Source organism: Anabas testudineus, chromosome 19 (assembly GCF_900324465.2).
Source record: "Anabas testudineus chromosome 19, fAnaTes1.2, whole genome shotgun sequence".
Taxonomy (NCBI): Eukaryota; Metazoa; Chordata; class Actinopteri; order Anabantiformes; family Anabantidae; genus Anabas; species Anabas testudineus.
In genome coordinates this window covers 18,064,507-18,201,791 of record NC_046628.1, presented here as the reverse complement: position 1 = coordinate 18,201,791, position 137,285 = coordinate 18,064,507, and the positions used below count along the sequence as shown (strand labels likewise).

General features: G+C 42.8%; 16 protein-coding genes and 1 long non-coding RNA gene across 20 annotated transcripts in view; 10 read left to right on the top strand and 7 right to left on the bottom strand.

The window, feature by feature from the left end:
* The window catches only part of lipf (lipase, gastric), a 6,258-nt gene extending 5,426 nt beyond the window's left edge, over positions 1-832 (bottom strand). The window contains exons 1-2 of the mRNA XM_026351860.1: positions 791-832; positions 91-223 (exon numbers count right to left, since the gene is read on the bottom strand). Of these exons, the coding sequence (XP_026207645.1) occupies positions 91-223; positions 791-816 (159 nt within the window). The 5' untranslated portion in view covers positions 817-832. The remainder of the gene's footprint in view (positions 1-90; positions 224-790) is intronic.
* An 890-nt stretch (positions 833-1,722) lies between these two features.
* On the top strand, positions 1,723-6,980 carry rnls (renalase, FAD-dependent amine oxidase). The gene is made up of 7 exons (XM_026350580.1): positions 1,723-1,999; positions 3,039-3,144; positions 3,411-3,553; positions 3,673-3,831; positions 5,237-5,410; positions 5,794-5,969; positions 6,058-6,980. Exons 1-7 carry the CDS (start codon positions 1,882-1,884, stop codon positions 6,214-6,216), a joined length of 1,035 nt encoding a protein of 344 aa, XP_026206365.1. The 5' UTR covers positions 1,723-1,881; the 3' UTR covers positions 6,217-6,980.
* Positions 6,981-7,952: 972 nt separating this feature from the next.
* Positions 7,953-22,999, bottom strand: ptenb (phosphatase and tensin homolog B). The gene is made up of 9 exons (XM_026352193.1): positions 22,340-22,999; positions 20,682-20,766; positions 19,940-19,984; positions 19,398-19,441; positions 18,381-18,619; positions 17,506-17,647; positions 17,244-17,410; positions 14,673-14,921; positions 7,953-14,248 (listed from the first exon to the last, which is right to left on the bottom strand). Exons 1-9 carry the CDS (start codon positions 22,422-22,424, stop codon positions 14,060-14,062), a joined length of 1,245 nt encoding a protein of 414 aa, XP_026207978.1. The 5' UTR covers positions 22,425-22,999; the 3' UTR covers positions 7,953-14,059.
* Positions 23,000-25,090: 2,091 nt separating this feature from the next.
* On the top strand, positions 25,091-31,795 carry atad1b (ATPase family AAA domain containing 1b). Its single transcript, XM_026352194.1, has 10 exons — positions 25,091-25,137; positions 26,204-26,412; positions 26,597-26,695; positions 27,320-27,440; positions 27,970-28,170; positions 28,275-28,381; positions 28,521-28,610; positions 28,688-28,738; positions 28,910-29,040; positions 30,259-31,795. The coding sequence occupies exons 1-10, from the start codon at positions 25,092-25,094 to the stop codon at positions 30,377-30,379; spliced, it is 1,176 nt and encodes a 391-aa protein (XP_026207979.1). The 5' UTR covers position 25,091; the 3' UTR covers positions 30,380-31,795.
* A 1,783-nt stretch (positions 31,796-33,578) lies between these two features.
* Positions 33,579-36,828, bottom strand: minpp1b (multiple inositol-polyphosphate phosphatase 1b). 2 transcript variants are annotated; one of them, XM_026350513.1, is made up of 7 exons: positions 36,327-36,828; positions 35,789-36,004; positions 35,435-35,629; positions 35,034-35,131; positions 34,700-34,830; positions 34,434-34,567; positions 33,579-34,152 (listed from the first exon to the last, which is right to left on the bottom strand). In XM_026350513.1, exons 1-7 carry the CDS (start codon positions 36,730-36,732, stop codon positions 33,899-33,901), a joined length of 1,434 nt encoding a protein of 477 aa, XP_026206298.1. In that variant the 5' UTR covers positions 36,733-36,828; the 3' UTR covers positions 33,579-33,898. The 2 variants fall into 2 exon arrangements, with proteins under 2 accessions (XP_026206298.1, XP_026206299.1); XM_026350514.1 differs by having other exon boundaries at positions 35,813-36,004.
* A 2,726-nt stretch (positions 36,829-39,554) lies between these two features.
* LOC113155962 lies at positions 39,555-39,976 on the top strand. The gene is made up of 3 exons (XR_003298265.1): positions 39,555-39,663; positions 39,776-39,826; positions 39,945-39,976. It is a non-coding gene; the product is annotated as an uncharacterized LOC113155962 (long non-coding RNA).
* A 2,887-nt stretch (positions 39,977-42,863) lies between these two features.
* On the bottom strand, positions 42,864-47,674 carry LOC113155961 (microfibril-associated glycoprotein 4-like). Its single transcript, XM_026350727.1, has 7 exons — positions 47,527-47,674; positions 46,551-46,601; positions 46,276-46,437; positions 46,096-46,134; positions 45,903-45,999; positions 44,369-44,536; positions 42,864-43,675 (listed from the first exon to the last, which is right to left on the bottom strand). Exons 2-7 carry the CDS (start codon positions 46,554-46,556, stop codon positions 43,422-43,424), a joined length of 726 nt encoding a protein of 241 aa, XP_026206512.1. The 5' UTR covers positions 46,557-46,601; positions 47,527-47,674; the 3' UTR covers positions 42,864-43,421.
* Positions 47,675-51,577: 3,903 nt separating this feature from the next.
* Positions 51,578-57,715, bottom strand: LOC113155960 (microfibril-associated glycoprotein 4-like). Its single transcript, XM_026350725.1, has 6 exons — positions 57,593-57,715; positions 57,280-57,435; positions 56,287-56,325; positions 56,044-56,140; positions 55,215-55,382; positions 51,578-52,394 (listed from the first exon to the last, which is right to left on the bottom strand). The coding sequence occupies exons 1-6, from the start codon at positions 57,596-57,598 to the stop codon at positions 52,141-52,143; spliced, it is 720 nt and encodes a 239-aa protein (XP_026206510.1). The 5' UTR covers positions 57,599-57,715; the 3' UTR covers positions 51,578-52,140.
* Positions 57,716-65,163: 7,448 nt separating this feature from the next.
* On the top strand, positions 65,164-69,288 carry LOC113156686 (monocarboxylate transporter 9-like). Its single transcript, XM_026351932.1, has 9 exons — positions 65,164-65,396; positions 65,481-65,624; positions 66,134-66,229; positions 66,304-66,634; positions 67,230-67,309; positions 67,405-67,627; positions 67,803-67,975; positions 68,103-68,266; positions 69,238-69,288. The coding sequence occupies exons 1-9, from the start codon at positions 65,171-65,173 to the stop codon at positions 69,286-69,288; spliced, it is 1,488 nt and encodes a 495-aa protein (XP_026207717.1). The 5' UTR covers positions 65,164-65,170.
* Positions 69,289-69,717: 429 nt separating this feature from the next.
* Positions 69,718-74,347, bottom strand: bbs1 (Bardet-Biedl syndrome 1). Its single transcript, XM_026350709.1, has 7 exons — positions 74,125-74,347; positions 73,139-73,515; positions 72,812-72,994; positions 72,440-72,571; positions 71,785-71,891; positions 71,493-71,613; positions 69,718-71,091 (listed from the first exon to the last, which is right to left on the bottom strand). Exons 2-7 carry the CDS (start codon positions 73,508-73,510, stop codon positions 70,261-70,263), a joined length of 1,746 nt encoding a protein of 581 aa, XP_026206494.1. The 5' UTR covers positions 73,511-73,515; positions 74,125-74,347; the 3' UTR covers positions 69,718-70,260.
* LOC113155948 (kinesin-like protein KIF20A) lies at positions 73,541-91,791 on the top strand. 2 transcript variants are annotated; one of them, XM_026350706.2, is made up of 32 exons: positions 73,541-73,577; positions 75,986-76,092; positions 76,169-76,258; positions 76,550-76,669; positions 76,793-76,931; positions 77,634-77,818; positions 77,899-77,941; positions 80,466-80,611; positions 80,849-80,921; positions 81,007-81,118; positions 81,590-81,661; positions 81,759-81,905; positions 82,010-82,172; positions 82,444-82,734; positions 82,909-83,012; positions 83,404-83,524; positions 83,853-83,970; positions 84,841-84,902; positions 85,091-85,210; positions 85,520-85,676; positions 85,760-85,969; positions 86,245-86,369; positions 86,485-86,637; positions 86,792-86,952; positions 87,321-87,445; positions 88,077-88,151; positions 88,235-88,428; positions 88,517-88,639; positions 88,855-88,914; positions 90,472-90,562; positions 90,952-91,088; positions 91,220-91,791. In XM_026350706.2, the coding sequence occupies exons 2-32, from the start codon at positions 75,988-75,990 to the stop codon at positions 91,298-91,300; spliced, it is 3,903 nt and encodes a 1,300-aa protein (XP_026206491.1). In that variant the 5' UTR covers positions 73,541-73,577; positions 75,986-75,987; the 3' UTR covers positions 91,301-91,791. The 2 variants fall into 2 exon arrangements, with proteins under 2 accessions (XP_026206491.1, XP_026206490.1); XM_026350705.1 differs by lacking the exon at positions 73,541-73,577 and adding an exon at positions 74,945-75,426.
* A 1,064-nt stretch (positions 91,792-92,855) lies between these two features.
* On the bottom strand, positions 92,856-102,704 carry slc16a12b (solute carrier family 16 member 12b). Its single transcript, XM_026350710.1, has 7 exons — positions 102,031-102,704; positions 96,673-96,776; positions 95,843-95,986; positions 95,378-95,662; positions 94,849-95,215; positions 94,401-94,660; positions 92,856-93,734 (listed from the first exon to the last, which is right to left on the bottom strand). The coding sequence occupies exons 1-7, from the start codon at positions 102,141-102,143 to the stop codon at positions 93,535-93,537; spliced, it is 1,473 nt and encodes a 490-aa protein (XP_026206495.1). The 5' UTR covers positions 102,144-102,704; the 3' UTR covers positions 92,856-93,534.
* Positions 102,705-110,089: 7,385 nt separating this feature from the next.
* On the top strand, positions 110,090-111,256 carry LOC113155959 (microfibril-associated glycoprotein 4-like). 2 transcript variants are annotated; one of them, XM_026350724.1, is made up of 2 exons: positions 110,090-110,384; positions 110,667-111,256. In XM_026350724.1, exons 1-2 carry the CDS (start codon positions 110,208-110,210, stop codon positions 110,772-110,774), a joined length of 285 nt encoding a protein of 94 aa, XP_026206509.1. In that variant the 5' UTR covers positions 110,090-110,207; the 3' UTR covers positions 110,775-111,256. The 2 variants fall into 2 exon arrangements, 1 of the variants encoding a protein (XP_026206509.1); XR_003298264.1 differs by lacking the exon at positions 110,090-110,384 and adding an exon at positions 110,472-110,570.
* A 10,277-nt stretch (positions 111,257-121,533) lies between these two features.
* On the top strand, positions 121,534-125,719 carry LOC113156683 (microfibril-associated glycoprotein 4-like). The gene is made up of 7 exons (XM_026351928.1): positions 121,534-121,539; positions 121,834-121,989; positions 122,151-122,189; positions 122,286-122,382; positions 122,546-122,656; positions 122,986-123,235; positions 125,632-125,719. The coding sequence occupies exons 1-7, from the start codon at positions 121,534-121,536 to the stop codon at positions 125,717-125,719; spliced, it is 747 nt and encodes a 248-aa protein (XP_026207713.1).
* A 1,240-nt stretch (positions 125,720-126,959) lies between these two features.
* Positions 126,960-128,795, top strand: lect2l (leukocyte cell-derived chemotaxin 2 like). The gene is made up of 4 exons (XM_026350723.1): positions 126,960-127,013; positions 127,866-127,977; positions 128,058-128,209; positions 128,293-128,795. Exons 1-4 carry the CDS (start codon positions 126,986-126,988, stop codon positions 128,460-128,462), a joined length of 462 nt encoding a protein of 153 aa, XP_026206508.1. The 5' UTR covers positions 126,960-126,985; the 3' UTR covers positions 128,463-128,795.
* Positions 128,796-129,808: 1,013 nt separating this feature from the next.
* Positions 129,809-133,249, top strand: LOC113156682 (microfibril-associated glycoprotein 4-like). The gene is made up of 7 exons (XM_026351927.1): positions 129,809-129,899; positions 130,794-130,854; positions 131,327-131,498; positions 131,961-131,999; positions 132,096-132,192; positions 132,317-132,484; positions 132,805-133,249. The coding sequence occupies exons 1-7, from the start codon at positions 129,809-129,811 to the stop codon at positions 133,056-133,058; spliced, it is 882 nt and encodes a 293-aa protein (XP_026207712.1). The 3' UTR covers positions 133,059-133,249.
* Positions 133,250-136,290: 3,041 nt separating this feature from the next.
* LOC113155953 (microfibril-associated glycoprotein 4-like) overlaps positions 136,291-137,285 on the top strand; it is a 2,392-nt gene continuing 1,397 nt past the window's right edge. The window contains exons 1-3 of the mRNA XM_026350711.1: positions 136,291-136,696; positions 136,824-136,873; positions 137,070-137,222. Coding sequence (XP_026206496.1) covers positions 136,603-136,696; positions 136,824-136,873; positions 137,070-137,222 — 297 coding nt within the window. The 5' untranslated portion in view covers positions 136,291-136,602. The remainder of the gene's footprint in view (positions 136,697-136,823; positions 136,874-137,069; positions 137,223-137,285) is intronic.

The following is a 137,285-nucleotide window of genomic DNA, read 5'->3' as shown; positions in this document are numbered from 1 at the left end:
AAAATAAAACCCATATAGAGAAGTAAACAATAATAATAATAATAATTATAATATTAATAAGATCACTGAGTGACAGCTCCGTTTACTCACAATGTTCATGTGCACTTCAGGGTCCACGGTCCGCTGTGGTTCATCAGAGACAGCGGAGCTGGTGCGGGTCGGTCCAGTGTGGACGAGACCAGAGAGCAGCAATACACACACCACAACACACAGCATGTTCTGTCTATACACACACACACACACACACACACACACACACACTGTGCGGTCAGAATGATGCGTTCATGGCTCATGAAGAAAATGTCAGAGACGAGGTTCCTGGTAAAACCTCAGAAGAAAGAAGTTTGTTGATGACAGAAAAGATGAATTTAAGTTTGACGAAGCTTCTTCTGCTCAGACAGAAACAGCTGTTACACATATAAAAGCTGTGTTTAATCGGACTTTTATGGATTTAGAAAATCCCCTCTGATATTTTCAGACGATTCTTTCTTTGAAGTTTCATCTTTAATCTCTGATCATTCCGTTTCTGTGCAGCGGACGTTTCTAGTTGTTCATTACTTTCATTTCAACCTCTTCACGTTTTCCACCGTCTCAGTTTTTACCTGATGTCTGCTGGGTCAACTGTCCAGTCTGGTTTCTAGTTTCTAGTTTCTAGTTTCTGGATCTGGTTCAACACCTGATGCTCCACCTTTCCAGAGTTCGGTAAAAAACACTTTCACTCGCGTTTTGAGGGTTAAATACACAGTAATAAAGAGTTAATAGCAGGTTAATAAGCAGGTTAAGTCCTCACCTGTCCGCCGCCGAGGCTTCGATCATCTGTTCTGGACTTCGACTGATCAGCTGAGCGTCTTTCTCAGAGAGCCCTCGGTGATTGGTCATAGCAGCTGTGACGTCAGGGGGAGCTTCTCGGTGATTGGTCAGAGACAGGTCCCCCGTTAATCAATCACCGACATTTGTGATCGAATCAGCGGAAATAAAGGAAACAGAAACAATAAATCGACAAAGAATAAGAGTCTAACCGTGATCACATTAGTTTGGAGTAGTTTACAGACTCAAACGACATGTTTCTGTGCATGATGATGATCATTAAATTAAAAATTAAAGCTGCTGTTTGAGGATAATGTGAAATGCACCAATCAAACCCCCGATTTTAATCTAGTCACAGTTTCTGTTCTGTCTTTGATCAGTTATTAAAGTTTGAGCTGGAAGCATTCACTGTGTAATTTCATGATCTCTGATGAAGTATTTTGTTCACACAGACACACTCTGTCGGCCTTTATGATCTGTATGTAATACCTGGTTCATAATATGCGTTGATCAGCAGACCTAAGAGCATGTACGAAGAAGTGTCCTTTATTAGATCCTATGGTTCATTAGGACGTACAGAGCAACGCTGCACACAACGTTTTTATCATCCAGCAGGTCTGAGGTTTTACATGTTGTAACATATACAGTATATTTATAGGCATATTCTATTATTCTAACACTTCACTTACAGCAACAAAATACTAATATTACAAAGCAAATAAGTATTTATTAGAATCATTAGAAATATATGACACTGAGGTTAAGCTACACCACTCGTTTATATTTTTGTGTAGTTTCTTTTAAATTAATCATTTGGTTTCTTATCTGTAAACTCTGAACCAGTAACCAGAGGAAAAGGTTATCACATTTATTTTGAAAATCTCAGTCGGATGTGCCGTGTTTGTTCCGGGTTTCTTGACACGGTTCAGTCTCCGGGATAGTTTTTGTCGGTCCACCGTCATTCAGCTGTTTTAGAACCCACTCTGCGGGTTCTGGACCCGAACACAAGCCGGACTGGGACGGGTTGAACCCGGGTTGTTTCCCGTGCAGAGTTTATCCCGGCTGCTGCTGAAAATGTCCCGGGTTTTGATCGTCGGAGCCGGACTGACGGGCAGCGTGTGCGCATGTCTGCTGAGGAGGGAACTGCAGAACAAAGTTCACATCGTGGTGTGGGACAAAGCGAGAGGAGCCGGTGAGTGGCTCAGAACCCCGTTCAGAAAGTGCTGAATTTTACATTCAGAGCTCTCAGACGAACCGGGCTTCACTTCACAGCATCACTGGTTTAATGGTTCAACATCCGAACCCTCCGAATTTACAATCGGCTCCGACAGAATCTATGGATCTAACTTCGTTTGAATAAAATCCCAACCATATTTCTTATAAAACCCGTTTCTCATCAGAGAATCAGGCGGACAGACACATGAATCATGTTGTCTGAGTGTTGTTAGGTTAGATTTGATGTCAGAACTTATTAGAAAATCCTCCGTTTTATGTTCTGAAGCTTAGATTAGCACAGACTGAAAACGGAGTCAACACCTCTCTATTAATTCAATTTAATTTAATTTAAATTTAAAGGTTCAGTTCTAGAGATTTCTTTAATGTACAAAGTGAAGGAGATATCCTGATTAAAGATAACTCCCAGATTTCTTACAGTATTACTTGAGGCCAATACTAAGTCATCAAGGGTGAGAATATAATCAGACATAATGTCTCTGAGATTTTAAGGACCAAATAAAATAACCTCTGTCTTGTCTTAGCAGAAGGAAATTGGAGGACATCCAGGCCTTTATGTCTTTTAAGCAGCTTCAGGTTTGATTAATTGATCTTCATTAAGAAATTGGTCAATTTTATGTTTTAGCATTAAGCTAAATAGAGACAAACGGAGAACATGACTGACTGTTGTCAGGATCTGTATGGTTTTAAATTTGTCTAGTGACTGACTGATAAAACTCTGAAGCGGCCCTCAGTCCGGACTCATACGACAGGAAAATCTGAAGTCAGAGGGACCACGAACACATCCTGATTGATGTGTGTCTGTTGAGACCTCGCTGAAATGTTTTTGTTTTACATGAATTAAATCCACTAACCACTAAATCTAACTTCTGTTACTCACCTAAAAGCAGTGAGATAAAGAATGGAGTTTGGTGTGAGCAGAGGATAAAGCAGGTCCTGTAACTCAGAGAAGTGTAGAGGAGCTGTGAGTTGATGGCTGATGTTTGTTACCGTCTCAGGAGGCAGGATGTCCACCACTCGTCCTCCAGACTCTTCGTCTCACGCTGCCGATCTCGGAGCTCAGTACATCACAGCCACAGCGGCCTACGCTCAGTCACACCACAGGTGAAGACACCTGTCTCCACAGGACAGCTGAATGTTGTGTCTCTAAATGACTTGATCAGATTTTCTGCATTAGTTTTTGCTGCTGGAACTTTTAGTACATTTTGCTGCTTTCACACTTTTACTTAATTTTGAAAGAAAATTAAACCAAATCAAATTCAATCAACTGTAAATCATATTAATATAGTTAAATCCAATTAACTGACTTAAGTTTAACAAACTCATTAATCAAATCAATCTTCATGACTTTAATTGTGTTTCTGTCTCAGTTTCTACTCGGAGCTGTTGTCTTCCGGCGTGCTGCAGCCTCTTCGAGGTCTGATCGAAGGGCTGAAGCAGAACAATGACTGCACCAACTATGTGACGCCACTGGGCATGAGCAGTGTGGTCAAACACTTCCTGTCTCAGTCAGGTAGACACTCACCTGTCCACGTGTCCACCTGTCTGAGAATACCAGAAAACTGTCAAAAAAGATTTTGACAGTCTGAGAGAGGCGACCTGTTTTCAGGAAACCGTTTTTCTGTTTGTAAGGAGCCGATTTGTTCTACGAGCGTCATGTGACCGGGCTGTTCCGCCGAGGTGCATCATGGGAAGTTCAAAGGAAGGCGGGAGAGAGCGAGACCTTTGACGCTGTGGTCCTAACGATGCCGGTGCCTCAGATCCTGCAGCTGCAGGGAGACCTGGGACCCTGTGAGTTTTTAAAAAGTGTAATTTCTCTGCTGTGTGGCTCCAACTTCAGGTTTTTATTTCCACTGAAGGTTCAGTTTGTAACTGTTCAGAAAACAGGTTGATGAATCTGAATTAAACGGAACATGTTGCATTCTGCAGAAACCAAATTAATGAGACACATGAGGAACAAATCTGGACTCAAACATTCATGTTATCAACAGCATCAAGTTCAACACTGGCTAAAGTACTTTAAGCAGTACTGCTACTTCTGAACTTAGAGTACAGTTTACTGTGTGTACGTAGTTTTTCAACTTGTGTAAACAGATTCAGTGGTACTTCTACTTGTAGTGTAGTACTTCTTTTGGCTTCAGTTGTTGTCAAATCCAGATCAGAGCTGCAGCAACAAACTCTGGCCACACGGAGGCAGCAGGATCAAATCGAGCTGCTGCTGGTGTTCTAAACAATTCCTGCTTATGTTGCCATGGTTACTGATTGTGGATGGGATGGACTGAGCAGCCCCCCCCCGAGGCTCACCCCAGAACAGGCTGCTGGAGGTCACACAGCAGGTCTGAACATTTTTCAAGACTTTTACTTTGACGGGGTGAGACCTCTTCCTCCTGTAGTTGGACCTGACACACACTCAGAAGTCAGGTTCAGGGTCCAGACTTGGATTCAGGTTCAGGTCTGGACCAGGTTTACGTTGGACGACTGGTTGGGGAATGTATAAAGTCAACCAATGTCCTCTCATCTACAGTAAGATAAGTGTGTGTGGTGGGTTGAAGGCCTCTACATGTGTGTGCCTCTCTAAATGGTGATGTCATCTTCGGCTGACCTGATTGGCTGACAGGAGACAGCGCCCATTTCCTCTGCGCTGACACACTCAGGTTATTATTAGACTGCGTGTGCAGAAGGAGAACTGGAGTCGATGTGAGAAGATGTTTAACGTCACACGTTGCCAAACCAACACAGTTAGCGTTGTGAACGCTGCTCTCAGAAACGTTCACCATCTGATGCCTGTTTTAAAGTTGAACCACTAAACCCTGGGGGTGTCGATCTGACAGTGAACAGGAAACCTGCAGCGAAGGTCCACAGCAGTTCTGTGGCTGAGCTACAGTACAACAGGTAGATGTGAGAAGAAGTTACTGAGGGAAAGGCACCGACTATAGCTGTCAGTGTAGAAGAGGAGGAGCAGGCATCGTCTCAGAGCGCTCTATTTAGATCTAGTGGAGCCTGCGGACACAGGGAGGAGTCGGGAAGGAAACAGGAGCCTCCTTTACACAGTCTCTCCACAGCAAAAACCAAACTGTGGGCGAGGACGAGTAAAGTGCCCGAGTTCAAATAAAACAAACTGTTAAAATAAAAATGTCCTCTGTGACTTTACACCTTTGCTGTAAAGGACCCCTGTGTAATTCTGTCTTTGTTCCAGTGCTGTCTGTCCAGCAGAAGCAGCAGTTGGACGCCGTCGCGTACTCGTCTCGCTTCGCCGTCGCACTCTTCTTCTCTCCGGACGTGGTCTTCAGTTTCCCCTGGGCGGCTCGATACGTGACCGACAGCTCCTGCATCCGCTACATCACAGTCGACTCCCGCAAACGCAACGCAGGTCTGTTTTTCTTTATCTTCTTACTGTCGCCCTTTTATTTCATCAGCTCAAACTCAGAAACTCATCACACAGTATTATGGGATGTGCCAACGTTGGGTGAATGCTGCACACAGAGGGAGGAACAGATTCTACTGAATGTCACCAAAGTCCTGCAGTATATCACAAAGTAAAGGTCTGTCTTCTATAAATGAACCAGGATCCAGAGCAGGACTCAGAATTCACAGTGATTTACTTGAAGGGAGGGGGGTCACCAAAGGTCTTTATAGAGTGAAGCTGGTTGAGGATCGAGACTACATGCTGCAGGGTTAGGAGTCAAACCCCCCATCAGCATCACTCATTTCTTTATGCCTGTAACGCCCTGAACGGTGTCTGTGTCGGTTCAGACGATCCTGGTCGGGGTCCATCCCTCGTCGTTCACACCAGCGTCCCCTTCGGCCTGGAGCATCTGGAGCGAGACAAGGAAGAAGTCCAGCCAATAATCTTACAGGAGCTCCACAAGTTGCTCCCTAGTCTGCCTCAGCCAATCAGCGTTAGGTGTCAGAAATGGAGGTATTCCCAGGTGAGTCATCACGAGATAAAGTCCCACTGAGCCTGAACGCCTCAGTGAGGGAGCGCTTGATTCACGACCCCTTCCGTTCCTCCTGCAGGTCCTGACCTCGGTGCCGGATTGTCCGGGTAGCATGACTGTCCTCGAACAGCCGCTGCTCGTCTGCGGCGGCGACGCGTTCAGCCACTCCAACTTCGACGGCTGTGTGGAGTCTGCACTGAGCATGCTCAGTGTGCTGAAAGCCTCGCTGACACCATGACGAGCGTCTGGCCAATATTGAGGAGGCGGCCGATGAAAGAAGCGTATACATGTTTCTGTACTTTGGTTTTGGTTTGTCTTTAAATAAATAAATTTACACGTCGGAAACACTGACAGATTAGTTCTAGTTTAAACTGCAGCTGTGGTTTAGTCTGAACCAGCCTTGTAGAAATCACCTGAACATCACAGGCCACCATACACTAGACCTGGATTCATGGGGGTTAACTTGAACCTGGTTTACCTTAACTTACAGATTAACTTTGAGCTGCTTTAAGACATACAGTGATACCCAGAACATGTGCGACACAAACGTCAGACGGCGGGGAGATTTTATCCTGCGAGCCCCCCAGAACTGATTAACTTCAATCTGGTTTAACTCGGTCTTTACTGATTAACATTAATCTGGTTTAACTCGGTCTTTACTGATTAACGTCAGTCTGGTTTAACTCGGTCTTTACTGATTCACTTTAATCTGGTTTTAACAAAAGTTTGTTTATTTACTGAGGAGGAATTTACACTTGGTGTAAGGTAAACCGGGATTAATTGATGTTTATTAGTGTTTAACTAACAGAATTTAACCATACACCATGAACATTAAGCTGTTTTAAGTTACTCCTCCTGGTTTACATTAAATGTGAGGTTCAGTGTAAGTGCAGACTACATTTCCAGAAAAACACTTATTATTGATGACCTGATGTGTGAGGTCAGAGCGTCTGGAACTCCTTTGAGGATAGAAGTTACCATCAGACTGATTCGTGCACTGCTGAATTTGAAGACTGCTGATGAATAAATGTCAAATCTGATGCAGACTTGAGTGAAGAAGCTGCGGAGCTGCTGGTTCGTGGTTTCTCTGCAGCTTTACTCTTTCTTTGATCTTTTTATAGAAGCAGATAAGACAGAATTAGTTATGGTTTGGTGCCCACAAGGCTCACAGAGTGTGTATGACCTAATTTCTCCTCGCCTGTTCTCCAGTCGTTCAGAGCGCTCAGCAGTGATGCTGCAGTGCATTGTGGGGGAAGCGATTATCATTTCTGCCAAGTCACTGGTAGATCACACAGAAATAAAAAATAAAATAAACACAGACGTGTTCCTGCAGTAATGAGAGCAGATCCCGGTGTCAAAACGCTTTCAATTTTAATCTGAGGTGCCTCCAAAAATAAAATTGATATAAGCGTCTGTCACACTAGTCTGAAACTATCACAGTGATGTTCATGATCCACGTCTGAGGAGAGTTTGGTTAGAACAAGTCCAGCTGCCATGATTCAGCTTCCAGAACTGTGGCGGTTTTCAGGCCAACAAACCAAACATCTCTGCCAGCACAATGTTGAATACCGAACACTGCATCTGTCAATTTACCCAAGTCCAGCTCACTACACAGGAATCCAGAGTTTGTTAGGGAGCCCCGTACCAGATGTGGCCTTGGTCCGGTTCCTCTGGGCCACACGAGTTCAGACCCACTTCTAACAAACTGTACCAAGGGGGAAAATGAAGCCGAGTTGGACGGACAGAACAAGGTAGGCTTGATTAAGTGAAGGATTGGTTTAACTGACTAGTTAACTAAACTAGACTTTTAAGATTTAAGAAGTATTCATATTTTTACTAGAACTGCATGTTCCTGGTGAATGTGGATATTTTAAGATTTTTAAGTCCTTTTCTGATTTTCTGTTGTTGCAGAACACCCAAATTCTCCCAGCAGCTGTAAATCCTACAAACATTTGTGAAAAACGATCAGACGAGTGCAGTTTATAAATAGTTTATTCACCTTTACAGTGTTTTTCATTATAAAACAAGGGGGGAAAGAATAAAAGAGGGGGGGCAGTTTAACATGAAACGTTATCTGTGATGATACAAGCCGAGTAGTTACAGTGAGTTATCTGTTGGCCGAGTGAAAAACCAAACGAATACCTGATGAAAACAAAGACGCTCTGCTCCGAACACAGGAAGTTTGGTTCAGGTTCCTAAAACTGTTTCCGGATCTCCCAATCTAATCTTCATCAGGTCAAAATCCAAGAGATTCTCATTGTGAAAAATCTCCAGCAAAGTTCCTGAGATGCCAAATCCTGCTGAATCCTCATCCTAACTGCTTGTTCTCCAGTAGCATTAACGTTGAAGCGAACGCCTTTAAAACACCAACAGAGTTATGATACAATGAGACAAGTCTTTACATACGTTTGTACACTTTTCTTTATCGTAACACTGGGACTAAGTTGCTCTACACTTTAATACAAAAACAGAACTGTTTCTATCTGTGTCTTCTACATGAATCATCACGGACAACGATGACTTGGACTAGGATCTGTTAGCTTTAGCCTCAGACTGTTAGCATGATGTGATGTAAACAACCATCCAGTTTTTTTTTGGATTTTTACTTAACAAATGAACCATTAAAAATGCAGAGTTGTAATCATATCTTTGAGCAAATATTAGCTTATTTAGCTAGCTACAGTAAAATCTAAGTGAGAGCCAGAAATACTGATGGCGGTCGGCTAGAAAGGAGCAAGTGACAATGAAATGTTTTTGTCTACTTCAGCCTGAAATCGAGGACCTGTTATCTGAAAGAGTAATTCTGATACTGGAAATGTGCAAAAACAGAAAAGCAACAGTCGTGTTTAGTGAGCTGTTCATTTTTCGGAAATGTTCCTCGACCGTGACCCTGTTGCTGCTTCACTACACCTGTTATCACGGAGCAGAGTCGCCTGATAAATATCTACATGTTTCCATTTTTGACCCAAAGAAGATCCAACTGGGATCAAAACCAACAACAAAGTGTACCGGGGTCTTTATCGCTGCCTTCCAGCTACATGTGATGTGCTTATACCACAGTCCTTATTTTGGATCTAACCCCAACCCTAAAGGCCAATTCACAGTTTCCACTTGCACCACAGATTGAGAAGCACTTCTATTCCCACTACAGCTGCGTTTGTGCACGTAGACACTTACCACACGTGCACTTTAAAACATGATGCCAACGTCTGACAGCAGGATGAAGAAAAACATTTTTTGTTCTATTTGTCTTAACATGATAAAAATCAAAAAACAACCTGCTGGGATGGGATTACACGTGCGTACTCGTGGACATGGAAAATATGAATTGGCCTTGATAGTGGAGGAAAAGTCAAGGAGCAGAAAACTGTTGTTGGCTTCAGGTAAAGGTGCAGTCACGCGACGCCTCTGCTGCTGTTCGTCCCTTATTATATATACTGACACAAGAATCAATTTCCCATTTTGTGGTGGTCTTTTCCGTCTGTGGTGGACACACAGATGAAAGTCACCATCCACCTTTGAATTCTCGTTCAGCCAATAGATAAACCGACGTTCTGGGTTCCTGACGTCTGTTCAATATGACACAGAGCCGACCCTGGACCCGACTGCAGGCTTGTTATACAGAGCTCATGTGACCGCACCTTAAGGCAAAATGTGGAACGAACGTGAACACAGAGCACGTTTATCTTGTCAACCTCAAAACTAACAATCAGACCAAGACTTAAAATAAAAAAATAAAATGTTCTAGTCATTTTGGCAGGTTGGTGATGAAATGTAAACAGAAAAGAATTGAAGCATCGTCCGATCAGCTCGACATACAAAACAAAGAAGCTTTCTCACTGGGGGGTGGGGGGATTGGGTTGTTTCTGTGTTAATTCAAGTGTTGTATGTGGCCATAAAACGCAAAATACAGTGTTCAAGGTTCTTACACAGAGTCCAGATTCAAAGTTGTTTCTTCACAGACTCAGTGGAAACTCGGCTGATGTCACTGTTAAACATTACTGAGCTCAACTCACCGTCACTGAGTTTAATGTCTACGATTCCACGTATCTGCGGCCTTCTGTGTTCTCGGTGGAGATCCACAGAATTGTTAATCACTTATTTCTGGATCGGTGCAGGAACTCTGAACATCTGTCACAACAGGGTCAACAGCTGAAATGTCATTTGAACTTTTATGAGTATTTTTGGGTATGGCTAATATCTGCTGCCAATATTTCAGTAGAGAAACTCCTCTTCCTCTTCCTGAACTAACCCTGGTTCAGGTTACTTGCAGGCAACTACAGACGTCTCTGTCCAAATTCCCTACATGCATTTGACACAGCTGGTCTTGGACAACAATAGAATGGTGAAAAATATAGTGAGCACCTGAAAAGTCAAAGACATGGACAGCACCTGCCTGGTCTCACACCTAAAACCTGTTCAATACATTACCAGCATTCAGCAGGAGCAAATAAAACTAGTTTTACTTTTAATTCTGACCTGGTCTGAATGTACAATATATTCTCAGAAGGGTTTTAGATTCAAACTGGAAACAACCTGAAGATAATTTAACCAGCTCAAGATGAGAAACATCCACTTCCGGACATAACGTTGCATGTTACATCCCCAGATTACGCATTACACCATTTCACCCTGATTTTAGGAAAGTACCCTTCTGGTCCGCACAAGTTTCTGCACACAGGCTTTAGCTCCTCTAATAAACACGTCTAGATGCCAGTAAAGTGTGAACAGGTTAATGACAGGAGCTGAGGCCAGGCCTGACAGCACCTAACAGGACTTAAGACAGAAAGTGTGTTGTTGCTGTAAAATGCCGGTGGCGACACAAACAGCCTGTGGACCGATAACCCGAGCTGTTAAGACGTCTCATAGACCAGATGAACCCTCACTGCTTGTAGAGAGCACCACAGATGGAAATAGGCTCAGCTTAGCACCTAAAAGGTCCGACAACAGCAGTTAAAAGCACTGGTCAGCTGCTAGCACCAGGCTACGGATGAACTAGAGGCTTGTTGTGCTTCAAGATGTGATCACACAGGACGCCAGAGGGGAGGAGTTTCTCAGCTCCAAGATAAATAAAAGGTAACTCGAGGGAGAACGGGTGATCATTGCTCCTGGTCAACTTCTCAGTGAACAACTTCTGACTGATTAGTTCTAGCCAAGACCCAGAGGAGCCTCTTTGTCTGCTGCTCTGTGGCAGTCAGCCTTGTACTTTGGCACATTTGGGATATGACAGTTCTAACAAACAAGCTTGATAATATTATCATTTGGTGTCCAATCGTGTGTCACTGACTCTTCGAGATTGAATGTGAGTTTGCCTTTATTCATCCTGTTTTATAGATGCTGTCTGTTCTTCTGCACTTCCAGATACTAATAAAGAATAAAAGCAGCACTAGATTTTGTGTTATCGAGCCTCAGGAGTGCGTCCTGTGTGGTCAGGCTCTTGAAAAGACATAGAAAGCTGACAAGAACTAGAAACTTAAATGCAGGATCGAAAGATGAATCCATAAGTACAGGACCAACAGGGCTGATGATCGGCTGTAGCACCAAATGTCAGGACGGAAATCAGGAATGAGGACTGTAGAAATACAACCTTTACCTAAAACTGATCTGGAGGCAGATGCTTGTTCAAATAATCATTAGGGATGCTCTGATGGTCTAGCTGCTGATGGGGATGGACTGATATTAATGACTCATTATGGTGAACTGGAAAATGATTATTTTGGGGACTAAGAAGCTAAAGCTACAAAATAATCATTGTCTGTTTACAGTTAGATTTTAAAAAAGTCCCCAGTTCACTGGTTTCAAGCCCAAACAAAGGAACCAGCCTGTAATCTGAAAAGACGAATCAGTGCATCCCTAATGCTCATTTGCTTCAGTAAAATGCAGAGGGAGTAGTCTCAGAGCTGCTATAATTTGTGTGATCTTCAAACGGCTGTTCTTGGCATTAAAGGTATAGTTTTCAAAAATTGAAGTGCTTAAATGTATTACTGAATGAAACGATTAATAGTCTATGGATAGAGTAATTATAGAAGATCCCCCTCTTTGAAACATCTTAACCAGAGACACAGTGGCTGAACCTTGTGAATCAAGAACAACGATGGTCCAGAAAACTACCACAAACCAGCATGAGGCTCTGACCCAACGGCTCGGAAACTGTGTTGAAACCTCCGAAACAGCAGCTTTATCAAAGGACTGTAACTTTCACCTAGACATTAATTAGCACAAACATGAAACAGCCAGGCGTTCTTGGGTGGATTGAGGTTGCCCAGAAAAACACACAAAGCAACAAGGGAACTGTCCTTTATGCAGTGCAGACCCCACCGCCCGTAATCCAGGCACCTGAAACCTGGCCGTAGCCTTCTGCTTTAGTTTGAATCACGGTGAGTTAGCCGACACAGGTGTAAAGCTTAAACGCAGATGTGGGTGAAGGAATGGTTATACTGTGTGTAGCTTGTTTCTTGTTTAGCTTATTGATTGATATAGGTCAGCGTATAATAAAAATACATTTTCTGTAACTGTGAGAGCATCTGAATCCTTCTGTGCAAAACTGAAGACAGGGAGACTGAGCGGGACAGTCGGAAACCATTCGTTCACAGTAGGTTTGTACTGTAGGTGATTGACAGAACTGCAGCAGATTGTGAATAATCTAGGTTCCTCTTCTTCATTGTCAAATTCAAACATGTTGTCACTTCTCTCTGTGTGCTACTTTGTCCCAAAGCCAATCCAGTCCAGGTTAGGTTCAAACTGGGTGTAGACCAGCAGCGATCTGCTCCAGCTTGGTCTAAATTTCATATTAACACAGGAAAAAAAGATCCAATAGTTTGGAGCTCAAACGTTCTTTGGTGGGGAACGTTCCACTGTCTGAAACCACAGAACTAAATCTTAGATTCACGGAACAGTTTCTTATTTCACTTCTGTAGTTACTAATCCCAACTGGACTCAGACTGCTGGTCTACATAAGGTCACAACCTGAGCCAGATCAGTGAAATCAGACTTGGCTGGCTGAATGGTTCAGATTAGCTAGTCTAAATCAGCTCAAACTGATCCCAGACTAATTAAGTCTGTTTTCAGGATATTTCAAGAGCAGGATAAAAGAGCTAAACTCCTGAATTTGGTTACTGATCATGCTGGAAAATATATTGAAATCTATATTCTACTTTTAAAAAATCCCAGGTGGAGCTAAAAACCAAGTCTTAGAGAAGAGACCCTATGGTGCCTGTGTTGTCCAGCTGTGTTTAAACTAGTCCTTTATCCTGCTGGTTTGGATCCTCAGATGTTTAAAAAGGCCTTTGATCAACTTTTCTCTTTAAGGAACAAAGATTTGTTGTCTAACATAAAACCTTTATCAAACTAAACACGTGATGATTTATTACAATCAATCACCATCTTTAATTTAATTAAATAATTTAATTTAGTAGTCAGACCTGCTGTAATTTTGTTGAAATTCAAAGCTCTGACCTTGAAAAATATATGTAGGTTCGCACCTGACAGGGGAGAACTTCAACATTAGATAACAGAAAAATGAATTGTGATGTTCACACACAGAGAGAAGAGACAACTTTCCAACGCAGCTTAAGCGTTAAGCTGAAGCGTGAAGAGGGCAGAGATGATGCTCTGTTTAAGTTTCCTAAAACTGGTCAGGAAGGAAGGAAGGAAAGGAAGGAAGGACACATGGGGACTGTGGGGGGTTTATCCAACAAACATCTCTGTGTAGTCACTAAAGAAGCCTACTTGTCTTTCAGTTCATTTATATTCAAGTTTTACTCCTTTAACTGTTAAATCTTCTGTCTGTCCGTTCGCCATCCTGCTTCCCACTCGTTCATCCCAGCCCGCCTCACCTCTGACTGCCACGTCATGTAATTGTCCTGGTGTGCACAGAGACTGGAAGGGGGGCAGGAGGGGTTACTGTCTGATCTGAGCTCTTAGAACCCAGAGTCCAACAGATCAGCTCTGGTCCATCGGTTATATTCCCTCGTAAGATAACCACACGCTAGTCTTAGTTTGGGCGTTCATGAGTGTGTATACATACATACTTACATACATACTGTATATTTTATATACGTGTGTGATAATGTGCGTGTGTGTCAGACTTTTGTGATCTGATTGTGGTGGTCATCTTCAAACGGCTCGTTCTCCGGGTCCGAGTCCGTCGTGTCAGAGTAGTGATAGGGATCCGGTTCGTTGTCGCTGACGTCCGGCGTCACCGAGGCCGACGTGCTGCTCGTGTCACAGTTCGCTCCTTCCTCTACGGTCTTGGTAAAAAACAGTTTCACCTACAACAGACAAAGTGTGTAAACTGCTGAAATCAGTCAGTGACTTGCCGGACCCCATTCACGCATAGGGTTTACTAGAAATATGGAGCCACAGCCCGGTGCTACTACAAACTGGATAATTTAACAAGGTCCTCAGATCAGACTCAGGTCTCGTGTGAAGGTGATCAAACATTGTTCAGCATTAAAAGGTTTTTTCAAGATTCAAAAAAACTTCTGGGGAAGTTTATCAGAGTTGAGGGTCTGAAGGCCAGTTCAAATTTCTGCTTGCTCTTGAACAGACATGTACTTGGAATATGGAAGCAGTTCGTTCTAAAACTGTATCTAGAGAATCTCATTGAGCATAAGTAGTACTGTAGTGTGTATTGCATCTTTCTATGTGTACTGGAGTAAAAACGCTGAGCAGTGAAACCAACAGGTCTTTTACCTTGAAGTTCGGGGAGAAATTCTTGTTGGCCTTGTCTTTGTTGGCTTTGTCCAGGTCGTTCTTGGTCAGAGTGAGGACCAGGTAGTCTCTGTCATTGGTTTCTCCTCCCATCATCATCATCCCTGGGTTCTGGTGCGTACTGTCACCTGGCTCCTGCAACGTCCCAGCGCTGCCGTTCTCCAGTTTGTCTAGGTTCTCCTCTGGTCCCGGGATGAAGAACGTGTTGATCCAGAAGTGGAACATCTTATCCTTATATAAGGACAGAAGAAGGATAAGATGCTGGTTAAATTTGTTTGTTAATTATAACTATTGAAGAAAAAATTGATTAGATCCTCCCTGCATACGGCATGAATGGTCTCGTATGTACAACAGATCTAGATTAATTTGTAAAACCACACTCATACTAACACTGCTTCCTCCCTGCAGATCATTCTGAATTCATTTCAGTAATTAATTCCTCTAAACCTTCAACATCCCGACTAGACGGCTCAAAGATGTCTTACCTTTGATTCAATTCAATTCAATTCAATTCAATTCAATTTTATTTGTATAGCGCCAATTTACAACAGAAGTTATCTCAAGGCACTTTACAGGTTTAAGACCTTACAGAAAATATTTATACAAAAAATTATAGAGAAAACCCAACAATCCCATTTGAGCAAGCTTTGGGCAACAGTGGAGAGAAAAAACTCCCTTTAGAGGAAGAAACCTCCAGCAGAACCAGGCTCATAGTGGGCAGCCATCTGCCTCGACCGGTTGGGGTTAGTGGAAAGAGAAGAGAGAAAAGAACAGCAGGCAATAAAGACAACAGATCAGCACGTTCATATTAGATTAGATCAATCTATCTTTACAAATAGGCTACGTACCACAGGCTTTTAAGGTTGCTGTAGTCAAACCACTACTCAAAAAGCCTACTCTGGACTCAGGGGTTTTAGTGAATTATAGACCAATATCCAATCTGCCCTTTATCTCTAAAATTCTTCTAAAGGTAGTTTCTAAGCAGTTGTATGACCACTTGCGCAATAATAACTTGTATGAAGATTTTCAGTCAGGATTTAGAGTACATCATAGTACAGAAATAGTACTGGTAAAAGTCACTAATGATATTCTATTGGCATTAGACAATGGATATGCACACAAAAGTTAGCTACAGAGTTCCACAAGGTTCTGTGCTTGGACCGATTATGTTCACTCTCTATATCCCTATTTTGCCTGTTGAGTCTGGTTCCTCTCAAGGTTTCTTCCTGTTGCCTTCTCAGGGAGTTTTTCTTGCCACCGGCGCTCTCGGCTTGCTCATCAGCGACAATCTGATTATTAGGATTCATACACATTCACTGTTCGTGTAAACTTCCATAGTTTCTTTGCTTGTGTAAAGCTGCTTTGTGACAATGTCAATTGTAAAAAGCGCTATACAAATAAAATTGAATTGAATTTATGTCCCCCTTAGGTAAAAATATTAAGAAACACTCTACTGATACACTGAGCTCCTCTCCTCTCTCCTTTCTCCTCTATCCATTCAAATTCTACCATTTCATGTAATTAACTTTGTGTCTCCTCTCTCCTGTAGCTGTGTTTCCTCCTCTCTGTTCTCCTCTGCAGGTTTCCTCCTCCTTGGAGCTGTATATCTCCAGAGTCCAGTTACTGGTTCTACCAACCTGTCCAGTGTTTTTGCTGCTTGTTGTTGTTTTTTTGTTGCCTGCTGTTCTTTTCCTTCTCCTCTTTCCACTCACCTCAACCTCCACTGTCTTCTGATGCTGCTCAGTGGGGTTGTTGGTTTTCTATATAACTCTGTATACAGTTATATTTGTAAGGTCTTAAACCTTAAACACTGTAAAGTGCCTTGAGATGACTTCTGTTGTGATTTGGCGCTTTATAAATAAAAATGAATTGAATAGTTTTTTGTAAGTGTAAGTGCTGAGATTTATGAATATGGACAGGCAGAACTTAAAATCAGTCCTAATGGTCCCAGGACAACAATGAGAACAGACAGTCGAGCCCACAGAGGGAGCTGGAGGTAAAATAACGTGGTCAACAAAGTTAACTTGAGCTAAAGCTTTAGTCCAGGAGTCATCTTAGCTGTGACATCACTGGTCACCATTGTCAGTCGTAAATATCACATTTTCTAAGTCTTTTTAAGAAAGACTGCCAGTGGCCGGAGCTTATGACTAAAAACCAGAACAGAACACACTTAACAGTTCTGCCGACAGTTTGCACAGATTTGTCAAAACCAAATCATGTTTATAATCGACTCTCTACGGTCATGAAGTGTGTGTTGACCTTGTGTTGACCTTTATCCAAGAGGCTCAGCTAATGACAAACCGGAGAAAGTCAAGACAACTGAGAAGAAGTGAAGCTGTGACTGCTATAAAAAGAAATAAAGTACTCACTAAAACTACTACGTCCTCACCTGAAGGAAGTATTTCACAAACATTTTACTTCTTTCTAAACACAGATGAAACAAGATGTACAGAATCAAATTCTACACCTGTTTAGCTGCTTTTCATTTCCATTAATTTTAAGATGATGATATAATGGATGTAAAAAAATAAAAATTCAACAACTCCTCCTCACCTTCTTCATCATCTTGTTCTGTTTGTGGAAGAACTCCACCTTAATGTCTCCGCAGACAGGAAGCGGCTGTGGGAACTCAAAGATCATCAGTTTGTCTTCCCGTCGTGTGTAGGCGGGGTTCGATGTGTGGATCTTCACCTTCAGTTGGTAAATAACAAACTGAGGGTCTGCAGCAAGAACACAAAAACATTAAATACATCATAAGGACTTTATTACTCAGTGTCTGTATACAAATACGGTTTCTACAAAGAGACAAACTTACTGCATGTTCCTCCAGTGAACATGGGGATGGTTTCAAACAGCATCTTATGGAAGAGCAGAGCGACAGGTTTGTACAAAAGCTGGTTCCTCAGCAGGAAGCTGTAGTAGACAACATAACGTCGCTGACTGGGGATGGTCACGCCCTGAAAAAAAAAAAACACACACCACAAAAAATATAGATTATTCAGCGTGTCAGTTATTTTCAACAAGCTGCATCTACTTTGTTTTAATTCAGAATTTTCTCCTATGTAGTTCTGCATGTACAGTACTTAGATAATCTTGAGGTAACACATCAATCAGTCACTTTACATTCAGGTACGTTCATTACTTTCCTTCCCTCCTCCACATCAGAAAGAAATATCTGAATTATCACGGCATTTAAACTGATCACAGCGAGAATAAACTCAAGCCTTTACTGTAGTCTACCGGCTGCAGCTCATATCAGCTTGTATCATCTACTTAACAGAACAAAATTAATCATGGGGTTTTGTCCGTCCACCACTCCGGGCAATACCAGATCAGACCAGGACTTGGATCAGGATCAGGGTCAGGGCCAAAAAAGCTTAATGAAGACATCGCAACCTTGTCCTAACCCTATAATTTATAACCCATGGACAATAATTTTAAACCAATAAATGAATAATAACAAGTTCTCAGACCTTCCTGTCTTCATCTTTTCCTCCAACTTTGAGCTTTTATAAATTTTTTATTTCTTCTTCTTTCTACTTTGTTATGGTTGTTTAATTTGCTTTTACAGTTTTGAATGCACAGACTTCTCAGTAATTCGCACCCTTTTGTATAATGCAGACATAGCAGAATCATCATTATGACATCAGTATTTTATTCCATATTAAACAATAGCAGTGGTGTTGTTACCTTCTTGTCGCGGGTGCGGACCTCTCCGTAGAAGTCCAGGGCCTCCTGAGCCTCCTGAAACTTGCCTCTGTGCAGCAGGTAGGCGCAGATCATGACACCGGTGCGCCCTTTTCCAGCTTTGCAGTGAATGGCAGCAACGTGCTGCTCGTCCTCGCTCAGCCAGTTATCCAGGTCCTCACAGAACGGCTTTATCAGCTCCAGCTGGGGCGGGTTGTGGTCCTCGAACGGATACTGAGCAACTGAAAAAGAGAGGAGTCAAACAGGGCGGAGCTGAGGGACATATCGCTATGGATAAACCCGACACCCGATGATATCAGAGCATCTGTGCAGCTTTGGTTGAAGTACTGCACTGTCACCAGTTTATTGGCGTGTTACAATTTTGATAGCAGGAAAAAATTCTCAGAAAAGTTAATATTAACGAATATTTTTATATTTCAGTCTTGTAACTTTCAAAGGCTAATTTGATCTTTCATCATTTGATCTTTTGGTTCTAATGGACTGGTTATTCCCCGGTTTTTAACGTCCATGGAGTTGTTCTTAGCTTGAGTGCAGCTGAACTACTTCACCATTTAACAGCAATCTTTGTTTAAACGGCACCGCCGCTCTCAGAGTTTTTTTATAGTATAGATTCTGAACAATCACAGAGATGTGGACTCAACAGTTTGTGTCCCTGGTTCGAGTCCAGTTGGGGTTTTGTGCTACATGTCGTACCCCGTCGCAGCCTTCAGTGCTCTCAGACATGAGTCAAAACTCTACTTGGAAATTACTCTCAGCCCCCTCAGCAGAGGTTAAGACTGGATTTAAGGCTCAACAAGTAGTGTTTCAGCTCTTCAGTCAGACTGCAACACTGGAGGAATGTTAAATAAAATGTACAAATTTTGCATTTTGATCATTTCCCTGTATCATTCAAGCCTAAGACCTGCTGTCACTGTCACCTGTCTGGGCAGATTATTCACTGTTATGACACCAAATATCCCCACAAACACAGAGGTGAGGTTTCTGATTCCGTCATCTTACCTCGACAGTTGAACTTTGCTGTGTCGTAATGTCGCTCTGCACATCTGTGGACAGACAGACTGATGTTACAACGACCAGAAACGGCGTTCTCCCAGCTAACTGAGCCACAGCGAGAGAATCATCACCTCTCTGACACTTCAACCGTTTCCATGCTATAGAACGTTCTTAGTTCTTATTTACCTTTATTAATAGAACGTTCTTAGTTCTTATTTACCTTTATTAATATTTTTTATCAGATTTTTATTAGTGGAAAAACGCATGCTGAAACGTCTGACAGGTGGAGGTCTACACAAGTCTGGGTGGGTGGTGTTGAAATCCAATGCAAGAGATAAATACAGCTGATACTGACTTGAAGCTGATTCTAATTTTAGAGGAGAGACATGTCATAACAACCTGAAGCCACAATGTGAAAAATTCAGGTCTGTTTCATACTTAATTCGTGTCTATGTGAAAACAGAGTTGATAAAGCTGCTGACACGAAAACTGCACATGGACACAACGATAACAGACTGAAGAAGAAACAGAACTTGTAGTGTACTTACAGGTTGTAGATCTTATAGTGATTCTTGTGCTTCGAGTCTAAAAATCTGAGACAAACAGACAAACTTTTATTGTACAGATCACATCCAGCGACAGACAGATGTAATCACATACTGTGCTTTAGTGCTGTTCTGATCAGTGTTTGACTGATGCTGATTGTAAGATAATAATATAACACTAAAACATTAAGTCATCAAACAAGTCATCAAAAACTGAGCTTATTATTTAGTCATTGTTCCATGTACCATTCTCTTAGCCACAAACATGCTTTAGGTGAAACAGAATGTGGTCAGTATTAATAGGAGAGCAGGATACAGGCGTCATTATTTTTTTATGCTTCAGACTCTATTGTTTTGATCAGATTTAGTTTTTGAGGAGTGGTAGCAGGAACATAAGAATTCAAGAAGAGAGCAATAAATAACTTTTTTCTAAATCACCTTCACCAAACAACTTTCTGTAAATGCTACATATCTGAGTCTTACTGTTTCTCCCAGGTAACGTTAAACTTGTCCCCATCAACCTGACACCTGTCCACTTCAGCTGGACAGGTGTCTTCGCCTTTATCGTACAATGGCAAAACTGATGCAAGAGGGCGCTAACCTCAGCCACACTGTCGAACTATGTCAGCAGACATATCTGCCGAAGTCGATCGACCAAAAGCATCAAATATCAACCCCATCATTCGGCCCACCACTAACTCTGATGTACTTTATCTGCATTTATCCGACAGCTGGAGTTTCTTACCGAACAACGTCGTCGATGTTGTTCCTATAAACTCCCTCGAGTCGCTCAGCAGGGAAACCCATCGCTATGATGTTCGGATAAATATCTGACAAGTTGGTTGAGGATCAATAATCACGGGGTTTGATCGTCTGTGAAAAATCTTCAACTCTGTGTAGCTCAGGGTTTGTTTCTTGTCCAAAGTCAATGAAACAGTTGCAACATATGAGCTCTGTTGTCACAATCAACGTCTCTGCAGCTTCCAACATGTTAAAGTCAGAACTTGTGTTATTGTTGAGAAGTTAAAGGACGAGAGCTGAGCCTCACAGCTACTGCTGTCAGAGTCTGCAACAACCAGATCACCTCCAGGTAACATTCAGAGAATTACTGAATTCACTGAATGGTGAAGTCGTGTGAGAGAGGACAGGGTTAATGAACGTCAACCCGTAGTCTGAGGGGTCATTACTGCAGTTTCAGACTCGTCTGGTGAATCTCACCTGTCACAGGTAGACTGACTTTTTTGTTTTGAGTTTTTATTTCCAGTATCACTTAATTGGATTTTAACTATACATGAGATCAAACATGCAGGATTCCAACTTAAAAACACCACATTTTCCCTCAGATGATAAATGTTGAATAACATGTTAATAACACAGTGAAGCTCTTTGACATCACAGCAACAGAGCCAGTATTTGTCCATCAGTGTTTTTATGAGGAACAACAGGGCTGATAAATGAGAAACTGACCTGATACAACCCAAATGTTCAGTTTATCATCACAGAGGATTCACATGTTTAACTCAGGGACGTGTGTTACTATAACAATATTGATTAATATAGAGGCATTAAACATCAGCAGATGGTGCCAGACTCTGTGTTGGACTTTAAAACCTGACGACAGTACCGAATTATTAATCCAATGTGACTCCAGGTTTCTTGTGTCTGTGTCTCAGGTGCTGCAGGTCTGTTAGCTGCTGCTGATGCAACAGCACTGACACCGCTGTTAGCTTAGCGTGCTAGCACCTGCTACCGACACTAACAGCCCAACACGCAAAAAGACTCACAAGCAAAAGGATGTTATCTACATAAGCTCCTCTGCAGAGTCGTATGAAGTTTCACCGAGCATCGTGTTCGAGGTGAGATGCAAAACAGCCTCACAGAGTCTGAGTGACCGGAGATAAACGTCTGCTAACGTTAGCTAGTGACAGCCAACGAACTGCGCTACGAACGTCGTTTAAAAAAATGGCAATTTAAGACAAACTCACAAATATATACAGATATGCACATAATTGAAACAGCTAAATACACGTTAGATAAAACATCGCCCCTAAGTAAGATTTTTCAACATTTAAGGAATTTTATATGATTTTAAACGCTTTTCAGCGCAATTAACGGTTCACAACTTCAATCCACGAACACTGTGGTTTTTACCTCTTGACGCTTTTAACTTTAAAATTAATTCATTTTTATATTCATATTTCATTGTTTGCCTACGACAGGAATCTCGGTTTAAATACTTTAACTACCTGTTAAAGTATTAGGTTATATGAGCACTCTCTTTGCTGCCACGGGCAGCATCATTAAATTAACGCATTTTTTAATGGAGTTCTGCTAAACGTTCGAGAGCGGACAAGCTAGCAGTGCAGGCTAACCAAACCCCGTTAAATTGCAGTAAAAGGATACAAGTCAGGTCCAGGTCGAATCCGTCCTCCTGGTACCGCCTTTTATTCCTGCTCACCGTCTTCTTCAGTAACGTTAGGGCAGCCATGATCGGTGTCTCCGTGAGGTGAGAGAAATTATGGGAAAGTACGGAGAGACCGCCCGTGTTCCTCCGTCCCTGCTCCGGAGCCTCCACTGTCTGGCTGCCGGGGAGAGCCACACGCTCCCCGAGTCCCAGACCGGATCTTCAAGCAGAATAAATCCCTCCTGGTTAATAATCGGAAATAAATTTAACCCGAAGGAAAAAAAAACGGTCCCGTTATCTGTCCTCCTCGGGTGCCACCCTACGAGCTCCGGTGCGGCCACAGGCTAGCCGGCCTGCTAGTTTCCAGACAGCCCGGCCGTCGGTGCTGTTTTCTGGGTCAGACCAAGGGGGCGTCGGGGCCTCCTCCCTGCTCGCACTGCGGGCCCGGGCTTCCAGGTCCCCCGCCTGGAGACAAAACCATCCGCGGTGTGATGTTCGGTGAAGACCCAGCCCTGCGGACGTCGGGCAGATCCAGTCGGACTGTTCCCGGTCTCGGTGCGCAGCAGAGACGCCGTGATTGGACGCAGATAAGCGGAGAGAAAATCTCTCCGAGGAGGCTTCGAGTGGAGGAAGAGACCGACACAGCGAGTCACAGTAGAGCACAGTAGAGTAGAGTAGAGCAGAGTAGAGCACAGTAGAGCCGGAGCGCATCCGCTTTGTCCCTTCAAATTAATGGCCTGACTCCACAGGCTTTAGTTGTGTTCTGGGACCTCAGTACCAGTGGAAAGTAACTAAGTACTTGTTCTGAGGCTTGAAGGTACCACGTTTTGTGTTATTTGTATTTCTACTCTGTGACTTTGTGAGATGGCGGCTGTTAAATCAATCTCTAATAAATGAGTTTAGAAATGCTGATGTTTTATTGTGGATGAAACAAATATGACAAAAGGAGAAAGAAGCCTCAGTCGTTCAACACATTTCTGCTGCAGCCAGAAATGCAGATTGAAACTCTGCTTATGTAAGGTGGAAGCCAAACATCAACTCTAAGCAGAAACACTGCCAGGTTGTCTGGGCCCGAGATCTTACCAGACAAAAGGCAGTGGAAACAAGTTCTGTGGTCAAACAAGTCCATAGGTTGGAAAAACAGACATGCCAAAGACCGAAACAGCCATCCATCGTCCCACAGTGCAAGGACATGCACTTAGGTTAATTAGTGACTCGTTTGTCTGTCTCTGTGAGTCAGGGGATACCTGCCCAGGTGTACGCAGCCTCCCGCTCAGTGAAAGCTGATACGGCTTATGATAATGGGTGGATAGGAATTACTTATATACATCTATGGCCCAGAGTCTCGGAACAGCACAGGCAGCAGTGTGTTTCTAATGATTTCTGAGGGAGGTTCACCATTTATAACCAATTCTGAAGTATTTCAGTTGTACTAGTAAGTTTTGTATTCATTAAATGTAATAAGAGATAGAAGGCTGAGGGGTTGGGCAGAGCATAGCTGCTGCTTTAACCATTAATCGTTTTCTATTCATTTCTTGGAATTTTTCTTGGCATTTCGTTGATCCATGAGTTGTGGCTTTATTTTGTAATCTGAGCACTTCCTGTTGTGGCATCACTGTGTCTGACTTGATCATGCTAACTGTTAGCTTGTTAGCAGCTAACTGGGCTTGCTGAACCAAACGCATCCTGTCAGCACACGGGGTTGCCAGATAGCGTTCGCATTTCCTCCCATTTAAAACCACCATCACGAAAATGCCGTAACAGCATTTGCGGAATTGACCCCCAACCTGGCGCCCCGCAGAGTCCCACTGCCATTACATAATGAAGCCTGCGGCCGCAGCGGGACGTTGATGTGTGAATGTTCACATGTGTGGGTTTGATTTTCATCCTGTTTCTATCTGCAGACACACAGAGAGCCTTTAATCAGCGTCTAGTGCATTCAGTGGACCTTCTGTTCATGGAAACACTGACGTGATGATGAAGATAATGAACACAGTGGCTGTGGAACTGTAATCTTCATTGGTTGTGTTATAGCGCCACCTACAGAATAACACACAGTTAGAGAAGCAGTGCGTCGGTTATAGTTTATTACAGAATACTAAATGTATATATAATCTGATAAAACATACTGTACTTTATGTCATTACCTATAATACTTCAGATATGTATGTAGTATTCACTCAAGCTCTGCATACAAGGTCTAAAATGTAGTTGGGGCCACAGGTAGCAGTACTGCACTAAGAAGTATTTAAACCAGTGTTGAACTGGATGCTGTTGATAACATGAATGTTTAGTCCAGATGTGTTCTTTATGTGTCTAATAAATTTAGTTTGTGCAGAAATCCAACATGTTCAGTTTAATTCATGATCAGATTCATCAACCTGATTCCTGAACAGTTAGAGTCACAAATTGAACCTTCAGTCAGTGGAAATAAAAGAAATAATGTTGAATACACAGCAAAGAAATTCAACTTCTTAGAAAGAAAGAGTCTTTTATTCACATTTATTCTGAAACTGATTTTAACCTTTTATGTGCAGACAGCTGCGTCATTCAACACAATCGATCAGCGTTTATAATTAGATAATTAATAATTAATAAATGGATTAGTTTGGAAGTCTTTAACATGTAAGTGGGCCGAAGTAGCGACAGTATTTGAGTAAATCTACTCAGTTACTTTCCACCACTGTCCGCTAGCGGCGGACCTGCAGGTGGCGCCACTGAGGCCCAAAGCTCGTTAGCACCGGTTCTTTAATGACACGAAGAAGAAGCCGTTCGCTTCCTGACGGTTCCTCATCAGGTGAGTTTGTCACATTTATTAACGGAGAGTTTCTCCTGTTTTTCTGTCCCGGGTTAACGGAGCTGGCTCGGTGCTCCCCGCGGAGTTACCACGGGTCATTGCTGTTTGTTTATCGGGTGAGGAGCCGCTTTGTGGCCACCGGGGAGTCCAGAAGGTCAAGCTAATGCTAAAGTTAGCAGCTAGCTCGCTCATTGCTGTAGCTGTATGATACCGGTACCAGAGTGTTCCGTGTGGTTCGAGGTTCTGCAGGCTGTGTAGGAGGCGGCTTCGGAGTCTCGTTTAAAAAAAATAAAGAGTAAAATTAAGATAATCGGTGTTAGATCCGGTGTTTTGAAGAATTCAGGTATTTTCCACCACACTTCGTTTAAAATTTGCCCAATTTAGCGAATGTTCATTTATTATTAGAAAAAGAGAAGTTGTCAGGTCATGACTGAAGATCAGTCACTATTCCTCAGGATCTGCTTTTGGATTCTGGTTGTGTCCAATATCAAAAGTAGTTAAGGTTTTTGTGTTGTTGACTGTCCAACACATGACATCAAGGGAGCATTTAAAATTTGACCGTATAAATACTCTTATTTAATGCTGAGCTGTCATCTCCTGAGTGAAGGGGCTTAGGTTACATACTTGTTGGACCCAAACTTTAGAGTAGTTGAGTTTCTGGTACCGTGAGTTCAACACTGAAGAACACACAGGGACATCAGAGGTGGCTTCTTATCAGAAAGTGAAAGCTGCTCTTCAGAACCAGTTTTTCACATTTACCTTGTATTCAAACTATGTCTTGTACTAGCACCAACCCAACCTTTTGTCTCCAACTAAATGAAAACCATTCACAAAGGAAATGTCTCGCTGACTTCCATTTAAAAATCTCCCAATTTACCTTTTTTTTCTTGCTAAAACACATTTAGTTCTACTGAAGGTCAGAAATGATTTGACAGGAACTGTTTGTCGATGCTGTTTCAATCTAAATCACAAAAAACATTACAATAAACAAATCATACGTTTGTGGCTGTAACATGGCTATAAACTAAAACCTTATCACTGACTTTATAAAACCTTGTTGTTACAGCCCAGTGTTTATTTCCCGTCCTCTCTGACCTGACCATGGTGCTGAGGGAGGTCCCAGCTGAAAACATCACCCGTCCTCTAGGTAGGAACGAGGTGATCGGCCTCCTCTTCCGTCTCACCATATTTGGAGCCGTCACCTATTTCACCATCAAGTGGATGGTGGACGCCATCGATCCGACCCGGAAGCAGAAAGTGGAGGCTCAGAAACAGGTGAGACAGGTTTTGACAGAGCTTCACAGCTGCATCGGTTACTTTCAGTCACAGTATTAATCAGGCCTCAGGTAAAACACACAAACAGATGAAGATTTTGTTGTTTGATCATCAGCTGATGGAGTCTGAAAGCTCTGCAGCAGTCACTAAAAGGACTTGAGTTGTTTTTCACTTTGTGTTCCAGGCAGAGAAGTTGATGCGTCAGATCGGTGTTAAAAACGTGAAGCTGTCTGAATATGAAATGAGCATCGCAGCTCACCTGGTCGACCCGCTGAGCATGCAGGTAACATGAAACATCTTCAGAGTACAGAAGATGATGAAGAGAAGACCTTAAACAATATTTCTTCTCATCCTCATCCTCCATTTCCTGAACACTTAAATGTTTAAAGACTTTGATGATTTGTTGATTGATTAGTTTGGTCTTTGAAATGTTTATCAGGCTCCGAGGTGACGTCTTCAAATGTCTGGTTTTGTGTGAGCTCAAAAATATTTAGTTTGCTGTTCTATCACAATGAGACAAACTGAAAATCATTTACACTGACTGAACTGGAACATTTTAGTTTAATTAATGACACCAGTCATTATTCTGTTGGAATAACAGAATATGTTGGTGAAGGTTCTCAATCGTCCAGGTGAAGTTATCTGGAAGTTGAGTCATGACTGAAGAAGCTACTTGATGAGTAGCGAAACGTTTTAACCTAACAAGAAGGAAGTTGTCATGACTCAAGTTCCCAATAACAGAATAGTTAATTCTCAGTTGATCGACTAATGGATTCAGATTCTGCAGGAAACAAACACGTCAACATTTACAGTGACTCAGAAGAGGTGGGGAAAAAACTAAAGTTACTTCATACGACTGCTGTCGGTCTTAAGAGCTTCAGCAGGTCTAATAAACCTGTGTCTGCAGATCACCTGGAGAGACATCGCAGGTCTGGACGAGGTGATCACAGAGTTAAAGGAGACGGTGATCTTACCTGTTCAGAAGAGACACCTGTTCCAGGGATCGAGGCTGCTGCAGCCTCCTAAAGGTCAGAAATTCATGTTATTATATATTAATGATATTTTTATCATCGTAATAAAACCTGAAAGTGAGAGAGAAGAAAAGATTAAAGGAGGAGAAGAAAGAATCTATATTAAATGATTAGGTTCATTAGAGAGGAGAGGAGAGAAGGAAAGGGATAAGTGGGGATATTTCTTTCTAGAACAATGCTTGTTAGGAAAGAAGGAGGGAAGGAGAAAAGGAAGCTAAAAGGAAGGATGGAGTAAAAAAATAAGGGCGAAGCAGAAAGAGAAAGAAGAAACCGTGAAAGAGGGGAGGAGGGAATGAAGAAGAAGAAGTGAGAGAAGAATGAAGGAAGGAAAGGAAGCAGAGAAGGGAGGAAAGAGGGCAGAGAAGACGGACGGTGGTCAGGGAGGAAGGATGAATTAAAAGTAGAAGGACCCGAGGAAGGAGGAGGAAGGAGTGAAACGAGGAAGGAAAAGAGCAGAGAAGATGATGAGGGCTGAAAGATGGATGGGGTGACCAGAATAACCCCCATTCCGTTGTCATGGTAACAGGCGTGTTGCTCTACGGGCCCCCCGGCTGTGGAAAAACTCTGATCGCCAAGGCGACGGCCAAGGAGGCGGGGTTTCGCTTCATCAACCTGCAGCCGAGCACGTTGACGGACAAGTGGTATGGAGAGTCTCAGAAACTGGCCGCTGCCGTGTTCTCGCTGGCCGTGAAGCTGCAGCCGTCGATCATCTTCATCGACGAGATCGGTAAAATAAAAAATATTAATTATTAAAAAAATAAATTAATCAATTAATTAAATAGCTATTAAGTTAGAGCAGCAGTAATCAGATTACTCGTCCTGCTTTGTCAGACTCGTTCCTGAGAAGTCGATCCAGCTCTGACCACGAAGCCACAGCCATGATGAAAGCTCAGTTCATGAGTCTGTGGGACGGACTGGACACTGACCATCACTGCCAGGTGAGTCCCTCACCTGGAGACTCTGTAATCCACGTAGGGCAGGTTCCTCTGGGACTAGTTCCCGTTCTAATGTAGCTCCAGTGGAAACTTCAGGTCCTTTAAGGTTTAAAGAGCACTGACTGAAGTCTGTCTTTGTCAGGTGATCATAATGGGAGCCACCAACCGGCCTCAGGACCTGGACTCTGCTATCCTCAGGAGGATGCCCACCAGGTTCCACATCAACCAGCCTGTACGTATCAATCAAAGTAAAAAGATGTGATGTCACCGACTCAGACGTAAACACTGTTCATGTTCTGACTCCTGCAGAGCGTGAGGCAGAGAGAGCAGATCCTCAAACTGATCCTGGACAACGAGAACGTGAGTCCGCGACGACAAATGATCCTTGTCATGATTCTGAACCAGTGTCTAGATTTCAGCAGCGTGTGTGTCTGCGTACTCCAGATGTTGCCTAGAGTCCAGGCTGCCAGCTTTAATGTAAAGTACTGAATCCCACTGATCGTTGATCGGTTTCTGATCACGTCTCTGCAGGTGGACTCGTCCGTTGACCTCTTCGACGTCGCCAAAGAAACAGAAGGTTTCTCAGGAAGTGACCTCAGAGAGATGTGTCGTGACGCCGCGCTGCTCTGTGTCCGAGACTTCGTCCCCACTCAGAACGACAGGTAGCAGTGATTCTTCTTCTCTGACCACACTATTGAAAACCTGATGATGAAGACTGTTAATCCTACACACTGATCCACAGATCAGATATGAAGCAGATGTTGTACCACACAGGACTAACGAACCATTAGAACCAATTACAAAAATACATATAATCAAAGTCGTCATAGCAACCAAAGTATCGAGTGACTGAAAAGGGGCAGAAACAATAAAGGCCCCGACTCCACTAACTAATGAATGAACTTTAAACCTGCGTGAATCAACTTCAAAATGAAACAACAAACTAAAGAAAGCATCACTCACGTAACTCTGAGGATTTCACATTTTAGAGTTTTTATTTTAACGTCTATGGAGGAAGTACACCTCCTTTTAATCAGTTTTACATTTAGTCATTTAGCAGACGCTTTTATCCAAAGTGACTTACAAGTCAGTACAAGGTACAATGGTAGGCAGGGCAGCGTGAGGAGGTCTTGCCTAAGGACCCCTACTGGTGGTAGGTCACAGCTGGGATTTGAACCCCAGTCTCCCACATGGGAGGCGGTGATGTTACCACTACACTAACCAGCCGCTGTTTTAGCAGTTTTAGCTGCGACATGTTTCCAAAGTCATATTTATTATCCTTTATTAAGGAAAAGAGCAGAGAAGATGATGAGGACACTGAAAGTAACTTATTTATTGTTATTTTGTAATTTACCAAGTGGTTATGTTAGATTTCAGGATTTGTGACTTATAGACTGATGAATTAGTCTGGTCCTTTGTAAAACTCTGTCAACATCACAGAATTTAAATTTGCTTTCTCTTTCGGTCGACTTCCAAAAACCATAAACTTAGTTTCTGTGATATTTACAGACAATTTAACATCTAAAAAGTTTTTTTCAGTAGTACTCAAAAGTTCCTGTAAAGCAAATTTGTATCATCAGGAAAAATAAGAAATTTGACCAAAGCAGAAACATTAGAACTGTTAATATAAAGAATGAAGAGTTCCTCCACCGTTGAGCACTGTGCTGTTTTATTCTAATAACTTTCCAACAACTAGAGTTTGTTGTTGATCCTCAATCAGAACTCTCTTCATAACTCATCGTGTTATTTATTCCACCGTCGCCTTTATGCAGACGTAGAGGTTCTGTTTTTCTGTATGTATTTTTGAAGACTGAGGAAGAAGAGCTGTCCGTTTCTAAATGCCTCTCACTGCCTCTTCGTCTTCTGTCTTTCTGTCTCAGTCCTGTGGATGACTTCATTCGTCCCATCCAACAGTTTGACCTGCACAAGGCCATCGGTAAGATGAAGAAATCGAAATCTGCGGGCGGACACGGCGCCCTGCTGCACGCCGCTCTGGACTGAACAAAGACCCACTGATCATGTGACCTGAGCCCGTCCCCCCCCCTCGTTGGTCTCTGTATGTTTAAATGTGTTCAACATGTGCCACTGTTTGTTTTTATTTAAAATAAGTGTCAGACTCTAAATTAAAACACGGTGTCCGTCACGTGATGATCAGTTTCTGTTTCTGCTGCTGGTTCCTACAGTAAAGACGAAGACCAACTGGATCTGCTAGGACGAGGCGTTTGGTTCTTGGTGGTACTCTGTATTTCTCTTGTGTGTTGTTTTTTTCTGATGAAGCTGTCAATCATAAGAACTGACTCACATTTACAGTTTGATTTTCAACTCGACTTTACAGGATCTGGCAGAACTGGACCCTGGACCAGGCTGGAAATGTAGTTGAATAGATTTCTGTTCTTACAGTCAAACATACATTAGCTTCAGTCCTGCTGTTTAAATAAAGGCTGCGAGTGGATTTTCAAAGGTGAATAAGCTGTTCTATATAATTTTTTATTATTTAAGATAAAGACAAATGCAGAATATCACCAGCCTTTGTTTCCCTGTTATTAAGAAGGCAGAAACTGAAATGACATATAAACAATTTAAAGTGAAAACGTCCCTGTTTCAATCATCATTTAGTTTCCTTCACTTTAATCTAATGACTCAAATACTTCAATACCCATGAGGCTTTGCGGTTATTGCTGTGGAAACGCCACCATCTAAAACTGGTGAAGATGAAAAATCAAAAAATGAATGTGTTTTTGTTCGTGGTTCAGCTCAGTGGAGGTTTCGACAGAGGCTGTGGGAGAAGCAGCAAACGTTAATTCACTAAAATGAATCTTTTACTGAGTGAGTTTTATTTTTTACTTTTGTAACTCTGTTAAATTATGGAGCCGACAAACGTCAGAGCATATTATTTATTTTAGGTTGTTTCACACCTGGAGAGTCTGTAATGTTCTAATAAAACATTTTTCTGCCACTTGTAACAGTTGATACAGGAAATAATGTTGAAACCAACCCTCATTAAAACTCTATTATTTATTTATTCTCATTACTGCTGCTGGTTTTCGTTGAGCTACCCGCTGATACATTAACTGACCTGTAATCATTGTTCTTTAGCTTCTTTTGCTTGAAGTTAACTGAGCGTTGAAGGAGATGAATGTAGTCTTTAAAGTGCTCCTCCTGCAGTTTATTGATCCGACTTTCATAAAGTGTTTTTATTCTGATCCTCTTGATTATTTTCTGATGTTTCAGTGTGAACCAGAGGAGTTTCAGGAAGTTTCCAACGTTCATCGATGGCTAGTTTAAAAGAAAATGATTTTGTTTACTTCTTCTGACTTAAAGACAAAACATTCTGTTCTTTAACGGCAGCATCAGATTCAGTCTGTGTGAAGAAACGTTTCAAATCTAATGTAAAAACTAATAAAAGTTTAAAAAGTTTCTTCAAGTGATGAAAGTGATTTCACAGCAGGACTGAGAGGAAACGAAAAATAATCTTAAATGTATAACTGATCGATTAAACATTCATCAGTTTGTGGAGAAAAGTATTTATGTAGAAATGAATCAAATTAATTGAGCTGTAATAGAAGTAATTTATTACTGATGATCTGTAAACTAAATGCTCACAATCATCCACTCGTCAAATAAATGTGGTTTCAAGATTTATTAAAAAAAAATCAGTTTTTCTCGCATCCTGTTACATTAAAACACAAAAATCATGAAAATAAATACTTTAGTAAAGTTTTATTTCACTTGATAAATAAAAACATTTATTAAAGCTGAGAATTAAAAACATTTGGCATCTTCCAGGAATAAGAAATAAAAAGTTTCACCATCAACCTCAAAGAAAGAAAATAATCATAAGAATCTAAATCCAAAGTTTGAACTGATTTAAGCACAATAAGTATAATTTACCCTGAAGACACGAAAACAAAACCAGTTTCCATGATACCGACCCAACTTAGCTTCTGAAGGGGCTTTTATTGTGAAAATCCTTCAGAAGATGCTCAGTAAAAGGAATTAAATAAAATCAAAAAGCAGAAAATCGAGCAAACGACACCTGAAGAAATAAAGTGAATCATTGTTAAAGTGATTTATATTTATAAATGATTTTTGACTTTATGTTTAATTCATTTCACTTTGTTTAATTTATTTCACTTTATTTCATTTTAATTTATTTCACTTTATGTTTAATTTATTTCACTTTATGTTTAATTTATTTCACTTTATATTTAATTTATTTCACTTTATGTTTAATTTATTTCACTTTATGTTTAATTTATTTCACTTTATTTAAATTTATTTCACTTTATATTTAATTTATTTCACTTTATGTTTAATTCATTTCACTTTATTTCACTTTGTTTAATTTATTTCACTTTGTTTAATTTATTTCACTTTATGTTTTATTTATTTCACTTTATGTTTAATTTGTTTCACTTTATGTTTAATTTATTTCACTTTATTTCACTTTATGTTTAATTTATTTCACTTTGTTTAATTTATTTCACTTTATGTTTCATTTATTTCACTTTATGTTTTATTTATTTCACTTTATGTTTCATTTATTTCACTTTGTTTAATTTATTTCACTTTGTTTCATTTATTTCACTTTATGTTTCATTTATTTCACTTTATGTGTAATTTGTTTCACTTTGTTTAATTTATTTCACTTTATGTTTCATTTATTTCACTTTATGTTTCATTTATTTCACTTTATTTCACTTTATTTCACTTTATGTTTAATTTATTTCACTTTGTTTAATTTATTTCACTTTATGTTTCATTTATTTCACTTTATGTTTCATTTATTTCACTTTATTTCACTTTGTTTAATTTATTTCACTTTGTTTAATTTATTTCACTTTATGTTTCATTTATTTCACTTTATGTTTTATTTATTTCACTTTATGTTTCATTTATTTCACTTTGTTTAATTTATTTCACTTTGTTTAATTTATTTCACTTTATGTTTCATTTATTTCACTTTATTTCACTTTATGTTTAATTTATTTCACTTTGTTTAATTTATTTCACTTTGTTTAATTTATTTCACTTTGTTTAATTTATTTCACTTTATGTTTAATTTATTTCACTTTATGTTTAATTTATTTCACTTTATGTTTAATTTATTTCACTTTATGTTTCATTTATTTCACTTTGTTTAATTTATTTCACTTTGTTTCATTTATTTCACTTTATGTTTCATTTATTTCACTTTATTTCACTTTATGTGTAATTTGTTTCACTTTCTTTCATTTATTTCACTTTATGTTTCATTTGTTTCACTTTATGTTTCATTTTCCTGTTCCAGAGTCAGTGGAGACAAACGAGTAACAAACTTCACATGTCATTGAGTGGAACTCAGGAAGAACCTTTAAAATCTGTAACGTGTTCTAGACGTAAAGAGTCAAGTGGACTGAGCTGGTTCCGGTCACCACGGACCCACATGTGGATTCCAAAGCATTAGTGTCTCTGCCTGGTCGGGATTCGGTGATTTTACTAGTGTGTACTGGATCGGAGTCCTGAACCTGTTCGCTGTGGTCAGAGTTCGGTGTTGGGTCCTCGTCCTCCGGGCCCCCGCTCACACTCCCTGTGGAAGTTGCACCCGTCCAGCAGGTGGCGGTACGTGGCCCGGACGTCCCGGTACAGCGGGGCGTCCTCCTTCTCCAGGCCCGGGAATCGAACCGGAGACTCGTTGAGGAGCAGCTGCAGCCGTGGGCCTCGCTGGCAGTCGTACAGGACGAAGAGCAGGTTGGCAGCATACGGGACGATCCGGCTGGTCCGGAAAGTTCTACCTGCGAGACGCGACAGGAGACAAAGTCTGTTACTGGACCAGAACCGGTTTTACCCACAAGCTAAAGGAAACCTGTTAATGTCAAGACAGACCTGATCCACAATCAACCTCCAGAACACGTCTTCACGTCAAACTCCCATGATGCACTGCGACAGGAGCTCTTCCCATTTTAATATTCAAATTTTAATTTGTATTAATTCATTATTAATTTAATTATTATTATTTTATTAACCCAACACGGCGGCTCTGATTGGCTCTCGGGCTGGAGGCGGGGCTACACACCTTGCTGTGATTGGTAGTTGTTGGCAGTGGGCGGGTCCGGATCCTTGTAGAGTCCGAGCAGGGAGAGGAGGGGAAGCAGGGTCTCAGCGTGACCCACTAGGATGGAGGCCGGTTCTGGGGACGCCTCGGTGGACCTGAGGAGACAGAGACCCAGATACAGATCCAAAGTGAAACTCGGAGGTCTCACAGTACCAAGTCTGTCCAAACGGTCGCACAGAATCACAAACACAACCCAGAACCAGCAGAGGTCTCTGGACGGTACCGACCTGCGGGGGCGCCCGGCTTTGTCCAGCGTCCTGAAGACGTGATGGAAGAGGGGACAGCTGGACAGACCATTTATGGCGTGACCATGAGAGCGCTTCCAGTACTGCTTCAGGTCTGACTTGTACTCCAGGACCTGCAGACAGAACCAGACCAGTCGGTTCTGACCTACTGAGGCCAACACAAACCAGCTCTCACTGCATTTAAAGTTTAAATGAATATCAGCTCTGAGTCAGAACCAGAAACTAGATGAGTTTAATAAACACCTCCAGTCCAACGGTTACTTCACTAAGACTCACTGCTGACCCAGTTCTGACTTCAGACCTGCGGTGCCGGTACCTTGGCGTCGCTCTCGTCGAACAGGAAACACCAGGGAGAGTGAAGAGATTTGATGGACAGTTCGTAGGAGCACAAGAAGAACGCTGCTTCCACCAGATCTGCAGGAGACAGAGGGACAGACTCTTACAACCTGGTTCAGCAGAACCAGAACCAGGACAGAAGACTATGAAGGTCTGCAGGAGACAGATGAACAGACTCTTTAAACCTGGTTCAGCAGAACCAGAACCAGGACAGAAGCTGAAATAAGACTATGAAGGTCTGGGAGAAAAAATGTGAGGTTTCAAATATGAACCTCGATAAAACAGTGACGTCACACGACTTCAGCTAAACCCGAGTCCGAGCCGGGTTTTCGTGAAACCAGAGACCTTGTGTTCGGGTTCGGGACAGGTGAAGTGTCTGACCTGGTGTGAGGCGGTGCTGAGGAAGGTCCAGCCTCTCGGCCATCCTCCTCCTCACTCCCTCCATCTCCTCCCCACGTTTGAACGCGTCCACCTCCATCAGCGCCGAGCGGTTCTTCTCCACCCCCTCCACGTAACCACGGCAACGTTCGAAGAACCGCATCAGCTCGTCGTCCACCTCGTGGCGGTACTCCACCTCTGCAGAGACACAACAGGTACTGAACAGAACTGGACCGGACCGTCCAGGTAAGTTCACCACAGACACACAGAGTCTACGTGGACCTTCAAGTCCCAGGAGACAGAACTCAGAACTGTGAAGGGATCAGATCGGGTCTCTGTTCTGCAGGGGAACCACACCTTCAGTACCGTCCACAGTCTCACCGTGGTGTCCCCAGTGCTGCTGCAGACCCTCCTGAAAAGCCTCCACGCTACTCACGCAGCGATGTTTGGAGCTGGTCAGGAACCGGATCCTCCCGCTCCTCCGGTTCTGGTCCGACAGCAGAGACGGGAACAGGACGGCCAGGCGCCGCGCCAGCTGACGGAGGTCGTCTCTGCCTTTCGAGACCAGCTGACCTGAGGACGACAGAGTGTTAGTTTATCAAGTGGTCCTCAAAAACCTGTATCAGAACCTGGAGCAGTTTCGGTTCTATAGATGTATTGAAACACTTCAGAGTTCAGTTCTACACAGGCAGGTTCTGATCCGGTCCTGGGTTCTACAGAGAGGTGTCAGTTCAGTCCACACGTGGTCTGGTTCTGGACTCATCTGGAAGGAGCTCTAATGACATTTGATTAATCTTAAGGATCGGTTGTGGTCTCGGACCCAGATCTGCTTCACAGACCCGGTTTGTGTCGGTTTTGGTCGTTGTGTTACTGGGTTTTCTCTCGGGTTCCTCACCGTCCATGTCCTCCGTGTACCACATGTCCCAGCGGCTCCGGACCTCCCGCAGCCAGCCCTCGGAGCCCTCGGAGCCTCTGGAAGCTTCCCTCCGGACCAGCTCGCTCAGTTTCTGGATCCTGCGGATGTTCTTGACGGTCGGGTACCGGCTGCCGTGCCTGACGACCGCGGTCAGGTGGACCGGGGAGCACCGCTCGGTGGGCGGAGGCTTTAGGACGGAGGTGTTGACGGATAGTCCGTCCCGCAGCAGGTGCGGGTTCACATCCTCGTACCGGGTCTTGGTCCCGAAGTAAGTAGCGATGTGCGGGATTTCTGGAACCGACAGGAAGGAGCAGGACAGACGGGTCAGGGTCAGGCTGAGAGCCGCCACCAGGAAGCTGTTTGTGGGCAGAGAAACCGGGAACATGTCGCCGGGAGTCAGGAAAGTCCAGAATCCAGGTTCACATCCGCCGCCTGTGTTCCCGCTGTTGATGTTCCGGGTTCAACCACGAGCTGCGGTGGGTCAACAAGAAGGTTCCGGGAGTTTTTAAAGCGACGGACAAAACTAGTAAACTTAAAATGAATCAACAGGATTATTAAACAGTCAATGAGTCGATTACTGTGAAAATAATGTTTTTATAAAAACAGGAAAACTTTATTTATTTGTCTTCAACAACATCCGCTAAACAAACAGAACAGCTTCCGGTTGTGGACACCAAAATAAAAGCTGTCGGTGAAGACTCACCTGTCGTCCAGGTGAAGGTGAGTCCTGGTATCTGGACTTTCTTCTAGTTCAGTCTGAAGACAGTTGGTTAGAGACACTAATGTATCCTCCAGGTTTGGTTTCACTCCCACCCCGGACTGAACAGACTCTTCAGGTGAAACAATGGACATGAAGGATGTGATAGTCACACCTCTGTCAACCTAAAGTGGGTCGTTAGGTGTCCGACCTGGTGCAGGTGAGAACTGGTCCTGATCTTTCTGGAATGGATGAAGGGGCAGCATGATAAATAGGAGACAGATAAGAGGACAGGTCACTGAACGTCACTGTCCTCTAGTGTCCAGTGTGTTAACGAGAGGGATTATAGACCAGAATGAGACCTGCTGCTGAAAACTGGGGTCAACCTTTCTGCTGGTTCAGCAGCTGTTTGACAAACTGTTCAGCTCTCCAACAGTTAATAAGCTCTGTGCTCCATGCCAGTAGAATCCAGGAGATCAAGTAGAATCCAGGAGAATCAAGTAGAATCCAGGAAAATCCAGGAGAATCAAGTAGAATCCAGGAGAATCCAGTAGAACTTTTATTATATGTTATTAAGATTAACACATGAATAATCAGACTCTTATTTTATGTTCTCATTAAGAAATGAGTGACTTCACTAAATGTTTACTGTTAATTAATTATTTGTCCACTTATCGTCAAACGTCTGACGTAGTTTTCTTTCCTATAAATTACTGCATGTGTTCTAAGTATTAATTTACTATAAGCAGTTGTTAATTCTTGTAAATATCATGTTAAATTTATAATAAATTGTTGACATTTTGGTCAGATCCATTAACCAAGCTGACCTTAAACCACGAGGACGACACTGGTCAACAGAAGTTTACATGTAAGATATGAGTCAGTGAAGTTACCGTTAGGTACTGTTAACACTGCAGCAAATTGAAAACGATGAATAAACACAAAACATCGTCAGTGTCTGTTGTTAAAAAGTAATCAGTTCGGTTTTATTCCTGTTTTTTGTTGAAACTGTTGCAGAGAAACAGGAGGCTGTAGGTCATCTGCGATTTAGAGCAACTACAGTCTGTGTGGTTACAGTAGGTTCAGAGCGTGTTTACAGTGACATGCAGTCCATCACACATCAGTATTTGTAGCAGCATCAGGTGAAAACTCTTCTGAACTGATGTTTCATGAATTTCTCCACTAACCACTTTCTTTCCACTAACATATCTGTGGTCAGGTCCAATGAAGAAAGGGTCTACCTGTAGGTGTTACAGGTGGTGCTGAGTGTGTCTGTGTCACATATATATTAATACATTTACATACAGTACTTGTTAAAACCGCCAATGATATCATTAACCTTCTGCAGGATTCAGAAGCAAAGCTGCTGCCTGATGGACTGGCTAGTCCAGATTGTGTACCAGAAGTCCTCAGGTCAGGATCTAACCGTTTGTAGAAGTGAATCCACTGAAGATTTTATCTTGTTAAGTCTCATATATGCTTTGAAAAAATGGGAATGATTCAGTTTTCTTATAAAGTGAGTGGATTGAACAGAAATTAAAGGAGTGGCTGATGTACATATAGAGTCAGATACAGTTATTCCGCGACATTAATATCACCCAGTCCGAATGAAGATTAGTTTATTGGTTTAATGTTTGTGTCGTCCACTCTGATCTTTGCTAACAGTGTTAATCTGCTGCCCACGAGACATGTTGCAGAAATTTCCCTTCACTGCTCCTTCTGTCTCCATCTTTTTCCATCACTGATGTGTTTTCCCATTAAAGGAAACTTTAACATGAACTATATTGTTTTTCATATTATTTTAAGCCACAGGTGCTGTTGTTAATTAACTTGTTCATAGTTTCAACCTGACATATTGACCTCAGTTCTTCACCTGAGGACTAAGCGGAGTCAAACTGCTGTCTGCTGGACTGTAGGCTCCACACTGGAGTCTGGACACTCTGAGGTACAGACAGAGGGACTGACAACAGCAGCTCTCACACCGTTTCTCTGACAAACTGAGGAACTCACGTTCTTGTTGGTGGATATGAGTGAAGTTGATTCTGACTTGTCTGTGAACTAAATAATTGTAAGTAGACAGTAAGAGTCCGTCTTTGTGTCGTCCAGCCAGTAGACATTCAGTAAAATTTCCGTCAGTAATTAAATCAGTATTGTATAAAATATTAATGTGTCTCGTTCTCTCCTTCAGATCCACAGTGAACAGAAACCTTAAACATATTTGGTCAGTCTAATCCTGCTCACCCACACAGATATGACTTCTGTCCTCAGCTGCTGTGTACTGGTCTGACTGGTCACTGTTACTGGGAGGGAGCTACAGAGGAATCTAAGGAAAAGGAGACAATCTTGACTTGTGTTCAGATGAATCAATCATTTCTGGAGTCTGAGGTGTTCTAAACATGGTTGCTCTGTACTCACATTTACCTCCACTGATTTTGAATTAAATAGAAAAGAGAACAGAACAGATCAGATTTTATTTCACTGTGGTTCTTCCATTATTTGGTAGAATGATGTTTTTTACATTTGTTCAGAACAGAAACAGAAGTTCCTCTGCTGCTGTGAAAATGTGTTAAGTGAGGTTCTGTTTGTCACAGACAGCTCAGAGGAAATGCTGACACATCAGTAAGTCAACTGAGTAAAGGGGTCAAATGTCAACTCTGGTAGTTTTGAATTCATACATCATCTGTTTCCTGTCATTTACTACATGTTTCTTCTTCTTTTACCATGTTTTCAGACTCATATCAGCAGTTTGATCGTCTGATTTCAGCAGAATCTCACAATGAAAGTGAGTTTGTCCAAAATGGGACTCTGTGAAGTTGCTTCTGCAGAGAACAACACATCAGTCTCTTTTCCTTGTGCCATGTGAGTTTTACTCTGGTAGATTTACCTCTTCTCTGTTCCAGACGGTACCAGTCCTCTTCCTCCTGCTGGCTCCACATTTTAACATTTTAACCCAATCTGACACAACAGAACCATCTCAAATCTAACTGCTAACGCATTTTATGGAGCCTGTTGGTTTTTCTACAAGTCACCGTGAAACGCTCCGCTGTTAACTTCCAGACTTGGGATCAGCTAAAGTAGAATATTCAAATATTATTGTACTTAACAAACCCAAATACAATTAGATCATTTCAATCCTATTCAATTCAATTAGATGCTCACCTGTGTGAACTCACCTGTTGGAGCTGAAGAGACTTCGTGTCTTCACCCTCAGAGGGAACAGTCTGTCCAACTCTCACAGCTTCACCTCGTCTATTTACAGAGACACAGAGTCACAGCAGGGTGAACATTATGAAAAACCTCAAAGATGCAAACTCACACAGATTTTACTCAGAATCAGCAGAAACCAGTTTTACTTATGTTTGCTCCACCCTGTGACCTTCTGTAGGAGTTCATCTCAGACTCTGGACTTGATCCTGATGAGGTTCCTGTTCACACGCAGTTCTTTAAATTCACTGGAACATTAAATCATTTTTTCTTTCTGTATAACAAGTTGTATAAAAAACAACAACAACAACAAGAAAAAGAGTCTCATGTCTCCAAAAAGCACGTTTCCTCTGCTCATAGAAAAGATGCAGGTGAAGGAAACATGGATGCAATTAAGGGAACTGGGATCCAGGGTAAACCAAACATGGTCAGGACAGGAAGTCAGGTGGAGACTGTAACAAGGTCTGAACTCCTACAGTGTCCGACTGAGGTGGGACAGATGCCAGTGGTAGGTTCTTGTATGTTTTGTCCACATACAGAACCCCCGCTGAAGCTGTGGTGTTTGTTCCCCGAGCCTCTGGTCCAAACTGTCTCCACGAGAGGACACTCAGAACGGACACCTCCCATCGATGCCTGTACGGTAGGATCAATGGACATTAACAGGGAACGGTGGTTGGTGAGAGTAGGTGAGAGCATATGCTGAGTATCTTTATCTGGATTCAGCAAATCATCTCTCTGTTGAAGAAGAAGTTATATTTTACTTATCATGGAACCTTCTTTGCTCTGATTTAATGTCTCAGGGGGACATGTTTTCAGCCTAGAGATACCTTTGACCACGGAGAGGTAGAGTGTGAGACAACACAGCGTCGGGTGTGTCTGACTGTGACCATGAAGAAAGACAGAGTTCATTAGCTGAACCCTCTCCTGAGATTGATGCGCTGTATAACTCAGTCCTGTCTTCTGTTGAGTTCAATGACAGAAACTTGGTGTCAGAAGTTGGATCAGGCTCGATGTCGGACAGGTGGACAATAGTGGACCTCCCTGTGGGTTGAGAAGCTGTCCTCTGATGTAGACCCCTCGCAGACCTTCTTCCAACAGAACAGCCAGGGAAAGATAAATGGTGAGTTCTGTACAAAGCAGCAAAAGAAGGAGAATTTCACTCTGTAGGAGTCAGTATGTTGACCGACACGCCCAACGTACAGGTTGGTACAGCACTGAACTATTGTTTAACCACTTTGTGCCAGTGGGAGGTGTGCAACAGGTGTCTGCAGGAGGCACTTTCATAGAGATAAGAAGGTTTGGCGCCTTAGTATGAGTGTTGTACTGATAAGTATAGTGTGCTATAAGTAACATTTGGTGCCAGTGAAACTTTATACTAGAAAATTAACGATTTTACTGTGCACACATCAATAGTAGCTACAAATAATACACACACACACACACACACACACACACACACACACACACACACACCTCTGCATATGGTGACGAGCTTTGTCATAAATGTGTCTCCTGGTGAATATTGTCATGTTTCAGAGTCCAGTAAACCACTTTTCAGTTTTATTATTCATGTTTTATGTTTTCTTTCTCGTCTGTTGTCGAAGAACCAGAAACGTCCCAGTTCATTACAAAACACATCTTTTGACTCAATTTGTCTTTATTTAAAGCACAAAACACAATTATATTGTCAAAGAACCAAACTAAATCATGTGATTGTGAGTAAAGATTACTTTAGCCTGGTACCAGAATGTTAGTCTGAGTTAGTTAAACCAACCCTGATGTTGGATGAACCCTCCCTCTCCTGTGATTTAAGACTCCTGCTCTCCCTCTCTGGAAGTCACATGTGGATCACCTCAAACACCCGGCTTTAGACGACTCATGGATTCGAACTGGACCTTTCAGACCTCGACCTGGATCATGGACATTGAACCCCTTGTTTTAGGAAGTTTTTGCCTGCAGAATTTGCAGTGATTTTGTTTTTTTGTGACCACTGTCTTTTTGTCAATTTTACCTTTTGACGAGTTCTCTTTTTGTTCCACTTTTATTACTTTATTTCGTCCTAAATGTTGCTGCTCGTTATTGTCGACTTCCACCATGTCACTCCTAGAGACTTCAATACACAGAGTTCCTTGCTCCTTCCTTCTCCTACGTAGAGTAGTTTGCCCAACCACCATTGTCCAATTAAGTCCTAGATATTCAGATAATCAGTGCTCACTTATTGATGTCTCCATCAGATCTATGTTGCTGATCTACTCAGCCGGTTCCTGTCCAACATCCTATATTCTCTCTTTGTACAACAAACCTTTATTTACCACAAGTGGTGTCTGGCAATTGAATTGGATCAATGCACATTCCTTACAGATCTTCCATCAACTGAACTGTGGTACTGGAACAGTAAAGTCAGACTTGGAACGATGTTAGGAAGAAAAACTACTTGGAACTATTGAAGGGACAAGTTTTCATAACCCCAATGGATTTTACACCCTTGAACAATGGTTGTGCTCAGAATCTGTTTTGATGATTTAAGATATGTCAAAATGTTAAACTGCTGCAGAACTGATTTCATTAAGAGAATCAGACAGTGAAGACAAAGTGAAGACATCAGATCACATCAGTTGATGCTCAGTTTCTCATTTATTGTCAGTAAACAGCAGATAATGATTCACATCAGACTTTCAAACCTCCACCAAACAGGAAGGAACCAGTTAGTTGGACTTTAAAGCTGAGTCTGTGTTTATTAGCAGCAGCAGAATCCAGACAACAGGGACATGTGGTGGTGGAACGGGTTCATTTCAGCACAGTTAAGCTGTTGTTTGCTCTGATAAAGTCAGCTCCACCCGTCCTTTGGTTCTTCATCACTTCACTCATTCATTGGATGTTTCTGATGGAAACTGCTCTGGATTTGTTCCTCTCTATCCTCCACTAAGTTCCCACCTGTCCATCATTCTCTGCACCAGCAGCTGCTCACACAAAGTCAACACCTGACTTCAGCTCCGATGGAAAAGATTCTGTCAACTACTGATTCATTTAGAAGATTATATTGAAGCAAATACAGGAATTATCATCTGATCAGACTGTTTTATTCTACAGATTCTGGGAGATTATAGGATAGATGAGAGAGAAAGAGGAAAAAATCAACATCAGATCTTCTGCTGTCTGTTTGTCCTGGACATTTACTGCACAGGACGGATCTTCATGCTGATGCTCTTCAGGGAGTATTCATGACCCCTCCACTGGTTCCAAGAGACCCCAACAGCATATACAGTACCATCAGGCCCCCAGCGATAAACCCCGTTAGGGTTTGTATGGTGACAGTCTTTGTACCAGAACGCCCCCAGGAATGATCTGGCACAGTTGTTGGGCCAAGAGTCCTGGTCTTTGTCGAAGGTGGAGAACTTCTGTCCATTGTGATTAGTCATGGCGTCTCCTACAGAAAAACAAATGTTTAATCACAACATTAGTACTAATGATACTACATCAAGTAGGACTACTGGTTGGTTTCTCCAGTCTACAGCTCAGAGCGTCTTCACTGGACCACAGACACTGTTTTGTTCATCTTGTGTTGGAGTCCGGTCTTTGAGGTGGACGAGTCTCTGTCTCAGTGTGTTGGTGGCTTTGAAGTAGACAGGTGTGCTGTGTTTTCTAAAAATCATTTTCAGCTTCTCAAACACACAAGTCATGGAATGACCAGGTTCTTCTGTTGGTCCTGGGTCTAGGACTGTTCCGTTGTACTGCTGGATCAGGGCGCTGCCTTCTTAAAGGCCTCTTAGGGTATCCATGGATTTCATGGTGTTCAACTCCTGGTTTCTTTTTTGGTTTCTGCTTCGTGATTTAGTCATGAGGACTCTTGCTCGTGATGAAGTGGTGAGACACAAACAACAGATACTAGAACATGACAATTTAAACCCAAGTTCCGATTTTCCCAGATCTCTACAAAGGAAGCAGTGTTAGCAGAACTGCGGTAGCTGTAGAGTCACTACACCCTCTTCTAGGGGATATACACAGCACAATCAAGAAGACAAAGTCCTTATCCGCATATAGTCACAAGGTTGTAGAAGTTTTATAAACGTGTCTTGAGGTGAAGGATGTGAAAACACAAAGACGTCTGCTGATAACTCACCTGCTCCTCCATCACTGAATCCAGACACCTGCAGTTTGTATCCATCACACTCTCCACTGATGGAGAACGAGGAGTAACGAGCAACCACTTTTTTTCCATCAAAGTCCTGCATGTCGACCAACAGCTCGTACTTTCTCTGGTTTGTCAGGTAGTAGATGTTGTCCAGACCTGAACACACACAGTAAATTGTGTAGTTTGAAGAGTGGAGTTTCTACAGTGCTTCATGTTTAAATTCTGTTTTTTGCAGACCAGCTAAACTATAACAAGACAGAAGACTTTGAATGGGTAGCTAATCCCTTGGGTTCTCTGTCATCAAATATTCATGCAACATCTTGAGGTTATGTTTGATCTAAAATTAGGATTTGAGAACCAACTGATTTCTACAGAAATACTAACTAAATTAAACATTTTCCTTTTTTGAATAATCTGGAAACCATCACTCCAGTTCTTATTTCTTAAAGCTATGTTGTGTCTGTCAGTGTGTTTTGTCACGTCTGCAGCTGATGTAAAACGCTGCTGAACAAAGAAAAGAGATTAGAGAGCATTACCTCTGTCCTGATGTCACTTTATTAGCTTCAAGTTAAAAACAAGCAATCAAAGACTCATCTTCTAGAAATATTTTTCCTACAAACAGAAACCATATCTATCTGTTTTCACTCTTTGGGTGCTCCTGACTTTCGGCGTGCTCCTTCATACCTGTCTGATCTCCTGGACTCTTCGCTCTCTGAATGCAGGGCTAGTGTTTGTCTCCAGACTTAAAAAGAAGTCAGCAGGCTGTCAGGTCTTTTCCTACCACGACCCACTACTTTGGAATAACCCGCCTGCTGACATCATACAGTCCCACTCTGTCTAGATTTTAAATCTAAATTTAAATGCATTTCTACGCCCTAACATTCAATTAGTGGCAGGGATTCGTACATGTTACCAGACCTTGGTTGGTAGATGGGTTTCAGTCTCAAAGAACCATTAAACCCAGTATTTCAGTGTAGCCCATCTCTCTTTTCTCTAGGTCCTCATCATGGGAGGAGGCTGAATGTTCCAGGTCCCATTGGCTGGTTACACCTGGAAGCTGCTGCTCTCCCTGATAGTGCCCCATCCTCTTCTATCTCCTCTTTCCACTCACGCCAACCGGTCGAGGTAGATGACCACCCACCCTGATTCTAGTTCTGCTGGAGGTTTCTTCCTCTAAAGGGAGTTTTTCCTCTCCAATGTCTCCTGGTGCTTGTTCAAGGGGAATTGTTGGGTTCTATGATTTATAAGATTCTCACCTTATTTTGTGAAGTACCTTGAGATTATTCTGTTATGATTCTGTGCTACATAAATACATTTCAGTTGAATTGAATGTTATTTGTATTTTACCAGTTTCTACTTTGATTTTACTTTGTGAGATTTTATTTGCTTATTGAGTTTTAGGTGTTATTGCAGAAGCTTTTAAAATTATTCAGCACTTTGATCAATCTTGGTTGTTTCTAAATGTGCTATATAAATTAAGTTAATTTAAATTTCACATAATCCCTCTGGTTTCAGGTCTCACCGAGCCAGTACTCTCCAGCAGGGTCACCGAACCCAAACTTGTAGTAATTCCAGGGTCTGTAGAAGTTCACTGTACCGTCCATCCTCCTTTGGAACACCTGGGGACAGGTTGTTGTTTCCAGACAACAAGGTGATGATTTATTGTGACAGTCCAACAGGAAGTGTTCTTACTGATGTTCAGTTCAAATACTCACCGTCCATCCTCCTCCTGATGAGTCCATGTCACAGTACACCTACACACACACACATTTATTATTTACTACGAACAGCTGATGGTAAAACTATGACTTGTACAGTATCTGTAACTGTTCTTCTGTCAGAGACAAACTCATCTTTTAAATAAAAACCTGTCTCCCAGACAGGACGGAGTTTACCTGGACAGCTGATATTTCTCCAAGAGGATAGATGGTGTACACTCCACTGGGTGAGCTCTTGTCTCGTTGACGGATGTCGCTGCAGTCCACTGGTCTGTAGAGCTCTGAGCAGCTGGTCAACAGTGGAGCCAGCAGGAGGAAGAGGACTGGTACCGTCTGGAACAGAGAAGAGGTAAATCTACCAGAGTAAAACTCACATGGCACAAGGAAAAGAGACTATTGTGCTGTTCTCTGCAGAAAGCAACTTCACAGAGTCCCATTTTGGACAAACTCACTTTCATTGTGAGATTCTGCTGAAATCAGACGATCAAACTGCTGATATGAGTCTGAAAACATGGTAAAAGAAGAAGAAACATGTAGTAGATGACAGGAAACAGATGATGTATGAATTCAAAACTACCAGAGTTGACATTTGACCCATTTACTCAGTTGACTTACTGATGTGTCAGCATTTCCTCTGAGCTGTCTGTGACAAACAGAACCTCACTTAACACATTTTCACAGCAGCAGAGGAACTTCTGTTTCTGTTCTGAACAAATGTAAAAAACATTCTACCAAATAATGGAAGAACCACAGAGAAATAAAATCTGATCTGTTCAGTGCAGCAGCAGTGAAACATTTAATTTAGATGTTGTTCATTCACACCAGACACAGTGCTGCAACAAATAGTCTCCAATGTGTCTAAAACCTTTATCTGATGCAGATTAAAGTGAGTCTCCAAACACACATATCCATCAAAATTCAAACACGTCACTGTACTCTAGTAGAATAGGAACCAGCTCAAACAGCTCAGCTTCATCTGCGAGAGCTGACTTATCAAACACATACTGTTCATTAAGCTTTGCAATGACAAGTTTCTATAGCCTCTTCTTTGCATTCAGTGACATCATTTAATAGTTTGCAGTAAAAATCTAATCTGCTTCTCAGCCATCTGTCCAATTTGACCTCAGTTGGATTAGTAGTGAGATTCTCTTTTTTAAACTCCACTGATGAAAAAGCAGCCGAACAGGCAAAGACAGAAGATATCCACCAAAATGAACAGAGAAAAACTGGGAGAGCTCTAAAATGGTGTTACACCTCTGTTCAAGGGCAAAACTGGACAAAACATGAGGCTTCCAAAGTCTCCTTTCCTGCTCCAAGAAAAGTCGGCAGCACATGTGAACACAAAGTCCAAGGTAGCATTGACTTAACTCTGGAGGTGAGCATGATCCAAAATACAAACTAGAGGAACTGATACAAACCCAAACTTACCGAAGCCAAACTAAACCAAAACTAGAGACAGGTTCTCTAAACCAACCTCCAGGACAAAAAACAGGTCAGAACACAGCAGGACACAAACGAGCTTCTCAAACAAAATGCTGGTTTAGTCGTGAGTATAGAAGACAGGGGGTCCAGCTTGTCCAATCACACAGCAATTTATAGAGTGGGACATTCAAGGGCACCACCTGTTGCTCCACCCATACCCAGCACTAAATCAAGAGGAAGAGAGAAAGACAAATGTCAAATACAGAGACGGATGTCAAACTCCGTTTAATAATGACATTAATAAGGCTAATATTGACCCAGGATCAGGATCATAACAATGGAAACTTATGATCCTCACTGAGGAGCTTCACAAACAAAATGCTGTTTTAGTTGTGAGTGGCAAAGGTGGAGTATTAAAGACAGAGGTTCCCGCTTGTTCAGTCATGCAGCAAATAATTAGAATTAATCTGATGCTCCACCCATTCACACAAACACTAAATCAGGGGAGGAGAGAAAGATGGATGTCAAACTCTGTTTAATAATGACATTATTAAAACTAACATTCCCAAAACAAAGCATTCAGCAATCTTTCTGAAAGAAGGTGTGGTAACACACCTCATATTAGACTACAAAGAAGGAAAACTTGCAGGTCAACTGAGACCCAAACAATGGCAGACCTCCCCCCCCGTGTCAAGCCCTCTCCACCGGCTTGTAAAGAGTGAAAGAGATATGGCCTAACCTTCTCCTGTTTATCCTTAACGGTGGTTCATATAGAAATGTTGGGAGATCCGACAACAGATGCTTTCTTAAATGCGCTGCACTGTTTCATGACTATCCATGGAACTGTGAGACAAATTAGATCTGAACAAGGGAACTACCAGAAATGGACACAGACAGATTAACTGCTTACTTGGCAGAAAATCAATTAGATTTTACTACGAACGCACCTGATTCTAGTCACATCGGTTAGGAGCGTCGTGAGCTGGGCCCTCTCTCAGAGTGCTAGAAGATTGTAACTTGTAAGTCGCTTTGGATAAAAGCGTCTGCTAAATGACTAAATGACTAAATGTAAAAATGTAAAAATGTAAAATGTAAGATTGGAAGATGCTTCCTTGAGAACATTCTTATATATATATATATATATATGTATGTGTATGTGTATATATACAGTATGTATGTATATGTATGTATGTATATATGTATATATATGTATATATATATATATATGCGTGTGTATGTATATATATATATATATATATATATATATATATATATATATATATATATATATATATATATATGCATATAAATGTGTATATGTATGTATATATGTATATGTATATATATTTATATATATGTATATATATGTATATATGTATATATGTATGTATGTATGTATGTATATGTATATGTATATGTATATGTATATATGTATATATGTATATATGTATATATGTATATATATATGTACATGTAGAAGGCAACCAGCAGCCCTCTATTCAGGTTGACCCTCCTGAGGATCCTCAGGAAGTGAAGACGCTGTTGGGCCTTTTTCATAACCTCTGCGGTGTTTGAGCACCATTGGAGGTCTTCATCAATGTGCACACCAAGGTACTTGAAGCTTGGCACCCTCTTCACACACTCCCCATTGATAAGGATGGACTGCAGATCTGACTTCTTCCTCCTGAAGTCCACGATCACTTCTTTTGTTTTTAAGGTGTTTAGGACCACGTTGTTGTCTTCACACCACCCCACCAGCCTCTGGATCTCATCCCTGTATGCTGTCTCATCACCGCCAGAGATAAGCCCCACCACAGTTGTGTCATCGGCAAACTTAATGACTACATTGTCTGGGTGTGTGCTGACACAGTCATACGTGTACAGGGTGTACAGCAGAGGACTCAGCACACAGCCTTGTGGGGAACCGGTGTTTAAACTCAGGGCTGTGGAGAGATGAGGACCCACTCTGACTCTCCGTACTCTGTCAGAGAGAAAGTCTCTGATCCAACAGCAAGTGGAGGGAGGAAGTCCAACGTCCAACAATTCTGCTGACAGTCTGTCCGGTACAATTGTGTTAAATGCAGAGCTAAAGTCGACGAAGAGCAGCCTAGGATAACACCCTTGTGTTTCCAGGTGGGAAATGGTGGTGTGGAGCGCTGTGACGACGGCGTCCTCTGTCGATCTGTTAGCTCTGTATGCAAACTGTAGTGGGTCGAGTGTGGGTGGGAGGTAGGACATGATGTGACGTCGGACCAGTTTCTCAAAACACTTCATTATGACAGGTGTCAGAGCTACTGGTCGGTAGTCATTAAGGCTGCTGATGGAGGTGTTTTTTTGGCAGCGGGACAATTGTGGCTGACTTGGCATGGTGGGATGTAGGACTGAGACAGTGATGAGTTGAAAATGTTGGTGAAGACCCCAGCCAGCTGGTTTGCGCACTCCCTGAGGACCTTCCCAGCCACACCGTCCGGTCCCGCAGCCTTTCTGGGGTTCACTGCCCTCAGCATACACCTCACTTCATACTCCTGCACTTTGTTTGAGCTTCAGCTGTCCCAGGTCCTTCCACCTCGAAGCGCGCAAAGAAGTGGTTTAACTCCGCTGCGAGCACAACATCACCCACAGCCGTCATGGTGTTGCAGGACTTGTGCTTGGTTAGGTGCTGGACCCCCTGCCACACCTGTCGTGTTGTTGTCTCAGAAGTGGTCCTCAATGTTGTTCCCAGAGCCTCTGGTCTAAACTGTCTATTCTCCACTCTACACTCAGACTGGAAATTGGGAATCTGTAGGGAACAGCGGCAGCTGTCTGACATCAAGTCCTGTGACGTTATGGTGAGGACAGGTGGACCTCTGGGTTAGTGAGAGTAGATGGCAGCATATACAGAATCTGTTTATCCTGATTTACCACTTTACATATAACTTTCAGGAGTTCTGTTTCAGACTTCAGTACACAACTTTACTGTCTTCTTTTAATTTTTTCACGTGCTTTTTTCCCCGTCCATGTTGTTGAAGAACCAGAATAATGCAGACTAAGTACTTCTCTCTTGGTCAAGATTAAAACCACCGGAGGACAGATTGGGTTTGTGACTCTTGTGATCTCACTAACACAAAATGAAGAAGCTCAATCCTCAACATGTTTTCTAAGAACCATTAAATCATGGGAATGTGATTTAACAGAATTATTTTAGCCTAATTCCAGCACGTTAGTCTGAATTAGTTAAACCAACCCTGATGTTGTCATGATCCTGGTTCCTGTACTTCCTGTCCCTGACTCTTATTTTGGTATGCTTCCTGTTCTCCTCCTAGTCCATTGTATCCAGCTTAATATAATCATCCTACCTCCCCTCTTCTTCCCTTTACGAACCCTCCCTCTCCTGTGGTTTTAGACTCCTGCTCTCCCTCTCTGGAAGTCACATGTGGATCACCTCAAACACCCGGCTTTAGACGACTCATGGATTCGAACTGGACCTTTCAGACCTCGACCTGGATCATGGACATTGAACCCCCTGTTTTAGGAAGTTTTTGCCTGCAGAATTTGCAGTGATTTTGTTTTTTTGTTTTTTTTTTGTGACCACTGTCTTTTTGTCAATTTTACCTTTTGACGAGTTCTCTTTTTGTTCCACTTTTATTACTTTATTTCATCCTAAATGTTGCTGCTCGTTATTGTCGACTTCCACCATGTCACTCCTAGAGACTTCAATACACAGAGTTCCTTGCTCCTTCCTTCTCCTACGTAGAGTAGTTTGCCCAACCACCATTATCCAAGTAAGTCCTAGATATTCAGATAATCAGTGCTCACTTATTGATGTCTCCATCAGATCTATGTTGCTGATCTACTCAGCCGGATCCTGTCCAACATCCTATATTCTCTCTTTGTACAACAAACCTTTATTTACCATAAGTGGTGTCTGGCATTTGAATTGGATCAATGCACATTCCTTACAGATCTTCCATCAACTGAACTGTGGTACTGGAACAGTAAAGTCAGACTTGGATTGATGTTAGGAAGAAAAACTACTTTTGAACTATTGAAGGGACAAGATGTGAAGACATCAGATCACATCAGTTGATGCTCAGCTTCTCATTTATTGTCAGTAAACAGCAGATAATGATTCACATCAGACTTTCAAACCTCCACCAAACAGGAAGGAACCAGTTAGTTGGACTTTAAAGCTGAGTGTGTGTTTAGTAGCAGCAGCAGAATCCAGACAACAGGGACATGTGGTGGTGGAACGGGTTCATTTCAGCACAGTTAAGCTGTTGTTTGCTCTAATAAAGTCAGCTCCACCCGTCCTTTGGTTCTTCATCACTTCACTCATTCATTGGATGTTTCCGATGGAAACTGCTCTGGATTTGTTCCTCTCTATCCTCCACTAAGTTCCCACCTGTCCATCATTCTCTGCACCAGCAGCTGCTCACACACAGTCAACACCTGACTTCAGCTCCGATGGAAAAGATTCTGTCAACTACTGATTCATTTAGAAGATTATACTGAAGCAAATACAGGAATTATCATCTGATCAGACTGTTTCATTCTACAGATTCTGGGAGATTATAGGATAGATGAGAGAGAAAGAGGAAAAAATCAACATCAGATCTTCTGCTGTCTGTTTGTCCTGGACATTTACTGCACAGGGCGGATCTTCATGCTGATGCTCTTCAGGGAGTAGTCATGACCCCTCCACTGGTTCCAAGAGACCCCAACAGCATATACAGTACCATCAGGCCCCCAGCGATAAACCCCGTTGGGGTTTGCATGGTGACAGTGATTGTACCAGAACGCCCCCAGGTATAATCTGGCACAGTTGACCTCTGCTGAGTCCTGGTCTCTGTCAAAGGTGGAGAACCTCTGTCCATTGTGATAAGTCAGGGCGTCTCCTACAGAAACACAAGTATATAATCATCACTTCTAGTGATACTAATACTACTTACAGTACTGGAACTACTACTAGGAGTACTGGCTATTCACATCCTCATCTTCTAGATGACAGATTCTGACCTCAGATCAGACACTAAAGTCCAACGTAGAGATGCTGATGTGAAGGATTTAAACATTTTCACTTTGAGTGTTTGTATCAAAGAAAGACACCGACACACAGCACAGAGATAAATGTACTGAAGAAACCTGCACCTGTTGATACTGGTTTGTCTAAGTGAAGTATTCTGTCGACTGTGGCTTTAAATCAGGATCTGTTACCTTCAGGGAATGTCTGTAAAAGTCAGACTAATGAGCAGTAATAACTAGAATCACTGCAGTGTGGTTCTTTCTTTATGTACACGGCTCGTCCAAAAGAAAAAAGTCTCACACTCTCTTTTGTTGTTTTTGATTACAGCACATTCACAGTGACATCAGTTCAATAAGCTTCTTCGATGTCTCAACATTTATTCCCGTCCAGAGTTGCATTAATTTTTCACTAAGATCTTGTTTTGATGATGGAGAGTCGGACGCTGCACAAAGTCTTCTCCAGCACATCCCAAAGGTTCTCAGTGGGTTCTTCTGTTGTGATTTAGTGCTATACAAATAAAATTGAGTTGAATTTTTATGCTCCCTAGCAAATTTAAGCTTTGTTTCTGGTTAGTCTCACTGACAAACGCTGTTTTCTTAAGGCTACACAGCTGTTTAGTCCTCATCGCTTCAGTTCCCTTCACATTGTGTGTGTGAAAATGCTCTTTTACCATTAGACATAGCTGTATGTTCTACTATTGTTTTTTTAATATTTGATTTTTTTCCATCCACATTTCCTCCTCTAAGACGATGGTCCTTCCAGTTTTTAATAGTGCATTGGACAGTTCTTAACCCAGTTTTAGTAGCTTCATCAATCTCCTTAGACGTTTTCTTTGATTCATGCCAATAATTTGACTCTTCTGAAACAGATTAACATTTGTCTGTTTAAGAAATGAGAAGCTGCTCACTGCATCAGTTAGGGTTCAGTAACTAAGATGGTGTCTTTTATTTTTGGACGGCCAGTGTAAATATTAATTATATATTCAGTTAGAATTTACATTTTAGTCATTTAGCAGATGCTTTTATCCAAAGCGACTTACAAGTCAGTACAAGGGTAAGCGTGAGGAGGTCTTGCCTAAGCACCCCTACTGGAGGTAGGCCACAGCTGGGATATGAACCCCAGTCTTCCACATGGGAGGCGATAATGTTACCACTACACTAACCAGCTGCTTTATGATGAGGATATGTTATTAATTGGTGTAAATGGTGAATCACAAATACGTTGGTCAGGGGTCTAGCTACAAATGAGAATGATGCATGTATACAGTGCCTTGTAAAAGTTTATGCCTCATTAGATCATTTGTTTCATCTTATAAAAGACATTAATGTAAATTAACCTAAATTAGTAAACGTAAATTGTTATTAATTAATAAACACTTTGCTTTATTTGAGCTGCCAGAAGGAGACAGACCCCAAAAAAACAACAGGGAATAGCTTCAGAGCACACATGACTTAATTAGCTAATTTGCTTTTGTTTTCCTCCCCCTTGGAATTTCCCAGGCTCCTTAGTGAACAATAATAATAATAATTTTCAGCTCAACCCAAAACCCTAAAGTAAAGTATAACTTAAACTTTCTCTAGTATGCTAGTTACTATATTTACATTTAGTCACTTGTATCCAAAGTAACTAACAAGGTAAACAGATAAGGAGAAAGGTTTTCGGACCCCGACTGGAGGGGGACACAGCTGGCATTCGAACCCCAGTCTCCTGCATGGAGGGCGGTGATCTTATCATTACACTATGCAGCAGCTAGGGAGGTGGTTTTTCTGTGTTAAACAACGTGTAATGATTCAGTCATGAGAATGCAGTTAAATATTTGGTTGAGCATCATCTCTAAAACAGCCACTGGAACATACAGTCAGCTTTCCTTTTAACACTGGGGGGTCAAACTCAAATTCACAGTGGGTCAAACTTGAAAACTGGGACAAAGTCGCCGGCCAAACTCAATAAATACTGAAATATTAACTACAATTGTGCATATTTTCCATCTCTCCAGATATGTAATGTTGAACCTTTTCATATGGAGACAAACTTTAGTTTTTCATAAACATTGAATCTGGAGCAAGCAAAGCGTAATATTATAAAGAAATGAGAAATTAAACTTAAAAATAAAACACATCACTGGTATTTGTTTCTTATTTAAATGAATAAAATAATTTATTAGTTCTCTATCTGTAGTCTTTTGAGTTCTCTTTTAATGAAAATCTTTTTTATAGGCCAACAACAAAAGAACAAAATAATAATAATTTACTTCAATCTTTCAACTATTAATGTCTTGTAGTAGAAAGAGTTCATAAACACAGCATCATTCAAGCTCAGTTTTTACTCTGATGCTCATTGGTTCAACTCAGATACCTGACATCTGTTCTTAGATGTCTCATTACAGAGTACACTGAGTATTTTAGTGAACTGTGCACTTGGTATCTGTCATTTGGCCATTTTTGGGGAGGGGGGTTTTGTCCAAGGTGACTTGTATGATATATGAATTTCAACAAAAAATGAGGGGGCGCTTGGTGGTCTTCGACTGACGAGACAACGCATGAACAAAACATTCTGGGATTCGTAGTATTAGCAGTGTATGCGCTGTATACTGGAGGGGGGGGGGCAGCTCTAATACAGAGTAGATTGATCTGATCTCGCAGGTCCTGAGTTTGACACCTATGTTTTAACACATAAACATGAATTTCCTCACCTGCTCCTCCGTCAGTGAATCCAGATACGTTCAGTCTGTATCCATCAGATTCTGGTTTGATGGAGAACGAGGAGTAACGAGCGAACGCTGTGTTTCCACTGAAGTCCTCCATGTCCACCAGCAGCTCGTACTTTTTCCTCAGGCTCAGGTGGAAGAGATTCTCAAGACCTGAACATGCACACAAACACACACAAAACATGTAGAATCTGGTCTCTGGGAGTCCGGATAAGTGTGAGTGGAGAGCTGTGAAACCGTCCCTCAGTCTGGATGTGTGTCAACACCTTTCACCTTTACCCACCACCTGACTTTCACTGCACCCAGTTCCAGTTTTGTCGAGTCCCTGACTGAGACACATGGAAGACTCAGTCAGGCATTAGACCCAAGTCTGGCCCTTTTCCAGGTGAGGTGATACAACTGTGAGTATCATGTGTCGTGCAGGTGGAGAGTCCAGAATAAGGTGCTGGGTCCTGGAAGGGAGCTCAGAGAACAGCTGATGTTCAGGGTCAAAAGAAGACAGTTGAGGATTTTGGGGTTTGGGATCAGGATACCTCATGCTTTTCTTCCACTGGAGGTTTTCCTGGCAGGAGAATCAAGAACACACTGGAGAGACTACGCTGTCTCATCTTAGCTGGAGAACAATGCCTGGACTGCACCGATCAGCCTCACACTGACTGAGACACAGTCCAACATCGCTCCACACATTTGGAAATAAATCAACCATTGTACAAACCATCTCTGAACTGGACTTCGACCACATCGCAGCCCTGTTCATGGTTTTATTTTAGGAATTGTGTGCTTCATGTGTGTCAGTCTGGTTTTCAGGTCTCACCGAGCCAGTACTCTCCTGCAGCGTTACCGAACCCAAACTTGTAGTAATCCCAGGGTCTGTAGAAGTTCACTGTACCATCCATCCTCCTCTGGAACACCTGGGGACAGGGCGAGGTTTTAGTTTAAATCGATAAATCCAGATTGTATCAATAGATTAAGACCAATAACTAAGATTTATTAGTAAAACATCAGGTTCAGTCTGAACATGATCTGAAACTGAAAACAACTAGAGTCAAGTACTCACCATCCACCTCCCACCTAGTGAGTCCATGTCACAGAACACCTGCACACAGACGTCACATTTGTCACTGTCTCACTTTTAATCAGAGTTTAGCAGTTAAACCCTACAGAGGTTGAACAGTCGGTCCAGCTCCTATAATTTAACGTTTCAGGGATATGTTCTGTCGACCCTGCTCACTTCTTGTTGAGTACCAGCTTCACTAACTATTACGAACTGTCCATATCCTTCTAGATCTTGACGTGAACACTTTGCCTCGTCCACCTCACATCTCCCTCGTTCCTGAGCTTCTTTAAAACAAACATTCTTTTGACCAGTCGAATCTTGTCGTGTCCCTTCTTGAGGCCACATCTGGCACAAAATTCAACACCAGCACCAGTATCTACAGGATGAGCACTGCCAGAGCCCTCCACATGTTAAGATCCAGAGCTTCCAGAGTTTGTAGCAGAAGCTGTGGAAGCTCATTGGTCTGTTTCAACAGAGTTTGATTTTAGGATTAGTTTCCTGTAGAAATGTAGTTTTCTGTGAGTATAGAGGGATAAACTGATTAAATTTAGTTAATCACTGCTGTGTGACTTGTGAATTTTGGTGAAGACATGGCATCAAACTGTTGGTGCTTAAACACCAGTTGTCACTTCACGTTGTCTGCAGACGTCTGTGCTGTGACCTGTTGGCATCTTGTTTCCATGAGGCTGCATCTCTGAGGAGGTGTTGAGCTGTCTGAGGCTGAAGCTTCTTCATTAGCGCCACATCACAGGGAAAACAGCATCTCCCAGTCAGACGTTATGTAGATTTAATAAGGAATTAAGATAGGATGATAAATGTAGGTGGTGTGGGGGAAAAGTCTACATGTCTGTGTCCTGGAGTCCATTTTCACCATCATCTCTCTTCTATCAGAAACGTTAGCAGAGCTGTGCCTCTGTCTGAGACCTTTTCATGGTCTTTACCTGGTCTTTGTCTGAACCAACCTTTACATAATGTGGAAGGACGGACGTGTACCTGGACAGCAGACGTGGCTCCGATGGGATAGATGGTGTAAACTCCACTGGGTTGGCTGTTGTCATGATTATAGATGTCACTGCAGTCCAGTGGGAGAACGAGGGAAACGCAGTGGGTCACTGCTGTAACGAGGAGGATGAAGACCACTGACACCAACTGGAACAGGAGAGATTTAGTTTTTCTAAAATCAGCCAGTGTGGAGAGTTGAACAGTTCGATATTGTCTCTAACAAAGTTTTAAATACTGTTGAGAAACTTAGTGAACGTGTCAGTGAAATATTTAAACTGTTTAATACATCAAGTTTCAAACTTACCTTCATGGTCAGAGTTCAGCTGAAGTGATGTGAAAATGTTGCTCTGATGTCTCTCAGCTGTTTTTATATGTTCCAAAGTTTAATAAATTACTGAACAGCTGCTGTTTCAGTGAGATAAAACAGGTGGAAACTTACTGTTTGTCCTTGAGTGTGTACTGACGGGTTGTGTAATATCGTTGGGAACCAAACCTGATGTCGCCTCACAGTGACGGACTCACCTCCTGAATTTGTTTAAGGTAAGATAATGCTGATTCAGTTGAACCGTAATACTCAAATGAGACACGTGAGACATCAAACTGAGTTTGACTGAGAAGAGATGGGGTCTTTTTCTCAGTGCTTCTCTGTCTCCTCAGCGTCTCAGGGATCAGAAAGACAAAGAGGAGCTGCTGCCTCCCAACAACACAACAACCGCTGTAGAACAGTGTACAGGATAATTTAACGTTTCAGGGATATGTTCTGTTATTATTATGTGATTTACACATTTATTGGCCTTTAAGGTGAGAGAATGTTTAAAAGGGGTGACGGAAAACTTTGGGACAAACGCAGTAAAGACAAGGCAGCTTTATTAGTCTGGTACGGTTCATACAGAGACAATTCAAGGTGCTTTACCTGGAAAAAGACGAATCGAAAGCATTAAAACTAAAAACCAAAATGTAAAAAAGGGCATTGATTAAAAACAACATACGGTACATGGATATGCAGAGGACCTGGTTCTGGACAACACCCTGAAGATGCTGTCAAAGAAGTGGACAGTTCTGTGATGGTCCAGTCAGTCACCTGACCTGAGTCCAACCACCAACAGGGAAGAAACCAGCACCTGGAGGTTTCCGGGTCCTGACAGTCAAAGATTTTCAACCAACTACTAAAGCTGACGTTGTGGCTCAGTTAGTTCAGCTAATGGTGCGGTTGTCTATGAATCCCAGGGTCGGTGGTTCGACTCCTGGTTCCTGGACCAGGACACTGGACCCTGAATCAGTCATAATTATGTTAATCAGGTTCTGCAGATACACGGAACAGATGAAAATGGACAGTATCTCCCTCTGAAATCCAGTAACTATCATTAAGTATCTGAGTCCTGGATCCAGCTCCAGTTTGATTTTTAACATTTCATGTTTAGTGTTCGTCCACGAACAGGCGAACACTTGGAGCGAAGCGAGGCGCGGAGCTGCGGCTCCGCTGAGACCAGAAGAAACAGCTTCAAACCGGTTTCTGTGCCACAAAGGCCTGGACCGCTTCCTGTGGCGGTTCAGTGTTTCACACTGAACAGGACGAGGGTGGAGCTGGAGACGGTGCTGCCGTGAAAACCCAGAGAGAAGCACGACGAAGATGGAGGGAGACTGAGATCTGTCGGCGAAGAGGCGGCGGAAGGAGGGAGCGCGGCGAACACAGGTGAAAGTGTTTCTACTGTGTTTCTACTGTGTTTCTAGTAGTTCTACTGTGTTTCTACTGTGTTTCTACTGTGTTTCTAGTAGTTCTACTGTGTTTCTAGTAGTTCTACTGTGTTTCTACTTTGTTCCTAGTAGTTCTACTGTGTTTCTACTTTGTTCCTAGTAGTTCTACTGTGTTTCTAATGTGTTCCTAGTAGTTCTACTGTGTTCCTAGTAGTTCTACTGTGTTTCTAGTAGTTCTACTGTGTTTCTACTATGTTTCTAGTAGTTCTAATGTGTTTCTACTGTGTTTCTAGTAGTTCTACTGTGTTTCTTGTAGGTCTACTGTGTTTCTACTGTGTTTCTAGTAGTTCCACTGTGTTTCTACTGTTTCTAGTAATTCTACTGTGTTTCTACTGCGTTTCTAGTAGTTCTACTGTGTTTCTACTGCGTTTTTAGTAGTTCTACTGTGTTTCTAGTTGTTCTACTGTGTTTCTACTGTGTTTTTAGTAGTTCTACTATGTTTCTAGTAGTTCTACTATGTTTCCAGTAGTTCTACTGTGTTTCTAGTAGTTCTACTATGTTTCTAGTAGTTCTACTGTGTTTCTAGTAGTTCCACTGTTTCTAGTAGTTCTACTGTGTTTCTACTGTGTTTCTAGTAGTTCTACTGTGTTTCTACTGTGTTCCTAGTAGTTCTACTGTGTTCCTAGTAGTTCTACTGTGTTTCTACTGTGTTTCTACTAGTTCTACTGTTTTTCTAGTAGTTCTACTGTGTTTCTAGTAGTTCTACTGTGTTTCTACTGTGTTTCTAGTAGTTCTACTGTGTTTCTACTGTGTTACTAGTAGTTCTACTGTGTTTCTAGTAGTTCTACTGTGTTTCTACTGTGTTTCTAGTAGTTCCACTGTGTTTCTAGTAGTTTTACTGTGTTTCTACTGTGTTTCTAGTAGTTCTACTGTGTTCCTAATAGTTCTACTGTGTTTCTAGTAGTTCTACTGTGTTTTTAGTAGTTCTACTGTGTTTCTACTTTGTTTCTAATGTGTTCCTAGTAGTTCTACTGTGTTCCGAATAGTTCTACTGTGTTTCCACTGTTTTTCTACTAGTTCTACTGTGTTTATAGTAGTTCTACTGTGTTTCTACTGTGTTTCTAGTAGTTCTACTGTGTTTCTAGTAGTTCTAATGTGTTCCTAGTAGTTCTACTGTGTTCCTAGTAGTTCTACTGTGTTTCTAGTAGTTCTACTGTGTTTCTACTGTGTTACTAGTAGTTCCACTGTGTTTCTACTGTGTTTCTAGTAGTTCTACTGTGTTTCTAGTTGTTCTACTGTGTTTCTACTGTGTTTTTAGTAGTTCTACTGTGTTTTTAGTAGTTCTACTGTGTTTCTACTGTGTTTCTAGTAATTCTACTGTGTTTCTACTGCGTTTCTAGTAGTTCTACTGTGTTTCTACTGCATTTTTAGTAGTTCTACTGTGTTTCTAGTTGTTCTACTGTGTTTCTACTGTGTTTTTAGTAGTTCTACTATGTTTCTAGTAGTTCTACTGTGTTTCTAGTAGTTCTACTGTGTTTCTAGTAGTTCTACTGTGTTTCTACTGTGTTTCTAGTAGTTCTACTGTGTTTCTTGTAGTTCTACTGTGTTTCTACTGTGTTTCTAGAAGTTCTACTTTGTTTCTACTGTGTTTCTAGTAGTTCTACTGTTTCTACTGTGTTTCTACTGTGTCCCTAGTAGTTCTACTGTGTTTCTAATGTGTTCCTAGTAGTTCTACTGTGTTACTAGTAGTTCCACTGTGTTTCTAGTAGTTCTACTGTGTTTCTAGTAGTTCTACTGTGTTTCTACTGTGTTTCTAGTAGTTCTACTGTGTTTCTACTGTGTTTCTAGTAGTTCTACTGTGTTTCTAGTAGTTCTACTGTCTTTCTACTGTGTTTCTAGTAGTTCTACTGTGTTCCTAGTAGTTCTACTGTGTTTTTAGTAGTTCTACTGTGTTTTTAGTAGTTCTACTGTGTTTCTACTGTGTTTCTAGTAATTCTACTGTGTTTCTACTGCGTTTCTAGTAGTTCTACTGTGTTTCTACTGCATTTTTAGTAGTTCTACTGTGTTTCTAGTTGTTCTACTGTGTTTCTACTGTGTTTTTAGTAGTTCTACTATGTTTCTAGTAGTTCTACTGTGTTTCTAGTAGTTCTACTGTGTTTCTAGTAGTTCTACTGTGTTTCTACTGTGTTCCTAGTAGTTCTAAAGTGTTTCTTGTAGTTCTACTGTGTTTCTACTGTGTTTCTAGAAGTTCTACTTTGTTTCTACTGTGTTTCTAGTAGTTCTACTGTTTCTACTGTGTTTCTACTGTGTCCCTAGTAGTTCTACTGTGTTTCTAATGTGTTCCTAGTAGTTCTACTGTGTTACTAGTAGTTCCACTGTGTTTCTAGTAGTTCTACTGTGTTTCTAGTAGTTCTACTGTGTTTCTACTGTGTTTCTAGTAGTTCTACTGTGTTTCTAGTAGTTCTACTGTTTTCCTAGTAGTTCTACTGTGTTTCTAGTAGTTCTACTGTGTTTCTACTGTGTTTCTAGTAGTTCTACTGTTTTTCTAATGTGTTGTTAGTACTTCTACTGTGTTTCTAGTAGTTCTACTGTGTTTCTACTGTGTTACTAGTAGTTCCACTGTGTTTCTAGTAGTTCTACTGTGTTTCTACTGTGTTTCTAGTAGTTCTACTGTGTTCCTAGTAGTTCTACTGTGTTTTTAGTAGTTCTACTGTGTTTTTAGTAGTTCTACTGTGTTTCTACTGTGTTTCTAATGTGTTCCTAGTAGTTCTACTGTGTTCCTAGTAGTTCTACTGTGTTTCCACTGTGTTTCTAGTAGTTCTACTGTGTTTCTAGTAGTTCTACTGTGTTTCTACTGTGTTTCTAGTAGTTCCACTGTGTTTCTAGTAGTTCTACTGTGTTTCTACTGTGTTTCTAGTAGTTCTACTGTGTTTCTAGTAGTTCTACTGTTTTCCTAGTAGTTCTACTGTGTTTCTACTGTGTTTCTAGTAGTTCTACTGTGTTTCTACTGTGTTCCTAGTAGTTCTACTGTGTTCCTAGTAGTTCTACTGTGTTTCTACTGTGTTTTTAGTAGTTCTACTGTTTTTCTAGTAGTTCTACTGTGTTTCTAGTAGTTCTACTGTGTTTCTACTGTGTTTCTAGTAGTTCTACTGTGTTTCTACTGTGTTTCTAGTAGTTCTACTGTGTTTCTACTGTGTTTCTAGTAGTTCCACTGTGTTTCTAGTAGTTCTACTGTGTTTCTACTGTGTTTCTAGTAGTTCTACTCTGTTTCTACTGTGTTTCTAGTAGTTCTACTGTGTTTCTAGTAGTTCTACTGTGTTTCTACTGTGTTTCTAGTAGTTCTACTGTGTTTCTAGTAGTTCTACTGTGTTCCTAGTAGTTCTACTGTGTTTTTAGTAGTTCTACTGTGTTTTTAGTAGTTGTACTGTGTTTCTACTGTGTTTCTAATGTGTTCCTAGTAGTTCTACTGTGTTCCTAGTAGTTCTACTGTGTTTCCACTGTGTTTCTACTAGTTGTACTGTGTTTCTACTGTGTTTCTAGTAGTTCTACTGTATTTCCACTGTGTTTCTAGTAGTTCCACTGTGTTTCTAGTAGTTCCACTGTGTTTCTACTGTGTTTCTAGTAGTTCTACTGTGTTCCTAGTAGTTCTACTGTGTTCCTAGTAGTTCCACTGTGTTTCTAGTAGTTCTACTGTGTTTCTACTGTGTTTCTAATAGTTCCACTGTGTTTCTACTGTGTTTCTAGTAGTTCTAATATGTTTCTTCTGCGTTTTTAGTAGTTCTACTGTGTTTCTAGTTGTTCTAATGTGTTTCTACTGTGTTTTTAGTAGTTCTACTATGTTTCTAGTAGTTCTACTATGTTTCTAGTAGTTCTACTGTGTTCCTAGTAGTTCTACTGTGTTTCTAGTAGTTCTACTGTGTTTCTACTGTGTTACTAGTAGTTCCACTGTGTTACTAGTAGTTCTACTGTGTTTCTACTAGTTCTACTGTGTTTTTACTGTGTTCCTAGTAGTTCTACTGTGTTTCTTGTAGTTCTACTGTGTTTCTACTGTGTTTCTAGTAGTTCTACTGTGTTTCTACTGTGTTTCTAGTAGTTCTACTGTGTTTCTACTGTGTTTCTAGTAGTTCTACTGTGTTTCTAGTAGTTCTACTGTTTCTACTGTGTTTCTACTGTGTCCCTAGTAGTTCTACTGTGTTTCTAGTAGTTCTACTGTGTTTCTAGTAGTTCTACTGTTTCTACTGTGTTTCTACTGTGTCCCTAGTAGTTCTACTGTGTTTCTAGTAGTTCTACTGTGTTTCTAGTAGTTCTACTGTTTTTGCTGTGTTTCTACTGTGTCCGCTAACAAAGCAGTAAAGAATAGTTCGGCAAGTCGAAGGTGAAGAGAACGAGAGAAGAGACGTCTTCACAGTTTCAAACTTTATTCATCTGAGAGAATAAAAAGATTCTCAGCGAAGTGAGTGATGGAGAATTTCTGCTGACAAACTTGGTCCACAATATAAAACTGCTGGGACCTGGTTTAAGCTAAGTGGACAGAAAAAAAGAAACACAATAGAACATGGCAGAACCTCAGAACGCTTAGAGAGAGGATCAGAATTTTAGACATGTTTTAAAGATCAATAATTCAATTCAGTTTTATTTGTATAGCGTCAATTCACAACAGACAACGTCTCAAGTAACTTTACAGTGTTTAAGGTTTAAGAACTTACAGAATATAACTGTGTACAGACGTATATAGAAAACCAACAACCCCACTGAGCAGCATCCAGGAGACAGTGGAGAGGAAAAAACCATGATCAGGGTGGGCGGTCATCCGCCTCAGAAAACACTGGACAGGGTAGTAGAACCAGTAACTGGACTCTGGAGATATACAGCTCCAAGGAGGAAGATAGAGAGAGGGAGACTGAGAGGAGGAAACACAACTAGAGGAGAGAGAAGACACAAAGTTAATGACATGCAATGGTAGAATTAGAATAGATAGAGGAGAAAGGAGAGAGGAGAGGAGCTCAGTTTATTAGTAGAGTTCCCCCAGCAGACTAACCTATAGCTGCAGAACTAAGAGATGGTTCAGAGTCACCTGATCCATCTCTAACTATAAGCTTTATAAAAAAGGAAAGTTTTAAGTCTAGTCTTAAATGTAGAGAGGGTGTCTGCCTCCCGAACCTGAACTGGGAGCTGGTTCCACAGGAGAGGAGCTTGGTAGCTAAAGGCTCTGCCTCCCATTCTACATTTGGAAACTCTAGGAACCACAAGTAAACCTGCAGTCTGAGAACGGCGAGTTCTGCTTGGAAGATAAGGAACTATAAGGTCTTTGAGATAAGATGGAGCCTGATTATTAAGGGATTTATAAGTTAGGAGAATAATTTTAAATTCAATTCTGGATTTAACAGGGAGCCAATGGAGAGAAGCTAACGTTGGAGAAATATGATCTCTCTTGCTAATTCCAGTCAGAACTCTGGCTGCAGCATTTTGGATTAACTGGAGGCTCTTTAATGAGTTATTGGGACAAACTATTAATAATGAATTACAATAGTCCAGTCTGGAAGTAACAAATGCATGGACTAGTTTTTCAGCATCACTTTGGGACAGGATGCTCCTAATTTTAACAATTTTCCTAGGTGAAAAAAGGCAGTTCTAGAGATTTCTTTGATGTATGAAGTGAAGGAGATATCCTGATCAAAGATAACTCCGAGATTTCTTACAGTATTACTTGAGGACAATACTAAGTCATCAAGGGTGAGAATGTGTTTAGACATAGTGTCTCTGAGATTTTTAGGTCCAAACAGTATAACCTCTGTCTTGTCTGGATTTAGAAGAAGGAAGTTGGAGGACATCCAGGTCTTTATGTCTTTTAAGCATGCATCATTGATATTAATAATAATATTCCTTGAGGTCCAAACGTCCACAAGAAGAGTCACAATTCTCACTTAAAATAGGATGTAACTTCCTACCAGTATTTCATAACTTTAACATTTTAATATTTCTCTCCTTCAAATCAAACAGTCCAGAAGTGGACCTGCTCTGATCAAGGACGGTTCTCAGCACCGAATCCTTCGAGTTCTCAGCTTGTTCACTTTTTCATTTCAGAGCTTCTTTCGACTTCAGCCTCGTGTTTGTGTTGTTCTGACCTTTGACCTCTGGTTCCCTCCCCTCTTTACTGCTTGTGTCCCTGCAGGTCCACCACCGTCACATGATGTGCCCCCCGGGTCCCAGCTCTCCTTCCCCCCAGCCCCCTGCCCTGGACGGTGGATGGGGCTGGGTCATCGTGGCGTCCGGCTTCCTGGCTCTGCTGCTGGGGTATGGCTCTCCTCAGTCGGTGGGCGTCCTCTACCCCGAGTGGCTGCTCGTCTTCGGGGAGGGGAAGGCCACGACGGCCTGGGTGGGGTCACTGGTGACCGGAGTCGGGCTCGTAGTAGGTGAGGAGGGGGTGATGTTGAAGACGGACAGAAACAGAGCAGCTGCTGTTCCTCTCTGTGAACTAACTGTCCTCGTCCCTGCAGGTCCTGTCTGCAGCGCCTGTGTGGTCTGTTTCGGTGCTCAGCCTGTCACCATCTTCAGTGGGGTGGTGGGGGCGGGGGGGTTCATACTCAGTGCCTTCGCTCCCAACATCGCCTTCCTCATCTTCTCCTACGGCATCGTGGTCGGTAAGACTCCAGTTCACACTAGGACATAACCTGGAGCAGACAGGTCCAGACCAGCTGCTGCTCTGGTTAAAGGAGGGAGCACACTGGACCCAGGTCTGCTGTCCGGATCACACAGGTTCAGTTCTCTTTCGCGAACCAGGTTCAAATTGAATTCAGAGAGAATTTCCACAGAGCACTAATCAGCTTAAAGCTAAACGGAGCCAGTCCAGCAGGTGGCAGTAAAGCACCTGAAAGCTGTTTGAAGTGTGCGGTCCGGTTCTGTGAGGAAACCCGACTGTGGTGAATCACAGCAGGAGACTGACCCACTATAGGGACTGAGTTCAGCTGATGTTTGGACTTTTAGATTTGTAAGAAATAAAAACCTGTTGTCAGTAGGTCGAAAACCAACAACTCGGAACCAAAGAATTTTCTAAACGGTGTCCTTCAGTCCGCAGGAGTCCAACACAAACGGACTCCCGATTGGCTTGAAGCGATCATGTGATCGTGTCGTCTGTGTTTTTGTTGCTCAGGTGTGGGCTTGGGTCTGCTGTACGCCGCCATCCTCACCATCACCTGCCTGTACTTTGACAGGAGGAGGGGCCTGGCTCTGGGGATAGTGACCACAGGTAGGTCCGTCACATGACCGCACCGCTTCCTGTGAGCGAATCAGGCACAGTGTTCATGTCTCACCTGTGCTCAGGTACCAGTGTGGGTGGGTTCCTGTACTCCACGCTGCAGAGCGAGCTCATCAAGCTGTTGGGTCTGGACGGCTGCCTGCTCATCGTTGGAGTGCTGGCGCTCAACGTGGTGGCGTGCGCCGGCCTCATGCGACCTTTGACCCCATCCAGATTCTACCTCAAACAACGAGCCGCCGTCTTAAAGGGCCAGCTGCAGGAGGAGGTGCCAACCAATCAGAAACCTGCAGGGACAGATGCAGTTATCACCATGGAAACCAAGGATCAGCGGGTGAAGAGGAGGAGTCTGTCCAGCTGCTCGGGCTTCGTTAAGATGAAGATGAGACATTACACCCAGTGAGTGAGACAGGCAGACAGAGAGAGAGAGACGGGCGGAGAGAGACACACACACACATAAAAATATATAATTTAGACAACGTCACATTAAATAAAATAATTATTAAAGTAAATTAAATAATAAAGTAAATAAAAATAATTAAATAGTATAAACAGAATTCTGACTGAACAGATCCGAACTGTTGGAGATGTCGTGTCTGCCGCACACATCAGATACTTTATTAATGTGTTGTTCCATCAGAGGAGACGTGGTGAACGTTCAGTGTGGACCTCAGGTGTTACCGAACAGCTGACTGATGTCACACAGGTGTGTGTGTGTTTGTGTGTGTGTGTGTCAGTCTCAATGAGTCGGTGCTCGGTACTCGTACTGGACCGATACAGTATCTGCAGCTGTGTCCACTGGTTTCCATCTGCTGCTGTTAATTTTTCACTGTTGTCGAGTCACAGAACAAATCCAGCTGAGACTGATCGGTTTAAAACGTCCTCTCTCCACCCTGTTCTGGATCTGGACTCTGTGAAGCCGGATCTCATTCACTGTTACAGCAGCGGCTCCTGTGTTGGAACCACGAGCTGACGGGTGTTTTTGTCTCTTCAGGGGTTTGTCGTCCATGGGGTCTCTCCTTCAGGACCGAGTCTTCATGGCGCTGTGCATGTCTCTCTTCTTCTTCAGTCTCGGTGCGTCATTCAGTAAAAAACTCCATTAAAACCAGTTGAACGTGCCCAGTCCTTTATCCTCCAGTTGACCTGGTCACCTGAACCTCACCCTGCAGGTAACACCCCGCCTCAGATCTTCCTGGAGGACCTGGCTCATAGCTCGGGGCTAACGGGGGACGTCCACTCACTGTCTCTGATCTCCCTCGTCTCCATCGGGGCCGGAGTGGGTAAACTGGGTCTGGGTGTCACGGCCGACGTGCCGCGGGTCGACAGCGTCCTGCTGTACGCTCTGACGGTTGGAGTGAGCGGGCTGGGAGTACTGCTCATCCCCTTCGCCAGGTGAGGCCAGAGGTCAGGTGACCTTTGTATTCAGCAGGTTAAAACCCAGTTAATGAGACTAAGCTGTGATCTGGTCCCATACTGTGAGAATCTACGAGCGCGGAACTCGACACAGAACCAGGTCGGGTTCTGAAAATGGGAAACTTTCACCAGCAGAAATTTATCTTTCCTGCAGCTCGTACCTGCACCTCCAGGTGCTTTCCGTGATCCTGGGCTTCCTGAGCGGGAACTGGACTCTGACTCCCTACATCACGGGTCAAGTGGTCGCCACAGAGAAGTTCGCCGAGGCTCACGGGATCCTCATGTTCTTTGGAGGCGTCGGCATCATGCTGGGTCCACCTGTCGTAGGTAAGACGGTATGAGGTCCGGATCGTCGGGGTCTGACTGAGCTTGAGAAGTAGTAAGAGGATTTACTGCAGTAGAAACGAGTGAATCACTGTGAAACAATAAAGTTTCCACGTCTCGTCTCCTTCAGGTCGTTTTTACGACGTCTCTCAGTCATACGACGTCGCCTTCTTCATCAGCGGCAGCTTCATGATGCTCTGCTGTATCATCCTCTTCCTCGCCTCCGTCCTGTCGAGGCGGGAAACTCTTCCTACTGCCCCCGAGACAGAGCCGGTCAGCTGTGCTGTTACCATGGTAACTACATCACCGGTGACCTGAGGTCGTAGTCGTGTTGGGATGTTTTCTATTTTTCTATTTCTACTCCTGTCGGGAGTTTTTCTATTTTTCTGTTTCTATCAACTGCAGCTTTACAGCAGGCTTCAATCTCTCAGGTCCATGAGTTCTACGATTTCTAAGATGTTTTTAATGAAACCACTGAAACATGAGTTGAATTTACAACTCACAGCACAGGTCTCATTCAAAGCTGTGGTTTATTTTTTGTGCTATTTTGTATCTGACTTGGTTCTGTTGTGCATTTTTTTTATTGTTTGCCATATTTTTATTATGTTCTTGAAGGAAACGTTTGTTCCGTTCATATTAGAGAAACTAGATGAACGTGCACTTGAATGTGTTTCAAGTCTCCTGATTGGATTAAATTGTTCTAAATAGAATAAACTGTGGAAAAGTTTTGGACGTGATGATCTGGACTCAGTGGAGCCTCAAGTTAAACGCGAAAATGAACAGGTCCTGTACAAAGAAGTAGTGAAACTTAACTTTCACAGTGATGTTCACCTTGAGCTGAACAGCAAGAATGACCAATAATCAAAGACTGAACCCACACTGCAGAGTTTTATTTCAAGTCTTGCCCTCTGCTGTGATCTCCACTAATTTATCAGCTTAAAAAGGTTTTTCATAGAACATAATTATAATTACAGGTAATTTAACTTCAGTAAATTAACAATATTTCCAAAGTCACAGTAAGTTATTAATGTAATTCATTAGTGCATTGGGTAGATGGCTTTATTTCTTTTTATTTTGAAAGTCACAGTGTGGGGAAGTAATGTAAGAGGTTTAATGAAGCAGAACTTCATGAACGCTGAACAAGTGACAGGTGATCAGAGACGGGCCGGGTCAACAGAGCAGTTTAATGAGTGACGAGAACAAGAAAAGTACCAAAATGCTTCTGGATCATCTGAACTAGTCTCTTTTCTCTTTGTGTTGCTCAGGTTCTCCTGTCTACGTGTAACAGAAACCGACGTGATCATTTGTTTTATTGATTTCTAAAACTCAGGTCACAGATGTTGTTTTCCTGATTAATAGTTTGTAAGAAGCAGACAACAGTAAAACTCATTTCCCGCAGACCACAATGACGTGATCACTTCAACTCAAACATATTTAGTTTTATGAGGTGTCTCTGCTTCTTTTTCACCCAGCATGGTGCCGGGAACCAAAACCAAACAGCTCTCAGGAAAACTCTGACATTTGTCCAGTGAAGGCTGTAACTGTCAAAGGCTGAAGGTTTTCAGAGAAAACTTCTGGTTTTAACATTAGAGGCGTTTTATTGCTGTGACATTAATTTTTAAAATTATTATATTTATGTATTTAATTAGAAATAAATACAATGTTCAAAGAAACGTTCTGGAACATTAGGAATCTGTAATCTTCACTTCTATAATCACAAAATCAACCAACTTGTTGTTTATTCATTGTTTTATTTTTCTCCTTCCTTTAAAAATACAGAAAAAGATTTGTTTTGTTCATATTACTATATTAAAAAGAATAAATATCCTGACGTCTGCAGTGACTTTAAAAAAGCATGTGGACATACAGTATCCCTACTGTTTGAAACGTGTCCAACACTAACCTACCTGAGCTATTATAGGCTAACAACATTAATCTGCAGGTTCGTTCTCATATTGTCACAACTACAATAAAATCCATCCTTTTTTTTTCTACTGTGATCAGATCCTTTAATCTGACTATTTTATAAATAGAGTTCCATGAAGATCTGATCATCAGTTTGGTTTTTACTGGCAGCAGGTTTCTCACCTCTGTTCCTCCACCGTCGTGTCATATTCAGGTCGTTTGGTCCAGATGAAACTAGAACAGACTCTATTACTTCTGCTCTAGTCTGACACAGACTCTTCACAAACAAACTGAGAGGAGTAAATGTTAAGTCTACTAAGACAGGTGGAGGTGCTGTGATGGAGTTTGGAGTCTCTACTGGGAAAAGCTGTGGTGTGGTGTTCTCAGTTGAGCGTCACTCCCTCACTCACTGGCATGTTGATGTGAGCAGTCAGCAGCGGTGAACTTTTCCCTTCATGCAATATGAACACCTTGATGATGTCAGAGATGCCTTTGTCGCTAGTGCATTCTACGAACGTCTCGACGGGGTAGACGAGTCCAGGCACCAGGAGGGGGATCCTCATGTACGAGCACTTCATCCTGTACAGGTTCTCGTCATACAGGAAGCTGATAGCCAGGTTCATGACAGGCCGACAGGCCGCCGTGTTCTGCACGTTCAGGGTTAGTTTGAAGGATGGGCCCAGACCCTGAACCACGGCGTTCATCTTGAGCGGCTCGGTGAGGCTGGAGGACATTGGGGTCAGGCTGGACTCAAGGGCTTTGACGTAGGCTTTGGCGGCAGCCAGTCGCAGGCGGCTCAGGTCCATCTGGAAGGCGCGGTGCATGGCCAGGCCGTTCTCCCTCTCCCTCAGTGTCTGGTCCACGTACAGCTTCGTCTTCTTGGGGACGTTGAGGCGGACGCTCTGGGCCAGCGGCGGCCCGGGCGCGCTGTCCCTGTCGTCGAACACAGCTGTCCGCTTCAGAATCTTTACCATCAGGCCCCCTCCCTTGGTGGTCATGATGAGGGTCCCGTCCTCGCGCCCGTACCGGCCAAAGCAGATGCTGGTGACCACGTCAGGTGTCTTGATAGTGCTCAGCAGGTTCTTTTCCCGGTACAGCTGCACCTCACAGTTAGCCAGGCCCACCAGAACTGCCTGGAAGCCTCTGGTAGGGAGGTCCATGGTAGCCATGGTGATAATGGGAGCAGGAAGGACAGTCCTCCACAGCTTCTTCCCCTGAAGACAAAACAACAGATTTTGGATGTCAACAGTAGGTTGGATTGTTTGAGTGTAACGGTTCTGGATCCAAGACCACATAAACAACCACAGACTCAACTAATATTTCCCATTAGTTTCAGCTGGACCTTATGTTTACTGCTAATTAACATACACAATTGTTATTTCTGACTTAGTTCCTGAGACTGACTGAGTTCCTGGTCGCGTCACAGCGTGTTCACACATATTAATACAAAGCAGCTGTCAGTGTCTGGCTTCTCATGGATGTGTGGTCCTGTGTACTTTTCTGTTTTCTGAATGCCAAGAATGTTTCTCTGTAGTCGCCACAGTTTTCTTCTCAGGTTTCATGTTCTGTTTTTGACTCCTCAGACATCATCAACCCACAGCGCCCCATTATTTACCTTCTGTGTGAAGCCCTGCAGGCTCTCGTCAGTGCACCCGACCACAACGTTCTTCCCGACTCTGACCAGACCCACTGGATGGGACGACAGCTCGATGCAGTACTTTGGTTTGTCCGACTCTCTGAGAAGCAGCAACACAAACATCTGTAAGCCTGGATCCTTAAAACCAGTAAACTGTGTTCTTCCATGTTTCTAGTTGTTTTAGTTCTATGGGATCAAAACACATTAAATCTGTGAATTGTTTACATAGAGGTGAAGTTTTTGCTGCAGCACCTTGTCAGCTACATCTCACCTGCGCAGGATGTAGATGTTTCCATTGCGACAGGCCACTGTAATACGAAACTCCACATCAAACTGACCAGTCACGTCCATCAAGGTGGGAGCAGCTGGCAGCGACATCTTCATCAGTCACACAGAGAACAGTGTCTATTTACTTGTTACTGAAGCTTTCAACCACATGTCATGGTTTTCCTTGGTGGATGCTGTTTGCTCAGTTGTCAGGAAAATGCTTGGGTTTTTATCAAGTGACCTAAATATGCAAGTAGGTGTTTTATTTTCTATTTGCCAGTTGTTACCTCATCTCCTCAACAACTGAGTAGAGAACATTGCTGATGAAAGCCATGAGATAAAAGGTCCAAAAACAAGAAACAGATTTTCTAATGCTACAGTTTGTTGTGTTTTTATGAGGACTAAACACATTTTGTGCAAAACGTTTGATTATTTTCTGAATACAAACCACTGCAGGTAATTATGGAGGAAAAAACACTGTGATCATGTAATAACACATAAAATAGTTCAATACTGACACTGACAAGTCAAACATAAAACACGGATTTCCATGTTACATTTTAGCTGTGTGTCTCTCAGCGAAGGGGAAAGATGATTTGGAAGTAAAACATATTCTGCCCTGTCCTAAGCAGCCTGTCCAAATGTTGATGAGAATTTACCTTGTAGAGAATAATGAAAGCTTCGGGGTCCAGGATGTAGATGTTGCTGCTTTCTGTACCAATCACCAGGCAGCTGACGCCATCCTCATCAGCTGTACTCTTCTTTAGAGTTCCAATGCAGGTGATGACCGTCTGAAACATAGAGACACACTGAAGTGTAAGGTTGAAGTCGGTTACTGGTTTAAAATAATATCACCATCCTGCAGGTTGCTAATGCAGCAACAATTTTACTTATGGAAAATGATAAAATACAAAAAACAACCACTTGTCACTGATGTATGGAGTCATGAAGCATATACACAAATGTGTTTTCATTATATGACAAATCTCATCAAATTTAAAATGACATTATCTTGAATCATGTAAGGTTACCTGTCTTCTGACTGGCTGCTGTTTGTGCAGCTGGACGAATTCGTCCATGTCGCTGGTGTCCAGAGAGAGGAACCTGAGGGAGCGGACAGACAGCGAGATGTCGGCCTTCTTCCTGATGCTTTCCAACATCTCCTTCAGGGTCAGAGGATCGATCTGACCCTCTCTCGCCTGCTGCCAAACATCCTGACAAATCAGAGCACAGCTCCAGTCAGATGTTTTTACAGAACAGGAGAACAACATGCCTGAACACATGGTGGAAATTAAAAGACCAGATCTTGAGACAAACTATCCCTGAACTCCTCACTGTGAGGTCTAACATGTCCTGACCTGCTCCAGTGTATTGACCTCTAGACCAGGCAGGGTAAACTTGAAGTAGGGTCTCAGGTTTTTGTAGACGTAGATGCAGGGTCCAGAGGCCACGGCCACAGCGGGAATGCGTGGCTCGTGCAGGTCCATGAAGAAGGCGACGAGGCCAGCGGGCAGATCCAGCAATGTGCTCTCGCTCATCAGCGCCGTGCCCCGGTACACCTTCAACTTCATGCCGGACAAGCCAGATCCCAGGTCCCCTACCACCAGCCGGCTCTCTCCGTCCCCGCTCAGATCTGCCAGGTCCACGCAGGACGAGAAGGTGTACAGACCGGCCACTGGGTCATAGTGAGCATCCAACCACTTCCCTCCATCACTGCTGGAGTCTGACATGACAACTGGGGAAAAGGGAGCAAACTTTATTTATTCAGGGAGCCTCACAAGAACAACTGCTGGACAGGTGAGCTATGAACAAACACACAAACATGAACCTAAAGTGAAAGTGCTCTGAGGTGACATCTGTTGTGATTTGGCGCAATACAAATTATATTTGAACTGAACTGAACAGGATAACAGAGGCTAACTGTGACACCTGGTGACAGCCTTCGTGAATCTTCTCTCAAAGACATGTTTGTGGGGAACTTTACATTTTAATTAAATGTAACAATCACTTCGAAACACAACTAGCTAGGTCTAAATGTATTTATACAGTATCTTTACATCCGTAAATTATTTATTTACCACTACAAATTATGAATCGATTGGGGAATATAACGCTAACTCAGCTGATGCTAACGTTAAAATGACGAAATAATCACTGCAGACCAAACGTTAGCGTTAACTGTCGTTAATAAGAGCATATAAACTGTAAATGCTGCTTTTTTACGTGGTATTGCAGATATAAGTATTGCTGTTACTGGTAATAACCGTTTATATAGAAGCAGTAGTTACTGATTATAAGCTAACGTTAATTAGCCTGAATCATAATAAAGCGGCTGTTAGCTGACCTGTCGTTGTCAAGGCAACCGTCTAGTTGTGCGTGCCGTGAAGACGACGTCCTCCGCCTTTTATTGTTTATTACGACGCTCCGCGGCGTCTTTTCGATCAAAACATTAGAATCTGTTTCAAAGATCAAGGTTTGGTCCAGATAAAGTATTAAAACCGCAGATAGCTGCTCTTTCTGTTGAGCTAATCCACTAAATCCGCTTTAATCCGTCGCAAAGCACCGACGTCGCGCTCTGATGACGTCAATCTCACTCGCCGGCGTTGATAAACAAAAAGCAGTGGAGGAAGTTCTTATTGTCTTTAAATGTAAAATAAAAACACGATGTAGAAGTATAACTGAAGTAAAGTCCTGTCAGCGTTACTGGGTTTATTTACCTAGCCTGGAATTTGCCAATGTGTGTTTAGAATAGTAAAGTAGTGAAGCACTCTTCATATTTTACAACCTCTTTATCAAGGTCAGGATAACTTTTATTGTCTTCCTCGGGAGAAAGTGTTGCGGAAAAGGGAACAATTTATGGTTTATAATTTATTGTTTTGTTGGTAATATATACATTAGAAGGGTGGCAAGTAAAGGCGTTAGAATCAGTGTTTATTGAAAGCAATAGCGATTCTTCCTTGAACAGTAAATGATCAGTACTTGCTCTGGTTACTTTCTTCTTCTTCTTTCGGCTTTTCCCATCAGGGGTCGCCACAGCGACTCATCCTTTTCCACCTCACTCTATCATGAACATCTTCTACCCTAACACTAGCCAACCTCATGTCCTCTGTTATAACATCCATATATCTCCTCTTTGGTCGTCCTCTTGTCCTCCTGCCTGGCAGCTCCATCTCCAACATCCTTCTACCAATATACTCACTATCCCTCCTCTGAACATGTCCGAACCATCTCAGTCTGGCCTCTCTGACTTGCTCTGGTTACTTTCCACCCCTAAAAAAGAATAATGTGGCGTCCAGGCTTGACGTAAAAGAAAATGGAAAACTCCTTGAAAGCTAAGTACCTGGATTGTGTACTTTGTCTCTTTCCACTGGAAATAAAATAGTATAAATACATAAAATACCAATTTATTCGTTTTATGTTATATGAATAAAGTCTATGCGCTACTTATCTGTAATCTCGCGAGATTGTGCTTAACCGTGTGAACGAGAGCTGTGACGTCTCTTGTGCCAGCCATCTGATTGGTTCTTTAGTCACAGTTTAAAAACTAGACCGCGGAGAGGAGAGAGGCAGCTGGAGCCAACGGGAACGACTGCCTTTCGATGTTTTCAGTTTTAATTCGGTGTCTGGTGAATTTAATACATCTACAGTGAGTTAAAAGCTGATAAAGCATTGGGTTAAGTTGAACCGTTATAATGTGCGTTACTCAGAAGACAACAAAACAGACGCGTGTGTATGAGGGTTAGCTTGTTGAGGCTAATGCTAACAACAAAGTTAACAGGCTCTTGTTTATTACGATTTTCCTATTTGTTCTTAATAATTATATATTTTCTTATGATGTGATGATTAACATTTTCTCTGTCTGTGTGCCATCGGTTCGACTGAGCGTCTACACCTGAGCTAACTGTAACTTTTATTCTCGTGTCCGTAGTTCTGCTGAACTCTGTTACTTTTCTTTCACTTTTAAAACTCTCATGAATGTCCATCTGTTTACCTACCAGCTAGATTATTACTAAATTCATTCTTTAAACTAATCCTTATCCAGTGGCAAAATCGGCATAGATCCTCATCAATTGTGTTTTTTCAAAGATATTGATTTTAAAGCCATTTAATTACACTTATTGGTGGCCTGGATATGTTGCTGTTAAAGGAACCATTAGAAAGTTAAGTCTTGCAGGTGTTTACATTTGATGTGTGTTTATCGTCAGAGATGATGGAGTCTTGTTTAGCTGGGAAGCCGGAGCGAGTCGGACCGGTGGAGGTGGACGACATAAGGAGAGATCTGCTCGGTGAATTCTCTGCTCTCCCAGCACAGGTAGCTGGTCATGAGGCTGTTGCGGATATTTTTGGATATTTCTGATGGTGACCGATGTTTTAAATTTTTTTATCAGGACAGCGTTTCATCACAGTCAGAGAACCTGCAGGTCTACCTGAGGATTCGACCGTTCACTGCAGCTGAGAGCGATAATTCTGAGTCACAGGTAACACACTCACACACATTCACTCTAAAAGTCTCTTACTGATCTACAATGAATGTCTGTGTATTTTAAAAACTGTTTAACAACCCAAAGTGATGTCTTCAAATGTATAGATTTCTTTACATATTTCTTCAATCTGCAAATAGATTCAGTTTAGGACCATGTGCATGCCATTAAAACTCTTTTTATGTTGTTAAAAAGTCCTAATTAAACATGGTGAAGCTGCAGACACACTGCACTAGGTTTCTTTAGTTTTTATTCAACACTGGAAAATAAATTGTTTTGGTGATTCAGGACTGTGTGAGCATCGAGGGCCCAGACACTGTGGTTCTGAAGGCTCCCAGGAGCTGTCAGTCAAACCGGCAGAGTGAGAAGTCCCTCCCACAGACAGCACAGAGGTTCACCTTCACACAGGTAAGCCTGGCGTTACCTGTATGTGCTCACTAATCCGCTATAGATTTGTCCTGTACAAAAACTCTGTCATGGCATCAGACGTGTCAAATGTCCTCTTAAATAATCTTCATGCTGTTTTATCAGGTGTTTGGTCCGGAGGCCAGTCAGAGGACCGTGTTCGAGGGCTCAGTTCGTGGTTTGGTCCAAAACGTTCTGGAAGGAGGAAACTGTTTGGTCTTTACATACGGAGTCACCAACGCTGGAAAAACGTTCACCTTTCTTGGTCAGAAACACAGCTTAGTTTGACATGAATTCAGTCAGCAATATTCTGATAATTGATTCAGATTCCAGCTTCTCAAACGTCACCTTCTGTAGATTTGTAAAACAATTTAAAACGATTTGGAACTTGGGTCAGAAAAAACGAGACAGTTAAGATGCCTTGTTGTGTTTAGCCAGTTATTCCAGTCTGGAACTGTTTTCCAGGTTCTTCTCTAAATATTCGCAACATTTCAGATTCTCATATGTGAGGATCTTACAATTTAATATAGCTATAAAATGAATACATTATTGTTGAGGTAATTTTTTCTGACATTTTACTTGTCAAATGGTGAAGTTATATTTTGTTTACCTGTTCAATTATCTTAAACTAGACCTTGGAAACCTCAGAGCTTTATTACTGTTGTGTTATGCCAGGGTAATATAGTCCATCATTGTCAAAATGAGAATTACTCCAAGTCTTTTCTAATATACAGAGTCACATGTGCAAAAAATGAAAAGGTCTGTATGCTCTTCTGTAAAGATCTGTGAATCACTAAAATATAATAATATAAAAACCCAAAGTTAACAAATGTAATGTTGTATAATATAAAGAAATGTAAGACGTGATTATTGTGAAGAAGCTGGCATTGGAGACATCATCATCATCATCATCATCTTTATTCCTCTCACAATTCTGGTCCTGGTCTGACGGTGTGCATCTCTTTAGGTCCAGACCATGACTCGGGTCTGCTGCCCAGGTCTCTGTCGATCATCTTTAACAGCATTGAAGGTCGTCTGTACAGCCGCGCTGACCTGAAGCCTCAGCGTTGTAGAGACTTCAGCAGACTGACTCCAGACCAGCAGGCAGCTGAAAGCAGCAGCAAGAAGAACCTGCTGAGGCTGCTAAAAGAGGTGAGACAAAAAACATACAGTGGCTGTACAGGATATGAGGATGTGATGGGTTCTACTGTATCTGTTCTTTGTCTCTGCAGAGCGACAGAAATGTGATGTCTGGAAGATCAACTTTTCTTGAAGGTCAGTGAGAAAATATTCACATTAGAAATGTGAGGGTTCATATCACATCAACATATTTGGGATCTCATGAAATGGGACTGTCTCAGCTTTCTGACCGCTTCAAGCACATTTTTACATGATCAACTGCTGAACTAAAGGAAAGTCATATTTTACACCCACAGAGATAACACATCTGATATTAAGCTCGGTTCAGCTCAACATTCTTCCCCACACTTATAACAATTCTTATAATGAACAGTCAAAAATTCAGTTCAAGAAGAAATTGGTTTTACTGTGTAAAAGTCAGTAAGAATCCTATTTATTAACTCAAACTTGGAACAAATCGTAGTTATGACACCTGGGATCTGCCCACACTTTCTTGGGAATTTCCCAGGAGTCTGACCATGCTCTCAGAGGAGCTCTGGGTATTTTTCCACTGTACGGATCATACACCCAGAAACTTCAGGTACTTTCCTGCGACCCAGACAAATGTCAGCCCCATGTATCAGTACAAACAGGAGGCTGTTTGTTGATTAAGCTTTGTGCTCTGTGCTGGTTGTTTGTCCACAGTGCAGAAAAACTGAAATGTTGATTTTTTTTTTTTTTTTTTTACAGTTACTGTAGATTTTTGTTAAGAGACAAAAAGCTTTTTGGTCCATTGACTGTCTAAATGATCCAAGTTACCACTAGTGCTATTTTTAAAAAGGCTCTTGTGTAATACGTGTATTAAACACGGTGCAGTTGAAGTTAGGAGTGTTTAGAAGTATCAGTGTTGACTTAGGGTGCTTTTAAACCTTAATTCGTTCGTCCGAATCAGTTGGTGAGTTTTAAAACTTGGAGCAGTTTCTCTTCAGTTCGATTTTGTTTCTCTCCACTTATTGGTCAGATTGTTTCTGCCGTGGGAACAGAAAAGTAAATACAGGAAGAGGGTGAAGTGTTGGTCTACTGTCTGTTTGTGTGACAGTAGGGAGATGATTTCACTATGAATGTTTACACAGGTTGGTCCTTGATCCTGTTGATTATTGTTTATTACGTTACATCAGACCTGGTGTCTGTGAGACACTTCACCTCCTCACGTCTCCACGTTTGTCCTCCATTAATCAGACAGCATGTTTTTAGTGGACAAACAAAAAAGAGGAAAATCTACACACTACCCAAAGTCCTCAAATCATGTGATTCATAGCATTTGGTCCCATTTTGGTTCAGTACACATTCTCACCAGGAGGATCGCACCAGAGTTCACTAAGTGGTTCGGATCGAGACCACCTCATTTCGGGGGTCTCGGTGCGGTTGTTTTGGTGCGCACTCAAGTGTGATTACTGTGTTCACACCAGACAAAACGAACCGCACTAAGAGGGAAAACAAACTTGAGTCCGATTTAATCAAACTAAATCCTGTAGGTGTGAAAGCACCCTTACTCTCTGTTATCAAGCTGCCAGTCACTGTCTAATTTATCTAATTAGAAGTATTTAATGAAGTTTTATTGTCATTGCAACGTCGTACAAAGAGATTAAGGTGCCAACCAGTCTGTTCCATATATAAATAAAAAATAAATAATTTAATCAGTATAAAAAAACAAAAAAATGAAGTAAACAAAAGAACCTCGCACTCTGGACCAGCTTCAATGAATCTCATTCTGTCCTGGACACAGATTTCTTTTATTCCACATTATTCCACAGTGTCACCTGTCTGCAGAGCCCAGGGTTGTTCATTTTGAACTTACAGCTGTTACTGATAAAATCTGGAGATACAGACATTTGAGAAAATAGCCCAAAGCTGAAGGTGTTAAACATGAACAGACTAAAACTGTCACGTCAGTATGAGAAATAACTACATTTGTCAAGTGGTCTTTTAAGCAGTCGTACAGTTTATTCTAATGTGTTTTTGTGCAAGCACGTAGAAACTGTTCCTTTTTATTAGTTAGTTTTGTTTGGAATCTTTAAGTCCACCAGAATAATTAACACGGAAAATGAACAAGAGTCTCTTACATTTTAAAGAAGTGTTTCTGTTTTAAGAGATGTGAGTACAAAAAGCAGAAAAATGTTTTTTTTTGTGCAAAGGAATTCAATTCAATTCAATTTTATTTGTATAGCGCAACAGAAGTTATCTCAAGGTACTTTACAGTGTAAGGTTTAAGACCTTACAGAAAATATTTATACAAAAAATTATAGAGAAAACCCAACAATCCCATTTGAGCAAGCTTTGGGCAACAGTGGAGAGGAAAAACTCCCTTTAGAGGAAGAAACCTCCGGCAGCGCCAGGCTCATAGTGGGTGACCATCTGCCTCGACCAGTTGGGGTGAGTGGAAAGAGAAAAGAACAGCAGGCAATAAGACAACAACAAGCAGCAAGAACATTGGGCAGATGAACTGGATTCTGGAGATGTACAGCTCCAGGAAGAGGATACCTGCAGAAAAGTACAGAGAGAGGGAGACAGAGGAGCAAACAAGGAAGATGCTCTTAACTTTATAGCACTAAAACTTTCTTTTTTAATCACATAAAATGTAAAACCCCACAGCCCTGAACTGGTCTGTGTTTGTGTTCAGGTTCATCTCTGAGCTCCGACAGCAGCGTGAACAGTGTTTCTGAATCCGACAGTTTCTGCCTGGACGTCAACTCGAACGTCCGATTCTCTGTCTGGGTTTCATTCTGTGAGATTTACAATGAAAACATCCACGACCTGCTGGAACAGGTGACGCCACACATTTCAACTTCTATATTACTATCATCAGGGTTACAACAGTTGTTTGTTTTCAGTTCAGGTCATTTCAGGACATGAAGAACAACAATAATAAAACTATAAAATACTTTAGTTCAAATATGTTTTATCAGTATTGTTAAATTCATGTTATATGTTAAAAATAAGCACGAGTCCTATGTGACCTGTGCAGCAGCTGTTATTGATTATCGATTGATCTGTAATGTTCAGGTTACCAGTGGACACCACAAGAGGACGGTGCTACGTCTGTCTCAGGACGTCAAAGGAAACTCCTTCATCAAAGGTAACAGTGAGGGTGACTGGCCAACCGATGGGCTGTACTGCTGTTAATGAGGCTCTAGTTCAGCTACAGTGTGTTGATGTTTCAGACCTGCGCTGGGTCCAGGTGAACAGCTCCGAGGAGGCCTACAGGGTGATGAAGATTGGAAAGAAGAACCAGAGCTTTTCTTCCACCAGACTGAACCAGCTTTCGAGCAGAAGGTCAGCTGCTCACTCCTTCTGTCTAAACTGTACTTTCTGCACGACTTAGAATTTACACTTGGAACAGACATTGATAATCAGGGCCACTACAGATTGTACATGGAACTTAAGCCTCATGTGGACGTGTCCACACCAGTCATTTTGTTTGTCCTGCTTTTGTTTGTGTTAGACTCTGTAGAGGGCGCTGTGGAACAGTCTGCGTCAGCACACAGAAAGCTCCTGTAGATGAAGAAAGCAGTGTTTCAGTCTTAAAACTTCACAACTCTGTGTGTAAACATCATACAGGATGTGTGCTGGGATTTTGGTCCTCACAAATGCATTTGTTGTTATCAACAAGGAGCCTTATATGCCCATGTAATTTTATCTAAATCGTCAAGTTAAAGCAGTTAAGTTTGACTCTGAGGCTGATGTTGATCAGTGACTGCATGTTCTCTGGCTGCTGTATTAACAGGATTTTAACTCTCTCTACAGCCACAGCATCTTCTCTATCAAAATCCTCAGAGTGGATGATGTTGGAGTTCCTAGAGTCCTCGGGATCAGCGAGTAAGACTGACAGCCAGTTTAATCCACACTGTTCATCCTGAATTTACAGCTGGTCCATGTTCCTGTGTTGAATATAAATAACTGTTTGTGCGTTTAGGCTGGCTCTGTGCGACCTGGCTGGCTCAGAGCGTTGTTCCCGGACTCACAACACGGGAGAGAGACTGAAGGAAGCAGGAAACATCAACAGCTCTCTGCTGACGCTTGGAAAGTGCATCAGCGCCATGAGACTGAACCAACACGCCAAGTACGATTTCACCGACTGTTGGTCCAACACATCAACCTCACTGTAGAATGAAGCGCTGTGAAAGCCTAGGATCACAGATGAGATTAAAATCTGTTTGCCTGCAGGATCCAACACCACGTTCCATTCAGGGAGTCCAAGCTGACTCACTTCCTGCAGTTCTTCTTCTGTGGCGCGGGCCGGGTCTCCATGGTAGTGAACATCAACCAGAATGCGTTGTGCTTCGACGAGACCCTTAACGTCCTCAAGTTCTCTGCCCTCGCTCAAAAGGTCGGCACACATCACGATTTTGTTCTTTGAAGAGAAAGATATTTAGATCAGGTTTCATTTGCTTTTTTTGCACAATAAAGTTAAACTATAATAGAAGGTAACAAGCTGACACATTGTCATCTGCAGGCGCTTAAACTTAAAAGATAAAAATAAATCAGAACCTCTGAATTAGATTAGCTTAAAATATACATATTAATCAATAGTAGATCTTTAGCGGTGCAACACAAGATTAATATATTTGTGACTAATGAAGATGGGCTTACCTGTACAGGTGGTGGTGTTGAATTCGAGGCCGGTGGTCCTGGACGACACCTCTCAGAGCTCCGCAATGGACCTGTCGGTGATCATCGACGATGCAGACCGGCGCAGAAACGTGTCGGGTCGGGGCAGGAAGAGCTCGTTGGTGGCCTGGGAGACGACGCTGGAGGACGTGCTGGAGGGTGAAGATGAAGAGGATGAAGGTGAAGAGGAGGAGAGCGTGATGGAAGGAACAGTGTTGGAGGCAGGTGGTGAGGAAGATGAGGAGGAGGAAGACGAGATGACTATGGAGGAAGATGAGAAGGTGACAGTCTGTTTTCTACAGGTTTAGTTTTAAAGTAAAATGTTAAGCTGCAGCTGTGAAGTAAAGTTCTTGATACAGAGAACAGGAGCAGGAGCTCACAGCGGCAGAACAAAGATTCATCACGTGAAATCTGTTACTGAAGAAGTAAAAGTGTTTGTTTCTGTGTGTGAGCAGTCGGACAGAGAGGCAGCGCTGCGTCTGGTCCTGGAGGCTCAGATCAGAGAAGAAGTCAGTGCTGAGTTCATGGAGCTTTTTAACAAGATGGAGAAAGACTACAGGTAACTAAATGGATTAGTTTAATGATGGTATATTTTCTTTATTTGATAGATTTTAATACTGGAATTGGTTTAATATCAGAACTGTCAGATTGATTCTTCTCTTGTCTCTTGCTTCTTTAAAAAAAATTTGTTAATAAATAATTTACAAATTACATCTTAAATGATTTTAACTGATTGATTTGGCTGCAGCCTTTTTGATAGTTGTCATTCCAAGCAAACAAGGCAGCATGTTTGACATGTTGGAAAGAAACCAGCAGTTTATCAGATTAACTAAAGCTTTGCAGGAAACATCTGCTGTAATTATTGTCATAAGAAGTAAGGTCTGTGGGTCAGGGTGTGTCTGTAAACTGTTCAAGATGTGTTGGGTAATAGTTCAGTCTGTGTAAATCAGTGATCGTCTGGAGAAGGAGAGGGAGATCCTGGAGGAGCGAGCGGACAAAAGAGTGGAGATACTGAAGAATCTTGTCAGCAAGACGGTCGACCTGTCTGCTGTCAACACTGACAACAGCAAGGTGATGAAAACAGTTTAATTTAGTCTGACTTTCTCTGTTCTGCTGAGTTCTCTGGATGGCTCTGTTTATTTCTTCTCCTGCTTCTAAAGTGAGCAAATGTAGAGAACGATAAAACCACATTGTAGCATGGAAACATATGAAGCAGACGTTGACAGGTTCTGTACAGCTTCTGCAGTATTTTTACAATCCACACACAGAACACAGAACAGGTGAATGTACTGCTGGTGATAGAACAGAGTGGGTCACTGATGTTTTTACTGATTTTATTCCTGTTTTTATTACTAATTGTTATTGATTTCTAACTGTATTGATGCCGGTTGGTTGTCAGGAGGAACAAGCAGCTCTGTTGGCAGAAATAATCGGTTCAATGACTGAAGACCTGGAGAAGATCAAAGAGGATGCTCAGAGTGTTCATCAGTGTCTGTCTACACACACAGTCACTGCAGGTACACACACACACACACACACACACACACACACACACACACACAGTCACTGCAGACACACAGTCACTCAGTCACTACACACACACACACACACAGTCACTGCAGACACACAGTCACTACACACACACACACACACACACACACACACACAGTCACTGCAGACACACAGTCACTACACACACACACACACACACACACACACACAGTCACTGCAGACACACACACACACACACACACACACACACACACACACACACAGTCACTGCAGACACACAGTCACTACACACACACACACACACACACACACACACACACACACACAGTCACTGCAGGTACACACACAGTCACTGCGGGTACACACAGTCACTGCGGGTACACACAGTCACTGCAGGTACACACAGTCACTGCGGGTACACACACACAGTCACTGCAGACACACACACACAGTCACTGCAGACACACACACACAGTCACTGCACACACACACACACAGTCACTGCAGACACACACACACACACACACACACACACACACACACACACACACACACACACAGTCACTGCAGGTACACACACAAGTTGTTGTTGTTGTTGTTTTGTTGCCTGCTGTTCTTTTCTCTCTCCTCTTTCCACTCACCCCAACCGGTCGAGGCAGATGGCTGTTTAACTTCAGCCTGGTTCTGCTACAGTGAAAGACCGGTCGATTAACTGTGACCCACTGACAGCTTCTTAACTGTGTTAATAATTGAGAAGCACTGCTCTAGGGGTTTTCTCCACTGTAAACCTTAAACACTGTCAAGTGCCTTGAGATGAATTCTGTTGGGATTTGGTGCTATACAAATAAAATTGAATGTTTGTGTTTCACTTGCAGAGCTGGAGTCACTGCGATTGGAGAAGCAGCAGTCACATGACCGACTGCATGAAGCACAGGAGGTACTGTAGATTAACAGTCTCTGCTGCACTGTTGTTCTTGTCCTCTGTGTTATTTTTGCAGCTAATCTAAATTGATACATTTCAAATACACTTGAATCTTGAGAAGAAATGAATCGTAATTACTTATGTGAACTTTGTGAATGAAGATTGATTTTGTGATCCTTTAACTTTGCCTATTTGTTCCTCAGATGTTGGAGCAGCAGCGACAGAAGTTGTCAGAGTTTATGAAAATCTGTCAGGAGAAAGACGAGATGATCAACAAACTTCAGGCAGCCATGGACGGCACCGTGGAGGACGCCACCAGAGACGTACGTAACACACTCTACTGCGACTGATTAGAAACCCATCTCTAATTGCAACATATTCATTTTTGGGTAGTTTTATATTATTCTGTGTGTTATTAACCGGACAGTTAATAACACAAAACTACTTCTCTTCAGGAAACTCTTACTTGTGTTGTTTAATATTTTCTTACAGCTTATAGAGAAAACCTTAAAAATGGTGACATACATTTTAGAGTGATTTAAAAAAAAAAAAAAAAAGTTATAGCAGTTTTCAGTTCATGTCTATAAAATTATCCATCAAAGTGAGCTCAGTGAACAGTCTCTTTTTTTCAGAGGGCTTTAGTGGAGTCTATCAGATCAGAGCTGATGGACCTGCAGCAGACCTGTCGCTGTATGAGAGGGTCACGAGGAGACGAGGAGGAGAGCAGGAAACGTCAGCATGATGCACTGCATGATGAGGAGGAGACGGGACAACCAGCCCAGAAGAGAGGTCAGCGAAGTAGGAGCAGATGGTCAGATGAAGGTGGTTCTCTGAATCCTTCGTTCTTATTTTTTGATCTTCTTTCTCCTCAGTGGTTCTAGAAGAGGAGATCTGGAGGCTCCACGAGGAAAATGACAAGAAGGAGGAAACCATCCAGGAGCTGATGGAGAGGACCAAAGGGCTGGAGGGGGTGGAGGAAGAGAGGTCGAGGTTGGAGGAGGAACTGAGGAGACGGCAGGAGCAGGTGGAGGAGCTGAAGAAGGAGCAGGTTTTTCTGGAGCAGAAGTTGCAGAATCTGACAGGTAGGAGCTAAATATCTAAACCAGAATCTGCAACACAATAAAGGTCAGAATAGAAAGTAGAAGTTCTCAACATACTGCCAGCAGCACCTAGAATAAATCCGACTGACATGATTTGTAGTGAATTCAGTTTCAGCTTGTTGAGTTTAGTCCAAAGAAAATAGAAGAAATACAATAAACCCTTGTTTGCATATTGTCTTCCCAGTGTAATGCAGGAATATTGAGTAAATACAAGTAAATAAAACAAGTAAATAAAGTTCTGTCCCCTCCCTCCATAGACCTGGACCACTGTCTAAACTGTGACTCCGTGTTTTCATCTCTGGAATCGGAGCAGAGGGAAACTTCTAGGCTGACCAAGGAGAACAAAGCTCTGGTTAATGGCATCTTCCAGCTGCAGACAGAGGTACTGCTCTGTTATCACTGTGTCTACTTTATTAGACGCCTATTTACAGGTGGATGTAGCAACAGGTAGGAGCAGATTTAAAGTTCAGACGTAAACTTACTCTCTCCATTGTCAGGTAACCAGTCTCCAGAAACAGCTCAAAGAGCAGACGGACAGGTGTGAAAGCCTATCAGAGCAGCTTAGCACCACAGAGACCCGCCTTCAGGAGCTTCAGAGCCAATCAGAGGAGAAGAACAAATCAATCGACAGTCTGAAACAGGAACTCAAGGTCTTTATTTTTATTTTGTCATTAGCAGGATGAGCTGATCACTTTGATCGCTCAGTAAGTTTTAATGTCTGTGGCACGACTTTGTTAGTTGCATTTGATTCATGGGATAAATGTGGCGACTGTGTTTGATCACATGACTGACTGATGGTTTCAGGAGCAGGAGGCTCGGAGCAGCAGCAGCAGCAGTTTCCACGCTGTCATAGAGGAGCTGAAGAAGGAGAGTCAAGCGGCGCTGCAGAGGTCGGCTCAAAAATCCCAACAGATCCAGGATCTGCAGAAAGAAAAGAGTCGGCTGGAGGAGTCTCTGACACACAGGTTGATAAATACTGTTATTAATCACTTATCAGTCAGGGTTTTTACATTTAGTCATTTAGCAGACGCTTTTATCCAAAGTGACTTACAAGGGTAGACAGGGTACAGGACAGATGGGATTTGAACCCCAGTCTCCCACATGGTAGGCAGTGATGTTACCACTACAGTAACCAGCTGCTTTTTTTTGATCCAGTACACAACAGAACCAACAACTAATCCAGTATTAATACTCTCTGTCTCACCTTTTCTCCTGTTTTCTGCTCGTCTCTCCTCGTCTCTCCTCTTTGTTTCATCTCCTCTCCTCTTTGTTTCATCTCCTCTCCTCTGTCCTTGTCTCCTCGCATTGTCACCTTTCCTTCCACCTTTTGCAGCGAGACCAGGTGTTCACAGCTGACAGAGGAGTTGTGCAATCAGAACACAGACTTCTCCCACCAGCTTCAGAGCTTGAGGGCAGAGATGGCGAGATCGGAGGAGGAGAGGAGCAGAGAGAAACAAGGTCCGATTAACCTGAACCACAGTCAGATCCTGAACTTTAATGTCAGTTAAAATCAAGTAGCTTCGCTGTGATACATAAATTAAAACCATCCCAGAGTTTGCTCTTCATGACAGTTGGTTTTAAAATCACAGACCTGCTTCCATTGTAAGCCCGAGGCAGATCACAGACCTGCTGCATGTTTTACTTGATGATTTCTGTTGGACCTGGATTCTGCTGTGACACAGTACAAGATACACAACAAACACGAAATCATCAGTCAGTTTGTGAAGAGAAGAAACTAAATGAATATCGATTAGTTCTCTCAGTAACTGTTCAGAAATCAGGTTGTTGAAGTTTTTCTCTGCTGGAATCTGTTGATGAATTAAACTGAACATATTAGATTCTGCTGAGACACGAGGAACAAATCTGGATTCAAACATTCATGTTATCAAACAGCATCAAGTTCATCACTGGTTCAAATACTTTGTTTAATCAGGAACTCAGAGAAATGACTTGTTACTGCAGTACTGACACTGTTGGACTTGAAGTACATTATACAGCTTGAGAAAATATTTGAAAGTGGCACTTTTCAATGAGTACTTGAACTCTTTCTTGAATACTGTCTTTGTGTACCTTCATTTCCTCTGCTCAGAGCTGTATCGAGTCTTGACGGAGTTGGAGAAGGATCTAGAAGAGAGCCGCAGACAGACGCAGACTCTGAAAGGAGGTAACTTCATCAGTAGAAACAGTAGAATCTGGGTGAATTTAGACTTTGATCAGGTTTGTCTCATCGCTCGTTGTTTCTCTCAGAGCTGGAGCGTCTGAAGGAGGAACTGCAGAGAAGAGAAGAGAAGGAGAACAGAGTGGAGACGGTGAAGATGAAGACGTCTGTGGTGGAGGAGCTGAAGGAGAGGAGGGGGAGAAAACAGGAGCAGGAGGGAAGAAACAACAGAGAGTTGGAGGCAGTGGAGAGACTGAGGGAGGAGAAAGAGGGCAACACACAGGTCAGACCATTTTAATGACCTTTGACCTCTGCACTGTCTGTTATGAAGCTAATCTCAGCTCTGACCTCCGCTGTGGTTCTGTGTGTAGAGTTCTGCTGGTCGTGTTCACCCAGAGGAGAAGCTGCGTGTTTCTCCTCTCAAGTCCAATGTGGCCGGCAGGAAGAAAACCCCCAAAACCACCGGGAGGAAGAGGAAGAGCTGGGAGGTGGAGGTGTGTTATTAAAGGAGCAGTTCACTGTTTAACCCACTGACAGCTTCTTCTTGTCATTTCAGAACCATCCTCAGTTTGTATATTTAGTTTAGTGTTTCAGTCCTCACACCTTCAACTGGCTGTTTGAGGGTTCAGACTTTGTTTCAACTTCGAATCAGGTTTAGGTCGGCAGGAGACGACTTCAGGAAGAATAATCAAAAAAGTGTCTGTTTCAGGACCTGGTTTTCAACGAGAACAAGAGGAACAAAGTGAGAGGAAACGCCCGAAGCAAACAAGTAAGAAATCAAAGATATGCAAAGTCTTCTTCTGTGGTTAAATAGGACTGTATCCAGTCTTCTTCTGTGGTTAAATAGGACTCTGTCTCCAGTCTTCTTCTGTGGTTAAATATGACTGTATCCAGTCTTCTTCTGTGGTTAAATAGGACTCTGTATCCAGTCTTCTTCTGTGGTTAAATAGGACTGTCTCCAGTCTTCTTCTGTGGTTAAATAGGACTGTCTCCAGTCTTATTCTGTGGTTAAATAGGACTCTGTCTCCAGTCTTCTTCTGTAGTTAAATATGACTCTGTCTCCAGTCTTCTTCTGTGGTTAAATAGGACTGTATCCAGTCTTCTTCTGTGGTTAAATAGGACTCTGTATCCAGTCTTCTTCTGTGGTTAAATAGGACTCTGTCTCCAGTCTTCTTCTGTGGTTAAATAGGACTCTGTCTCCAGTCTTCTTCTGTGGTTAAATAGGACTCTGTCTCCAGTCTTCTTCTGTGGTTAAATAGGACTGTATCCAGTCTTCTTCTGTGGTTAAATAGGACTGTGTCTCCAGTCTTCTTCTGTGGTTAAATAGGACTAACTCCAGTCTTCTTCTGTAGTTAAATATGACTGTATCCAGTCTTCTTCTGTAGTTAAATAGGACTGTATCCAGTCTTCTTCTGTGGTTAAATAGGACTGTCTCCAGTCTTCTTCTGTGGTTAAATAGGACTGTCTCCAGTCTTCTTCTGTGGTTAAATAGGACTCTGTCTCCAGTCTTCTTCTGTGGTTAAATAGGACTCTGTCTCCAGTCTTCTTCTGTGGTTAAATAGGACTCTGTATCCAGTCTTCTTCTCTGGTTAAATAGGACTCTGTATCCAGTCTTCTTCTGTGGTTAAATAGGACTCTGTATCCAGTCTTCTTCTGTAGTTAAATAGGACTGTATCCAGTCTTCTTCTGTAGTTAAATAGGACTGTGTCCAGTCTTCTTCTGTAGTTAAATAGGACTGTATCCAGTCTTCTTCTGTAGTTAAATAGGACTCTGTATCCAGTCTTCTTCTGTAGTTAAATAGGACTCTGTATCCAGTCTTCTTCTGTAGTTAAATAGGACTGTATCCAGTCTTCTTCTGTGGTTAAATAGGACTCTGTATCCAGTCTTCTTCTGTGGTTAAATAGGACTGTCTCCAGTCTTCTTCTGTGGTTAAATAGGACTGTATCCAGTCTTCTTCTGTGGTTAAATAGGACTCTGTATCCAGTCTTCTTCTGTGGTTAAATAGGACTCTGTATCCAGTCTTCTTCTGTAGTTAAATAGGACTGTATCCAGTCTTCTTCTGTGGTTAAATAGGACTCTGTATCCAGTCTTCTTCTGTGGTTAAATAGGACTCTGTGTCCAGTCTTCTTCTGTAGTTAAATAGGACTGTGTCCAGTCTTCTTCTGTAGTTAAATATGACTCTGTATCCAGTCTTCTTCTGTGGTTAAATAGGACTGTCTCCAGTCTTCTTCTGTGGTTAAATAGGACTGTGTCCAGTCTTCTTCTGTAGTTAAATATGACTCTGTATCCAGTCTTCTTCTGTAGTTAAATATGACTCTGTCTCCAGTCTTCTTCTGTGGTGAAGGACAAACGAGACGGGACTCTTGAGAAGATCCAGGAGCTGATCCACAGCTCTCCCTCCATCCTCGGCAGTAAAGGTCAGTGAGACAAAGTTTTCTGAGAACCTGTCAGTGGTTTTACCGAATGTAGCTTCACCTCCATCACATCTCCACAGCCCAGGGTCCACAAACATCTCTGACGGTGAAGCAGAGACGTTTGTGGACAGATGATAACAGACAGTAAGCGAGTTTGTGTGCGTCTGTGTGTAATATTAAAAATAAAGTCATTTTCAATTGAATTGAAGCGGGTTGTTTTTGTGCTGACCACCATCAACCAGCAGAGGGCGCTGCAGAGGCAGCAGTTCTGAGATAAAACCTCACTTTGAGTCTAGATCTCAGTCTGAGAGGTTTGTTAATCTGCTGAGCTCAGATCATCAGAGTTAATGTTACATGTTGGTTCACTTATCAAGTTCTTGGTCTGTCTGCAGCTAAAAACATCATCGGTCTGGTCAGTGGACACTCGGTGGAGAATGAGACGGTTTCCACAGCAACCAAACCTCGACGAGGACGGAAGAACCTCTATCAGACGGACGCTTCGTCTCTGATGCTCGACTCCCCAAACATGGTGAGATGCTGTGTCTGTGTTGCTGTTTTTGTGACTCTGACAGTGAGGTAATGGGGAAGTGAAAAGGAAATAATTTAGCATCAGTACAATTGTTCTCAACAACTGTAATGATGTGTTTGTTCTTCTTTCAGATGTCAGGAGCACAGGAGGAAAAGGAGAGCGACCACCTCATCATTAAGAGACAGCTGCGCTCTAAAACCTGCAGGAAGTAAAACGGGTCTTCAGTTTTTTCTCTTAAACGTTTCTCTTCAGTCCGTCTGAAGAGGTTTTTTTAAATAACTGTACAGTTTGTTTCTGTCTGATAATGACTTTAGCTTCTTAGTTTGTGATTTCAGGACTTTTTTTGTTGCTGGGAGAACGATTCAACAAGCTTTGTCATTTTATGAAAAAATAAAAATGATTACGGCCTCCTCTGCTTCAGGCTGCTGTTCAGTTCAGCTTCAGTCAGTGCGTTTGTTTTTCATTACTGACTCTGTGGAGACAGCTCATCGGGCGTGTGGTAAGATCAGGGACGTAAACCGTTTCATTTTTTAACCAAATATTTGCTCAGCTTGAGTCGAAATCTACAAGAGAACACGTGGTGATGTAAATTCAGCTGTGAGCAAACATTACTTCAGAGAAGTGATTTTTGGTTCTCAGTTCTTACACTATTGATCCACAGCTCAGTGTGGAAATCATCAACGGTTCCCGTGACGACCCCCACAGGTCGGGTCAGATTCGGATTAAAATGACAAACTGAAACTGAACAGTTTGTAAAGTTCTCTCACTAATTCAGCTTTAAACAATAATTCTTTCTAAATGATCAGATGATTTTTTTTAGTAGCTTCTATGACGGTGGAAACATGTTTTCTAGTCTTGATTATCTGTAAACTGTGGAAACTCGTTAGTTATATAATGAAACGGTTATATAAAAAACAACAGGATACAAACGTGGCTTTGACAAAGTGTTTTTTTTTAATTAATCAAAAGAGAAGTTTAGTTTTATTGTTTCTTATAAAATGAACATCTGCATCACAGACATGTTATTTTGTGAGGTCTGAAAAGTTCTAGTGTAGAACAGCAGCTTCACTTTTCCTTTAGCTTTAGCTTTTAATGGTTTGTAGAAACTTATCACAACTATTACTTTGACACACATGTAACGGACATTTCCGTTAAACAGAGTCACAGTTTTATTCACGATCCACCTGAGAATTTATTTTGTACCTGAGTAAAAAACCTGATGAGGTGTTTGTTCCTCCGACCTTCACTAAAATACTGGAAGCATGTGTAGGATTAGGGTGAGAAGCACAAAAACCGAATCATTCCTCAAACCCCTGAGATCAGCAGCTTCAAGACCCAAGCACCAACAGAAACAGATAAAGTCGATGTGTTGGCATCATAAACAGGAACCATCTTCCTTTTAATATGAATCCTGAGGAGTCACTTTTCTGATCTGGACTAATAGTTCTTAATTAATTTCTTGTGTAGAAGATTTAAAATTTGAAACACGTTCAAATCACACTAATCGTAATGTAAATCACTCGTTATTCGATGTATTCACTCGTTAGTAGTTTAGATGAGCAGTGTGAGCCGAGTCCTGGACCCCGTTACCCAATCGCAGGTGGACACCCCCACCCCCCATCAGCCTCTTTTTACACAGCTGCGGGGATCCCAGGTGTTGAAGCGTGACGTTTTACACACGTTAGAAATAAAAAACATAGCACAGTTACTTTTAAATCAATAATAGGAGTGTTAATGACACGATTCAAACAAAGCTGTTGCGTGTTGTATTCAACATGCTAAAGACTGAGGTCACTGATCGAGTTTGTTACGAGCTGCGTGTTTGTGCGATATGACGAAGGTTAAAGGTCAAATGGGGAGATTCTCGCTAGCAGGAGGTGGTCTGCTGCTTTCTACATACAGCTGGGCTACAACCCTAACCCTAACCCAGCAGACGAGAGTCACTTTACTGCCCAACATGAAGGATTCTAAACTGAATGTGATTCTACGACCCGTCTGTAACAGAAGAACAGAAAGTAACAAGAACGACTGCATCAAAAACCGTTAGAACCATTTTCAACTGTTTGTCGTGTTGGACACATCAGATCCATCCTTGACCCACTGAAAACCACCTGATGTCTGTGAACACACCGTTCTACAGATGCTGAGCCATCATCTGTTGCTGTGTTGAGGAACACGGACCTTCATGACCTTGTGACCTTGTGACTTATGGATGATGGTAACATCAGATAAGGTCTGATTATTAAAATCAGTGTGACTGATGTCCGTTTGTTCAGCTGTCAGACGACACATTCAAAGTCCAAACTCTTGTTTTTTTTTTCTGTTGCTGTCTGGTAGCTTGTCTGTCTGCATCATTGTCGTCATCATGTTCGTTGTCTCCTGCTCTTTATGATCCTGTTGATCTGGACCAGTTTGAGCTTAAAAACCAATACGCGAGGCTCTTGGATCAGGCAGCAAGCGGCTGATTTGAGTCCTCTAGGCTGAGGGAGAACGGCTCCCGCTTGACGTCCTCGGTGACGACAGACAGCCGGCGGCGGCATCGTCGAATCCCGGTGATGGTGGTGAGTATGAGCGCGCTGGTCAGCATGGCGGCACCACTGAGGAAGAAGGTGGCAGTGTAACTTCCTGTGGCGTCGACCAGCCAACCTGGAGACAACAGAAGAAGAGTTTCAGTTCAGACAGTGAAAAAGGCTTGTTGGACTGGGATCCTGGATCATTCACAGTTCATCTGCTTTTCAATCTGGTGTTTTAATGTAGTTTCATTCACATTTTTAATTTGTGTTACTGGGGACATTTGGATAAAATGTATTTTTACACAGACATCAGTAAATCTTCAAAAGCATCCAACTACCATAGTTAAAGCAGAAATAAAATAGATTTAAAGGTAAAATATAACATGTTCTGAGGGTTGTAGATCATCACTGTGAACAGAACATTTACTCTGATATAGTTAAAAGTTACTGTCCAACTGGACTTTGACGTTTTCCTCTGACCTCGTTTAGGATTCGTAACATTGGTTAAACTTTACATCTAAAATCCTACATCTGTGTTTAGAGTGGTTTTGGTTTCCTTTTAAACCAGCCTGCAGATAAATAATCTAATTCACAATTCTACAGGAGATTATGTGCATTTATTGTTTCAAAGACCTTTTAGGAAACGAGCAGACACTCCAGGAAGTCAAGACCACAGATACTGAATCAAGAGTCCCTGAACACAATTCATACAACTTCCAAACAAGTCATTGTGGTTGTTGATCAGCAGGAGATTGTAAATGAGGTGTATGAAGCAGTGTGAGTGATGCTGATTGTTCACCTCCAATTGGCGGGCTGATGAGGTAAGGGATGGCGTGGAGGAAGTAGACCACACCCAGCGCTGAGGAGAGGTATGAAGCTCCCACAACGTCCGACGTCACGACAGGGATCAGAGCCACATAGGCGCCATCGAAGTAACCATAGAGAACCGCAAAGGGAACGAGGAGCGGGAAGGAACGAAGCAATGGTGCGAAGAGGCAGCAGAGACCTTCCATCCCCACCGAGAAGATGTAGCAGACCAGACGGTACGGCTTCAGACACCTGAAACAGCCAGAGAAACATGTTTACATGTGAAATAACAAGAAAACCATCCAGCGTGAGCATAGGAGGTTGGAGGCAGCATGTTGGTTTGAAGCTAATGGTCAGCTCCACCTGGATGACTCATTAAAGACCAGTTAATCTAAAGACAAAGTACAGTCGATTCACATTAATCGGCTCAATCATCATACCTCCGGTCTGTCAGCCAGCCGAAGGTGATGTTCCCCACGATGTCGATGATGCCAAGGATGGACATTAGGAAGGCGGCGTTCTGGTGGCTGACGCTGGCACTCAGAGCATAGGGCACCAGGTAGACGAAGGGGAGACTGCAGCCACTGGCCAGAAATAGGAAGGACACAGCCAGGCCCAGGAAGTCCGGCAGCAGGAGGAAACGGTACTCCTTACTGGACAGGAAGTAGCTGAGGCACCTCCTCCTCCTGAGATCAGGGGTAATGGTCCCTGGCTGCAGTGATGGCAACTTTTCAGATGACAAAAGTCTGTCTTCAGATTCTTTGAAGGGTTTTATGGCAAGGTCGGCTTCCTGCGATGAGGTGAAACCTGCAGGAGGAGACAGGGTGGAGCTGATGATGTTGAGGTCTCAGTGCTGTTCTATTTAGTATCTGACAGGGAAGTGGTGGTTTGGATAGTGTGAGGTGGCTGCCATGATGAACAAGTAGCATCGTTACAAAGACAACGGTCTGAGTTATCATTGCACCTCACCATGTTTCTCATCCAGGGTCGACGACGACTCCACCTCCTTCTCCTGCGGTGTGATTGGTCGGAGCAGGGCCCCACAAACGCAGAGGTTGCCAACGACAGCACTGAGGACCAGCAGCGCCCCCCTCCAAGAGTACTGCTCGATGAGCTCTTGCACAGCTGGAGCCAACACAAAAGTCCCAATGCCGCTTCCGGACATGGCGATGCCGTAAGCCAACGCCTTCCTTTGCCGGAAGTAACAGCCAACCATGGCAATGGCCGGGGTGTAACAGAGAGCGAAACCCAGACCTGGAAGACAAACATTTGTAGGAACTGAGGACATCTGTGGAAGGTTTTAGAGCAAAGACAAAAGAAAGACTTTTGGCAAGACATTTTTAAAATGAGACATAATTTCTTTGTAATCATGAACAGTTTCTGTTCTGGGGGATTAAAGACTAACCTTTGGGGGAGAACTTGGGGAGTGCTTACCTGTCAGGATACCCATGCTGAAGTAGAGGAGCTCCAGGTTGGTGGCGAAGGAGCTGAGGAGGAGGCCACAGGAGGAGAGGACTCCGCCCAACATCACAGCCACCCGGCAAGACCAGCGATTCCCAACCAGACTCCCAACAGGAGCTGCAGAAACACACAGCACATCAGTGTGAGTACAGAGTTTTGACAGCACCTCCTAAAGGCTGCAGTGTTCATAGACTGAGGATCAGTGTAGACAGGGTACGACATTAATTTCTCTGCTGATACAGAACACATTTGTTAATAGTATAAACTAACTACAACAAAATACTACTCCACATGGCACCTATGAGTACTACTACTATAACTCCTCCTACTACTACTTTGTATGTTGGCTCGGGACAATTCCTAGAAAGTTTTTTGCTTTTCTCCAGTGACTAAAATGTAGTGGTCCTAAAATAGATCTTTGGGGAACACCATGAGATATTTCTGTTTTTATATTAATGTATAATTTAGTTTAAAAAAGAAAACAGACATTAAAACACAGAATAATTGTTTCACCATTGTTTTTTTTCATGTCACCATTTTTATTGTTGTGGAGAATAAATTGTACCTGAGAAACAAACTATCACTTTACTCCAGGGTTTAACCACAGGTTTTTAATTTTTACCTAAACCACCTAGATGAGTCTACAGGGATTCAGGAAACGCGTTCAGAATAGGTGAGTTTTGTTTAAATAGTTCTACATAGTTACAGTCGCCAAGTATCCGGAGTGTTAGCTCTGTGACTCAAATACATGAGAGGCAGAAGGTAGGGCTAGGTGGTAGCCTGACTGTGTGAGTATTACTGACCACAGAGCATGGTGGTGCAGTCCACCAGGCTGTGGATCCATGCTGTTGCAGAGTAGTCGGCTCCAAAATGAGCCTGAAACTCCACAAAGAAGAGGGAGATGCACCTGGAGACACACACAGGAGGCATATACCGATTAATGAGTGATTAATAATCAGATTAGTGAACAGAATACCCAGCCTGCAGTTAACGGCCAGCACCACGCAGCAGGTCACAGGACACAACGGGCATGTGCATGTGCTACCGTGCGTTAAATACAGAAGAGTGTTATGACTGTACTGGGGGATGTTATGTTGTTATATAACAGACACAAGTGAAGACAAACAGACAGCTGGGTTGTGCTCTGGACTTTAGCGTGAAGAACCTCCTGTTATGTAACTTTGACTTTGAATGTTTGACTGTGAAAACCATGAACTCTCAAATTTTACAGGTGAATGAGTCTCATACAACAAAAGAGGTTCTGATACGTTTTAAATCAGACTTTTCTCTCTGAGCAGTCGATTGACGAGTCCGATACAGGAGAATTTGATACAAACCTCATTTTAGTCCAGTCGCCTGTAAAAGTTTAATTCATAATCAAGTTGGGTCAATGGACCGAACCAAAGCTGACATCTAATTATTCATTTTCAAAAAAAGACAGATCTCTCTCTGAGAGGGACCCAAGAACAGCCAGGTCCAAAAATACTTGGAGCAATTAAAGCAATGATACTGGTGTCAGAATGGATCGAAATCAGTCATAGGCACTAAAATAATTCAAAAACAAATGTATGCAAATAAAGGTCAATAAAAACAATGAGGTTGCAGAAACTACGACTCCCACGGTGCTTTTTAGGAGGGGAAGTAATAAAGTATGAAAAACATAGTGACTTCCACAAGTTCTTTGAAATGACTCGTCCGACGTGTTAATGGTAACTAGGTCAGAGCTCGATGTGTCTCTGGTGACGTCGTGCCCACGTGCTGGTTTTCATAGTCAAGAAGCGGGTGGTAACAGACTGACACTCCCACAACAGGCCTACTGCAGCTCCGGAGAACATTTAGTACTACAAACCTGTACAAACTTGCCTCAATTCATGCCACTGCCTGTCCTCCAGACACGATGAACTCTGCAGCCTTTAAACTGAGAGGGGGGACTGAATGTCAGAAATCATAGGGACAGGTCTAAAAGCCAAGGAGCGAGGACACAGTTTCAACATCAGTTTATAAAGTCCAAATGTTTCTCAGTTGGTTGTTTGATGGAGACCAACAGGTGCTGGAGTTGGTTTTCCAGTTTAAAGCGTGGATCCTCTGATGGGAATGAGCCTTTTCAGACAACGCAGCAGTGGACGTCATTTAACGTCATATGATGAAGATGCTGATGAGTCCTGGCTGCCCGTCATTGACCTCTGGCAGTTTACACTGAAAACAGTTCTTCTGTAGACGGTTCAGCCGATTAGTGTGGAAGTACAGTATTTGCACTAGTGCCTAATTGGAAAAGTGTTGTTACACATTTAGTATGAAACTGTTGGAACTTATGGAACTAGACATCACTAAGGAGCCACGGGCGTCTTGGTACCCTCCTTAAGCAGTGTCTGGCAGTCAGGCTGGATCAGGCTGGCCTTCCACTCTGAAGTACAGAACCACCAGACACGGTGCTGGTAGAAATATTTAATAACTGTTCTGGATTCTTTTAAAACGTTATTTTATCTTTGATGTTGAAGGTTAAATAAATCAGTGAAGGTGTAAATGACCAACAGAGTATTTTCTGTTAAATCATTAGACACCGAGTACTGAGTACTGAACACAGAGTACTGAACACAGAGTACTGAACACAGAGTACTGAACACAGAGTACTCAGCACTGAACACCGAGTACTGAACGCCGAGTACTGAACACCGAGTACTGAACACAGAGTACTGAACACCGAGTACTGAACACCGAGTATTGAACACAGAGTACTCAGTACTGAACACAGATTACTGAGTACTGAACACAGATTACTGAGTACTGAACACCGAGTATTGAACACAGAGTACTCAGTACTGAAAACAGATTACTGAGTACTGAACACCTACTGAGTACTGAACACTGAGTACTGAACACAGAGTATTGAACACCGAGTACTCAGTACTGAACACAGATTACTGAGTACCGAGTACTGATTACTGAAAACAGAGTACTGAACACAGAGTATTGAACACCGAGTACTCAGTACTGAACACAGATTACTGAGTACTGAACACAGATTACTGAGTACCGAGTACTGAGTACTGAAAACAGAGTACTGAACACCGAGTACTCAGTACTGAACACAGATTACTGAGTACGGAGTACTGAGTACTGAAAACAGAGTACTGAACACCGAGTACTCAGTACTGAACACAGATTACTGAGTACTGAACACAGATTACTGAGTACTGAACACCGATTACTGAGTACTGAACACAGATTACTGAGTACCGAGTACTGAGTGGTGATTTCACTCTCTGTACTTGTAGAACTGCTTGAATTCACCTTTATGCTGAGTTGCTGACGGACACACACAGACGCTGTCAGCAGAACGTGGTCGTGTGATGTAAGAGACAGGAACTGTGTTTGTTCAGGTGTCAGAGTCTCAAACCGAGACCTTCAGAGGTTCATTTAATGTGTGACTGCCGCTCAGTCTGCGCTGTGGCAGGGGAGCAAGTTCATTCCTGGAGAGCTCAACATGAATTTTCCTCTGACGCCCTCGAGACAAGCTCAAAGTTCAGTCCCAGCAGAAAGTGTCAGTTTGTGTCCAAGCAGGTTTTCATGGGTCTAAATTGGGGGTTTATGCTTTTCCCTGTTCAAAGGTTTGGAAAAGCAGCATCAGTGTGTCTGAACATGTTCGTCTTGTGTTAACAAGCAGGCAGCCAAACAGGTTTTTGTTTGAAATCAACCACAGACACACTGAGACTCTCCTATGTGGGGCGGGGACGGTGGTGGGAGCTCAGCGGTTTCATAATCTGTGGGGGTTTGGACAGACCTGGTCTGTTTCCAGTCTTTATGCTAAGCTAAGCTAACCAGCTGCAGCTTAAGCCTCAGTCTAATCAGCTGTGTGCTGCAGCGTTCCCGACGTTCCCGGGAATCTCTCAGAGAGAGAATAACTGGAAGACAGTTTCTAAAACCAGTTTAGGTCCCACTGAAACCAGTGACGGCACACAATTATTAACAAAGTCATTTTCACGGTAGAGACGTCAGAGTCCCTCAGACACGTTTAAAGACGAGGCCTCGAGTGGGAAATGTAATGATTGATGGGATTAGGATTCATTATAAACTACTGGAACAGGAAGTGTTGCTGAAATCCAATTTTAAACTCTTATAATAACTTATTCTAATAATATAATGTTTCCTAGGTTCCAACGTAGCTTAAAGCAGCTGCTTGAAGCTGAAACCTGATGAAAACAGCAGCGAATCACATCTGTCAGACCGTTACTACTGCTGCAGTTAAAATGGGAAACTTGTGTCTGTCGTTCCCTCATTGGTCAAAAGGAACCGAGAACCAGAACACAACTGAGGGTGGAACCTGCTTCCTGTAGAGGGGCCAAACCTGAGCTCCTCTGCAGTGTGTGTGTGTGTGTGTGTGTGTGTGTGTGTGTGTGTGTGTGTGTGTGTGTGTGTGTGTGTGTGTGTGTGTGTGTGTGTGTGTGTGTGTGTGTGTGTGTGTGAACTGGGCTCAGTACAAATGTTGGAAGGCGGCTGGAAAGGAAGTGGTCGGGTCGAGGTTCCCTCTGACTAATGAGCCAATCACCCATAATGAGCTGAGCTGAGCTGCACAGCTTCAAGTGTTGAGAGACGACTGGTCTGCAGACATGTGAACATGTGGGGGGTGGGGGGCTGGTTGGTGCCTCTCCACTGTGTTGTCGAGCTTCATGTGTCCCTGTAAACTGAGCTTTCACTCAGTTCATAAACGTCTGTTTCTCATTGCTTGGTCCACGTGTTTACAGCATTTAAATAAAGTTATTGAAGTCGAAGTTGTGACTTCATTTAGAAAACAATGAATTCTTCCTGTTCGTCGTGTCCTCTGTCAACAGTCAAGCTCGGCAGTCACATGTCGAGTTACTGTGTAAAATATATAAATCACTGAACCCGAGAAATAAAATAAAATAAAATAAACCAGTGCTTTAACCACAGTATATTAATATTTCATTTAACACACGAGTACTTGTACTGAGTGGAGTACTTGTACTTCCTGTAACACAGATATTTTCTTTGCAAGTCACTTTGAATAAAGGCGTCTGATAAATGACTGAATGTAAATGTAGGAAGTCTGTAGAATACAGTGAAATCTAAATGTGACTGCAGAGAGGAGCAGTAAACATGTTGTTCTCCATCAGCTGTGCAGCCGTCTGGGTGTGGTGTTGACACGAACACGCTGAGTTTAACCCTTCACGCGCTCTAACGAAGGTCACACGCGAGTCATTAGAGAGGAATGTCCTCCAGCAGGTTTTTAATCCCAGCGTCAACCGTCTGACCTGGTTACACACTGACACAGTTTGAAACTGGGAAATGTTCAGTTTCAAGTTAGGAAACATTTACCTGTGTGTGCTGCGTTCACTGTCTTTGATTTTACCGTCTAAAGCTACATTTGTAGCTTGGAGCTTCGTGCCCCATGTTAAAACCTAACTGACGCCTGGTTTTTGGGAACAGCCGTGGAGAACATGGTGTAAAGAGCAGATCTGAAGTCTTCACGTGAGTCATTTCATAAAGACAAACAGAGGCTGTTTAATTAATCCATCCAGATCGTCCTGTTCAGTCTCGGCACAGTTGGACACAATGTTCTCGTTCACACCCTGAAAATATTCATTCTACCAGTGAACAGGACCCGTGGAACAAAAGTCACGGCCTCTAAACTCTTTCTATTCATTTCTGTTTGGTTTGAGACTCGTTCCTCTCGGGCTCATTTAAATGTTTAATGTTTGATCTGGTAACATGTTGTTGATGATAGATGATAGTTGATAGATGATGGATGATGGATGATAAATGATGGATGATAAATGATGGATGATGGATGATAAATGATGGATGATGGATGATAGATGATAAATGATGGATGATGGATGATGGATGATAGATGATAATCTCGGTCGACTCTTCAGAGAGAAAACAGATCAAATCAAGTACGGATCCTTCTCCTGAAGACACTTTTCTTCTTATCACACTGAATTATTCCTGTTTCAGCTCTGGACCAGAGACAGTTGAACTTTGACCTGTGACCTCAGTGTCCACTTTATTAGGTACACCTCTCTGGTCTAAGACAGTCCAGTCCAGCAGGTCTGTGCTGTTCTGCTGCACCTCATCATACTAACAGCTGTTTGTTGTCTGTTGCATTTGCATGAAGTGAAAAGTGTGTTTGTGTTTGTTACCTGGTCACAGCTCGTGTGCAGACTGTCACCATGAAGCAGCAGCCAACGATCACCCATCCCCACCCGCCGTCAGGAGGAGACATCCCAACACGCCTCTGTTTCACATCAGCCATTGGTGCAGCCGCACACTGAAAGGATTCTCCAAGCTGGTTTCTGGTCCTCGTCCGGCCCCTGGTCCTGAGGTCAGCTGGTCGCAGAAAGGAAGTTAGTGTCACTGAATGACCGGCCCGTCCTCACCTCCTGCTTCAATCCAAATCTCTGGAGGTAAAAATCGGACGGAACTGGGCTGAAGAAACAGCTGAGTCACTGTACGACTGGGCAGGTGGAGGTGAGAGAATGTTAGGGGGGAGTAAATGCAGGTGGAGGTGAGCAGCAGAGACGGGGGTGAGGAGGTGCAGAACAGGTTTCAGAGAAAGTGAGAGAGAGAACAGAGTAAAAACTGTGTGGAGCAGTCGTCCATCTCCTCTGTCCTCAGACCTCAGTGGGACTGAAAGTTAAAAAGCTTCTTCAGTCAATAAGTCACCAGCCGACCTTCAATCATTAACCGACCTCCAGCTGTGAACTCTGGAGGTGGAAGCACCTCCAAATTCACAGAACCTGCGTCTGACCCATTGAACCTCGTGTGTTTGTTGCTCCGGCGTCTGCTGAGTCTCGAACTGAGCGCGCCCTCCTTCACAGCAACAACAACATGTGCACTTGTGACAGGGAGTGCTTCATTCACCACACCTCCCCTCCCCTGGCTCCGCCGCAGGGTGGAGAGTCCTGAGTCCGGTGTCAGGTGTCAGAAAAGAAGTGCACCCAGACAGACCGGTCTAGCTGGACACTATTTCTGTCCCAGCGCTCCGGTGTGTTTGTGTTTGTTTATGTCCTGAGACGTGTTTACTGCCAGAGACACCAAGACCAGGATCCACACAGGACTGGGCCGCATTCTTTGAATCACTTAAGTGTAACTGGATCAGAACCCAGACCAAGAGCTGATTCTGATCCAGATCTAAGTAAGTGTTGTGTGAAGTAAAACTGATGCAGCAGAACCTGACGTGTTGTTGCTCCATATGTTATCGGACCAACACCGTTCGTGTTACAGCACAAACATGGGAAAACCTCAGGTTCTCCTAGAACCAGATTATCTGTTCTAGTCCAAATCGGCAGCAGCACTGGCAGCTGGTTGTTAAAGAGGCTCCGTCTGTTGTCCTGTTGTCTCCACCTGCTGGACTGAACTTGACGTGTTGCTGTAGGTACAATTACTGCAGAAAGTATTCACACTACTTCACTTTTTACCACGTTTTACTGCTTTCTGAGTGTCACTGTGTGTTTTACAGGAAGAGTGAAGCTGGATCGTGTTGGGAACCACTGATACCAGTTCTGCTGGTCACATCATGATGATCACTTTCAGTTAAGTGAGTAAGTCCAGCTCCAGTCTTTCCTTCTATCTGAACCTCTGTGGGCTGTAAAGACCTGGACCTGGGCTGGACAGCGTGTCCTAACACACTGAAGCTCGTGTTGCTGCAGAGCCAGAAAAAACTTTCACACCAAATAAAAAATGTATTTATACAATTTGTGTTAAACCAGTAAAAAAGTGAGAACATTTGATTTGATGAGAACAGTAAAGAGGCTATAGGAGGCTGCCTCGTTGTCTGTAGGGATAAATGGAACTGCACCGAACGTCACATGTTCAAGCACAAGTTAACTCAGGACGCTCAGCACAGGTGAGTGCTCCACAAGTAAACTGGCTTCACACCTGTAAACCTGCAGACACACCTGAGAGAGACAAACCTGGTCAGACAGCAGACGTCCCACCTGAGACACTGCACGTAATTTCACCTGGTCTCACCTGAGTCCACCTGTGAATCAGTGACTGTTCTCTAACAGTCAGACGCCTCGTTGTAAATATCCATCATGCAGGGTCTCACTCGAACTCTGGAATCCAAGTTTCTGTTTCTCTTCAACATTTAATTACTGGTTTGTGAACAGCTACTTAGTGATTTTTTTACCTAATCGATCATCAACGTCAATCATTGATCCATGAATGCATGAAGCTCAGCCCCCGTGGAGCTCTCTGCTCCTCCCCCAGCCCCCCGAACCCACAGAACCAAACAACAAGGGGAAACGGTGACCTTTGACCTTTGACCAAAACCGGATCTGTTCATCAGCTCCAGCTGTTCCCAAGACTTTGTGAATAAGATGAAAACCTGCACAGACAAAGTGACACGGACCTGTGAGGCCTCAAACACGGCCGTCGATCTGATGAAGCTTCACCTGCTCTAACGTTGAGCTCGGACACTTCAGCTCATTTAGTGAAAACACAGCGACTGAACTGAATGGAACAAACTTCACTATGAAGAGAGAACGCTTGTTCCACTTAAAGTAAGTGGAACAAGCGTTCAACAAGTAGTCGTGTTAGAGCCAGATGTACCTCGGTGTTTCACATGAGAGATGAACATGAACACTTCAAATATGTGACTAGTATTATTTCTCCATCAGTTATTTCCTCTGTAACATTAAACTGACGCTGAGCTAAGTAGCAGCCATGAACTTTAAACTTCACAGGCAGGTGGTTGGGGTGGATGGAGGACTGACAAACCCGGGTCCAGAGTCCAGTGTCAGGCCAGAAAGGCACGGTGCTTCGAGTTAGAGAAAGTGATGAGGATGTGTGAGTTTATGGACCCAAGCAGAAAAACACCACACAGACCGTTCTACAAAGTGTGTTGGTTCTTAAAGCTGGAGCTGTGAGTGGATAAAAGCTGTGATCACGTTGATCCCAGGTCGGATCCTTGTTGTATGTATTATGAAACCTGTGGTCTCCTGCAGAGGTTAGCACGTGGACTCACAGCAACAACAAACCAGGGTTCTCTCGAGTACTCTGGCTCAGGGATTTGTGACTCTAGTGTTCGTTGGTGTGATTGTTTGTGTGTCAGCCCTGTGACAGACTCCAGACTTGTCCAGGTGAATCCTGCCTCTCGTCCAGTCACAGCAGGGCTGGATGTTCTCCAGTAAGAGCAAACCTGCCGTTCAGCACCGGGGGACGTGTCCTCGGTCGTCCACAGTGTGGCCTCCGGGTTCTTCTCTGGTTCCACTAGCTCCGGATTCTCAGCCCGTTTTTGTCTTTTTGCCCTGATGACGTGTGTCAGGTTGGATTTTCTCTGTTAAGACTCGAGTGTGAGCCCCTCCCAACTTTTATTTTTTATTACTTATTTCAATTCAATTCAATTCAATTCAATTCAATTCAATTCAATTCAATTCAATTCAATTCAATTCAATTCAATTCAATTTTATTTGTATAGCGCCAATTTACAACAGAAGTTATCTCAAGGCACTTTACAGTGTTTAAGGTTTAAGACCTTACAGAAAATATTTATACAAAAAATTATAGAGAAAACCCAACAGTCCCATTTGAGCAAGCTTTAGGCAACAGTGGAGAGGAAAAACTCCCTTTAGAGGAAGAAACCTCCAGCAGAACCAGGCTCATAGTGGGTGGCCATCTGCCTTGACCGGTTGGGGTGAGTGGAAAGAGAAGAGAGAAAAGAACAGCAGGCAATAAAGACAACAACAAGCATCAAGAACATTGGGCAGATGAACTGGATTCTGGAGATGTACAGCTCCAGGCCGAGGATACCTGCAGAAAAGTACAGAGAGAGGGAGACAGAGAGGAGGAAACACAACTAAAAGAGAGAGAAGACACAAAGTTAATGACATGAAAGGGTTGCATTTGCATTGATATAGGAGAAAGGAGAGAGGAGAGGAGCTCAGTTTATCAGTAGAGGTCCCCCAGCAGACTAACCTATATCAGCATAACTAAGAGATGGTTCAGAGTCACCTGATCCATCTCTAACTAGAAGCTTTATAAAAAAGGAAAGTTTGAAGTCTAGTCTTAAATGTAGAGAGGGTGTCTGCCTCCCAAACCTGAACTGGGAGCTGGTTCCACAGGAGAGGGGCTTGGTAGCTAAAGGCTCTGCCTCCCATTCTACATTTGGAAACTCTAGGAACCACAAGTAAACCTGCAGTCTGAGAACGGAGAGTTCTGCTTGGAAGATAAGGAACTATGAGTTCTTTAAGATAAGATGGAGCCTGATTATTAAGGGATTTATAAGTTAGGAGAAGAATTTTAAATTCAATTCTGGATTTAACAGGGAGCCAATGGAGAGAAGCTAACGTTGGAGAAATATGATCTCTCTTGCTAATTCCAGTCAGAACTCTGGCTGCAGCATTTTGGATTAACTGGAGGCTCTTTAATGAGTTATTGGGACATCCTATTAATAATGAATTACAATAGTCCAGTCTGGAAGTAACAAATGCATGGACTAGTTTTTCAGCATCACTTTGGGACAGGATGCTCCTAATTTTAACTTTAATGTTTCTTAGGTGAAAAAAGGCAGTTCTAGAGATTTATTTTATGTATGAAGTGAAGGAGATATCCTGATCAAAGATAACTCCCAGGTTTCTTACAGTATTACTTGAGGCCAGAACTAAGTCATCAATGGTGAGAATGTGTTTAGACATAGTGTCTCTGAGATTTTTAGGCCCAAACAGTATAACCTCTGTCTTGTCCGGATTTAGGAGAAGGAAATTGGAGGTCATCCAGGCCTTTATGTCTTTTAAGCATTCCTGAAGTTTGACTAATTGATTAGTTTCTCCTGGTTTCATAGATAAATATAGCTGGGTATCATCTGCATAACAATGGAAATTTATAGAGTGTTTCCTAATAATATTGCCTAAAGGGGACATATATAAGTGAAAAGAATCGGCCCAAGCACAGATCCCTGTGGAACTCCATAGCTGACTTTGCTGTGCATGGAAGACTCATTAACATGTACAAACTGAAATCTATCTGATAGATACGATTTAAACCACTCTAGTGCTGTTCCTTTGATTCCAATGACATGTTCCAGTCTGTGTAATAAAATGTTGTGATCTATAGTGTCGAATGCAGCACTAAGATCTAACATGACGAGTATAGAGAGTAGTCAATTGTCTGATGCTAATAGAAGATCATTAGTGACCTTTACCAGTGCTTTTTCTGTGCTATGATGTACTCTAAATCCTGACTGGAAATCTTCATACAAGTTATTGCTACGCAGGTGGTCGTACAATTGCTTAGAAACTATCTTTTCAAGGATTTTAGAGATAAAGGGCAGATTGGATATTGGTCTATAATTCGCTAAGACCCCTGAGTCCAGAGTAGGCTTTTTGAGTAGGGGCTTGACTACAGCAACCTTTAAAGCCTGTGGTACGTAGCCTATTTGTAAAGACAGATTGATCTGATCTAATATGGACGTGCTGATCAAAGGTAAGACATTCTTGAGGAGTCTAGTCGGGATGGGATCTAAAAGACATGTTGATGGTTTAGAGGAATTAATTACTGAAATTAATTCAGAATGATCTACAGGGAGGAAGCAGTCTAAGTACGAGCGTGGATCTAGAGTTGTTGTACAATCCATGCTATATGCAGGGATGATCTGATCAATTTTTTCTCTAATAGTTATGATTTTATTTGTAAAGAAATTCATGAAGTCATTGCTGCTGAGAGTTGAGGGAATACTAGGGTCAACCGAGCTATGACTCTTTGTCAGCCTGGCTACAGTGCTGAAAAGAAACCTAGGGTTGTTCTTATTTGCCTCTATTAATGAGGAGTAATATGAAGTTCTAGAATTCACGCAGGGCTTTTTTATATATTATTAAACTATCTTTCCAGACTAGGCAATATTCATCTAAATTGGTGGAACGCCACCTCCTTTCCAGCTTACGTGATTTCTGCTTTAAGCTACGGATTTGTGAATTGTACCATGGAGCTAACTTCCTCTGACTCACTAGTTTCTTTTTCAGAGGAGCAACAGTATCAAGTATTGTTCCAAGTGAAGCACCAGTACTATTAACAAGATAGTCCACTTGTGCTGGAGTAACATTGAAATAACTGCCTTCCTCTGTGTTGGTACATGGCTCTGAAATAAAAGATGGAATCAGTTCCTCAAATTTGTCAACAGCATTTTCACATAAACATCTACTGTAGAGAATCTTATCTGTAGGTTTAGTAAAGTCTGGTACTGTAAATTCAAATGTAATTAAGAAATGGTCAGATAAAAGAGGGTTTTGGGGAAAAACTATGAACTGATCAACTTCCACACCGTATGTCAGAATAAGATCAAGGGTGTGGTTAAAACAGTGAGTGGGTTTATTTACATTTTGGGTAAAACCAATGGAGTCTAATAGTGAATTAAATGCAGTGTTGAGGCAGTTATCATCAACATCTACATGGATATTAAAGTCACCGACTATAATGACTTTATCTGCACTAAGAACTAAATCAGATAGAAACTCTGAGAATTCAGTTAAAAACTCAGAGTAAGGGACAGGAGGACGGTACACAATAACAAACAGGACTGGTTTTTGATTTTTCCAGTTAGGATCAGAGAGGCTAAGAGTGAGGCTCTCAAATGAATTCAAACTATGTTTAGGTCTGGGGTTGATTAACAAACTTGAGTGGAAGATTGCTGCTACTCCTCCACCCCGACCTGTGTTTCTAGGAACATTGACACAATTAACATGACTTGAGGGGGTCGACTCATTCAGAGAGACATATTCATCCTGCTGCAGCCAGGTTTCAGTAAGACAGAATAAGTCTATTTGATGGTCAATTATCAAATCATTTACTAACAGGGATTTAGACGAGAGAGATCTGATATTTAACAGTCCACATTTGATTGTTTTCTTGTTATTTTGTTCTAAGAGAGGAGTCGTCTTTATTTTTATTAGGTTTTTATGAATTACTCCTCTTGTGTTAGTTTTAGATATAAATAATTTAGGTACTCGGGGAGCAGACACTGTCTCTATGGGGTTATGGTGGTTTTGGGGGGGTGACGGCTGTAAGGAAGCTGCAGAGAGGTGTGTAAGACTGCGTCTCTGCGTCCTGGGCTCCACTCTGACATGTCAGGGTTTAGGTCGTCTAATAAACTCTGTCATATTCTTAGAGAGTTGAGACGCACCATCTAAAGTGGGATGGATGCCGTCTCTTCTAATCAGCCCAGGTTTTCTCCAAACCTTATTTGTTTGGACCTTGAAGCATTGACCTTTTTTTTTCAGTCTAACAGGATCCACTTCAGGTTTTGTAGTGAAAGATGAACTCTTAGAAGAGACGACTGGATGTATCAGCCAACATCTTGGATTACATTTGGACGATACTAAGATGTGCTGATAGAGGAACATTTGTTTGATATGAATTACACACACATGCATGTTTCTCCGTGTCCGGCCTCCTGCGACATGTCCGTGTCTCTGTAGATTTAAGAAGCTGTGAACGAGAAGCAGCAGTTTGTCTGTTTCCTCTGAAGGTGAAGACACGAAGTCTCTTCAGCTCCGGCTGCAGGTGAGTTCACACAGGAACAACCAATGTACTAAACTGCTCACAGATGTTTGGTCGGGATCTGTGTTCAGGGAATATTATGATTACATAAATCAGTTGTCAGTTTATTAGGAACCTCTGTGTTAAACTAAGATTCATTAGCAGATCTGTGATATTATTTAGGACAACAAGCGAACGACAGTATAACTGTGACAGGTGCAGACGTTGTTACTGTCACTCCCCAGTCTTAAATCACGCTGTATTTTGTGAGGAGTGAAGAAGTCTGGGCACCAAATAGCAGCTCTTTAAACAATCACGTTTCCAGACTGAACTGCAGTTATCTTCTGTTTTCACGTAGTGTTTTCACAGTGTTCAGACACACTCACACCAGCAGTTTGATCATCTGACAGTGAAGGTGAGTTTGAACTGAAATGTGTCTCTGTAAAGATGTTTTCTGCAGAGAACAACAATCTTTGTCATTATGTCTTTATTTCCTCAATGTTTGCCAGGATGGTTGAGGCGGTGGATCCACAGGACTGAGTTAGAGTCCAGTATAAAACAATTCGCCATTGATGTCATTGTTTCCAGTGACGTGATGTAAACGTAAAAGTAATTTCTTGTCATGTGACAAACATTGTGCAATGCTAAGGCTAAAAAGTTTTAGTACATGGTGGTTCAGCTTCATGTTGCCACCAACTTGTCGTACTAAAAAATGAAGTGAAAGACACTGATAGTTATTGTTTATGACTTGGAAGATGAAGCAGTTCATTAATGTAAAACACACACAGACACACACCTCACCATCTGTTCTTCCACATTTATCACCCACACAGGGAATGTGGCTATGAGCTTAAACAGGTTACAGGTGGTACCAGTCGTCTTCCTTCTGCTGGCTCCACTGTTGACCAGCTTCAATGCATTTGGAAAACCAGTGGACTGCAGCGACATCCATCAACAGAACAAGAACCTACACAGTGGAGTGTACACCAGCTATCCTCTTGGAGAAAAGTCAGCTGTCCAGGTAAACTTTATTCAAAGATAACGATGCTGGTTCAAGATGAGGACAGTGAAATCAGTTCTGATAAAGATACATACGCAGTAGCAGTAGTACTGATTGTAGTACATTTGGATTCAGCCTTGTCTTAGGTTTATTTATTTACTTAAAATGTGTGTGTGTGACATGGACTCATCAGGAGGAGGATGGACGGTGAGTATTTGAACTGAACATCAGTAAGAACACTTCCTGTTGGACTGTCACAATAAATCATCACCTTGTTGTCTGGAAACAACAACCTGTCCCCAGGTGTTCCAGAGGAGGATGGACGGTACAGTGAACTTCTACAGACCCTGGGATTACTACAAGTTTGGGTTCGGTGACCCTGCTGGAGAGTACTGGCTCGGTGAGACCTGAAATGAAACTAACGTGTGATTACGTCAAACTCAGTTCAGTTCAATTCAGTTTATTTATATATCACTTAAAGTTAAGACCGTAAAGAATATGACGATACAAAAATATGTGATATGTGGTGAAGAGGAATAGAATTACTTTTCTGTTCCTTGCTCATGAAGCTGTTTGACTGGTTCACTCCCCTGCTCAATACTATTATTTTGGGTTAGGGTTAGTCATGCTTCAGCCTTGTGGTGAGAGCTGCTGAAATGAAACTGAAGCAGGACACAGGGCGATGCTTTTTTGAGCAGTAGCTGGGTATAATCTGCAAAGCAATGGAAATTTATAGTGTGTATAGTGTGAGTGTTTCCTAAGAGAGACATAGAGTAAAACAAATCGCTCCAAGCACAGAACCTTGTGGAACTCCGTAGCTATCTTTGCTGTGCATCAAAGACTCGTCATTAACGTGTACAAACTGAAATCTATCCGATAGATATGATTTTAACCACTCTAGTGCTGTTCCTTTGATTCCAATGACATGTTCCAGTCTGTGTAATAAAATGTTGTGATCTATAGTGTCGAATGCAGCACTAAGATCTAACATGACGAATATAGAGAGTAGTCAATTGTCTGATGCTAGTAGAAGATCATTAGTGACCTTTACCAGTACTGTTTCTGTACTATGATGTACTCTAAATCCTGACTGGAAATCTTCATACAAGTTATTGCTACGCAGGTGGTCCTATAATTGCTTAGAAACCACCTTTTCAAGAATTTTAAAGACAAAGGGCAGATTGGATATTAATCTATTATTCACTAAAACCCCTGAGTCCAGAGTAGGTTTTTGAGTAGCAGTTCAACTACAGCAACCTTAAAAGCCTTTGGTACGTAGCCTATTTGTAAAGATAGATTGATCTGATCTAATATGAACGTGCTAATCAAAGGTAAGACATCTTTGTAGGGATGGAGTCTAAGAGACAATGTTGACAGTGTAGATGTATTAATTATTAAAAATAATTAAGAGGATCTATGGGAAGGAAGCAGTCTAGTTAAGATACTAGAAAAACAGTAAGAAAAACTTTTTGTATAGAACCAGAAACAGTACTGTGTCTGCTGTTAAATGTGTGTTCAGGTCTTAACAACATCCACTATCTGACAAAGCACCGACATTATGAGTTGAGAGTCGACATGCAGGACTTCAATGGAAATAAAGCATTTGCTCGTTACTCCTCGTTCTCTGTCAGTGAGTGTGATGGATACAAACTGAATGTGTCTGGATTCATCAATGGAGGGGCAGGTGAGTTTGAAACATTCCATCAAGGTGAGACCAGCTGGAGATATGAGTATATTTTCTAACATAATACTAGAAAAATGATCATGGGGTGGTACAGCAGGTGGTAGAGCAGTCGTCTATGAACCCCAGGGTGAGTGGTTCAATTCCCAGTTTCTACTTGCTGAGATGTCTTGGACAAGACATGCAGCTAGAGATAACTGGCAGCTGTCCAACCACAATCCCCCCATGGGGATCAATAAATGATTGATGCTGCCGACGTCCGCCGAGGCCAAGACTGACTTCATAGTAGTGTGTGACCAACTCCAGTCTCCAAACGCATCCCATAGAGCAGACGGTGGATCCGAGCGATCCCTGCTGCTACTAAACACACACTCAGCTTTAAAGTCCAACTAACTGGTTTCATCCTTTTTGGTGGAGGTTTGAAAGTCTGATGTGAATCATTATCTGCTGTTTACTGACAATAAATGAGAAGCTGAGCATCAACTGATGTGATCTGATGTCTTCACTTTGCCTTCACTGTCTGCTTCTCTCTGTTCACAAAGTTGATTCACTGACCTCTAGTTCTCAACCAGACAAACAACAGCTGCACCTTCTTCTGGGTAAAAATATTAAATGTCATTCTGTTTCTGAAGGTGCTGGTGTGGGGGGCATTAGAGCACACAGCATGAGTTACTCAGTCTCAACTATTCTCTCTTGCCTGGTTGGGGAAACTATCCCCCACATCAACAATTCACAGGACAACAGGGTGCAAAAACCAGGACCCAGATGAAACAATGTCATGATTTCACCTCTGTCTTCATCAGATTCCCACAGCTGAAGCAGTCAAGACTGTGAGGAAGCAACTGCACAATTTCTGACTGAACCAACTTCAGCCTGGACCTCGTATGTGTCTTACTGGTCCTCTGCCTCATCACCGCTTATGTCTTTTACATTTACATTTAGTCATTTATCAGACGCTTTTATCCAAAGCGACTTAGAAGTGAGGATCAAGGCAAGAAAACAAAATCTAGGTCAAGAAGAAACGACATCAAAGCAAAGTGCTATGATTTATGATTTATTTATTCTTATTTCAAGTACAATGAGTATTGTTACATTTAAAAACATGACTATGTTCTTCATCACGTCACTGATTGAATTGAATGTTTGGAAACTGCTCTGGATTTGTTCCTCTGGAGCCTCCACTAAGTTCTCATCTGTCAATCACAGCCAGTGTGGACAATCTATACATGGAGGAAGTAGAGAGCAGAACTCTGAGCCCGTCTCCACTCGTCTCCACTTGTCTCCACTAGCTCCTCGTTTCACTGAAGAGCTAGCGGAGATCAACAACTGCTGATCTTACTTTGGTGTCTGTGAAATGCTGGAAATGGAGTTGTACTCTGAAAAGAGTAAAAGACAGTAGTAGGAAGTAACCATTATAACTTAGTTAAGTACAGGACAGTTTCTGTGTGTTTTGTTAATGTTCTGGTGATATTAGGGAAGAGAAAGCTGCAATAGCTGAGAACAAGGAACTGTTAGTTCAAGCGGAAGATAGTGAACATTAATTAAACCTATCAGTGACAAATACAGAACTGAATCGTGCTCTTGGGGAACGACAGAGTCAGCATCAGGTAAGAATGAAATGTCTTATTTTATGATCTTGGTGTGTTAGTGAATCCTCTAACTGGAGTTAAGTAAAGTTTGGGAGAAGGGAAAGTTACTGCTGCTGCAGTAAGAGAGCGGTTGATCAAACCCAGGCAATGGACCAATGGCTTTTACATTTTATGTCTGCAAAATAATAACCAGGAGACATAATTAAGGAGAGAAGAAGATATCATATGGAAACAGTAACAGGCAAGAAATCCACTGATAAATAGGGATCATGTAGTGGCTACGTTTCCTACTGTGATGTAAATTTGAACTTAGAAAGGTTCAAGGTTTTCATGATACCTTGCATTAAAAACCACAAGTGTTTAGTGAACCCTCTGATGGTGTAGTCTGGAGGAAGTAATTCAGAACTGATTGTGAAAACAATGAAGAAGTGAGTTTGAAGTCGATAGAAGAGAGTGTCAGGCGCCTAGGATCCGACTCCATAGCCAGAGACCACACAGGACCAGAGAACTGAGACAAGAAATGTTTTATTGACAATAATAATGCAGTGGATGAAAGTCGGGACTTGCGGCCGAACAGGGCTGTCGTCAGGTGAGTATGGTGTTTGAAGTCCTGATGAGCTGTGGCTGAGAAGCGGGGAGGAGTGAACCAGAGAGAAGACTGAAGAGTTGTAGATTCCAAAATGGCCGCCAGTAGAGTGAGGCATATGTTGACTGGGAGCAGAGGAGGAATGATATGCAGAACAGGCTAAATGGCAAAAGCACAAGGGGTTAGTGATATGCAGGACAGGCTAAATGGCAAAAGCACAAGGGGTTAGTGAACAAAAACAGTGACAGATTTCCAGAAAGACGAGGCGCAGAGTAAGAGACGAATCCAGGGTCCACACACAAGAAGCAGTCCAAGCACTAAAGTCCGTGAGGCAAGATCCGAGGTCCAAACAACAATCCAGGTCAGTACTGAGAGGTAATATAGAAACAGAGATCCGATAGACTGATAACGATGTCAAGGGACGGTCCAGGTCATACACAAGGGAATCCAACTTGGAGACAGAACAGAGACACGGGCAGAGGGGAGCAGGAACAGGTCAGGCAGAAAACACTCACGCTGTCGAAGAGCAGAGCAGAGGCAGGTCAAAACAGAAGGCAGGTCTGGTTAGGGGGGAGTCAGGCAGAGACAGGTTTCAGGTCGGGCAGGGTTCGTTTCCAAAAATCAATCTTAAGGTAATGCTGGATAGGACTGTTCACAGGTTGGAGTACAACTATCTGGCAAAGGGGAAGCTGACTGACCTGCTAATAAAGGGACAGGGGAAGCCCAGGTGCAGACAATCAGTAATTAGCAGGTCACCTGACAGGGAGAAAACAGGGAAAGCAGGGACAGACAGGGAGGCGGAGCTGGGATCATGACAGTACCCCCCCCCCCCAAAGCCGACTCACGGCGGCTGACCAGGCTGGGCCGGATGGTCACGGTGGAACTGAGAGATGAGATCAGGATCCAAAACAAAGCGGGAGGGCACCCAAGACCGCTCCTCAGGGCCATAGCCCTCCCAGTCCACCAGATACTGCAAACCCCGACCCCGACGACGGGACCGGAGGAGACGGCGCACCGTGAAAGCGGGACCGCCGTCAATGAGCCGGGCGGGAGGAGGGGGCCTGGAGGCGGGCACAAGATCACTCACGACTTCAGGCTTCAACCGAGAGACGTGAAAGGTCGGGTGGATCCGAAGAGGTCTGGGGAGACGCAGGCGGACTGCCACAGGGTTGACAACCTTGGTGATAGGAAAGGGGCCGATGAACCTGGGAGCCAACTTCCGGTTCTCCACTCGCAACGGGATGTCCGTAGAGGAGAGCCAAACCCGCTGACCAACTCTGTAAGGCGGAGCAGGCCTGCGCCGCCGGTTGGCCTGACTTTCGTAGGAGCGAACAGACTTGATGAGGGAGGCACGCGCCCGTCTCCAGGCCAAGTGGCAGCGCCGAACCGAAGCCCGTGCAGAGGGGACTGAGGAGTCCTCCTCCTGGACATCAAACAGCGGCGGCTGATAACCATAGACCACCTGGAAGGGAGTCAACCCTGTGGCTGAAGATGGCAAGGAGTTGTGAGCGTACTCCACCCAAACCACCTTCGTCGACCAAGTTGTAGGTTCCCGGGAGCACAGAAGACGGAGGCCAGTTTCCAGCTCCTGATTCAAACGCTCCGTCTGCCCATTGGATTGGGGATGGAAACCAGAAGACAGGCTGACAGAGATCCCCAGCAAACGACAGAACTCAGTCCAGAAGTGGGCGGTGAACTGGGGTCCTCTGTCTGACACAATGTCCCTGGGAAGGCCATGGAGACGGAACACATGTTGCACCAGCAGGTCCGCTGTCTCCTTAGCTGATGGAAGTCCGGCCAAAGGGATGAAGTGAACCATTTTGGAAAAGCGGTCTACGACAGTCAGGACAGTGTTTAAGCCGTTCGACACAGGAAGTCCAGTAACAAAGTCCACCGATATGTGGGACCATGGCCGACGAGGGATGGAGAGAGGACGCAGGTACCCTGCAGGTGCACGGTGGAGGGGTTTAGCCTGAGCACAGACAGGACAAGCAGATACAAATGTTCGCACATCAGCAGATAGAGTGGGCCACCAGAACCTCTGTTTAACAACAAAGAGGGTACGAGCTGTGCCTGGGTGACAGGTAAGGCGAGAGGAGTGGCACCAGTCTAAAACCTTAGAACGGAGATGGTCTGGAACATACAGTTTGTTAGGAGGACAGGCGGAGGGTGAAGGAGTGTGTGCATTGAGTACCTCATTCTCTATGTCCAGATGGGTGACTCCCAGTCGTGTAGCTGCGGGAAGAATGAAGTCGGGTGACTCAGGGGATTCCATGTTTTCAAACTGTCGTGACAGAGCGTCCGCTTTGGTGTTACGGTTACCTGGGCGATAAGAAAGGGAGAAGTTGAAGCGATTGAAGAATAAGGCCCACCTGGCTTGCCGAGAGTTGAGGCGTTTGGCGGAACGGAGGTACTCAAGGTTTTTGTGGTCCGTCCACACCAGAAAAGGCTGCTCTGTACCCTCTAACCAATGACGCCACTCCTCCAGAGCTAGTTTCACCGCCAGCAATTCCTTATCTCCTATACTGTAATTCCGCTCTGCCTGCGACATCCGCCTAGAAAAGAAAGCACAAGGGTGTATCTTGTTGTCCTTACTGGAACGCTGAGAAAGTACCGCACCTACTCCCTGGTCTGAGGCGTCCACCTCGACCACGAACTGGTGAGCGGGATCAGGTATGATCAGGATGGGAGCTGTGGTGAACTTTCCTTTCAGGCGCTCAAAAGCCTTTTGTGCCTCAGGAGTCCAGGTGAAGCGAGTCTTAGTGGACGTGAGGGCATGAAGCGGGCTAGCGATCTGACTGTAGCCTCTGATGAATCGTCTGTAGAAGTTGGCAAAACCTAGGAAGCGTTGCAGAGCCTTTCGGGACTCAGGAGGGGGCCAGTCCTTGACCGCTTGGATCTTGACTGGGTCCATCTGAATCTGGCCGGGGGATACAATGAACCCCAAAAACGAAACCTTCTGGGAATGGAATAGGCATTTCTCAGCTTTCACGTAGAGGCGATTCTGCAATAGACGTTGCAAAACAATGCGCACGTGTTCCACATGTTCGGTTTCAGACTCGGAGAAGATAAGGATGTCATCAAGGTAAACAAAGACAAACTTATTCAACATATCTCCTAATACATCATTAACCAAATTTTGGAACATGGCGGGGGCATTGGTCAGTCCAAAAGGCATAACCAGATATTCATAATGTCCTGAAGGGGTATTGAACGCCGTCTTCCATTCATCACCTTGTCGAATGCGAACCAGGTGATAGGCATTGCGTAGGTCGAGTTTGGTGAAGATGGTAGCATTCTGTAAAAGTTCAAAAGCAGAGGAGATTAGCGGGAGAGGGTAGCGGTTCTTGATGGTGATGTCATTCAGGCCTCGGAAATCGATGCACGGCCGGAGGCCCCCGTCCTTCTTGCCTACAAAAAAGAAACCAGCCCCCGCCGGAGAGGATGAGGGTCGAATAAGGCCCGCTGCTAACGCCTCATCCAGGTATTTTTGCATAGCGACCCTCTCAGGAGCGGACAGAGAGTACAGGCGCCCCCTCGGGGGAGATGTTCCAGGCAGCAAATCTATGGCACAATCATAGGGTCTATGTGGCGGTAACGATGTGGCCCTCACCTTGTTAAATACCTGTTTAAGGTCCAGATAAACGGAGGGAACAGAAGAAAGATCAGGGAACTCTTCTACTTGATCCGATACCTGAGGTGTGGAAACTGGGTGTGCTGCCTGAAGACAGGTTGTGGAGCAGCCTGGACCCCATCCGAACACTCGGCCAGAGGACCAGTCAATGTGAGGATTGTGACGTCTGAGCCATGAGGCGCCTAAAACCAAGGGCAGACTGGGGGAATGAATGATATGAAACTGCAAAACTTCAAAGTGGTTGTCAATAGACAGATGAACAGGATCAGTGAGAGCTGAACAGGGGTGAATGATGTGGCCGTCAAGTGCTTTTACCTGCATAGGTTGTGGAAGTGGGTGGAGTTGCAAACCTAGGTTGGCTGCCAGTTGTTGGTCCATGAACTCAGAATCCGCCCCAGAGTCAATGAAGGCTGGGATGGTGATAACTTTGTCTTGAAACCGTACTTGAACGTCTGTGAGGGGGCGAGCATCGGAGGAATGTTTCAGGGTGCGGCTCAGCAGCGGTCCTCGTTCAGCTGCTGAGCCCTGGCTTTTACTGGACACGAGGCTACGCGATGTGATGAGCCACCGCAATATAGACACAGGTTGTTCCTTAGGCGTCGCTGCCGCTCCTCTGTACTAAGCCGGGTCCGTCCAATCTGCATCGGTTCAGAGGAGGTGGATGTTGGTGGAGGGATGGTTGGCCTGCGAGCACCAGGTTCACGTGGCGGTGAACTACGAGGAGGAGGGCGCGTCTTGAAACGCTCTCTGGCTCGTTCTTTAACCCTACGGTCAATACGAATAGAGACATCTATTAATCCATCTAGTGTCTCTGGAAAATCTCGGGCTGCCAGCTCATCCTTTACCTGTTCACTCAGTCCCTTGTAGAACATGGTGAACAACGCAGAGTCATTCCAGTCACAGAGAGCTGCAAGCGTCCTGAATTCTATAGAGTATTCTGCCACTGACCTGCTGCCCTGTTTTATTTCTGCCAGCTGGATAGCGGCCTCCTTGTCTGGTTTGGTGGGATCGAATATCTTGATTAGTTCGTCTGAAAATGTTCCGAAAGAAGAACAGGTGGCTGCGGCACGGCTCCACTCCGCAGTTGCCCAGGCTCTCGCAGGTCCAGTGAGAAGTGAGATCACAAAACCCACTTTGGCCTGCTCTGACTGAAAGACAGAAGGCTGAAAACTGAAGTATATTGTACATTGAGTTAGGAATGGTCTGCAGTTCTCAGGATCCCCGTTATAAGGTGGAGGTTTGTTGACGACAAGTTCACGAGAAGGGGAGGAAGAGGTCACAGGCTCTGGGGCTGGAGAGGTTTGGGATTCCCGGGAAGTCAGACGGCGGTAATTTTAATTAAACCCTGAATAGCCACAGACAAAGTTTCCAAACGACTACCAATATCTGCCAGTGCTCCCTCTACCTGGCCTTTCCATGTCTGATCTCTGGCGGAGTCTGGGTTTTGGCCAGATAGTTCTGTCATGCGCCTAGGATCCGACTCCATAGCCAGAGACCACACAGGACCAGAGAACTGAGACAAGAAATGTTTTATTGACAATAATAATGCAGTGGATGAAAGTCGGGACTTGCGGCCGAACAGGGCTGTCGTCAGGTGAGTATGGTGTTTGAAGTCCTGATGAGCTGTGGCTGAGAAGCGGGGAGGAGTGAACCAGAGAGAAGACTGAAGAGTTGTAGATTCCAAAATGGCCGACAGTAGAGTGAGGCATATGTTGACTGGGAGCAGAGGAGGAATGATATGCAGAACAGGCTAAATGGCAAAAGCACAAGGGGTTAGTGAACAAAAACAGTGACAGATTTCCAGAAAGACGAGGCGCAGAGTAAGAGACGAATCCAGGGTCCACACACAAGAAGCAGTCCAAGCACTAAAGTCCGTGAGGCAAGATCCGAGGTCCAAACAACAATCCAGGTCAGTACTGAGAGGTAATATAGAAACAGAGATCCGATAGACTGATAACGATGTCAAGGGACGGTCCAGGTCATACACAAGGGAATCCAACTTGGAGACAGAACAGAGACACGGGCAGAGGGGAGCAGGAACAGGTCAGGCAGAAAACACTCACGCTGTCGAAGAGCAGAGCAGAGGCAGGTCAAAACAGAAGGCAGGTCCGGTTAGGGGGGAGTCAGGCAGAGACAGGTTTCAGGTCGGGCAGGGTTCGTTTCCAAAAATCAATCTTAAGGTAATGCTGGATAGGACTGTTCACAGGTTGGAGTACAACTATCTGGCAAAGGGGAAGCTGACTGACCTGCTAATAAAGGGACAGGGGAAGCCCAGGTGCAGACAATCAGTAATTAGCAGGTCACCTGACAGGGAGAAAACAGGGAAAGCAGGGACAGACAGGGAGGCGGAGCTGGAATCATGACAGAGAGATTGTTTCTTTATGAGGAAGTCATTTGAAACTTTAAATGATCTTATTAAAAATTGGATGTTTGAAAAAGAACTGATTAAGAATTAAATGGGCTCTTTAAAATAAAACCAACTAAATTCATCATATAGTTACAACCTGACTGTAGAGGACCACGGATTGTGTTTGAACTAAACCTTTATCCAGATGAAATCCGGAAAATATTAAAGGCCAGTCCCATCATTGGTGTGTTGAATGTAGGAATAAATGGGAAGTAAAAGACCAACAAAAAGAAACCAAAGCACAGACTTCTGCCTAAGAAAGAGACACAAACTGGTTGAATTCATCAGCTTCTACTGAGTTCCAGTAAAATGGGGAAGTGTCTCGATCCCTGCCCCAGTTTACCTTCTTTCTTTTTCCACTTTGCTCTCACGGTCTCAGTCATACTCACCTGTTCACACCCCGCCACTTCCTGCTCTGACCGTATTTGCTTAGTTTACTGTCTCTCCCTCCCGATCTCCCGCCACTAATCACCCAGATGTGTTGCGCTCGTGTCCTTCCAATCAGTTTAATCAGGTTACTGAGAGAAACCAGGTTCTTCTCCTGTTTCCTGTTCCCCTTTTCCCCACCTGAGCTTCTTAAAGTAAACATTTCAACCGATCCTAGCTCCTTGGACTTGTCGAGGTCCTTACAGGAAGTCAGAATTTCCAGGTTCCCAGTCAGAAAACCAACATCGCTGCTCCGAGAACAGTGTGATAGTGTAGTGTCAAACTGTTTATTAGCTTTTCTCTCTTATGCCAGTTGAACACTTTTAGATCTGTGAACATTCTGGCGCGAATGATTGTTTGACTCTGTATGTGAGCCCTGTGGTAGACTGGCTACCTGTCCAGGTGTACCCCGCCTCTTGCCCAGTGACAGCTGAGATAGGCTCTAGCACTGCCATGACCCTTATGAGGAAAATAGATGGATGATGGATGAACCGGTCCAATTCAATCTCAAACAGCAGGCCGCTCTAGGGACTCCTTTTGGTTTGTGCCTGATTAGGGGCTGAGTGCTTCATGAAGGTGTCCACCATCCAACAGGTGACTAGACTTGACTGGATATACCTGAGAGGCAGCTATATTCAAGGCATCAGGAGTTTGGGGTTTAACATCTGGTCCAGGGACACTTCCTGCCTGAGCACCAAATATCGATCAGTCATGTTTTGAATTTATTTTCTCATCTGCTTCCTGTGACTCTTTTTTTTTTTCTTACTGTTCCTTCAAGATCTTGTCAGAGAGTTCAGACAGACCCACATCAGCACTTTGATCTTCTGATTCCAACAGAAGTTTGACCATGAAGGTGAGTTTGACTGAAATATAAGCCTGGAAAGGTCAATTCTGCAGAGAACATCAGTCCTGTCCCCCAGATGTGAATTATCCTGAGCTTCGCTGGCCTTAAGAGGCCTGAAGGGGAAGCTTAGTGTTGCTGTCCTGTAAGCTGGGACTGGGACTGGTGATGATTTGCAAGCTCTCTAAGGATCAGGTTAACCCACACACAGCTGTAACCTGTGGGTTACAGCTGTGTGTGGGTTAACCTGATTGTGGTACCATATTTGAGTTACTCTGTACAACTAGAAAACCTCCTCTGTCCCAGACGGTACCAGTCCTCTTCCTCCTGCTGGCTCCACTGTTGACCAGCTGCTCAGAGCTCTACAGACCAGTGGACTGCAGCGACATCCGTCAACGAGACAACAGCTCACCCAGTGGAGTGTACACCATCTATCCTCTTGGAGAAAGGTCAGCTGTCCAGGTAAACTCCGTCCTGTCTGGGAGGCAGGTTAATGTCCAGAAGAAGAACACGGTGTAAAGATGAGACAAACGAGGACGGATTCTGACAGAATCACACTAACAAGTAGTTTGTAGTAGTGGATGTGGTTTTAGATCCTAACTAATAAATGTGTGTGTGTGTAGGTGTACTGTGACATGGACTCATCAGGAGGAGGATGGACGGTGAGTATTTGAACTGAACATCAGTAAGAACACTTCCTGTTGGACTTTCACAATAAATCATCACCTTGTTGTCTGGAAACAACAACCTGTCCCCAGGTGTTCCAGAGGAGGATGGACGGTACAGTGAACTTCTACAGACCCTGGGATTACTACAAGTTTGGGTTCGGTGACCCTGCTGGAGAGTACTGGCTCGGTGAGACCTGAAACCAGACTGACTTGTTACTACATGAAATTCACTGTGTTTAAAATAAATTCTGTTGTGAAAAACCACAAACAGGACATTAAAATATATGTGTTCTATATTCTTGGAGTCAAAAACAAATAACTGCACTTTCTACATCTTTGTGTGTGTTCAGGTCTGGACAAAATCTACTACTTGACAAACCAGAGAAAGTACGAGCTGCTGGTCGACATGCAGGACTTTGATGGGAAAAAAGTGTTTGCTCGTTACTCCTCGTTCTCCATCAGTGGAGAGTGTGATGGATTCAAACTGAATGTGTCTGGATTCACTGATGGAGGAGCAGATGGGTTATCAGCAGACGTTTAAGTCCTGGCTGAAGGGAAAGAACATATTCTGTCTGTTGTTACTCTACAAACACAACCACATACCTACAGAAATAAAATAAACAGCTTTGATTCAAACCCAGTGTTGAATGCGCCCTCATCCTCAGAGACAATTTCAGTTTCACTGGTTAATGGAAACTATGGAGTGTTTGTAAAGTAGCCAGTAGTTCTACTTGTAGTAAAGTTGTAGTAGTATCATTAATGTTGTGATTAAACATTTGTGTTTCTGTAGGAGACAGTCTGAGTGGACACAGTGGACAGAAGTTCTCCACCTTTGACAAAGACCAAGATTCAGCACAAGTCAACTGTGCCAGATTACACCTGGGGGCGTTCTGGTACATAAGTTGTTTCGCTACGAACCCCAACGGCGTTTATCGTTGGGGGGCTGATGGTACTCTGTATGCTGTTGGAGTGGAGTGGTACCAGTGGAAGGGTCATGACTACTCCCTGAAGAGCATCAGCATGAAGATCCGTCCTGTGCAGTAAATGTCCAGGACAAACAGACAACAGAAGATCTGATGTTGATTTTTCCTCTTTCTCTCTCATCTATCCTATAATCTCCCAGAATCTGTAGAATGAAACAGTCTGATCAGATGATAATTCCTGTATTTGTTTCAGTATAATCCTAGAAATGAAGCAATCAGAACCTCTGTCCCATCGTTTACCTGCTTCTTGTGCAGCATGTCTTATTGTAATTTGAACGTGTCTCTGGGTAAATGTTTCCAGACTGATCAGCCCTGAGGAGGAGGTGTTTCCATCTACATTAGGTGCTAATGTTATGCTCCTGTTCTGGCCTCAGTCATTTAAATAAATATACTTATAATGTCCTAATGCTGCAATTGAGTGAGCCACTGTTCCCCACGTCTGAACACATCTGAAGAACAAACTGTTTGCTAAATGAAACGGTGACTTATTAATAATCCCACAAACTAAAATACTAAAATTCCATCTCCTGAAAGCAAGCGTGATTTCTGAGAACGCCAGAATATTCTGGTACCTACCTGAGAGTCCTACTTTTCAGTACAAATACTTTCCTGTGTGTCTTCCATCGTTCCTTTCTGCCTGCTGAAGTAGTAATACGATCTTCCACGTAGTGAGAAGGAGGTTTTCCTGACTTCACTTGAAGTTTCCTTCCTGCTCCTGATAAACCTTCACTTACCGTACTTGCTTTGTTCTTGGTTTTCATTGTTCACTGTGAATAAATACTTTTTGTCCTATTGATAGAAGTTTAACATCCACCACAGAGAGGAACTACAAGAAAACCCATTGTTTTCAGAGACACCTGAGTCTGTAAAGATGCTTTCTGCAGAGAACAACAGTCGAGTGTCTGTCAGCTAAGTTATTCTCTCCATAGATACGTACTGTACATATACGCCATTAATATCAAAGAGAAGTAGATTGTAGATCCTGCTTACGTTGCAGCCTGTAGAATAAAGTTCTTCAGTAATGAAGAATCTGGGGACATGTGTTCTTGTGGTCTTGTAGTATTTTACCAGTTCATACAAGTCGAGGTCAAAGTGTTATGTCACATCTATAACATTACAAAGGTACAACACATGACAACATGTTCAATCTGAAATAAAGTAAAACACCTGCTGACAAACAAAAGGTGACACACGGTTCACTGGTTCATGAGTTTTTTATCAGCAATGGATTTTGCTGGGAAGGCTGCAGGGCCGAATGTAGCTGTGTAAAGGTCTGTCTGCAGTGTCCTGCTTTGACAATGACTTGATTGCCTGCCTGGTATTCATTGGTGATAGACCTGCAGCTCCCCTTTAGACTTGTTTTGGCCTTTGTTTTGCTTCTTCCTCTTGAAACATGTATCTGTGCTGTCCTCTGCCTTAGACTTAAACACTGTCCTCTTGCTTTTGTTCCTTACTGCTGTTGGACTTGAAGAGAGTCATCTTAGTTGTTGGATCACTTGCTGAACACTTTTCGTCCTGCTGTCCTAGTTGAGGTCTCATCACGTCACATAGACCACACGACTCAGCGTTTCACTAGCAGCCTGTGGCTCAGTGGGTAGAGTATCAGCCTGGGATGAGTCCCTGGTTCCTGGTTCAAAGCCTGTCTCGGTTACGAGGTGTCCAAATGTCTCCAAATGTTTAACCCATAGTGGTCCCTTCAGAGGACGGCTATTCAGAAGCTGTTCTCTTGTATATACACGGGTTAGAGTCAGAAGAGCCATGGACAATATTTCTTCAATATAGAAGTCAGCTGCTAGGTTCGACACATTGGAAAAACATAAGACTATGTTAAAATGTGAGAAAACAGATTAGCAGTACTTTTTTAATCTGTAGCTTTCACACTATTTATCATTTTCTGCCATTGGTTTGTTAAATACAAGCTTGGGTTCAGTGACCCTGCTGGAGAGTACTGGCTCCGTGAGACCTGAAATGAAACGAATGTTGAGGGCAGGTGAAATGATGGATGTGAGATGGATTCAGTCATGACTGTGACATTACCAATAGAGCAGCACGAGTAAAAGACTTCAGTTAAAGCTAATGATTCAATCCTTAAATTAAAACACTACAAAGCTGCTACACGGTAGAGGCTGAAGGTCCAATCGGTTGTAATGATCCTCCTGCTTCAAACCATTCTGCAGGACAAACCTGGACGATACCTTGGTTCAGTTCTTTAGAAAAACACCACGCTAATGGCCCAGCACTAATCTTTGCTGTTGGGGTGGAGTGGGTGGTGGCTACTCCCTGAAGAGCATCAGTATGAAGATGAGCAGTAAAACATGCAGCAGATTATCACAGCTGATAATAATCTGACTGATTGTCTGTGGCCACTGAAATTTGAGAACCGCTCTTTGGTCACATTTCAATTTATGAATGATTCTTTAACTTTTGTGTGAAATTTCTAAATCTTGCTGCAGCATTGAAGAAGAGTGTCTGGAGACTTTGTCAATGAGGACCACCTTCTCCTCAGAGGACACAGAAACGGGCTGGATGACTGAGACATGAGGCTTTATGTCACGTCACTGACTCTGATCTTCAATACAGAAGAATCGATTTGTCTGCTTCTCATGATCTAACACTTCAGAAATGAACATGACTGAATATAAACGGGCAGCTTGGCTCTGAGAGTTAATAAGATCTCAGTGTTTCCCTCCTGAACACCTGTTGTTCTTCCTGTTCCAACTGTTAATAACTCAACAGTTAGTTTTTCTGATCCTGAACCTACTGGATCTTGATGCTTGTTGTTGTCTTATTGCCTGCTGTTCTTTTCTCTCTTCTCTTTCCACTCACCCCAACCGGTCAAGGCAGATGGCCGCCCACTATGAGCCTGGTTCTGCTGGAGGTTTCTTCCTCTAAAGGGAGTTTTTCCTCTCCACTGTTGCCTAAAGCTTGCTCAAATGGGATTGTTGGGTTTTCTCTATAATTTTTTGTATAAATATTTTCTGTAAGGTCTTAAACCTTACACTGTAAAGTGCCTTGAGATAACTTCTGTTGTAAATTGGCGCTATACAAATAAAATTGAATTGAATTGAATTGAATTGAATCTCTAACAGGTTTCGGTTCTAACACTGGATCAAATTATTCATTTGAATGTGAAAGTTTTCACCAACAAAGATTCACTGTCGTGTTCATTCTGAATGAAATGTAGTGCAACCAGATGATGATGAAGAAATATGGACTAAGCAACAGGACTAAAACCGGTTCTCCAAGACTGGTCCGAATGCAGAAAGAGATACAGGTCTTCTCTGTCTGTTAGACCTGTCTTTTCTACAGACAGATCCTTGTAGATGTGGAAACGTTTGCTTCTCCAACACAGGTTCCTCGTCTGGGAGCTGCTCTCTGTGAGAGTTACTGTCAGAACCTGATTGGCCTGTTTGGATCAGATGGAACATAAGCCCCAAGTTGTTCCTCTGGCTGTTTGAGTCAAGATAAGAAAGTGTAAATGAGATTAAACAAAGTTGTTGAATTTCAGTTTAATATTCTAGTAAAATTAAATAACTGTGTTTGAGCAGGAACAACCTGGGGAAAGACAGAACCTGAGGGGATCTGGTGGATCAGTCAGTAACTCAGGTGATGGTTAAGTCATCCTCATTATTACTACTCTATTATCTGTTTTCAGATAAATACACGCTATTTCATGTAAGAGCTCTGAATGTTCCACCTGCTGTGACGTGTTCGTGTCTCTGTAGATATAAAAGGTGAAGCTGTGAGAGATTGACTGAAGCCGAAGCAGCAGTTTGACAAATTTCACCTGAAGTTTCACATCTGAAGATGAGACACGTCGTCGTGGTTTTACTGGGTAAGAAACTGAGTAACCGCTGCTGAGTGACTGATCTCTGTCTGAGAATGTTGAACTGGTTCTGACGACATTTGACTCTCTGATCACTGACTCTCCAGCTTAATGCTGACATGTGTCATTAGTAGACGTCTGTTACAGTTCCTCCCTCTGCCCCTGTCTGCGGCTTTGGTTTTGTTTTCTTCTGGTCTCACCCTCCTGTCTCACACCATATATGGACTTCCTCCACTTTCCGCCCTCCACTCACTGCTGGACTAATTGACTCATTCAATGCACCTGTTACTCCCTCCATTTTAAAAGCACCCCTCAGTCCTCAGTTCGGTGCTGGTTTGTCACATTGACTTTCACACATCACTCACCTCTGCTTCATTCATGCTCATTGACACTCACTCATCGCTGGTTAGTTCGTTTTGTTTGCTCATGTTCATTTTTGATGTTCATTGTCGTGTCTTTCATGCCCCGTATCATCCACCTCTCTGGTCGGTTCGTGTGTTCGTTTGTTGGTCCGGTTTGTTAGTAAGTTAGCATTGTTTGGTCTGCCTTTTGCAGTGTGTTTGAGTTTATACTTTGTACTGTTGGTTTGTCCGTCTGTTTATGTTCTCCTGCCTTGTGCAGTGATTTTTGTTTGTTACTTTGTACGTTTAGTTTATCAGTTGGTTTTTGACGCGTTAGTGCGTAGGTTTTTAGTTGCTACTTTATGTCAGATTATGCTTTGTTGGTATTTGTTAGTTCCTTGTGTCCCCTGCCCTTTTTGTTAATAAATATCTATTATAGTTCTTACTCGTTCGTCCCGTTAGTCTGTTCGTAACAGACGTCAGTGCTGTGGTTGTTGAGTCTGTGTGTGTGTGTTTCCAGCTGTGCTGTGTGTGTGTGACGCCGTTAAGTTCGGTCAGCTCTGCAAAGGAAACCCCACCAACAGCAGGAGGACGTCGGACAGCTGGGGACAGGGACACTATGGAGCTGGACGGTAACACGGCCGCAGGATGTTAGACCATCAGATCGTTAGTGCAGAACTCTTCAGCTGCTAACATCTGGCTGTTCTTTCAGGGGAACCAGGCAGCACCAAGGTCTGGACATCGTGTGCAGTGATGGATCCACCGTCTACGCTCCGTTTGATGTGACGCTCAACGGAAACGTGAAGGTGTACACCGACCCCAACAAGACCACCATCAACAACGGCATCAACCTGAGCGGAGAGGGTGGGTCGGTGCTGTGAACTCTCTCCTGGTGTTTCTGGGTGAGTGGTGGATTTGCTGATGTGGTTTCGTCCTGTCACCTGCAGGTCTGTGCTTCAAGCTGTTCTACGTGCTTCCGGACCGAACGTCCGGAACCGTGAGGAAGGGCCAGAGGATTGGTACCATGCTGCCCATGCAGAGAGTTTACCCAGGAATCACATCACACATCCACGTCCAGATGTGCGACAAGAGCGACCCCGCGCGATACTTCCTGTGAGGACTGATCCAGATCAGCTGTGCTTTAATAAACCAACACAGTCTGGTTCTCGTGTGTTTCTTCAACCTGTCACTTCCCCACTCTCTGAACACGTTATTCTTTTTCTTTCTTTTAATTTGACATGGAATACGGTCAGTCTGACATGATAGATCCTCTTCAAGTAATTTCTAATCATCACTGATAATAAAAACATGATCAGCTAAAACCAGTGAAAACATTTAACATCCAGTCCTGAATGTAACTGACCCGTTTACACTAAGACAGCTGCACACCTGTCTGATTCTGTGACCTGATAACATGCAGCTTCATGTGCTGCACGACGTCGTCTTCAATACAAATAATAAAAACTCTCATAAGAGAGCCTGTTTGTTTTTTTTTTTTTATATGTCCAGAGTCCAGTTAATGGTCCTACCAACCTGTCCAGTGTTTCTGTTGCCTGCTGTTCTTTTCTCTCTCTTCTCTCATCACTCACCCCAACCGGTCGAGGCAGATGGCCGCCCACCCTGATCCTTGTTCTGCTGGAGGTTTCTTCCTCTAGAGGGAGTTTGTACTCTCCACTATCTCCTGGTGCTGCTCAGTAGGGTTGTTGGGTTTTCTATGTAATTCTGTTTACAGTTGTATCCTCTAAAGTCTTAAACCTTAAACACTGTGCATTGAGACGACTTTTGTTGGGATTTGGTATAATACAAATAAAATTAATTGGCTGAGACCACCTCCTCTGTTTAAAGGGGAGGTCACTCAATCTGGCTGTAAACTGCTTCCTCCTTTACACTTAGTTTGAACCAGTTACATCACCAGGACAGCAAATGTAACAGGTGCTAAATATCAACAGGAAGAACCCACTTCTACAAGTCCTTTTGCAGAAAGCAGTTAGTGGTGATACTACTAACATCATCAATTCTTCATGTACTAGAGGGATCAGCAAACTGTAGAAACACACCTACTTATCAGCTGTTGACTGATGAGCACTGATACCAGTGTTTGTCTTTCTCTCCAACATCTGTTCCTGTTCAAACTGAGTTTAGGACTTTATCATGTGACATTACTCAGAGTTCAATATGTTTCTTACATTGACTTTCAAATATTCACATCCTCCTTCTTTAGCATCACTGTACACAATCCAGTTTCAGAGACTGTTGAACGTCCAGTAAAAGGGGAAGACACAGATCTGGTAACTCACTGTGATTTTATTATGGCTGACATTAATATTCACCTTCTTTATATGGCTTAAATCTGAATGTGAATCTCTTTATTGACAATGATGTGAACCTGTGCTGGGTTATAAGTTTGCTCCGTCCAACAACGTACTTACAGTGAAAGTTATTATTTAAACCATTTCGTGTTTAATGGAACAGACCAGAACCAAGAGTGTTTCTGGTTTAACTGCTTCCAAAAGAACAAAGACTACGTCTCTGGGACCCACCATCCTGAACAGAGGTAATTCACCCCCTTTATTTGGTGCTGTCCCACCAGCTGTAAAGCGGCTGTGGTAAAACTTCAGCTGAACAAAATCTCACCAGGATCCAGAGTCACTGAATAATTATCAACCATTATCTCTGGTCTCCTGTTCTCCTCCTGTGCAGGTATTGGGACAGTTCAAGCTAATCAGCTTTTAGCTCACATGTCAAGCAGTAATCTTTTTTCGATATGATGAGAGTTTATAGAGTGACCTGGGATTCACACAGATGTTGGACAAATTGTCCAAAGCACCTGCAGCAACACAACAGGACCTATTGGACAAGACTGAGACTAATTTTGAATGTCATTAGTCTTTTAGGTTATTCCTGACAGCAACACTTTAATCTGTGTTTGCTGCTTCTCAGTGGTGACGTCCACGTTCACATTTCTTCCTCACTCAGTCATTGGGCAGTCAGAAACTTTATTATTGTGATTTATTTAGAATATTTTATTCATTACTGACCACTGGACAAACGTTCTGGATCATGTTGGTGAACTAAACTTACGACCAAGATGCTACCAGGGCTACAAGCCTCAGATCCAGACATACAAACTGGGTTAATAAGACAGATTGTTCCCTCATAAAATGTAGCTGATGTTTCTCAACAGCATGTCTTTAAAAATAATAAATTAATAAAATTCCATGTGTTGTTCTAGTGAAATGAACCAGCTTTGTTTGAACAGGAACACAGACAGGATCTACCTGAGGAAAGACAGACCATCATTGGGTCAATAAATAGGATGATGGTTATAAAGAGTCTGTTTTATTTTTTATGATACTTCTTTGGAAGTAGTTCTCTGGAAGTGTGATCGTGCTTCATTGAATGTGTGTTTCTGAGTGTTCCACCTGCTGTGACGTGTCCGTGTCTCTAGATATAAGAAGCTGTGAGTTTGTCTCTGTTTCCTCTGAAGGTGAAGACAAAGTCTCCAACAGGTGAGTTCACACAGGTGAGCATCCAACCAGCAGACATTAGCCAGAGCTTGTACACAGTAAAAACTGTGAAAAACAAAAAGTGCCTTGTTCTACGTTTAACATATCAGGTGTAAATACCATCATGTAAAGCTGAAATTTGGAACGATTAGATCTTTTTGTCTTTTGTCTCTTTTGATCTTTTGATGTTGAACCCAAATGTGTTCTGTGAACAGCTAAGAATAGTCTTACTGTACTTTTAGAGACGACCACCAAATGTTTTACGTTACATTTCTTTTAATTTTGTTGTTTCTCCTGTGTTCACACAGACTCCCATCAGGAATTTGATTATCTCAGTTTGGTAGAAATCTGACTATGAAGGTAAGTTTGTAAAATCAAATGTGACTCCTGTAAATTTGGAAACCAAATCTAAAAGCATCCCTCCCTAAGTGTGGTGTCCTGGTCCCACTTGTGCTGTTCTCCATGTTATCATTAGAAAAATTATTCTGTTCCAGATATTAGTCATCATCCTCATCGTAGTTCCAGTGTTCACCTGCTGCCAAAATGTCCCCAAACCAGTGGACTGCAGTGACATCCATAAACAAGACAAGAGCTCATCCAGTGGAGTGTACACTATCTATCCTCTTGGAGAAAGGTCAGCTGTCCAGGTAAACTTCATCCTGTCTGAAAGTTTTTTTGCAGGCAAAGAGGGCATTCAGGTCAGGAGACAGGGAGGCAGCAAAGAGGGTCCAGAGACTGCTGCCTGTCAGGATCAGAGAGGGGAAGGAGACAGGAGGAAACTGGAACAAAGCCTTCAACATAACAACAGGGAGGCTTGGTCATCCAGCTCCGAGCCTCAAATAGGCTCAGAGCCTGATGAACTTTCTGAGGAGACTCAGGTCCTTCAACATGCAGATGATGTTTTATGAGGAGGATGCTGTCCAAACTCCTATCAATCCTGGACAATCCCTCCCACCCGCTGTTACAAAGTAACAAATCAGAAATCAAAGTACAAACAAAAACCACTGCTTGAAGGCAGGAAAACACTCACTGAAAAAAGGGTAACAAAGTCCAAAGAGTAAAATAATTTCTGAGATCTGGTTTAATAACAAATATCTGTGTGTGTGTAGGTGTACTGTGACATGGACTCATCAGGAGGAGGATGGACGGTGAGTATTTGAACTGAACATCAGTAAGAACACTTCCTGTTGAACTGTCACAATAAATCATCACCTTGTTGTCTGGAAACAACAACCTGTCCCCAGGTGTTCCAGAGGAGGATGGACGGTACAGTGAACTTCTACAGACCCTGGGATTACTACAAGTTTGGGTTCGGTGACCCTGCTGGAGAGTACTGGCTCGGTGAGACCTGAAACCAGACTATATAAAACCTGTTAAAACCAGTTTTCACATGGTTTTTCTTGTCAATGTCAGTAAATATTAAACTGCAGGCTGCACGTGTGTGTGTGTGTGTGTGTGTGTTCAGGTCTGGACAACATCTACTACCTGACAAACCAGAGAAAGTTCGAGCTGCTGGTCGACATGCAGGACTTTGATGGGAAAAAAGTGTTTGCTCGTTACTCCTCGTTCTCCATCAGTGGAGAGTGTGATGGATACAAACTGCAGGTGTCTGGATTCACTGATGGAGGAGCAGGTGGGTTATCAGGAACAGGTCCTATCTGTATACCCAGGGGAGATCAGACGGAAATGTCTGTACAGTATTTTTATAGGGACAAAAACTGTCAGAATACAGAAACTTTAAAAACACATAAATGATAGATACGAGAAAACTGTTCCTGATCATTATCTTTTTATTCTTTAGCTGATATAAAGAACAACACACGTGTGAAACAATTATACTACACGTAAAATATTACCAGACCATGAAAATCACAACTGTTCCATCACTTTAGTATCGTCAGTAGTCGTAGTGTTACTAGAAGTAAAATCGTTTTTCTGTAACTGTCTCTGTAGGAGACGGTCTGAGTGGACACAGTGGATTTAAGTTCTCCACCTTTGACAAAGACCAGGACACTTGGCCCAACAACTGTGCCAAATCATTCCTGGGGGCGTTCTGGTACAACGCCTGTCACACTGCAAACCCTAACGGGGTTTATCGCTGGGGAGCTGATGGTACTCTCTTTGCTGTTGGAGTCTCTTGGTACCAGTGGAAGGGTCATGACTACTCCCTGAAGAGCATCAACATGAAGATCCGTCCTGTGCAGTAAATGTCCAGAACAAACAGACAGCAGAAGATCTGACATGTTCTCTCTCATGTGTTCTGTAGAGAGACACAGACACAGTCTGAGTAGATGATGTTAAAGAGATCATAATCATTTCCATCTTAGCTAAAGTCCAGGTTCGACTGTGTGTGAGCAGCTGCTGATGTCTCAACGTCTGACAATAAATGAGAAGCTGAGCATCAACTGATGTGATCTGATGTGTTCACTGAATCACTGACACCTAGTGCTCACTGACAAACTAATCAGAGATTCCTTCGTTCCTAATGCCCCATCATCAGTAATTAAATATCTTTAATAAAATAAATAAATCAGGTGAAACATCGTTAGATCATTCATCACAATCACAAACCGAGTGCAGCATATGACACTAATAACACCTCCTTCATGTTTACTTGATAGTACCTGTCCGACCTTTACCTGAATTCACTTTTCATCGTTGATCCAATACCTTTTCGTGTCCCATCCCTTCTCTTTATTTCCTCATTCTTTATTTATTGGCTCAACACAGTACCAACTCTTACTGTGTCCCTTCGTGTCGAGGCTTTGAAGTGTGTATTGATCAAGGTTTGTGTTGATGTGGTTGAAACCTTGCGAGACGGCCGCACCACGTGACTGATTTCTGAAATGGCGTGGGATTTGAAATGTAAGAGGCATTTTGTGGAATTTTATTGCAAGTTTTTTGCATCTCAAAATAAATAAATAAATAAACACATAATAAAAAAAACGCCGGTCAAGCACTGTGAAAAAAGGACTTTAAATAAAAATGTAAAGTTTTTTTCATTCCTCGTGAAGTCGTGAACTTTGCTTGATGAAATAATAAAGACCACTTTGATTCTGACTAACTCTCATCTCGACCAGCAGAAGGAGCCAAATGCTTCAATTTCATCCAGTGGTTCAGAAAACGTCCTCCTGTCCCAAAACCTGGCAACCTGTTTAAAACCTGCCACTGCCACTACCCCACCCTCAGCCCCAACCACTGAGCAGGGGAGTCCGATCATTCTTCTGATCAAATACATACAAACAGCTGAATGAATCTATGATTATTCACCTTGAATGGATTCATGATAAAAAACAATGTAGTTTAAAACTCATTCATAATTCACATTTAAGCAGGTTAGGTTGAACTTGAACTAGAATAATTCCTCCCCCCCTCCCTAATTAACCACTTGGAACCTTTAAGTAGTGTTCAGTCTTTTGGTTGGAGCTCCCTGCAGATGAGACGCAGCAGCAGAGGTGAGTTGTCACATGAACTGAGAGCTGCACGTTTATTTTCCAGCTTCCTGAATCACTGTGAAGCAGCTGTGTTCACAACCGTTCAGCGTTTTGAAGTAGTTTGCACAAAGTGTCACCGTGTGCTTGATAAATATTGTCTGAGTGAAATAAATCTCACACCGTGCTGAAAATGCTGACTGGTTGTGCACGCTAAGAAACGTCATCTTCAAAGTGCACGTGTGATGTAGTGAAGCTCTGTTTGGGCTGGTCACATGCTTTTTGGTGTTTGATACCTCAAGTCATCGGATGTCAGAGTAATTTATCTGTTGCCACAGAACCTGACCTGAATGTGTCAGAATATCCAACAGGAAATCACAGTAGTGGATGGAGAGTAAAGTATTTACAGTAGCTTATCCAGTCATGTACAGGAAAAAATAAGAAAAATAAAATTTAATTAAAGACGACAGCTAAACTTGTTTGGAAAGATAAAGTTTGACATCTTTTTTCTGTAGTCGAAGCTTCTTCAGTGTTTAAAGCCAGATTCATCAGCCTCTCCTCAAACATGCTCATAGATCAGCAAACATTGTTCCACTTGTACGGGACGCACATGCAGCCAGAGGCAGCACGCCTCGGAACAAACTGCTCATTGAGACAGTAGACCTGTATCTTCCCTTCCTCTGGGCTGAACTCAAGTCTTCCAGTATCATTAACCACTGGCTGAGGCCTGTCTGCCTTCTCAGTGTGGAGGGTGAGATTTTACAGGCACAGTCATCAAGCTGCTTGGGAATGTGTGCCAAGATTAACATGTTGGCACAAAAAGCCAGACCTCCAGGTTTATCTGGATGCTTAAAGCACACAAACGAGGTCGGGTTTCAACTATTTCAGCCTTAAAGATTTCAGGTCTGCATCACACGGCTTGAGGTGGAGAATACGTTAAAGTAGGGAGTTCATCTTCAGGACACTTTAGTGCAGCAGCTGCAGACTGGTATCACAGCAGGATCCACTGTCACTGAGGGGGCAGTTCCAACAAAGGATGGAGGATTTCAGGGCAACTACGTCATGTTTCTCAAATGAATCTGCAGCTACTGTTGCAGGGAGCATTATCCTACTGATACCTGTGGTATGAAGGTGTGCTGGGTCTGCAACAACCTGCAGCTGTTGGAGTGCATCCAGAAAGTGCTCAGTGCTGCTCTTTTGTTATGTTACAGCCTTATTCCAAAACGAATCAAACTATTTTCAATCCCACTAATTATTTATAATGACAAAATCAACAAGAAACTAGTTTTCAGAATCATGGTAAAGACTTTTTAAGAATTTAGCCTTAAACTAAAATTTTCCCACCGTTTCCACTGATCGTCCTTTGAATATTTCTACGAGTTGTTTTCGAGTTTGGAAAGATACACCTGTCATAGAAGGAGCCACAGTAACGGTGCCTGTCAGAGCACAGACCAAGACATGAAGTTGTCTGTAGACTTCAGAGGATTGTATCGAAGCCCAGATCTTTTATACACATTCACTGTTCATGTACTGTTCTTTGGTTGTGTAAAGCTGCTTTGTGACAATGTCAATTGTAAAAAGTGCTCTACAAATAAAATTGGATTGGATAGATCTGAGGAAGGATACAAAAACATTTCTGCAGCACTGAAGGTCCCAATGAGCCTCCATCTATAAATAAATATAAACGAGCTTTTAATCCTGAGACTCTTTGGCCTGTTTTATTAAAAGTTGTTTTACAGATGGGTTTTCTACTGAACCATGTCTTCACTCTACAGAAGATTGAAAGTATTAGTGTGGGTGTGCACTCATCAGTCCTGGATTCAAACTGTCAATTTCTCAGATTTGGAAAGTGAAAGGACAAATGTTTCCAAAAGCTGTGATATCCTGGTTTGATTGGTCTGTCGGCTGTGACGTGTGCGTGTCTCTGTAGATAAAAGAAGCTGTAAGTTTCAGTCTCTTCAGTTCCAGCTGCAGGTGAGTTCACACAGGTGAGAACAGTTTTTCTTTTTTTAAACATTTAATCACTAAATCTGTTGCTGCACTTTTAACTTCAGTCACTGTTTCCTGCTGCTTCAAACGATCCCTGCTCACATTTACGATCTCCAATCTAAACCTGTTCAACCATCTGTTATCATTTAAGTGTGCTCCTTCTTACTGAGTTATCAGTGGATGACAGGATACTCTGACCTGCACAGTCAGGCTTCCTCTCAGCAACTGTCGGGTACTTGTAAATGATGATGGTGCACCTGATCCCAGGATGTACCAAAGTGCACCTCCCTTCAGGTGGGGACTCTGAGGGGCATCTCCATTCAGCTTTTTTATGCCGTCTACCGTCCCTCCCTCTCCAGGTCAAGAAGGTGCTTCAGGTCCCAGTGAAGCTCAGATCCGACGTTTGAACCACTCTTTTACTTTGGGTTGACTATTTTTACTGTGTCCACTTATTTAACATGATGAACTTCTGTAACCTGGACGGTACAGAAACGAAAACCATCTGGGATTCCTGCAGGTTTGACTAATTGCATTTATCTGTTCTCTTGTTAGCAGAGCACCCAGAGCCTCATCAGTTTATTTACCTTCCAACTCTTATAATGGTGAGTTTGCAAAGTGAAGTGTGCTCTACCTTTGGAACAGAACAGTCCAACATTGTGAACATGGGAACTTTGCCTTAGTGGGTGCTACAAACTGCTCTTTATTTAAAACCTTTATTTAAACCTAAAATGACTAAATGTCAGTCTAATTATTTTTTTCTGTTAAAAACTGTAACTGCAGTTTTCCTGTTTATTCCAGCTGATGCTCATCTTCCTCCTCCTGCTTCCACTGAGTGTTGGCTGCAAACACGTCTCCAAACCAGTGGACTGCAGTGATATCCACAAACAAGAGAAGAGCGCATTCAGTGGAGTGTACACCATCTACCCTCTTGGAGAAAGATCTGCTGTCCAGGTACGGCTGTAGCATCAGCAGCAGGATTACTGTTGTAGTAGAAAAGTCACAATCACTAAAACA

Coding starts and splice junctions, on each gene's coding strand:
- rnls (XM_026350580.1), top strand. CDS start 1,882: ATGTCCCGGGTTTTGATCGTCGGAGCCGGACTGACGGGCAGCGTGTGC. Junction 3,832..5,236: donor GCAGGGAGACCTGGGACCCT/GTGAGTTTTTAA, acceptor TCTTTGTTCCAG/TGCTGTCTGTCCAGCAGAAG. Junction 5,970..6,057: donor AGAAATGGAGGTATTCCCAG/GTGAGTCATCAC, acceptor TTCCTCCTGCAG/GTCCTGACCTCGGTGCCGGA.
- ptenb (XM_026352193.1), bottom strand. CDS start 22,424: ATGGCTGCCCTAACGTTACTGAAGAAGACGGTGAGCAGGAATAAAAGG. Junction 19,985..20,681: donor AACATCGACGACGTTGTTCG/GTAAGAAACTCC, acceptor TGTTTGTCTCAG/ATTTTTAGACTCGAAGCACA. Junction 14,922..17,243: donor AGAACAAGATGATGAAGAAG/GTGAGGAGGAGT, acceptor TCCTTATATAAG/GATAAGATGTTCCACTTCTG.
- atad1b (XM_026352194.1), top strand. CDS start 25,092: ATGACACGAAGAAGAAGCCGTTCGCTTCCTGACGGTTCCTCATCAG. Junction 25,138..26,203: donor TCCTGACGGTTCCTCATCAG/GTGAGTTTGTCA, acceptor TTGTTGTTACAG/CCCAGTGTTTATTTCCCGTC. Junction 27,441..27,969: donor GCTGCTGCAGCCTCCTAAAG/GTCAGAAATTCA, acceptor TCATGGTAACAG/GCGTGTTGCTCTACGGGCCC.
- minpp1b (XM_026350513.1), bottom strand. CDS start 36,732: ATGTTCCCGGTTTCTCTGCCCACAAACAGCTTCCTGGTGGCGGCTCTC. Junction 35,132..35,434: donor TCAGCACCGCCTCACACCAG/GTCAGACACTTC, acceptor TGTCTCCTGCAG/ATCTGGTGGAAGCAGCGTTC. Junction 34,831..35,033: donor TCGACGAGAGCGACGCCAAG/GTACCGGCACCG, acceptor TTCTGTCTGCAG/GTCCTGGAGTACAAGTCAGA.
- LOC113155961 (XM_026350727.1), bottom strand. Junction 46,000..46,095: donor CATCAGGAGGAGGATGGACG/GTGAGTATTTGA, acceptor ACCTGTCCCCAG/GTGTTCCAAAGGAGGATGGA. Junction 44,537..45,902: donor TGCTGGAGAGTACTGGCTCG/GTGAGACCTGAA, acceptor GTGTGTGTTCAG/GTCTGGACAACATCTACTAC.
- LOC113155960 (XM_026350725.1), bottom strand. Junction 56,141..56,286: donor CACTAGGTGGGAGGTGGATG/GTGAGTACTTGA, acceptor CCCTGTCCCCAG/GTGTTCCAGAGGAGGATGGA. Junction 52,395..55,214: donor ATTCACTGACGGAGGAGCAG/GTGAGGAAATTC, acceptor GTGTTTCTGTAG/GAGACGCCCTGACTTATCAC.
- LOC113156686 (XM_026351932.1), top strand. CDS start 65,171: ATGATGTGCCCCCCGGGTCCCAGCTCTCCTTCCCCCCAGCCCCCTGCC. Junction 65,397..65,480: donor CGGAGTCGGGCTCGTAGTAG/GTGAGGAGGGGG, acceptor TCGTCCCTGCAG/GTCCTGTCTGCAGCGCCTGT. Junction 68,267..69,237: donor TCAGCTGTGCTGTTACCATG/GTAACTACATCA, acceptor TGTGTTGCTCAG/GTTCTCCTGTCTACGTGTAA.
- bbs1 (XM_026350709.1), bottom strand. CDS start 73,510: ATGTCAGACTCCAGCAGTGATGGAGGGAAGTGGTTGGATGCTCACTAT. Junction 71,892..72,439: donor CTTTCATTATTCTCTACAAG/GTAAATTCTCAT, acceptor TGACTGATGAAG/ATGTCGCTGCCAGCTGCTCC. Junction 71,092..71,492: donor TGCAGGGCTTCACACAGAAG/GTAAATAATGGG, acceptor TTTTGTCTTCAG/GGGAAGAAGCTGTGGAGGAC.
- LOC113155948 (XM_026350706.2), top strand. CDS start 75,988: ATGATGGAGTCTTGTTTAGCTGGGAAGCCGGAGCGAGTCGGACCGGTG. Junction 81,662..81,758: donor AGAGTCCTCGGGATCAGCGA/GTAAGACTGACA, acceptor TTGTGCGTTTAG/GCTGGCTCTGTGCGACCTGG. Junction 81,906..82,009: donor AGACTGAACCAACACGCCAA/GTACGATTTCAC, acceptor GTTTGCCTGCAG/GATCCAACACCACGTTCCAT.
- slc16a12b (XM_026350710.1), bottom strand. CDS start 102,143: ATGGCTGATGTGAAACAGAGGCGTGTTGGGATGTCTCCTCCTGACGGC. Junction 95,663..95,842: donor CAGCATGGGTATCCTGACAG/GTAAGCACTCCC, acceptor TTTGTCTTCCAG/GTCTGGGTTTCGCTCTCTGT. Junction 93,735..94,400: donor CATCAGCCCGCCAATTGGAG/GTGAACAATCAG, acceptor TGTTGTCTCCAG/GTTGGCTGGTCGACGCCACA.
- LOC113155959 (XM_026350724.1), top strand. CDS start 110,208: ATGAGCTTAAACAGGTTACAGGTGGTACCAGTCGTCTTCCTTCTGCTG. Junction 110,385..110,666: donor GAGAAAAGTCAGCTGTCCAG/GTAAACTTTATT, acceptor ACCTGTCCCCAG/GTGTTCCAGAGGAGGATGGA.
- LOC113156683 (XM_026351928.1), top strand. Junction 121,990..122,150: donor GAGAAAGGTCAGCTGTCCAG/GTAAACTCCGTC, acceptor GTGTGTGTGTAG/GTGTACTGTGACATGGACTC. Junction 122,383..122,545: donor TGCTGGAGAGTACTGGCTCG/GTGAGACCTGAA, acceptor GTGTGTGTTCAG/GTCTGGACAAAATCTACTAC.
- lect2l (XM_026350723.1), top strand. CDS start 126,986: ATGAGACACGTCGTCGTGGTTTTACTGG. Junction 127,978..128,057: donor GGACACTATGGAGCTGGACG/GTAACACGGCCG, acceptor CTGTTCTTTCAG/GGGAACCAGGCAGCACCAAG. Junction 128,210..128,292: donor CATCAACCTGAGCGGAGAGG/GTGGGTCGGTGC, acceptor TGTCACCTGCAG/GTCTGTGCTTCAAGCTGTTC.
- LOC113156682 (XM_026351927.1), top strand. CDS start 129,809: ATGGAACAGACCAGAACCAAGAGTGTTTCTGGTTTAACTGCTTCCAAA. Junction 131,499..131,960: donor GAGAAAGGTCAGCTGTCCAG/GTAAACTTCATC, acceptor GTGTGTGTGTAG/GTGTACTGTGACATGGACTC. Junction 132,485..132,804: donor ATTCACTGATGGAGGAGCAG/GTGGGTTATCAG, acceptor CTGTCTCTGTAG/GAGACGGTCTGAGTGGACAC.